General features: G+C 51.6%; 5 protein-coding genes across 11 annotated transcripts in view; 3 read left to right on the top strand and 2 right to left on the bottom strand.

The window, feature by feature from the left end:
* The first annotated feature begins 50,484 nt into the window (after positions 1 to 50,484).
* Positions 50,485 to 57,825, top strand: LOC144950757 (cocaine- and amphetamine-regulated transcript protein-like). Of its 2 annotated transcripts, XM_078880831.1 has the most exons (4): positions 50,485 to 50,793; positions 52,264 to 52,483; positions 53,722 to 53,805; positions 55,077 to 57,825. In XM_078880831.1, exons 2-4 carry the CDS (start codon positions 52,268 to 52,270, stop codon positions 55,182 to 55,184), a joined length of 408 nt encoding a protein of 135 aa, XP_078736957.1. In that variant the 5' UTR covers positions 50,485 to 50,793; positions 52,264 to 52,267; the 3' UTR covers positions 55,185 to 57,825. The 2 variants fall into 2 exon arrangements, with proteins under 2 accessions (XP_078736957.1, XP_078736958.1); XM_078880832.1 differs by lacking the exon at positions 50,485 to 50,793 and having other exon boundaries at positions 52,122 to 52,483.
* Positions 57,826 to 61,701: 3,876 nt separating this feature from the next.
* LOC144950859 (secretory carrier-associated membrane protein 5A-like) lies at positions 61,702 to 78,425 on the top strand. 2 transcript variants are annotated; one of them, XM_078881005.1, is made up of 7 exons: positions 61,702 to 61,800; positions 66,352 to 66,408; positions 67,307 to 67,435; positions 68,283 to 68,439; positions 70,018 to 70,119; positions 71,698 to 71,815; positions 72,964 to 78,425. In XM_078881005.1, exons 2-7 carry the CDS (start codon positions 66,402 to 66,404, stop codon positions 73,372 to 73,374), a joined length of 924 nt encoding a protein of 307 aa, XP_078737131.1. In that variant the 5' UTR covers positions 61,702 to 61,800; positions 66,352 to 66,401; the 3' UTR covers positions 73,375 to 78,425. The 2 variants fall into 2 exon arrangements, with proteins under 2 accessions (XP_078737131.1, XP_078737132.1); XM_078881006.1 differs by lacking the exon at positions 61,702 to 61,800 and adding an exon at positions 61,814 to 61,912.
* Positions 78,426 to 83,561: 5,136 nt separating this feature from the next.
* LOC144950858 (uncharacterized) lies at positions 83,562 to 103,452 on the top strand. 5 transcript variants are annotated; one of them, XR_013640410.1, is made up of 9 exons: positions 84,238 to 84,422; positions 84,798 to 86,716; positions 91,064 to 91,172; positions 91,811 to 91,948; positions 94,394 to 94,550; positions 95,061 to 95,156; positions 96,662 to 96,777; positions 100,698 to 100,939; positions 100,970 to 103,452. XR_013640410.1 is itself a non-coding variant. In XM_078881004.1 (8 exons), exons 2-8 carry the CDS (start codon positions 84,820 to 84,822, stop codon positions 100,702 to 100,704), a joined length of 2,520 nt encoding a protein of 839 aa, XP_078737130.1. In that variant the 5' UTR covers positions 83,562 to 84,138; positions 84,798 to 84,819; the 3' UTR covers positions 100,705 to 103,452. The 5 variants fall into 5 exon arrangements, 4 of the variants coding, with proteins under 4 accessions (XP_078737130.1, XP_078737129.1, XP_078737128.1 ...); XM_078881004.1 differs by lacking the exon at positions 84,238 to 84,422 and adding an exon at positions 83,562 to 84,138 and having other exon boundaries at positions 100,698 to 103,452; XM_078881003.1 differs by lacking the exon at positions 84,238 to 84,422 and adding an exon at positions 83,562 to 84,148 and having other exon boundaries at positions 100,698 to 103,452.
* A 73-nt stretch (positions 103,453 to 103,525) lies between these two features.
* On the bottom strand, positions 103,526 to 112,956 carry LOC144950721 (uncharacterized). The gene is made up of 8 exons (XM_078880794.1): positions 112,808 to 112,956; positions 111,962 to 112,050; positions 110,825 to 110,897; positions 109,982 to 110,053; positions 109,058 to 109,139; positions 107,133 to 108,177; positions 106,373 to 106,413; positions 103,526 to 104,454 (listed from the first exon to the last, which is right to left on the bottom strand). Exons 1-8 carry the CDS (start codon positions 112,835 to 112,837, stop codon positions 104,225 to 104,227), a joined length of 1,662 nt encoding a protein of 553 aa, XP_078736920.1. The 5' UTR covers positions 112,838 to 112,956; the 3' UTR covers positions 103,526 to 104,224.
* A 17,620-nt stretch (positions 112,957 to 130,576) lies between these two features.
* The window catches only part of LOC144950867 (semaphorin-6A-like), a 144,812-nt gene continuing 131,209 nt past the window's right edge, over positions 130,577 to 144,179 (bottom strand). The window contains 1 exon segment of the mRNA XM_078881018.1: positions 130,577 to 137,147. Coding sequence (XP_078737144.1) covers positions 135,349 to 137,147 — 1,799 coding nt within the window. The 3' untranslated portion in view covers positions 130,577 to 135,348.

The raw sequence follows: 144,179 nt of genomic DNA, 5'->3' as shown, positions 1-144,179 counted from the left end.
AAACCCAGCAGGTAAACCCAGCTGGTAAACCCAGCAGGTAAACCCAGCAGATAAACCCAGCAGGTAAACCCAGCAGGTAAACCCAGCTGGTAAACCCAGCAGATAAACCCAGCAGGTAAACCCAGCAGATAAACCCAGCAGATAAACCCAGCAGATAAACCCAGCAGGTAAACCCAGCAGGTAAACCCAGCAGATAAACCCAGCAGATAAACCCAGCAGGTAAACCCAGCAGATAAACCCAGCAGATAAACCCAGCAGATAAACCCAGCAGGTAAACCCAGCAGGTAAACCCAACAGATAAACCCAGCAGGTAAACCCAGCAGATAAACCCAGCAGGTAAACCCAGCAGATAAACCCAGCAGATAAACCCAGCAGATAAACCCAGCAGATAAACCCAGCAGGTAAACCCAGCAGGTAAACCCAGCAGATAAACCCAGCAGGTAAACCCAGCAGGTAAACCCAGCAGGTAAACCCAGCAGGTAAACCCAGCAGATAAACCCAGCAGGTAAACCCAGCAGATAAACCCAGCAGGTAAACCCAGCAGGTAAACCCAGCAGATAAACCCAGCAGATAAACCCAGCAGATAAACCCAGCAGGTAAACCCAGCAGGTAAACCCAGCAGATAAACCCAGCAGATAAACCCAGCAGGTAAACCCAGCAGGTAAACCCAGCAGATAAACCCAGCAGGTAAACCCAGCAGATAAACCCAGCAGGTAAACCCAGCAGGTAAACCCAGCAGGTAAACCCAGCAGATAAACCCAGCAGGTAAACCCAGCAGATAAACCCAGCTGGTAAACCCAGCAGATAAACCCAGCAGATAAACCCAGCAGGTAAACCCAGCAGGTAAACCCAGCAGGTAAACCCAGCAGGTGAACCCAGCCGGTAAACCCAGCTGGTAAACCCAGCAGATAAACCCAGACGGTAAACCCAGCAGGTGAACCCAGCAGGTAAACCCAGCAGGTGAACCCAGCCGGTAAACCCAGCAGGTAAACCCAGCAGGTAAACCCAGCAGGTGAACCCAGCCGGTAAACCCAGCAGGTAAACCCAGCAGGTAAACCCAGCAGGTGAACCCAGCCGGTAAACCCAGCCGGTAAACCCAGCAGGTGAACCCAGCCGGTAAACCCAGCAGGTGAACCCAGCAGGTAAACCCAGCAGGTGAACCCAGCCGGTAAACCCAGCTGGTAAACCCAGCAGGTGAACCCAGCCGGTAAACCCAGCAGGTGAACCCAGCCGGTGAACCCAGCAGGTAAACCCAGCAGGTGAACCCAGCCGGTAAACCCAGCAGGTGAACCCAGCCGGTGAACCCAGCAGGTAAACCCAGCAGGTGAACCCAGCAGGTAAATCCAGCCGGTGAACCCAGCAGGTAAACCCAGCAGGTGAACCCAGCCGGTAAACCCAGCAGGTGAACCCAGCAGGTAAACCCAGCAGGTGAACCCAGCCGGTAAACCCAGCTGGTAAACCCAGCAGGTAAACCCAGCAGGTAAACCCAGCAGGTGAACCCAGCAGGTAAACCCAGCAGGTGAACCCAGCCGGTAAACCCAGACGGTAAACTCAGCAGGTAAACCCGGCAGGTAAACCCAGCAGGTAAACCCAGCCGGTAAACCCAGCCGGTAAACCCAGCAGGTAAACCCAGCAGGTGAACCCAGCCGGTAAACCCAGCAGGTAAACCCAGCAGGTAAACCCAGGAGGTGAACCCAGCCGGTAAACCCAGACGGTAAACCCAGCAGGTAAACCCGGCAGGTAAACCCAGCAGGTAAACCCAGCCGGTAAACCCAGCAGGTAAACCCAGCAGGTGAACCCTGCCGGTAAACCCAGACGGTTAACCCAGCAGGTAAACCCGGCAGGTAAACCCAGCAGGTAAACCCAGCAGGTAAACCCAGCAGGTGAACCCAGCCGGTAAACCCAGACGGTAAACCCAGCAGGTAAACCCAGCAGATAAACCCAGCAGGTAAACCCAGCCGGTAAACCCAGCAGGTAAACCCAGCAGGTAAACCCAGCAGGTGAACCCAGCCGGTAAACCCAGTAGGTAAACCCAGCAGATAAACCCGGCAGGTAAACCCAGCAGGTAAACCCAGCCGGTAAACCCAGCAGGTAAACCCGGCAGGTAAACCCGGCAGGTAAACCCAGCAGATAAACTCAGCAGGTTAACCAAGCAGATAAACCCAGCCGGTAAACCCAGCAGATAAACCCAGCAGATAAACCCAGCCGGTAAACCCAGCAGGTAAACCCAGCAGGTAAACCCAGCAGATAAACCCGGCAGGTAAACCCAGCAGATAAACCCAGCAGATAAACCCAGCCGGTAAACCCAGCAGGTAAACCCAGCAGATAAACCCGGCAGGTAAACCCAGCAGATAAACCCAGCAGATAAACCCAGCAGATAAACCCAGCAGATAAACCCAGCAGGTAAACCCGGCAGGTAAACCCAGCAGATAAACCCAGCAGATAAACCCAGCAGATAAACCCAGCAGATAAACCCAGCAGATAAACCCAGCAGATAAACCCAGCAGATAAACCCGGCAGGTAAACCCAGCAGATAAACTCAGCAGATAAACCCAGCAGATAAACCCAGCCGGTAAACCCAGCAGGTAAACCCAGCAGATAAACCCGGCAGGTAAACCCAGCAGATAAACCCAGCAGATAAACCCAGCAGATAAACCCAGCAGATAAACCCAGCAGATAAACCCAGAAGATAAACCCAGCAGATAAACCCAGCAGGTAAACCCAGCAGGTAAACCCAGCAGATAAACCCAGCAGATAAACCCAGCAGATAAACCCAGCAGGTAAACCCAGCCGGTAAACCCAGCAGGTAAACCCAGCAGATAAACCCAGCAGATAAACCCAGCCGGTAAACCCAGCAGGTAAACCCAGCAGATAAACCCAGCAGATAAACCCAGCAGGTAAACCCAGCAGATAAACCCAGCAGGTAAACCCAGCCGGTAAACCCAGCAGGTAAACCCAGCAGATAAACCCAGCAGATAAACCCAGCCGGTAAACCCAGCAGGTAAACCCAGCAGATAAACCCAGCAGATAAACCCAGCAGATAAACCCAGCAGATAAACCCAGCAGGTAAACCCAGCCGGTAAACCCAGCAGATAAACCCAGCAGGTAAACCCAGCAGATAAACCCAGCAGATAAACCCAGCAGATAAACCCAGCAGATAAACCCAGCAGGTAAACCCAGCCGGTAAACCCAGCAGGTAAACCCAGCAGATAAAACCCAGCAGATAAACCCAGCAGATAAACCCAGCAGGTAAACCCAGCCGGTAAACCCAGCAGATAAACCCAGCAGGTAAACCCAGCAGATAAACCCAGCAGATAAACCCAGCAGGTAAACCCAGCCGGTAAACCCAGCAGGTAAACCCAGCAGATAAACCCAGCAGATAAACCCAGCAGATAAACCCAGCAGGTAAACCCAGCCGGTAAACCCAGCAGATAAACCCAGCAGATAAACCCAGCAGATAAACCCAGCAGGTAAACCCAGCAGATAAACCCAGCAGATAAACCCAGCAGGTAAACCCAGCAGATAAACCCAGCAGGTAAACCCAGCAGGTAAACCCAGCCGGTAAACCCAGCAGGTAAACCCAGCAGGTAAACCCAGTAGGTAAACCCAGCAGGTAAACCCAGCAGATAAACCCAGCAGGTAAACCCAGCAGGTAAACCCAGCAGATAAACCCAGCAGATAAACCCAGCAGGTAAACCCAGCAGATAAACCCAGCAGATAAACCCAGCAGATAAACCCAGCAGATAAACCCAGCAGGTAAACCCAGCAGATAAACCCAGCAGGTAAACCCAGTAGGTAAACCCAGCCGGTAAACCCAGCAGATAAACCCAGCAGGTAAACCCAGCAGATAAACCCAGCAGGTAAACCCAGCAGATAAACCCAGCCGGTAAACCCAGCAGATAAACCCAGCAGGTAAACCCAGTAGGTAAACCCAGCCGGTAAACCCAGTAGGTAAACCCAGCAGATAAACCCAGCAGGTAAACCCAGCAGATAAACCCAGCCGGTAAACCCAGCAGATAAACCCAGCCGGTAAACCCAGCAGATAAACCCAGCAGGTAAACCCAGTAGGTAAACCCAGCCGGTAAACCCAGCAGGTAAACCCAGCAGATAAACCCAGCAGATAAACCCAGCAGGTAAACCCAGCAGATAAACCCAGCAGATAAACCCAGCAGATAAACCCAGCAGATAAACCCAGCAGATAAACCCAGCAGGTAAACCCAGTAGGTAAACCCAGCCGGTAAACCCAGCAGATAAACCCAGCAGGTAAACCCAGCAGGTAAACCCAGCAGATAAACCCAGCAGGTAAACCCAGTAGGTAAACCCAGCCGGTAAACCCAGCAGATAAACCCAGCAGGTAAACCCAGTAAGTAAACCCAGTAGGTAAACCCAGCCGGTAAACCCAGCAGATAAACCCAGCAGGTAAACCCAGCAGGTAAACCCAGTAGGTAAACCCAGCCGGTAAACCCAGCAGATAAACCCAGCAGGTAAACCCAGCAGGTAAACCCAGCAGGTAAACCCAGCAGGTAAACCCAGCAGATAAACCCAGCAGGTAAACCCAGCCGGTAAACCCAGCAGATAAACCCAGCAGGTAAACCCAGTAGGTAAACCCAGTAGGTAAACCCAGCAGGTAAACCCAGCAGGTAAACCCAGCAGGTAAACCCAGCAGGTAAACCCAGCAGGTAAACCCAGCAGGTAAACCCAGCCGGTAAACCCAGCAGATAAACCCAGCAGGTAAACCCAGTAGGTAAACCCAGTAGGTAAACCCAGCAGGTAAACCCAGCAGATAAACCCAGCAGGTAAACCCAGCAGGTAAACCCAGCAGGTAAACCCAGCAGATAAACCCAGCAGGTAAACCCAGTAGGTAAACCCAGCAGGTAAACCCAGCAGGTAAACCCAGCAGGTAAACCCAGCCGGTAAACCCAGTAGGTAAACCCAGCAGGTAAACCCAGTAGGTAAACCCAGTAGGTAAACCCAGTAGGTAAACCCAGTAGGTAAACCCAGCAGATAAACCCAGCAGGTAAACCCAGTAGGTAAACCCAGTAGGTAAACCCAGCAGGTAAACCCAGCAGATAAACCCAGCAGGTAAACCCAGTAGGTAAACCCAGCCGGTAAACCCAGCAGGTAAACCCAGCAGGTAAACCCAGTAGGTAAACCCAGCAGATAAACCCAGTAGGTAAACCCAGCCGGTAAACCCAGCAGATAAACCCAGCAGATAAACCCAGCAGGTAAACCCAGCAGGTAAACCCAGCCGGTAAACCCAGCCGGTAAACCCAGCCGGTAAACCCAGCAGGTAAACCCAGCAGGTAAACCCAGCAGGTAAACCCAGTAGGTAAACCCAGCCGGTAAACCCAGCAGGTAAACCCAGCAGGTAAACCCAGTAGGTAAACCCAGTAGGTAAACCCAGCCGGTAAACCCAGCCGGTAAACCCAGTAGGTAAACCCAGCAGATAAACCCAGCAGATAAACCCAGCAGATAAACCCAGTAGGTAAACCCAGCCGGTAAACCCAGCCGGTAAACCCAGCAGATAAACCCAGCAGATAAACCCAGCAGATAAACCCAGTAGGTAAACCCAGCCGGTAAACCCAGCCGGTAAACCCAGCAGGTAAACCCAGCAGGTAAACCCAGCAGGTAAACCCAGCCGGTAAACCCAGCAGGTAAACCCAGCAGGTAAACCCAGCAGGTAAACCCAGCAGGTAAACCCAGCAGATAAACCCAGCAGGTAAACCCAGCAGGTAAACCCAGCAAGTAAACCCAGCAGGTAAACCCAGCAGATAAACCCAGCAGATAAACCCAGCAGATAAACCCAGCAGATAAACCCAGCAGGTAAACCCAGCCGGTAAACCCAGCAGATAAACCCAGCAGGTAAACCCAGCAGATAAACCCAGCAGATAAATCCAGCAGGTAAACCCAGCAGATAAACCCAGCAGGTAAACCCAGCAGGTAAACGCAGCAGATAAACCCAGCTGGTAAACCCAGCAGATAAACCCAGCAGGTAAACCCAGCAGATAAACCCAGCAGGTAAACCCAGCCGGTAAACCCAGCAGATAAACCCAGCAGGTAAACCCAGCAGATAAACCCAGCAGATAAACCCAGCCGGTAAACCCAGCAGATAAACCCAGCAGATAAACCCAGCAGGTAAACCCAGCAGGTAAACCCAGCTGGTAAACCCAGCAGGTAAACCCAGCAGGTAAACCCAGCAGATAAACCCAGCAGGTAAACCCAGCAGATAAACCCAGAGGATAAACCCAGCAGGTAAACCCAGCAGGTAAACCCAGCTGGTAAACCCAGCAGGTAAACCCAGCAGGTAAACCCAGCAGATAAACCCAGCAGGTAAACCCAGCAGATAAACCCAGCAGATAAACCCAGCAGGTAAACCCAGCAGGTAAACCCAGCAGGTAAACCCAGCTGGTAAACCCAGCAGATAAACCCAGCAGATAAACCCAGAAGGTAAACCCAGCAGGTAAACCCAGCAGATAAACCCAGCAGATAAACCCAGCAGATAAACCCAGCAGATAAACCAAGCAGGTAAACCCAGCAGGTAAACCCAGATGGTAAACCCAGCAGGTAAACCCAGCAGGTAAACCCAGCAGATAAACCCAGCAGATAAACCCAGCAGATAAACCCAGCAGGTAAACCCAGCAGATAAACCCAGCAGATAAACCCAGCAGGTAAACCCAGCAGGTAAACCCAGCAGGTAAACCCAGCTGGTAAACCCAGCAGATAAACCCAGCAGATAAACCCAGCCGGTAAACCCAGCAGATAAACCCAGCAGATAAACCCAGCAGGTAAACCCAGCAGGTAAACCCAGCAGGTAAACCCAGCAGGTAAACCCAGCAGATAAACCCAGCAGGTAAACCCAGCAGGTAAACCCAGCAGGTAAACCCAGCAGGTAAACCCAGCAGGTAAACCCAGCTGGTAAACCCAGCAGATAAACCCAGCAGATAAACCCAGCCGGTAAACCCAGCAGATAAACCCAGCAGATAAACCCAGCAGGTAAACCCAGCAGGTAAACCCAGCAGGTAAACCCAGCCGGTAAACCCAGCAGATAAACCCAGCAGATAAACCCAGCCGGTAAACCCAGCAGATAAACCCAGCAGGTAAACCCAGCAGGTAAACCCAGCAGGTAAACCCAGCTGGTAAACCCAGCAGGTAAACCCAGCAGGTAAACCCAGCTGGTAAACCCAGCAGGTAAACCCAGCAGGTAAACCCAGCTGGTAAACCCAGCAGGTAAACCCAGCAGGTAAACCCAGCAGGTAAACCCAGCAGGTAAACCCAGCAGGTAAACCCTGCAGGTAAACCCAGCAGGTAAACCCAGCAGGTAAACCCAGCTGGTAAACCCAGCAGGTAAACCCAGCCGGTAAACCCAGCTGGTAAACCCAGCAGGTAAACCCAGCTGGTAAACCCAGCAGGTAAACCCAGCAGGTAAACCCAGCAGGTAAACCCAGCAGGTAAACACAGCAGATAAACCCAGCTGGTAAACCCAGCAGGTAACCCCAGCAGGTAAACCCAGCAGGTAAACCCAGCAGGTAAACCCAGCAGGTAAACCCAGCCGGTAAACCCAGCAGGTAAACCCAGCAGGTAAACCCTGGAGTCTGCGTGTCTCTCTCTCTCATCATTATCACGGTGGCTAGGAGATGTTAACTACCTCGCCTGGTATACAGAAGGTCATGCGTGTCTCTCTCTCTCCTCGTGGTGGTCGCTGGGATTTCCCCCAGTGTCCTCCGTTTTTTTCCCTCCACGTTTAGAATCAACATCACGCGTTTAGAGTCATTTGGCTGCTGTACATTTCCACGCGATGATGATGATGATGAGCCACTTCGTTGAGCTATAATTCATGACAGCCAGGGTTGCTTCTGATAAAACAGCTCTATGGAACTCAATGCCCCTTACCTTGTTAAAATAAATAAACAATAGTTTCCAGTTTTACTTTAATGAGAGGGTTCACCACAAGTCTGTCGATCGGGCAACGTAGCGTTGCGGTGGGGAAAAGTGTGGGTGCTTCAGGACGTGTCGAGTTCTTGGGAAAGAGAAAGCCACGGCTATCGTTACCACCGTTACCACCGTTACCACCGCTATCCCCCAGAGAGAGGGGCTGTCGAAGAAACGAGTCGGCGTTCGTGGTGTAGACTGCCACCGATCATGAGAACGTGGAATTTCCATCACAAGCTTTGAGGCTGCCCAGTGCCAAACTCCAATGAATGGATTTGCAAAGAAGGAGCGTTGCCAAATATGTGGCGTATTTTTTACACTTTTATCTGTCTAAGGCCACAAGTGTTGTTATAAAAAAAAATCTATGGGACCATTTGTCAGTATCAAAATGATAACACAATACAAAAAGGCGTCACCGTTTATGCCAATAAAATAACGCTTTGATACTTGCATTGTCTGTGTCCTGTTCGCCTTTTGGTGTTCTTCTCTGGTCTAAGACCAGCAGTGAGACTCGGCTATGAATAAGGTTGTAGCTCGCGTGCAGGTCAAGCAGTTTCAAAGGAATTGCATACAAAACTATCAGGGCATGTTTAACCTAAAAAACCTCAACCCCCCCAAAAATCTCCCTTTATTGTGGATAGTATTGGTCGCGACAGCCCTCGTGTTAAACTCGTATCCACTTGCGGGTCGGTGCTGCATACACATTGTGCCGTACAGCGGCAGCTGCCGTCAGGGGGTCCCCTAGGAACTACAGCTGACGGTCGCCGCAAACACAGACGGTAACACCGCATCGAGCGGCCGTCTGGAACGCTCTCCCGTCCGATATGAAGAAGTCACTGGGAGCCGTGCGCTTTTAAATCATCGTCTAGATTGCAAACTCGTTTCCTTAGAACTTCCTTTGTGTGTTTAGTTTGTTGTCCTTCCCCCACGCCTCCTATCAGCACGGTTGGCTATGTACGGCGCAAAAGAAGTTCTACATGCACAAATATATAAATTGAAAACTCATTTATTTAGAACTCCTTTGTGTGTGTAGTTTGTTGTCCTCTCCTCGCACCTCCGATTAGTGCCATGGGCTACGTCCGGTGCCAAAGAAGTTCAACGTACATGCATGAAGCTGGGCATGCGAATCATCATGGAGATGAGATGTAAAGATCTCTAAAGGTGCTGCGGGGACAGGCATGCAAGCAAATCGCCTAGTAAATGCAAATCCCCATTTCTTATCCGTATTCAATGGTTGTGCCCTTCGATTAAACAGGCCAAAGTCCGTAGAGACACAGTTACTATCTTCCTCGCAGTGTCACTCGCTAAATGAGCGAGCCCCGTGAACTCAACGCGGGTTTCGTGTCCTTCTTTGAACCGGTCGACGGGCCACAATTTGGGATTCGTTCATAGCGATTCATTTCGATGTCCTCGACTGAACCGAGGTGGGAGAGCCCACGCAGATTCAGGACACTAACTCCAGTACTTACACGGCCCTTGAACCCGCAGGCGTGGAGCCCAATAACGTTGACTATCTCTCAGCGCTCTTTATAAACACAAACTGTCGACTTTTTTTTGTTTATTTGACCTGGTAAGGCCCGACAAGCGACGTGGCACTCACACAGTATAGCCCAACGAAGTGGCCTTTTATCATCATCATCATCGTGTGGAAATGTTTCGGCAGTAGCCATTTACTCTCAACGCTTGGTGATGTTGATTCTGAATGTGGAGGGAGAAGCCCGAGGAGCCGGAGAAAAATCCACGCGACCCAGAGGAGAACACGCAAACTCCAAATACACAGCAGCAGGCGTCCAGGGTCGGGATCGAACCCACGCCCTCCTGTATACCAGGCGAGGTAGTTAACATCTGCTAGCCACCGTGATGATGAGAGAGAGAGAGACACGCAAACTCCAAATACACAGCAGCAGGCGTCCAGGGTCGGGATCGAACCCACGCCCTCCTGTAGACCAGGCGAGGTAGTTAACATCTACTAGCCACCGTGATGATGATGAGAGAGAGAGAGACACGCAAACTCCAAATACACAGCAGCAGGCGTCCAGGGTCGGGATCGAACCCACGCCCTCCTGTACACCAGGCGAGGTAGTTAACATCTGCTAGCCACCGTGATGATGATGAGAGAGAGAGACACGCAAACTCCAAATACACACCAGCAGGCGTCCAGGGTCGGGATCGAACCCACGCCCTCCTGTACACCAGGCGAGGTAGTTAACATCTGCTAGCCACCGTGATGATGATGAGAGAGAGAGAGACACGCAAACTCCAAATACACAGCAGCAGGCGTCCAGGGTCGGGATCGAACCCACGCCCTCCTGTATACTAGGCGAGGTAGTTAACATCTGCTAGCCACCGTGATGATGATGAGAGAGAGAGAGACACGCAGACTACAAATGTACAGCAGCAGGCGTCAGGGTCGGGATCGAACCCACGCCCTCCTGTAGACCAGGCGAGGTAGTTAACATCTCCTAGCCATAGTGATGATGATGAGAGAGAGACACGCAAACTCCAAATACACACCAGCAGGCGTCCAGGGTCGGGATCGAACCCCGTGGTGCCCCGGTGGCTATGAGATGTTAACCAGGTGAGAGCAATATCACCAGGTGAGAGGCAGTTTATACGCATTCTCCTGTCGCCTCATTGCAGAGATTGACGCAGGCACGAGAGCTCATGAGCTCGTTGAAATTCATTATCTTGTCGATGTAGGGCCCTTTACCTGTGAACCGCGAACCATTCCAGTTTCAGTGCTGCAGCTGTGAAATTCAACACGTTACTTAATCCCGTGACTGAGATTCGCTCACTTTCAATTCCGTCTCCTTCGCCAAACCGGCCAATGGCTCATTTTGAGGTTGGTTCAACTTTTATGCAACTCGGTCATCCTCATCGTCATCATCAGCCATGGTCAATCCACTGCTGAATGAAGGCCTCCCCCAAGCCACTGCCACCACCTCTCACGATTCAACAATATAACAATCTTCCTTGGAGGTGCAGACGAGGTTGGATAATCGGTTGTGTGGATAGGTTGAGTGATGGATGGGTGGGTCGGAAGGTTGGTTTATGGGTAAATAGTGTATGTGTGTATGTTGAACTTTTTTTGCACCACACGTAGCCAACCGTGCTAATTGGAGGTGTGCGGGAAGGACAACAAACTAAACATGAAAAACAGTGATGGATGGGTGGGTGGTTGTAGAGGTTGGAATGGTTGGGTGGTTGGGGAGGTTGGCTAATGGGTGGTTGTAGAGGCTGGTTAATGGGTGGTTGGGTAGGTTGGTTAATTGGTTGATGGGTGGGTGGGTAGGTAGGTTGGATAATTGGTGGGTGTGTAGGTTGGTTGATGGGTGGGTGTGTAGGTTGGTTGATGGGTGGTTGGGGAGGTTGGTGGTTGAGGTGGTTTGATAATTATCAAACCTCCCCAACCACTCTTCACCCAACTCCCAGCACACAAGCTGATTTATTTCACCTGCTCAGTTCAATGCTATTTATTGAACAAAGCAGGAGGGGGCAGAGGCGGGTTTGCACTGAGATAACATTTCATTTCAATTAAATGCCCTTTATTTCTTTACCCAGTTGAGAGCCAAATGAATGGGATTCATTGTCTACGTTATTGAACTTTATTGAAGGGATGCTGCTGCTGCTGCAGTCCGATGTCCAACAGCACCCATGGGTCTCGCGATCCAGAAGTCTTCTGTTCGATTTCATCTCCCCGGCAGCGCGCGGCTGGCAATTGAAACAATTCGGCGATTATCTTAAAATCCCTTCTGCTTCCATCCACGCAGCGGCACCAGTGCGCGAGATGTTAACTCCCTCGCCTGGTATGCAGGAGGTCGTGGGTTCGTTCAATCCCGACCCTGTGCATGAAGAGGCTGTGCCACGGTGATGTGGTTTTATCTTTCTTGCCTGGCAGGCAGGTCGCGGGGGTTCAATCCCCGATCCTGTGAACGCCTGCTGCTGTATATTTGCAGTTAGCGTGTCTTTCTCTCCCCGTGGTCGCGTGGATTTTTCTCCGGGTCCTCCGTTTCGCACCCCCCCCCTTCACATTTAGAATCAACATCACGCATTGGGAGAGTATTTGGCTGCTATGCATTTCCGCGTCATGGGCCACTTTGTTGAGCGACCATTTGTGGCCAGGTCGCTTCTGAAAACAGAGCTGCATAGCTCAGTGAGCCTTAACCCGGTAAAAATAAAAAATGTAAAAAATGTAGAATTGCTCTCACCACAGTTCGTCTAAGGTCGGCAGGCCTCGCGAGTGGCGGGGTAAAGTGTCTAAGAGTTGGTCCCCTGTACCGTTGTTTTAATGAGAGGTGGCTCATTGGAGCGCGCCTCTTAAGCGGGGAGCCCCCTTCCACTCGAAGTGGCGTCAGCGGGGCCATTGCAGGGGCTGCACCTCTGTCCCTTGGCACCTTTGTGCGTGTTTATGGAGGCTGTCCAGGTTGTTCGTGCCCATTTATGTGGCAATAAGAGCCTCCTGGGAACCCCCTCGCCTGCAGGATAGGGCCCTGGTTAATGAGTAAGAGGGCTCACGTGGGCGTGCTTGCGTATGTGTGGGTTTGTGTGGGGTGTGTGTGGGTGTGTGTGGGGTGGGGAGCGGTGGTGTAGCGGTTAGCGCTACGCTACGCTACGAACCTGGCGACCCGAGTTCGATTCTCGCTCACGGCCAACATCGGTGAGGATTATCTGAACCGGTCCTGTGCCTCCCCTAGGTCGACTCAGCCTGAAATTAGTGGGTGACCAGCACCGAAGGCAGCCGGGCACGGTTTTGGCCACCCACTCCCTCGTGTGCTGTACCGGCCTTTATAGGCGCTCGCTAACAGCACTTGCCCCAACAGTCTGTTATTGTTTATGTTTTGCGTGTGAGGAAGTACAGCGAGTAGGTAGTCACCAGCATGACTGGCTTTCCCCGCAGAGCGTGCGAGGGAATTCCCCTTCGCACACGAAGAGAGCGAGCCGTGCGTGAGCGGTCAGTAGCACCACTGGACTTGCAACTCCGGAAAAAGAACATCAGAATATGTATTTATGTGTGTGTGTATGTTGAACTTCGTTTGCACTGTACGTAGCTAGCCGTGCCAATCGGAGGTGCGGCGGGGGGGACAACAAATTTAACACACAAAAAGCAGTTCTAGAGATATTCGTTTTCAGTTGATGTATGTTGAACTTCTTTCGCACCGTACATAGCTAGCCGGGGAAAGAAAACAAACTAAAACACTACAAATGATACTGGAGGAATCTGATGAGCTGTAAAGCTCTTTTTCGCAGATGCCTAGCAAGGGGCACGTGGTCAGAACGTTAGAGCAACAACAACAAAACACGATGGGAGTGCAAAGTATTGTAAAGGTATGCAAATCACGAAAAAAAATACAAACTAAACTAAATTCTCTATATATTTTTTTTTTATTGTATGAAGGTAAAGGGCCACTGAGCCGCAAGCTTCGTTTTCAGTGGCGACCTGACCATCACAAATATGATGGCCCTGCGAATGTTCAATTGCATCTCCCGGCGCAGCAGTTGAAACCCCGAGTCTCAATTTGTCCGTTCAGGACTTGAAGCGGTCAAGACCGATTCCGAGAACGGTTTGCCAAATCACACACCGCTTGACCAACTCACAAGCCGAGTACTAACAACGGACGCACCAAAAATATCATCATCAGCATCATCAGCATCCATGGGCAGAGGTTTCCACTGCGCAGTTCGTAATGCGTCGTCTCAACTTTCCTCTGTTCTTGTGCCGACACGCTCAAGTGGTGGTGGCATATCTTTCTGGCAACAGTCTCTAATGATGTCATCAAGCCGTTCCCTGTTAGCTCTTATCACTCGCCTGTTGTATAGTTTTCATTTTAAGGCCAAAGTAAGCGAAGTGTTGTTGAGTTTGTTGTTGTTGTTTGTGCACCGCTGCCAACGCAGCATCACCACCAAATAATTTGTTTACTTTACAATGAGAAGGTTTATTCAATATTCGCTTTCAGATGCGCTTCTGCGGCCGTCTGGAACGCTCTTCCTTCCGATATCAAGAAGCCACTGGGAGCTTTGATGCACTTTTACATCATCATCTAGTTCAGGGGTGGGGAACCTTTTTTCTGCCAAGGGCCATTTGGATATTTATAACATCATTCGCGGGCCATACAAAATGATCAACTTAAAAATTAGCCCGTTATATTTGGTCAAACATTTAATTAACTCGCCCCTAATGCGATGGCTGGAACTGCTTCTCTTTAGCGAGGCGTGTGATGGTAGCTGGTGTTGATGATGTTGCTGCTACTCGCAACTGCTTTTCCAGGTTTGCTCCGAGATTTATTGAATTTCGAGTCCCGCCTGCGGTTGCCTTGGCAGGGCCACGCCAAATTATTTCGCGGGCCTCATACGGCCCGCGAGCCGGACGTTCCCCACCTCTGATCTTGATTGACAAACTAATTTATTTAGAATTGCTTCTTGTTGTTGTCTTTAGCTTGCTGTCCTTCCCCCGCACCTCCGATTAGCCACGGTTAGCTACGTACGGCATGAAAGAAGTTCAACAAACACGCATACATTTGGGGGTGGGGGGTTGTCGTGGTGTGTGGATGTGACTGCATGCGACTGCATAGCAAAGCAGTTACCCTGTCAAGGATATAGAACGTGATGCTTTCTGTATCCAGTTATGAACCTGCCGTTGTGTCCATGGGATACGTTACACTCAAGTGAGCGCATTAGCCGTGACTCATTTCTATGACGTTTGCTGTTTCCCTTCCACACTTTGCTTAATCAATTGTCAAGAGGTGCTCCTACTAAAGGATCGCAGAGCGCGGGGCAGATTTTTGTTGGCAGGACACGTGGCGGTTGCCACATTCTGCCGCATCGTATCTCATCCGCAATTTGGACGGCCGACGCTGTATACACAAAACAATTGCAACACCCATAAGTGACACACCATGGAACCGGTTTAAGATAAACCAGTCCATCATCATCATTCGGCCGACGCTGTATACGCACATCAATTACAACACCCATAAGTGACACACCATGGAACCGGTTTAGAATACATCAGCCCATCGTCGTCATCATCATCCGACGGAGGTCATTAAAATGAGGCTAACCGCTTCGTGCACATTTGATGAATCAGCTCCCCTCCCCGCCATGGGAATGTGGAGTAGCCACACCCGTGCCAAAAAAAAGCACTTGGTTCTGATTCCCAGATGCACGGGCAACACGAACGGGGACTGACTCCCCCTCTAGGTCGAATCGGCCTCAAATGATAGTACCTGGTTGAGGTTAGTGAAAGAAGCCGACAGCACCGGGGGGAGACAAAGGCGGGTGAGGGGTGGTTATCGGCCACACCACCCCACCGCTGCTAAGCCACGCTCACCCTAACAGGTGCTAGCTAGCAGCGCCTGTCCCTTCGGATCTGTAAGGGATGTGTGTGTGTGTCTTTATCTTGTGTGTGTGTCTTTACCTTGTGTGTGTCTTTACCTTGTGTGTGTGTCTTTACCTTGTGTGTGTCTTTACCTTGTGTGTGTCTTTACCTTGTGTGTGTCTTTACCTTGTGTGTGTCTTTACCTTGTGTGTGTCTTTACCTTGTGTGTGTGTCTTTACCTTGTGTGTGTCTTTACCTTGTGTGTGTGTGTGTGTCTTTACCTTGTGTGTGTCTTTACCTTGTGTGTGTCTTTACCTTGTGTGTGTGTCTTTACCTTGTGTGTGTGTCTTTACCTTGTGTGTGTGTCTTTACCTTGTGTATGTGTGTCTTTACCTTGTGTATGTGTGTGTCTTTACCTTGTGTGTGTGTGTCTTTACCTTGTGTATGTGTGTCTTTACCTTGTGTATGTGTGTGTCTTTACCTTGTGTGTGTGTCTTTACCTTGTGTGTGTCTTTACCTTGTGTGTGTGTGTGTGTCTTTACCTTGTGTGTGTGTGTGTCTTGTACTGGCCACCCACCCACCCCCTCGTAGGCGCTGCTACTCGCTAACAGCTCTTGCCCCGACAGTCTGTTAAGGCTACACGGGGGGGGGATCTTTGTCTTTGTCCGCAGTCTCTGTACGATCGTGGGAAACACGCCGAAGTCACAATGGACACACAGGACTGTCTCCACAGTTACAAGTGCCCCTGGCTCACAGTCATATGCAGCTCTGAGCGAAACAAATATGATGAACCCGAGACGACGGCGATTATATTACAATAAATAAACACATCGCGATCTGTTGCGCCCCGTATTTTTGTGTTGTCTCTTTTTTTCACCCGTGCCGTTTTTTTAAAGCTTGTGGCTACTCAATTGATTTGTTTGAATTTAAAATGTTTCACCGGCCAACCGTACCTGCTTGTACAGTACACCTGCAAGTGTGTGAACCTCCTGCGATCATTGTTTATTGACGGTGGCGGAGGGGCGGTGGTTAATGATTGACGTGATGCCAATCGCTTAAGGGCACTGAAACGGACCCGAAGAGGCCACACGAGTCACGATGCCGACGTGAGCCGCTCGACTCTTGGAGGCAACTCTCAAGGCAGAGAGAGAGAGAGACAACCACGCAAACAATAGAGGTACGGCGTCTTGTGTGTTTATCGTTACTCGTGTGTGTGTGTTACAGGTGGGCGAGATTTTAACTACCTCGCCCGGTATACGGGAGGCCGTGGGTTCGATCCCGACCCTGGACGCATGCTCGCTGTATATTTGGGAGTTTGCGTGTCTCTCTCTCTCATCATTATCACGGTGGCTAGGAGATGTTAACTACCTCGCCTGGTGTACGGGAGGTCGTGGGTTTGATCCCGACCCTGGACGCCTGCTCGTTGTATATTTGGGAGTTTGCGTGTCTCTCTCTCTCATCATCATCACGGTGGCTAGGAGATGTTAACTACCTCGCCTGGTGTACAGGAGGTCGTGGGTTTGATCCCGACCCTGACGCCTGCTGCTGCTGCTGCTGTATATTTGGGAGTTTGCGTGTCTCTCTCCTCCGGGGTTTCCCCTCTGCATTCAGAATCGACATCACCACGCGTGCGTTGCGAGTTATTTTGGCTGCTGTTATGAATGTCCACGTGACGATAGGTCACTTCGTCCAGCTGCTATCATTTGTGATGACCAGGTTCGCTTATGATTGAAGAGTCACATAGCTCAGTGGACTTTGCCTGGTAAATTTTATTTTGAAAATAAATAGTTAACGCTTCAGCTGCGCTACGGCATCCGGCCACCCGAGTTCGCGTTCCCGCTCACGGCCACAGCCAAACAGCGGTCACGGTTTACCTGAACCGGTTCTCGGCCTGCCCTAGGGTCGACTCAGCCTCAAACGAGTAAACCTCGCCACGAGGGAGACAAAGGCGGCCGGGAGCAGTGCCGGCCACATCACCCCCCCCACCCCCCTCCCGTGTTTCGCACCGGAACTTCGCGAAGCCTCTAACAGTCCGTGAAGGGCTCCGCGGGGGAGTATTTGTCTGTGTGTCGTTGCCTCTGTTTGCGGAGGGAGTGACGGGCGCTGTGGGGTTCGCTCGCTGCGCCGTGAACCAAAGTGGGGGGTTGGGGGGGGGTCCGAGTTCGTGTTTGAGTGGGATCGAACCTTCTGTGCGGCCTCAATGGGGGCAGCATGCCGGTAACGCCGAGGGTCAACGGAGGGATACGTTCAGTGGGTGGTGGCTAGAGGCGTAGGAACCGGCCAAGATTCTCTCCGTAGGTCTACTCGGCCTTAAATGAGTACATGGCGTGTAAAATAAAGAAATACAACTAAACCAGCGCTGGGGGAGAAAAAGGCGGCTGGGTGTGGTTGATCGCCACACCCCGTGCGCTTCCTGTGCCATGCCAATCTTAATAGGGGCTCGCTAACAGCGCTCGCCCCAAAAGGCTGTGTCGTGGGGGGAGCGGTGGCGCAGCGGTTAGCGCTACGAAGCCGGCGGGCCGACATCGCCACTGGGAGAGACAAAGGCGGCCGGGCGTGGTGTTGGCCACCCGCCCCCCTCGTGTGCCACAGGGCCGGTAGCCTTCAAGGGCGCCGTGCGATTCGCTAACAGCACTTGCCCCTACAGCCTGTTAAGGCTACACGGGGGATTTTTGTATTTGCCGTGGTGTGTATGTATGTTGAACTTCTTTCGCGCTCTACACGTACTTGCGTGTCTGTGTGGAAAGTCTCACCGAGACTTGGGATACAGAACGGAGGCAGCAAAGATCCCCGTATAGCCTTAGCAGACTGTCGGGGCAAGTGCTGTTAGCGAGCGCCTACGAAGGCCGGCACTGTGGCACACGAGGGGGTGGGTGGCCAGCACCACGCCCGGCCGCCTTTGTCTCCCCAGTGGCGATGTTTTTCCACACCTCACCAGGTACTCATTTGAGGCTGAGTCGACCTCGGGGAGGCCCATGACCGGTTCAGATAATCGTCACCGGGAATTGGTAGCCGTGAGCGGGAATCGAACTCGGGTCGCCGGGTTCGTAGTGCAGCGCTAACCACTTCAGCACCCCACAGGATACAACTCAACACAACACACACACGCACGCAAGGTGACAGCACTCAGCCATATATACAAGAGACACATTCAAAGTATTTAGCTGCTGCTATAAATGTGCACGTGATGATGACGATGATGATATGCCATCTAGGTGAGCTCTCCTTTGTGATCGCCAGGTGGCTTCTGACAAAGAGCTGCCTTGCTCAGTGGGCCTTACTTGGTAACATACTTTTTCTTACATTTAGTTTGAAGCGTAACATTAGCAGACAATTTGTCTCTTTGGCAAAATCTGCCCCTCCGGGTTAAAACAATTAAAGGGTGTTTCTTACGCAAGCCCATCATCGTTTCGGCAGAATTTTTTCGACAAAGCAAGCAAAACTCTGGCACCCGTTTTGACATCCGGTGTTTCATCAGCAGGGCGGCTCGCTTGAGCCCAATGCCGGTGACCTGCCAAATGAACGTTATTGGCGGTGCACCGGCGGTGCGCGGGTGCATACAAAAACGGCAACATTTTCGCAATCATTATTTACTTTCCCGCGATTCACAAACCCCGCTCAGAAAATCTTACGGGGTGGTGGCGGTGGCGGTGGTGGTGGCGGTGGCGGTGGTGGTGGCGGTGGTGGTGGCGGTGGTGGTGGTGGTGGCGGTGGCGGTGGTGGCGGCGGCGGTGGTGCCAGTGGTGGTGGCGGCGGTGGTGGTGGTGATGGCGGTGGTGGTGGCGGTGGTGGTGGTGGTGGCGGTGGTGGTGGCGGGTCAAAAATCAGTTCTCGTGATGCCGAAGCGGGTCGGATGACGGAACGTTGACACGAGCGGCTGAACCACGACGAAGCTTCAAGCAGTCCCTCGCCGTAGAGCGGCGACCCGGCCCTGGTGGCGATTGGCTGGCTCCGTGTTACAAAAGGCAGCAAAATTTGTACTCGCGGGCTACGACTTGGTCGGACGGTTGCCTCGATTCGTTTCCGGAATAATTTCTTGGCGGACGGTGGCATCAAAAGATTACGACTCGTGGTGGTGGTGGTGGTGGTGTCGCTACACGTTCGATCGCAATTCGAGATCGACCTTCCGTATCGATGTTTAATCCACCGGGGCCTTCTCGCCTTCCCACACTTGGCTCAAATTTTGAACGTCTCCCTCCTCTCTCCCCCCCCCCTCTGTCTCGCAGCAACCATGAACGCTCCGAACCTCGTGTCGCAACCAAGGATATGCGGCCTCCTGCCCTTCCCCCCCGTGCCGTTGGACGACGCTCACTCCAGGAGCTACGGCATCGGCTCCTCGCCCGCCGAAGCTCCGAGCTCGGCTGGAGTCCAGCTTGAACCCTGCGAAACTTTCAGGTGCTGCAGCTGCTACGACAACTGGCCTCCTGAGTCTCCGCATCAGACGCAGCCACCGGTGTCTCCTCCGCAACCGCCACTGCCGCCGCCGCCGCTGGCGGTGGTCGATTCTCAAGACCAGCACTTTAAATCGATGTCTGCGATGGACGCTCACGACGTACAACAGCGCCAGTATCAGGACCAGCAGCAGCACCAGCAGTGGCAGCACCGGCAGTATCAGCGGCAGTATCGGGACCAGCAGAAGCGCCGGCAGGTCAAGCCCGAGCAACTCCTCTCGCTGCTGGAGCGCGTGTGCACCATTCACAAACCCCGCACGAAGCGCCGCAGCCGCCCGCCAGGCCAGACCGGCACGACCAACGCCTCCCACGAGTGGAGCTACCGCGAAACGCCCGATTGGCGAGCGGCGCTGGTGCCGGCGGTGGCAAGGCGGCTGCCGGATCTGCTTTCTCAGACGACGGCGACGACGGCGACGACGGCGGCGATGACGCCGGGGTCGCGGCCGCCGCTCGCCGCCACCGAGACGACGACCGCGACGGTCGACCGCAAGCAGACGAGCGTCGGCCGCTACATGGCGGCCATGAACCTGGGGGGGGGGGCGCCGCTACGACGACGACGACCACGATGAAGACGAAGATCGCGACGCCGCGCGGGAAGGCCCGGCCACGGACGCCAACGGCGGGCCCTCGTCATTCTGGCGGCGTGCCATCGGGCGCTGCGTTTGCCCGCGGGGGGAGGAGGAGGAGGAGCAGGAGGGGGCCGCTTTGCCCAAGGCGGTGGACATTCGCTTCACGGAGTGCGGAGAAATGTTCGTCGATTTACGGTGACCGGTCTCCGCGTCTTGGTGCGGCTTTGTCCCCCGGTCACGGGAGAGAGGGGGGGGGGGGTCCATGACCGGTGACGGCGACGAGGACTCAGATTCAGGCGACGAGGACTCGCCCGTGGGTCTCCTTTCGAAGGAGGATTCAATAATGGCCGCGACCGCTGAGGGTCCCGGATCAAACTCTCGCCGGGGCTCTGTCGCGCTCCCCTCCCCTGCGGACGGACTCGCTGGCGGCCGTGCCGGACACCCTGAGCCTGCATCACTGAGTGCCTCACTTTCCTGCAAGGCAGGTTCACGGTGGACACGGCTGAACTCCTGCGTTAGAATCCGGGACTCTGCCTCCCCGCCGCCCCCAGTCGAGTGTGATTTCAACTGCGGGGTTGCGGGGCCTCGCGACTGTGATGTCGTTCTGCGGAAAGAGAGAAAAAAAAAACTAAAAATAGCGCCGCGTGGGCGGACGGTAATATTTGCACTAAAATATATCAGCCTGGCCCAGCTCTAAGGCCCGAACACTCTGCGAAGGGGGGAGGGGGGGAGTATTTAAGCTGCCCCGGCACGCGGCACGAATGTGAGTCCCGTTGGCGGTGGCCTTGTCGAAGCGGAGACTCGACTGGAAGGGCGAAGAGGAGGCCGCTGGCGGTGTGGCTGTGGTGGTGGTGGTGGTCGTGGTGGTGGCGGTGGTGGCTGTGGTGGTGGTGGTGGTCGTGGTGGTGGTGGTGGTGGCTGTGGTGGTGGTGGTAGTCGTGGTGGCTGTGGTAGTGGTGGTGGTCGTGGTGGTGGTGGTGGCTGTGGTGGTGGTGGTAGTCGTGGTGGCTGTGGTAGTGGTGGTGGTGGTCGCCCTAGCCGCCCCCCCCATCCCCCCCCCTTGTAAAGTATAAACTCGCAGTGAGGCCGCCGCGAGACTCTGGCGACGGACGAGGAGGACGTCCCAGGTGTGCTGGGATGAGGCGAAGGCGCGGCCGGGAAGGCGATTGCGGTTTGGGGTTCTAGGTGAGAGGTGAGAGAGAGAGAGATTCGTGTACGTACCGTACATACCGTACGTACGCTGGTACAGTACATACGGTACGTCGTACGCTGGTACGGTACGGTATGTACGATACGTACCATACACGCGCGTACGTACGGTACGCTGGTACGGTACGTACGGTACTTATGGTACGTACCGTACATGTGCGTACGTACGGTACGTACGGTACGCTGGTACGTACATGCGGCCCCCCCTGTACGTAGCCAACCGTAGACGAGAGGCACCGAGGTGCAGCGGGGCGAGAGACTGCGTAGACGAGGGGAGGCGAGGGGAGGAGGCGCGGAGAGACGCCGTGGGGCGCGAGAGACGTAGACGCGGGACAGGAGGGAGCTGCAGGGGCGAGACGGAGGTGGGGGACATGTTGTTCTTGATTTCGGTGGAAGGGGGGGGGGCGCTCTTCCCCCCCACACCCAGCGGCCTCTTAGTGGTTTTCTTGGTTGTCGTTGTGATTGTTGTTGTTGTGGTTGTTGAGCCTGTTGTTGTTGTGATTGTTGTGGTTGTTGTTGTCTCTCGCGCCGTGAACCCGGACCCAAGAAACCCGAGGGAAAATGTCCACGGACATGTATTTGAAGAGCTGAGCCAAGGGGAAAAAATAACGTATGCATAATATATTGACGTAATTGTATTTATGTAAATATATATTTATACAGATATATAAATGTATAAATATTTATTTATGTGAGCTCTATATTTATATATTTGTTTTGGCGTATATTTATATGAAAACATTTATTTATATAAATAATTTTTTTTTTAACCTTATGGCGGTACCCCGGGGGGGTATCATAGTGCCCCGGCTCTCGCGTAATGTCCGTGATGCAGTCATTCTTAGCCTGTGGAGGGTCAGCGATGCGGCAATCGACTCATCTCGACTCGAGCTGGACACCGCTACGGTGCGTACCGCCAGCGTTCAGGGTTTCGGCGCAGTCATCGTGGAGTGGCACCGATGTCGGATTGAGTGGTACCCCAGACGCCGAGTGAACTACACCCCTGGACAAAAATCGTGCCCCAGAAATAGAATATTTAATTTCCTCGGCCAGTTTGTATTATTATGGTACCGCCATAAGGATAATTTATATCAGCAAACATTCTAAATATTTATATAAATATACGCCAAAACAAATAGATTTGCCGGTTTTATACTAAAATCTCAGCTGCCAATCGCGACTGATCGACCGCCAATTAAATCTCGTCCTCAAATCTGTTCGCCTGCATCATCGCTGGCGCAACGGGAAGCTCTTTCACGCTGGCACGCACCCAGCGGCACATTTGGGTCAGCACCTCACGACCCCCGTCGTCATCTCGGGCGTTTTGGCTCCTCGAACAATCCGCCAGCGGGCGGCCGATTTTAAACCGAACGGAGCGGCGCCGTTGAGGCCCCATGACGCGACAACTCCATTTTTGGTTGGCCGTGTCGGGTTGGTGAAGGGTTTTCGTTTTTAAACAAAACGTGACAAGATGCCCCTGGTGACGATCGCTTGTGTTGTGATCGAAACGTCGTAGTTTATTTTATTTTATATTTATTGTTTCTTGTTAATTTGAACCTTTACCGAAAGACCCAAAGAATATGAATTCCTGCAGTCACGAAAGCTTTAAGTCAAGATGATGCCCTACGATTACGGGACCCGGCTCGTGAATTGTCAACGCCGCAGGTTTCGATCGCCCCCCACCATACGGAAGTGAGAAACCATTCCAGTCGAATGACGACTGCGAAAACATAATTTCGGCTGCCGGTCGTCGTCGTCGTCGTCATCGTCACCCGCTGATGACCGACGAGAAAAAAAGAAATCACATTCTGTTCCCTATTTATTTCTACTCGCGCTCATTGTTGTTGGGGGGGGGGGGGTGAGGGGGGGCATCGTACAAGGGGAGCCGATGACCGCCTCCGCTGCGGCCAACGGTTGCCGGACAGCCGCCGGGGCGGTGGGCAAATTTGACGTTCGGGTTTTGTTTGGTGACGGTCAAGGTTCACTTCTTTACTACTTCCGATTTTACGACCGGAAAGCCGATATGATGACCCGGACCGAATCACGCAAGGCAGCGGCAAAAGCGCGCGACTGTTGACTAGGGCCGGTGCGAAAGTACGGTGCAGTAATCTTGGGGGAGGGGGGGGGGGTTTGTTTGCTGAATCGCATTTGCGCTGTAAAAAGCAGCCATCGCGTGGCTGCGGGACACAGAACTGAGATGATAACGGGGAGTGGCAACACCACCGCGTTACTGTCTCGTTACTGTATCATGCCGCGTGCCGTATACGCGCCGCTGAGCCCGTGCAGCTCAAAGAAAGTAGTCCTCGTTGTAGAGATGCGCGTGTCACGTTATAACGGTACGCGTGTCGCGTTATAACGGAGCACGTTCCATGTTATATCTGCTACGATTTCACCGGAAGCGCGGACACGACTTGGGCAATTCGGGAGATATTTGGCAGTGCAGTATTTTTCATCGCGAGTTCGCAGGAGGAGGCCTGGTTGTCAGGCGTGGAAGTTTACAGGGAGTATAATGCACTTTGATGCCTTTGTCATTTCACTTGAGCGGCCGCTGATCGGGCGGGTAGAAACAATTACGTTAGCACTACCCCCCCCCGCCCCGATCGCGAAACCGATCAGGAGGTACAGCAAGTAGGTTGTGAGCCCCAATCTGCAAGATGGGCTTTCGTCTATGTACGTGAGGGCCACATCGCTCGTTTTACATTTTTTGTGTTTGCCAAACATTCAATGTTTGAAACGAAGGACATGCCCCAGAGTCATCGGGTTAAAAAATAAAAATGTTGACGTTACTTTTGTATTTATTTGACAGTTTCTGTGCGACTGCGGTGGGGAAAAACGTTGAGTTTGTAAATTATATTTTTTCTGGTGGGGGTCATAACTGTGACCACAACTTTCAAGCGCAGGAAAAGCGATCCGCCCTTCGTTGCGCCCCGTTTTGAACGTTGCACGCGCGTTATTATAGATAATAATAATGGGTACCCATAATTATTGATACGCATTAATTTATCCCCCCCCCACCTTCACACGTGAAGGGCTCACAAGTGACGTCATCACATCTACCCCTCTAAGAAACGAAACCGGAAGATTTCTCCACAAATCTGGCTGTCCGCCTGTAATTACTGGCGAAACGCGGTACTCAGATTGTAAATGTTGTGGATTTGCTGTACTTGTAACGAATTGGCACGTTCTGTTTACGTGACAAACCAGACTAATTGGCTGTGCCGGGTGGTGGCGGGTTTAACGACACATTCATATTTCTGCGATCTAACCCCCATAAAAAACCTGTATTATGGATGATGTTGGTCGAGAAAGCCTACGACTATGTGTTAAACTAACAATAAAAAAACATTGTTTTTACCCACGTGTGAATTGTTGTCTGCTGGGCTAATGTCACCGCCGTAAGGTCGCACCCATTACAACGCGCGCAAAGCGCCCGCCACAGACGAGCCACGATGCCGCGCCGATCTCGTCTGAGGAGCACAAACCACCAACACGCAGATTACGGTGGTTGTCTTCAAGTTCAAGTTCATTTATTAGGTATAGCCCTGTGAGCCATTCGGCTCTTGAATCGGGTGCAACCGCAACAAACAAAAAACAAAAACATGAACAAAAAACATCTTAAAGTGAATATGTGACTGAGTGCAAACAGAAAATCCAAGAAAGGACAGCAAAATATTGCAGAAAAAAACACCGTACACCAAAATCCCAGTGGGATGCAAGTCAAACAACAACAACAACCATAAGACAACTTAGATTAAGGCCATCAGTCTAACTCCGTACTACAACAACCAAACATGGCTAAACCAATACACTTTTCGAAATCACCAAAATGAAGCCATGAAAGCAATGAAAAAGCAGCGGCGGTGGCCGTCTGGAACGTTCTTCCTTCTCATATTAGGAAGCCACTGTGGAGCTATGCACTTTTTAATTATCCATATTGACCAACTAACTGATTTTAAAATGCTTGTTGTGGTTCTGTCTGAGACCCTGCTTCCTTTCACGGGCAAGTCCATCTCAGCTGCACTTAACTCAGCTCACTTGGTTTCTCTAATCAAGGACATCTCACTGTCTCCCGATGATTTGCTTGTCAGTTTCGATGTAATCTCTCTGTTCACCAATGTAACCTGTACTTGACACCATTGCAATCATTGAAGACTTAGCCCAACAAGCACTGAATCCAGATGTACCAACTTTGGTAATGCACTGTCTTACCAACACTTACTTCACCTGGAATGGTACATTCTACAAACAAAATGAGGGTACCCCAATGGGTTCTTCCTTATCACCAGCGATAGCGAATGTTTTCATGGAGAAATTTGAAACGGATGCCATCCAGACATCCACCTTACGTCCTTCCTTGTTGAAGAGATACGTAGATGACACGTTCGTCATCTGGCCACATGGCCTGCCACCACTGAACCAATTTCTCAACCAAATCAATTCCTGACACCCGTCTAGCAAATTCACCATGGAAGTAGAAAATGATGGCAAGCTACCATTCCTGGATGTTTGGATCGAGAAGAGACCTGATGGCTCGTTGGGACATTCGGTCTACAGGAAAGCCACCCACACGGACGCCTATCTAAAGCCTGACACCCACCACCATCCAGTCCAGAAGAATTCCCTCATCAAAACACTACACCATAGGGCCCGTTGCATCTCCGACCAGCACCACCTAGCTAGTGAGTTGGAGCATGTAGCTGTTCATCAAACAAGCGACCGAATACGATAACATCATCCAAATATATAAGGCATGACTCCCACTGTAACCCGGCTAAAACCAGTTCCATGAGCCATTGGAATGTGGCCATGGCAGATTGTAACCCCATCGGAGGGCAATTAAATTCATACAGGCCTTGAGGTGTACAAAATGCTATTTTGGTCATCGAAGCCTCGTCCAAGGAGAGTTTGCCAAAATCCCGAAAGTAAGTTCATTGTAGAAAAAAAATTGCCCCTGACAATGCGTCTAATGAGTCGTTAATGTGCGGGAGAGGATATGCATCAGCCAACGTAACCTCATTTAGGAGGCTGAAATCAACACGAAACCTTAGACTGCCATCTGGCTTTTTCACAAGGACCACGGGAACTCCCCAAGGGCTGGTGGATGGAGAAATGATGTCCGCCGCTAACATCTCATCCACCGCTTGCTGTACGTGCGATTTTTCGATGGGGCTCATACGATACGAATTTTTGCCGAATCGGGGGAAAATCTCTTGTGTCGATGTGGTATTCAGCGAGGCTCGTCCGCCCTATGTCACATTGCCCTCTGCTGAATACGTCAGACAATTGCAGGAGCAGTTCTGATTCGTCCGCTTTGTGTTTCTGACAACTCAGCATTCTCATTACAAAATGTATCCTTGGCTGATGGAACATCGGTAGCAACTCCCACTATCACAGTTTCTGTTGGGTCCACTATCTCGAACACGTTCCTTCGGAGTGGGCAGGTAGGAACTTGGTTTGACAGCGCATTCGTGCATGACAGCCAGACAACTCATACCTGGTGGGCAGTGTGGAACCTGTTGTTCCTACCTGTATAAAAGATAACTTGACTTGAGGTAGCCAGGCAGCCAGCCAGGTAGCCAGCCCTCTTAACTATCGGCCACTCCCCCTTGCTTAGGCCCCTCCCATTACCCCCCTCCCTTAGGCCCCTCCCCTGACCAACCCCCCCATATCCTTAGGCCCCTCCCCTGACCCCCCTTCCCTTAGGCACCTCTCCTGACCCCCGCCCCCTCAGACCCCTTTCATGACTCCCCCCTTCCTTAGGCCCCTCCCCTGACCCTCCTCCCTTAGGCACCTCCCCTCTCCGTACCCGGCAGTAGGTCTCCACCAATCAAAGAGCTGTGTGTATTATATATTTATTTATGCACGACAGACAGACAGACAGTCAGACAGACAGACAATAAATCCCTGGTGGGCAGTGTGGAACATTGTTCCTACCTTTATAATGACAGGTTCTGCATGCGCTAATACGGTCCCTACTTGCAGAGTCCTCTTCTCCCGGGACGTTCTGAATCAGGTTGGCTTCATCATCGAATGTCGTGGGTATACGTTTCCGGCGGCTTGGGCGCGACATTTAACACCCCACTTCTGACACCACTATAACGACTTCTCGCGAGTAGTAAGAAGGAACACTTTTATTTGGCGTCATGCTTGTCTTCCAGCTTGCAACTTCCTCTGAACATCTCCACTCCTCTCCCCTTTTATATCGCTCAGCCCCCTTTCTCGAACCTTCTTGTCCTTGTTGTTTACCTTTAGCCAATCCCTGTTCTTCCCCTCTAACGGATCCTTTCTGTTTTCCCGTTTTCTCGTTCAACTCTGATTCCTGCAATCCCTTTAAAAGTCTGCCTCCCGACCAATCACAGTGGAGGCCTCTTTATTCCAATCGGAGATCTTTATTTTCAAATAGCCGTTAGGCTGCGTATTGGATTGGGGTCATTGTTAGGTCATTACATTGTTATTCTTGGTTCTTTCGGTAAAGTCACGTAGAAGGGAAATAATAAAATAATAGTTAAACAATAAAATTCTTACGGCGTTTCGATTGCAACACAACCAATCGAAACGTCGTGAGAATTGTATTGTATTTTTTATTATTATTTTATTGTTTCCCTTCTACGTGACTTTACCGAAAGAACCAAGAATATGAATCCTTGCAGTCACGAAAGCTTTAAATCATTACATTGTTGTTGCAATTTTTGTCGTGGTGGTTATTGTGTTGTTTTTGTTGTTTTTTATTGCTGTTGTTATTGTTATTGCTGCTATTGTTATTGTGGTTGTTATTGTTGATGTTGTTGCTCTTGTTCTTATTATTGGCAGAGCTTGTGCACCGACTGCCAACGCAGCATCATCAGCATCGCCACTGGCCAGTCTCGTTAGAGTTCAACTCTCGTGCGAGCCCGTAACCCAGAGACGCGATCGACTCGCACGCCTCAATCGACGCGATGCTATAAACTTCACATCTCTGCCAAAGTCCATGGGCGAGGAACGATTCAAGATGCCACCACCCTTCGATGCGGCGTCTTCCTCCGCTCCGCTTGCGTTCACAGCCCGAAGCTAAAGAGACCCCCCCCACTCCACGCATAGCCGAGGGGCACGTGCTGTTAGCGAGTAGCAGCACCGACGAAGTCCGCCGCTGTCACGTGACGGGGTGTGTGGGTGGCCAGCATCACCACGGGCCGAGCGCCTTTGTCTCCCCAGTAGCGATGTTTACGCACCGCGCCACCAAGTACTCATTTGAGGCTGAGTCGACCTATGGGAAGGACCAGGACCGATTGGTGCTGACACAAAGACAAAGATCCCCCGTATAGCGTTTAACGGGCTGTTGGGACAAGTGCTGTTAGTGAGCGTCTGTGAAGGTCGGCACGGCACACGAGGTAAGTGGGTGGCCAACGCCACCGCTCACGGCCGCCTTTGTCTCCCCAGTGGCGATGCTTACACGCCGTACCAGAGACTCGTTTGACGCTGAATCGACCAAGGGAAAGGGCCCAGGACCGGTTCAAATAATCGTCACCGGTGTTGGCCGTGATCACAAAGATCCCCCGTATAGCCTGTATGGGGAGCGGTAGTGTAGCGGTTAGCGCGCTGCGCTATGAACCTGGCGACCCGGGTTCGATACCCGCTCACGGCTAACACCAGTGACGATTATCTGAACCGGTCCTGGGCCTCCCCTAGGTCGACCCAGCCTTAATTGAGTACCTGTTGCGGTGTGTAAACATTGCCACTGGGGAGACAAAGGCGGTCGGGCGTGGTGCTGGCCACCCACCCCCTAGTGTACCGTTCCGGTCTTCATAGGTGCTCGCTAACAGCACTTGCCGTGAGCACACAGACACACACACACCGACACACACCGACACAGACAGACACACACCCACACACACAGACACAGACAGACAGACACCCACACACACAGTCGACACGTGCCTGACCATGGCAATTCCCGCAGGCACCGGAGGGTGGTAATGTTTTAAGATGTGACCGGACGTTTTAATTTGCCGGGGGAAGCAACAATTTACTGGGACGAAGGGGGCGTTGATGAGAAAGCGCTCCGATGCCTTGAGAAGCCCCTAAACAAGCCGGGGCTCTGATGAGAGCCACATCGCGTGTCTGTCGGCAGGTTCTTCTGCCGACAAAGTAAAGCGTGCGTGCGCGCGTGTGTGTGTCTCGATTTAAAGCTCAAATTAGTAGCGGGTGCGGTGTGTAAACATCGCCGCTAGGGAGACAAAGGCGGCCGGGCGTGGTGTTGGCCACCCACCCCCTCGTGTGCTGTACCGGCCTTTATAGGTGCTCGCTAACAGCACTTGCCCGATCAGCCTGTTACAGGCTACACGGGGGATCTTTGTCTTTGTTGTGTGGGCAGTGGTAGTGTAGCGGTTAGCGCGCCGTGATACGAACTCCGGCGACCCGAGTTCGATGCCCGCTCACGGCCAACACCGGTCCTGGGCCTCCCCTAGGTCGACTCAGCCTCAAATGAGAGTCAGGGAGTGGTGCTGGCCACCCACCCCTCGTGTGCCGTGCCGGTCTTCATAGGCGCTACTCGCTAACAGCACTTGCCCCGACAGTCTGTTAAGGCTATGCGGGTATTTTTGTCTATAGTTGTCACATGCACGGCTGTGAACGTGAGAGCGGAATTCGAGTGAGACGCGAGTGAGATGCGTGTGAGACGCGAGTGAGATGCGTGTGAGACGCGAGTGAGACGCGAGTGAGATCCGTGTGAACAAGATTGGTCAAGGCGCAGTCCTCTAATTGCTGGCTCGCACCCTGCCTCCACTGTTAGTTGAATTGGTCGACTCAAGGCCGTAATAATTATAATATATCGAGGAGGTGGACACATCCCCCGAAATAATCATATATGCTCAATATGTCCCCCCCAATATATTGCTATAAAAATATTTGAATTTTTTTTATTGCGATGCTATGTAAATAAATACAACAACCTTGGCCACAATATCTGGATTTGTCTTCATATAACAATGCATAGATTTCTGTTTATATGATTGTGGTTATGGTGATGATGATGGTGATGATGATGGTGATGATGTTAATGATGATGGTGATGATAATGATGGTGATGATGATGGTGATGATGATGGTGATGATGATAATGATGATGGTGATGATGGTGATGATGATGGTGATGATGATGATGGTGATGATGATGGTGATGATGGTGATGATGGTGATGATGATGGTGATGATGATGGTGATGATGATGGTGATGATGATAATGATGATGGTGATGATGATGGTGATGATAATGATGATGGCATGAGAGAGAGAGAGAGTTGGGGTGCAAGCCTGACCTCGGGGAGGGCTGCCTGGGTTCAGGGTTCGAGTTCGTTTCGATGTCGCGGGTGATCACATTTAAAAGTGAAATAGCGAAACAAATGCCAGGGTGGTGTCAGCAGCGTTGTGACTCACGCCCCGTGCACGTGTGTGACACGTGTGTGACACGCGTGTGTGTGTACGTGTGTATCAACCTCAAATGAGTACCTGGTGCGGTGTGTACACATCGCCACTGGGGAGACAAAGGCGGCCGTGCCACCCACCCCCTCGTGTGCCGTGCCGGCCTTCATAGGTGCTCGCTAACAGCACTTGCCCCAGCAGTCTGTTGTCTGTTCCTACGATCACTGTTACATTGCTTTTATGGCTTCATTTTGGTGATTTCGAAAATGTTTTTTGGTTAGGCCATGTTTGTTTGTCGTAGTACGGAGTTAGACTGATGGCTTTAATCTACGTTATCTTGTGGTTGTTGTTGTTTGACTTGCATCCCACTGGGATTTTTGCACACAGCGTTGGTGTACGGTGCTTTTTCTGCAATATTTTGCTTTCTTTTCTTGGATTTTCTGTTTGCACATGTTTTTGGTTTTTGTTTGTTGCGGTTGCACCCGATTCAAGAGCCGAATGGCTCACAGGGCTTGTACCTAATACATGAAACTGAAAAAACTGCCTCGTGACCTCCTGCCAGCAGGCGTTCGACTTCACGTGGCCTTAACGTGCACCTAGCCTGGCACAAGGGCCGTGATGACGTCACCACCGCTTAGTGGCGAATGGCGGTTGTTGTTGTTGTTGTTGTTGTTGTTGTTTGTGTACACGTGGGGAGCAGGTAGCGTAGCGGTTAGCGCGGTGCGCAACAAACCCCCCGAGTTCGATCCCAGCTCACGACCTCCACTGAACACCGGTAACGATTATCTGAACCGGTCCCGGGTTTCCCCCGAGGTCGACTCAGCCTCAAATGAGTACTTGTTAAACATCGGAGAGACAAAGGCGGGCCGGGCGTGGTGCTGGCCACCCACCCACCATCGTGTGCTGTGCCGACATTCATAGGTGCTCGCTAACAGCACTTGCCCCTAACAGTCTGTTCAGACTTTTTTTGTACTTTTGTAGGTGCTCACTGAACAGCACTTGCCCCAACAGCCCGCGTCAGCTACACGGGTGATCTTTGTCTTTGTATGTGTCCACGTGTGGGTGTGTGCGCTCTCAACGTTGACGGAGAGCGAGTGAATGTGGCGAGTGAATTGGGAGCGTGATGATCGATCGGGCGTAGGGTGTGGATATCGATACTATGCTGTCGTTGTTTAATTTGGATGTGGGTATACATGAGGGTGATTGCGGTATTGATATGAGCAAGTTATTGTTGATATTGTATTGTGACGACAGAGTGAATGTGGTGGTGCGGTGAGAGAGGCGGGGGGGGGGGTCTCTGATCTCTCTCTCTCATCTCTCTCTCATCTCTCTCTGATCTCTCTCTCTGATCTCTCTCATCTCTCTCTGATCTCTCTCTCTGATCTCTCTCCCTGATCTCTCTCTGATCTCTCTCTCTGATCTCTCTCTCTGATCTCTCTCTGATCTCTCTCTGATCCCTCTCTCTGATCTCTCTCTCTGATCTCTCTCTGATCTCTCTCTCTGATCCTTCTCTCTCTGATCTCTCTCTGATCCCTCTCTCTGATCTCTCTCTGATCCCTCTCTCTGATCTCTCTCTGATCTCTCTCTCTGATCTCTCTCCCTGATCTCTCTCTGATCCCTCTCTCTCTGATCTCTCTCTGATCCCTCTCTCTGATCTCTCTCTGATCCCTCTCTCTGATCTCTCTCTGATCTCTCTCTCTGATCTCTCTCCCTGATCTCTCTCTGATCCCTCTCTCTCTGATCTCTCTCATCTCTCTCTTATCCCTCTCTCTCTGATCTCTCTCTGATCCCTCTCTCTGATGTTTCTCTCTCTGATTTCTCTCTCTGATCTCTCTCTCTGATCTCTCTCTCTCTGATCTCTCTCTCATCTCTCTCTGATGTTTCTCTCTCTGATCTCTCTCTCTGATCTCTCTCTCTGATCTCTCTCTCTGATCTCTCTCTGATCTCTCTCTCTGATCTCTCTCTGATCTCTCTCTCTGATCTCTCTCTCTCTGATCTCTCTCTCTCTGATCTCTCTCTGATCTCTCTCTGATCTCTCTCCCTGATCTCTCGCTCTGGTCTCCCTGTGGTCGATGTCGCGGAGTTAAACGCGGGGGAGTCGAGCGGTCCGCCAGGGGTCGATCCGACTTCGATCTTGCTGAACCGTGGCTCGGCGCCGTAATGAAGCCTTTAATATACAGCCTCGCACGCGGGGGGGGGGGGGGGCACGATCGATACTCTAACTTCTCTTCTCATTAACGGCGATACGAGCCAGGACAGCATCAGGCAGCAGTCAAAGTTGGGGTCGTGAATCCATCTGCGGTGCGCGCGCCATGCTGAGGGTGTCACCTCGTGCGTGGCGGAGAGCCCCTCTGGGCTTCTCCAAGCGCAGGTAACAGACAGAGTAGAACCCCTGTGTATTGTATAGTGTAGTGTATAGTGTAGTGTATAGTGTAGTGTATAGTGTATAGTAGTGTAGTGTATAGTAGTGTAGTGTATAGTGTAGTGTATAGTGTATAGTAGTGTAGTGTATAGTGTAGTGTATAGTAGTGTATAGTGTAGTGTATAGTAGTGTAGTGTATAGTGTAGTGTATAGTGTAGTGTATAGTGTAGTGTATAGTAGTGTATAGTGTATAGTAGTGTAGTGTATAGTGTAGTGTATAGTAGTGTATAGTGTAGTGTATAGTAGTGTATAGTGTAGTGTATAGTAGTGTAGTGTATAGTAGTGTAGTGTATAGTGTAGTGTATAATAGTGTATAGTGTAGTGTATAGTGTAGTGTATAGTAGTGTAGTGTATAGTGTAGTGTATAGTGTAGTGTATAGTGTAGTGTATAGTACTGTATAGTGTAGTGTATAGTAGTGTATAGTGTAGTGTATAGTGTAGTGTATAGTAGTGTATAGTGTAGTGTATAGTGTAGTGTATAGTGTAGTGTATAGTGTAGTGTAAAGTCACGTATAAAGAGAAAATAATAAATTAAATACTAGCATACGACCTGATGACGATTGCTTGTGTTGCAATCGAAACGTCGTATGCTAGTATTTAATTTATTATTTTCTCTTTATACGTGACTTTACCGAAAGAACCAAAGAGTAATTCCTGCAGTCACGAAAGCTCCAAATTAAGTATTTTCCTAAAATGACCACACGAGGGGTTTGTCTTGGAGGGTGAGGGGAAGAGTGATTGCCGTAAGTGTGAAGCAGAGCTGTGCGTGGCGTGAGTCGACACTCGTGGTCACAGCGATGGCATGGATGCGAGAATGCCGCTTTGCTTTCCTGGGCAATTCTCAAAGCCGCCCCAATCAGCACCCCCCCCTCACCTCAACCACCCCCCACCTCAACCCCCCCCCCCCACCTCAACCCCCCCACCTCAACCCCCCAACCTCAACCACCCCACCTCAACCACCCCACCTCAACCCCCCCACCTCAACCCCCCCACCTCAACCCCCCCCCCCCCCACCTCAACCCCCCCACCTCAACCCCCCCCACCTCAACCACCCCCACCTCAACCACCCCACCTCAACCCCCCCACCTCAACCCCCCCCCCCCACCTCAACCCCCCCACCTCAACCCCCCAACCTCAACCACCCCACCTCAACCACCCCACCTCAACCCCCCCACCTCAACCCCCCCACCTCAACCCCCCCCCCCCCCCACCTCAACCCCCCCACCTCAACCCCCCCACCTCAACCACCCCACCTCAACCACCCCACCTCAACCCCCCCACCTCAACCCCCCCACCTCAACCCCCCCACCTCAACCCCCCCCCCCACCTCAACCCCCCCCCACCTCAACCTCCCCCCCACCTCAACCTCCCCCCCACCTCAACCCCCCCCACCTCAACCCCCCCTCCACCTCAACCCCCCCCCACCTCAACCCCCCCCCCCACCTCACAATGGATGCCACTGCGTGGGTGGCCGCAGCTCGCGGGATAACAGATCGCGCCGAGGGGAAATCCCTCTGGGATCGCCACTCCAGCGCCTGATTAGTGCTGCTGAATCACTCGCCCCGCAGAGTGAACGCGCGGTGGCTAATTACGTTCTCGCTGCTCGAGCCCACCGATACGTGGCGCTGACACTTGCGGCGTCTCTGTTGGGGCTGTTCGATGCTCGCTGATGGTGGCACGAGGCCATACAGACGTCTGCGACTGTGACCAGGTGTAGGATTCATATTCTTAGGGTTTTTCGGTAAAGTCACGTAGGTAAAACATCAAAATTAATGAAAATAAAATAAAATGAAACAAAAATCACGACGTTTCGGAGGCAACACAAGTCTCCGTCATCAGGTGGGACCTACGTGACTTTACCGAAAAAACCTAAGAATATGAATCCTTGCAGTCACGAAAGCTTCAAATCTAGAATCAGGTGTAGGCTGCTCGTGTTTCAAAGACAACGCGAGCATTACATTTTGTTTTAAAGCTTTCGTGACTGCAGGGATTCATCTTCTTGGTTCTTTCGGTAAACTCACGTAGAATGGAAATATTATGTTTTATTTTTATTATTTTAGTATTTCCATTCTACGTGACTGTACCAAAAGAACCAAGAAGATGAATCCCTGCAGTCACGAAAGCTTTACATCGAAATGTATCTATTTGGTGTTTGCACATATTAATACCTCTTGGTTTATTGTCGGAAAGGCTAAAGCCTCTTCTTAATTTTCATGCTTTGACACTGGCAAAAAAAACAGGTATCACGATACCCACATAGGTCATGTGACATGGTGCGCCATGAAGAAGGGACATTGCCCGAAACGTCACCGATCATATAAATATTTTTTTTCGTTGAATTTTCAGGCCACGCACAGAGTTAATGACGCACGTGTCGAGGTTCTGTTTTGTGTTTTTCCTCCAACCGTCGGGGTTCCAAACCATCTCCACCACTCCTTTCGTGACTTGCGATCAGACTCACAGAACACCCCCCCCCCCCCACCGATGTTAACTACAACTACCTCGCCTGGTATGCAGGAGGTTCGTGGGTTCGATCGCGACCCTGACTCCTGCTGTATATTTGGAGTTTGCGTGTCTCTCTCCCCGTGGTCGTGTGGAATTTATTTATCGGGTACTCCGGTTTTCCCTCCACATTTATGATCTAGACCACGCGGTAAGAGTAATTGGCTGTTATAAATATCGACACAATGTTATACATATCGACACGATGTTATACATATCGACACGATGTTACGCCTCTTCATTGAGCTATCATTTGTGACGGTCAGGTCGGTTCTGAAAGCAGAGCAATATAACAGCTCAGTGGCCTTACCTGTAAAACAAAAAAAATGTTTATAGTTTAAATCTTTAACCTTTGTCCAACGGCAATTTTGTATCTTATAGACCGCCGGAATAAATGTTTATTATCCTGACACTAAAACTAATTAAGGCTGCCCATGTGAATGAATATATGCTGGTCCCAACTCAACACGGCAATCGGGTGTTGTTGTGGTTGTTGTTGTTGTAAATCCGCCAGGGCACTTCGAGGCGCTTGGAATAAATTCGCCCGTGCGGCCAATTAAGACTCTTGGGCTGTTTTGCCCGATCGGCGAAGATGAATGGGGGGTGCCCCTCCTGTCGGCGAAAGACGACTATATACACACACACAACTATGTTGGCCTTGGCCCTGCAATTAGAAAGGGAATCAATTACGCACGCACGCGAAGTCCGTCCGTCCATCCGTCCCCATCTCATCGGGCGCGATCCATAGGCGCGCGGGATCGACTGCGTCTGCTCAAGCGAAGCGTCGTGGGGGGGGGGGGGCGATGTTTCACGACTTTCTGTGTGGGGCGGCGAGCGACAAGGGAAAAAGGAATAGAAATGATGATAATATAATAATGATGATGATAGGAGGTCTCTTTGAGATGAGGCTCCATCAGTCTCCGTGTATGTCGTTTGGAGGCAATGGGCCTCCTCGCACGAGGGTTCAGGAGGGCCAAGACGGAGATTTGCTGAGCGACATCCATACCTCGCCGCGGTGGCTAGGAGATGTTAACTACCTCGCCTGGTATACAGGAGATCGTGGGTTCGATCCCGACCCTGACGATGCCTGCTGATGTATATTTGGAGTTTGCGTGTGTCTCTCTCATCATCATCACGGTGGCGAGGAGATGTTGACTACCTCGCCTGGTCTACAGGAGATCGTGGGTTCGATCCCGACCCTGACGATGCCTGCTGCTGTATATTTGGAGTTTGCGTGTGTCTCTCTCTCTCTCTCATCATCATCACGGTGGCGAGGAGATGTTGACTACCTCGCCTGGTATACAGGAGATCGTGGGTTCGATCCCGACCCTGACGATGCCTGCTGATGTATATTTGGAGTTTGCGTGTGTCTCTCTCATCATCATCACGGTGGCGAGGAGATGTTGACTACCTCGCCTGGTCTACAGGAGGTCGTGGGTTCGATCCCGACCCTGACGATGCCTGCTGCTGTATATTTGGAGTTTGCGTCTCTCTCTCTCAGCATCATCACGGTGGCGAGAAGATGTTGACTACCTCGCCTGGTCTACAGGAGGTCGTGGGTTCGATCCCGACCCTGACGATGCCTGCTGCTGTATATTTGGAGTTTGCGTGTCTCTCTCTCATCATCATCACGGTGGCGAGGAGATGTTGACTACCTCGCCTGGTCTACAGGAGTTCGTGGGTTCGATCCCGACCCTGACGATGCCTGCTGCTGTATATTTGGAGTTTGCGTGTGTCTCTCTCATCATCATCACGGTGGCGAGGAGATGTTGACTATCTCGCATGGTCCACAGGAGTTCGTGGGTTCGATCCCGACCCTGACGATGCCTGCTGCTGTATATTTGGAGTTAGCGTGTGTCTCTCTCTCTCTCTCATCATCACGGTGGCGAGGAGATGTTGACTACCTCGCCTGGTATACAGGAGGTTGTGGGTTCGATCCAGACCCTGACGATGCCTGCTGCTGTATATTTGGAGTTTGCGTGTGTCTCTCTCATCATCACGGTGGCGAGGAGATGTTGACTACCTCGCCTGGTCTACAGGAGTTCGTGGGTTCGATCCCGACCCTGACGATGCCTGCTGCTGTATATTTGGAGTTTGCGTGTGTCTCTCTCATCATCATCACGGTGGCGAGGAGATGTTGACTACCTCGCCTGGTCTACAGGAGTTCGTGGGTTCGATCCCGACCCTGACGATGCCTGCTGCTGTATATTTGGAGTTTGCGTGTGTGTCTCTCTCTCATCATCATCACGGTGGCTAGGAGATGTTGACTACCTCGCCTGGTATACAGGAGGTTGTGGGTTCGATCCAGACCCTGACGATGCCTGCTGCTGTATATTTGGAGTTTGCGTGTCTCTCTCTCTCTGCGTGGTCGCGTGGATTTTTCTCCGGGTCCTCCGATTTTTCCCTCCACATTTAGAATGAGCATCACGCGTGTAGAGTGTTTGGCTGCTAGACAAGTCACTTCGTTGGGCTATTATTTGGGATGGCTGGGTCCCTTCTTAAAAAATATCTATATAGCTTGGTAAAGCTTACGTGGTAAAATAAAACAAACAATAGTTTAGTTTTAGTTTAAACAACAATCGTAGGGGAAATCAACGCAGGGGTGACGCATGATGCTTCTGTACTCGCACGGCGAGGATGGAGTCCTGGAGAATTTATTCTAAACCATGACTCGTTTTCCTTTTGCAGGCGGAACTCAGCCTCATTAACGCCGGCGCTAACATTACATCTACAATTTTTTTTGTAATCGCAAGAAAGAAGCGAACAAAAAGTTTTAATGAGAAGTAGAAGATAATCCCATTTATACAACTTTGTGAACCGAGAGGAGTTTGATGTCTCTGCCATGATCATCGTGGATCGTGTCTCGAGAGCGATGTGTGACATCTCCAAGCTGCGAGCGCCGTTGCACCGTTTGATAACATTAATCCTCTCTTTCCCCGTCACTCGCCGAGATTTAAATTTCACTTTTAATTTAAAAAATGTTCATCCGATGGTGCCGTTGCACTTTGTGCCGATGTTCAGGACAAAGACAAAGACTTCCCGTATAGCCTTGACAGACTGTTGGGGCAAGTGCTGTTAGCGAGCACCTATGAAGGCCGGCACGGCACACGAGGGGGTGGGTGACAAGCACCACGTCCGGCCGCCTTTGTCTCCCCAGTGGCGATGTTTTTCCACACATCACCAAGTACTCATTTGAGTCTGAGTCGACCTAAGGGAGGCTCAGTATCGGTTCAGATAATCGTCACTGGTGTTGGCCGTGAGCAGGAATCGGACTTGGGTCGCCTGATTCGTAGCGCAGCGCGCTCACCGCTGCACTACAGCTCCCCACTCTCACACACACACAGATACAGATACTCACAATCACACACACACACAGATACACACACAGATACAACAACAACCACCGCCATTCGCCACTAAGTGGCGGTGACGTCACCACGACGCTTGTGCCAGGCCATGTGCACCTTGAGGCCACGTGAAGTGTCGAACGCCCGCTGGCAGGAGGTCACGGGGCAGACCCAGGTGCCACAGGTCGACTGACTGAGATGGCTGAGATGACTGGCTGATGCACCACCTGTGCCCCCTACTGTGCCAACTTGCTATGTTTTAGCCACCCGGCGCTCCGCTCGTTGTTGTGAGCGTCGCTCCTCCGCCCTTTGTTGTTGTTGGAGGGCGAGTGCCTCCAACTGCCCAGTAGCGTCCTTCACGAGCCTCCTCCACTGAGGCCGATCTTGACACCGCTGGTACCAGTCATCGGCAAGTCCACTCAGCTCCACGTCCTCCTGTACCACATCACTCCATCTCTTCTCTAGCCCGTGCCGCGCCCGTTAAGCCCCCTCTATCCGGCCGAACAATACTCACACACACACACAGACACACACGCACATAACTGCGTCACTTTTCCAGGAGGGGCTTTTGTGTTTTTAGTATTTTACGGACTGAAAGATTTGACATTTATTTCAATCTAACACTTGCTGCTGTAAGTGATGGAGAGAGAAAAGGAGCACGGACACAGATCGCATCGCATCAACAGGGAACACCCTGCGAGGCAGAGCCACCGGGTTTCGTGTTACAAGGAAACGTTAAAGTCGCAGCACCTCTGGGCAATCGCTCGCTCAAAAGCTCCTGCTGATGGGAAATCCCTCCGACTGGAGGGATCTCAAGAAAGAGAGCTCCCTCTCGTGGAGGGTACGTTGGCCTACTCTTCCACGGTGGCCAAACGTCGTGATAAAACAGTCACATTTAACCCCACCGCCACCGGGACCCTTGCCAATCGATCGCCACTGCGGCGTTGCTAGTCGACGGCCTCTGGATTGCAAGCTTCGTGGTGCTGCTGAACCGTTATCCCACTGTGGCATTGTCCGCCACATATATACACACACACATATATATATTAAGACAAAGACACGGATCCCCCGTATAGCCTGTAACAGACTGTTGGGCCAGTTAATGCCAACGAGCACCTATGAAGGCCGGCACGGCACACGAGTTGGTTGGTGGCCAGCACCACGCCCGTTCCGCATTTGTCTCCCCTAGTGGTTGATGCTTTGAGGCTGAGTCGACCTAGGAGAGGCCCAGGACCGATTCAGATAATCGTCACTGGTGTTGGCCGCGAGCCGGGAATCGAACTCGGGTCGCCGGGTTCGCAGCACTACGCCACCGCTCCCCACATACATATGTATACACACATCGATGAATAATGCAAAGTTTAGCATTTAAATATATCACGCGAAAAATAAGGGAGGCATTCTGAAAGTCGTGCGGCAAAGCTCCTCGCGATGCTAAACTAAATGAAGGGTACCAAATTTTTGTGTTTGTGTGTGCACGTTCTGTTTAGCACGGAAGCTTTCGCGACCGATATCGTGACAACCCCCTTACTTATTGGCTGCGTCGGGTGGTAGCGGGTTCAACGGCACAACATTTATATATTGACGCGATTTAACCCATCAAAAACAAAAACCACCCCTGTGTGACGATGCGGACATTCTGACAGCCCTCTGACTTCTCCGGACGCATTTCTTAAACACGGCGGCCGCACGATTTGCACGCGAGCCCCACTCACTCTGTGTCGGCTACTGTTGATGTACAGCCCGCAGTGTGACTCCCAGAGAGGGTCGGTACAGCGCTAGTGCGGGTTGTGGTGGTGGTGGGGTGGTGGTGGTGGCGTGGTGGTGGTGGGGTGGGGGTGGGGGTTGTGGTGGTGGTGGTGGGGGTGGTGGTGGTGGGGTGGTGGTGGGGGCGGTGGTGGGGTGGTGGTGGGGGTGGTGGTGGGGGCGGTGGTGTTGTGGTGGGGGTTGTGGTGGTGGGGTGGTGGTGGGTGGTTGTGGGGGTGGTAAGGTGGTGGTGTGGTGGGGGTGGTGGTGGTGGTGGGGGGGGTGGTGGTGGTGGTGGGGGTGGTGGTGGGGTGATGGTGGTGGGGTGGTGGTGGTGTGGTGGTGGTGGGGTAGTGGTGGTGGGGGCGGTGAGGGTGGTGGTGGTGGTGGGGGTGGTGGGGGTGGTGGGGTGGTGGTGGTGGTGGTGGTGGTAGAGGTGGGGGTGGTGGTGGTGGGGGTGGTGGGGTGGTGGTGGGGGTGGTGGGGGGTGGTGGGGGTGGTGGTGGGTGGTGGTGGGGGGTGATGACATCCCCACCACTCAAGGTGCTCAGATTGTTGTTGGCGACGGGCGGTGACCGCGTGCACTGTGGGGACTGAATGACGGTGTTTGTTGTTGTTGATGTTGTTGCTCATGACGATGATGTTGTTGCTGTTGCTTGTGGTGTTGTTGATGTTGTAGAACTTCATCCCTCTGTCCAAACGCTGATCACATGCAAGGGGGGGGGGATTATAAAATGTTTTTGGTCTATAACGATACAAATAACACCACGCATTCGTCAATAAATAGGGGAAACATCAACCACCATCACGCCAACTCCGATGGTCATCCTCACAGCAGCAGCAGCAGCGGCTTTTGGCGAACCGTCGAACGAGGGCGGTCACCGCATCGCGCGGCGCTTTCAGATGCGCTTCAGCGCCCGTCTGGAACGTTCTCCCCTCCCGATATCGTGGAGCCACGAGGAGCGGTGATGCACTTTAAAATCATCATCTACATTGTCATTTCTCTAGAACTGCTTTTTGCCGTGTGTTTAGTTTGTTGTCCTTCCCCCGCATCTCCGATTAGCTACGTACGGTGCGAAAGAAGTTCAACACGCACACGTGTGTGCGGCCTTAATAACGTGTGCAGTAGGCGACGTTTCGGGCAAACGGCCCTTCTGTACAATGCATTGGCCAGCCACAGAGTTAGAGTGGGCGGGAGACAAATAAATAAACAAACCGACCTGCCATTAAGACCGGAGAAAATTGCATCCCAAACGCCAAAGTCTGATGCGCAGTGCGCCTGTAGCCCCCGGCGAGACCCGAGGGCGATGCTCGCCCGCGGTGAAGAACAGCGACGGATGTTTGAACCGGGTTCGAACCCGTGCGGTGTTAAAAATATGAACCCCGGGGAGACAAAGGCGGCCGGGCGAGGTGTTCACGTCCACCTCGTTGCGGCCGTCAAAGACTCGCTCGTGCACGGCAGCTGCCCGGGCCGGGTGGGAGAGTCTTCGTGTTTTACTGAAGGCGCGTGCGGATTATCTCAACCGGTCCCGGCCCTCCGCTAGGTCGACTCAGCCTTAAAACGAGTCTCTGGTGCGGTGTGTAAAAACATCGCCGTTGGGGAGACAAAGGCGGCCGGGCGTGGCGCTGACCACCCACCTGCCTCGTGTGCCGTTCTGACCTTCATAGGTGCTCGCTAGCAGCACTTGCCCCAACAGTCTGGTAAGGCTACACGGGGGATCTTTGTGTATGGGGAGCGGTGGTGTAGCGGTTAGCGCTAAGTTGCGCTACGAACCCAGCGACCCGAGTTCGATTCCCGCTCACGGCCAACACCGGTGACGATTATCTGTACCGGTCCTGGGCCTCCCCTAGGTCGACTCAGCCTGAAATGAGTACCTGGTGCGGTGTGTAAACATCGCCACTGGGGAGACAAAGGCGGTCGGGCGTGGTGCTGGCCACCCACCCCCTCGTGTACCGTTCCGGCCTTCATAGGTGCTCGCTAACAGCACTTGCCCCTACAGTCCGTTGAGGCTATACGGGGGATCTTTATCTTTGTGTGTGCGTGCATCCACGCGTTCCTCTGCTCTGCGCACGTGCATTTTTAATAGACACAGTTTACGGGCCCAATTAAGAGAGGTCACGCCGGGAAGGGAGAAGGAGGAGGAGGGGAGGGGGCGAAGAAGAGGGGTGAGGGGGTGAGGGATGCGTGAGGAGGAAGCCAAGGAGGCAAGATAATCCCTCGGTGCGTGAGCGCAACAGGTGCGCGCGTGAACAAGAAGGAGGATGGGGACAATTAGCGAGGCGTGCATCTGAGAACATTGCCTGCGATCAGGGGCGCGCCACGGTGGCCAGGCGATGTTAACTACCTCGCCTGGTATGCGGGAGGTTCGTGGGTTCGATCCCGACCCTGTCGTCTGCTGTGTATTTGGAGTTTGCGTCTCTCTCTCATCATCATCACGGTGGCTAGGAGATGTTAACTACCTCGCCTGGTACATAGGAGGTCGTGGGTTCGATCCCGACCCTGACTCCTGCTGCTGCTGCTGTATATTTGGATATCTGCGTGTCTCTCTGCCCCCGTGGTCGCGGGGATATATTTTTTTCTCCGGGTTCCTCCGGTTTCCCCCCCCCCCACCCACCCACCACATTTCGAATCAACATCGCCACGCGTTTAGAGAGAATTCGGCCGCGATAAATGTCCGCGTGATGATGAGCCCACTTCGTCGCGCGGGCCTTACCTGGGATAAAGAAATAAACAAACAAACCGAACAACAGTCTAATGGCATTCTGGGCGAGTGAGTAAATTGAGACTCGGTGCACAATGGCCATGCCGTGGAACAGCGCAGAGTGTCCATTCGTGTTTCCGCAAACCGACCCCAAGAGACTCGTTAGGATCGTAGCTGGCATGATACGAGGACAGTGGTGGTGGTGTAGGTGGTGGTGATGAATGTTGATGACTCGAGACGTATCGCATTTGGGAGGTGTCACCATCTCCCGTGAGTCACGCGTTGGAAAAATGACAAAGCCACAGACAAAGATCCCCCCCCCCGCGCGCGCATAGCCTCAGCAGAGTGTTGGGGCAAGTGCTGTTAGCGAGTCGCAGCGCCTTTGAAGGCCGGGACGGTACACGAAGGGGGTGGGTGGCCAGAACCACGCCCGGCCGCCTTTGTCTCCATAGTGGCGATATTTACACGTCACACCAGGTACTCATTTGAGGCTGAGTCGACCTAGAGGAGGCCCAGGAACGGTTTCAAATAATCGTCACTGGTGTTGGCCGCGAGCGGGAATCGAACTCGGGTCGGTGGGTTCATAGCGCAGCGCGCTGACCGCTACACTACCGTCCCCCACTACTCTCACACACTCACTGACACACTCTCACTGACACACACTCACTAATACACACTCACTGACACACACTCGCTAACACACTCACTAACACACACTCACTAACACACACTCACTAACACACTCACTGACACACACTCGCTAACACACACTCACTAACACACTCACTGACACACACTCACTAACACACTCACTAATACACACTCACTGACACACACTCGCTAACACACTCACTAACACACACTCACTAACACACACTCACTAACACACTCACTGACACACACTCGCTAACACACACTCACTAACACACTCACTGACACACACTCACTAACACACTCACTAATACACACTCACTGACACACACTCGCTAACACACTCACTAACACACACTCACTAACACACACTCACTAACACACTCACTGACACACACTCGCTAACACACACTCACTAACACACTCACTGACACACACTCGCTAACACACACTCACTAACACACTCACTGACACACACTCGCTAACACACACTCGTTAACACACACTCACTAACACACTCACTGACACACACTCGCTAACACACACTCACTAACACACTCGCTAACACACACTCACTAACACACTCACTGACACACACTCACTAACACACTCACTGACACACACTCGCTAATTCACACTCGTTAACACGCACACAGACAAAGATCCCCCGTATATCCTCCAGCAGACTTTTGGGGCAAGTGCTGTTAGTGAGTGGCAGCGCCTATGACGGCCGGCACCGTGGCACACGAGGGGGGTGGGTGGCGCAGCACAACACACGGCCGCCTTTGTCACCACAAAGACAAAGATCCCCGTATAGCCTTAACAAGCTGTTGGGGGCAAGTGCTGTTCGCGAGCACCCACGAAGGCCGGCACGGCGCGCGAGTGGGTGGACGATCAACACAACGCCCGGCCGCCTTTGTCACTCGACACACACCCACACGCGCTCACAGGGGGTAGAGGGAGGGGGCTGGGGGGGGTAAGAGAGGCGTTTGGTGTCGGCCGCGTGCCACGAGGTGTCGAGACGAAGCGTCACAACGCGACCCGCGCTTGAAGGCCGGAGCGTGACCTCTGAACCCCGGTATGCCACCAGATGCGAGCGATCGACTTTTCACGGCAGTCAAAGTCACACGGAGGATTTTGTCATTTCTCCGCTCGCGATGATATTCAGACTATTAATGTTGTCGCCGTTACTGTTGAGAGCTTGAGGGTAAAGGCGCGGCCCTGCACGCGATTGGCACGTTTCACGACACTGCACAAATGCATGCGTGGTGGGCCAATGGGGGAGGTTAAAATATCCCTCTGGGTGGCCCAGCGAGTGAGCGAGCGAGTGGCTTGCAGCAATATCAAGGGTGCGAGATGATATCGTGGCTGTAGAAGTTGACTCAGCCCATCATCATCATCATCATCTCTACCTTCCTCCCGGGTCGATAAATCGGCACCAATTTGTATGGGGGAAGTTGTTGTCTAGTGATAATAAAAAAAAATCGCATCTCACCACCCCCATTCCTCCCCCCACATCCTCGCCATAGGAACGTGGAATTTCCAATACTGGCTCTGCAGAGCTGTAAATAATAGATGAGGACTGATGCTTTAATTGTTTGAAATATAATGTTCGTTGGTAAAAAAAAATCGTTGGTAAAAAATGGCTATTAATCACGCGTAACATCACACAAAGACAAAGACCCCCCTTATAGTCACGACCCACATTTGGGGCAAGGACTGTTCGCGAGCACATGTGAAGGACGTCACGGGCAGGCACACGTCGAGGTGCATGGCCTGATTCTTACACACAAGCACCAGGTACTCATTTAAGGCTGAGTCGACCTCAGGGAAAGCCGAGGTAGGACCTGTTCCGAAATCCATTACTGCTGGTGGACGTGAGCGAGAATCGAACTCAGGTTCCCAGGTTCAAAGCATCGTGGTATAACCACTGCGCCACTGCTCCCCCTAACTAAACGCAAATATACCCGTATAGCCTTACACAGACTGTTGGGGCAAGTTTTGTTAGCGAGCACACGCACATACACACACACTGACACATCCCTCCTCCGTGTCTCGCCTGATCAATCCTCCCACCGCCTCTCACCCCCCACGTTCCGTCGCACAGACCCCCAGGACAGGCTGAGAAGAAGTCGGTTCAATAAGAATTCAATTCCTCCTGGTTGGAAGGGGGGGAGGCTGAGATTCTATAGAACGTGTGGATGTGCAGCGGTTAGCGCGCCGCCCTGCCAATCCGGCGACCCGGGTTCGATTCCCGCTCACGGCCACCAACACCGGTGAGGATTATTTGAATCGGTCCTGGGCCTCCCCTTGGTCTACTCAGCCTCAAATGAGTACCAGGTGCCTGTGTAAACATCATTACTTGGGGAGACAAAGGCGGCCGGGCGTGGCGTTGGACACTCACTCCCTCGTGCGCCGTGCCAGCTTTCATGGGTGCTGGTCGCTGGCAGCACTTGCCCCAACATTAAGTAAAGGGCTTTACGGGGGAACTTTGTCTTTTGTACATATGTACATACGCATGCCAGTATATAATAACCGTACTGATTTGGAGCGGTGTGTTAATCCACTGCTGGATGAATTGCTTCCTTCAAGCCGTCGCCACCGCCTCCTCCTCTCACAGTCGACCCCTGCGATGATGATGATGAGGATGATGATGATGATGAGGATGGTGATGAGGATGGTGATGAGGATGATGATGAGGATGATGATGATGATGAGGATGATGAGGATGGTGATGAGGATGGTGATGAGGATGATGATGAGGATGATGATGAGGATGATGATGATGATGATGATGATGAGGATGACGATAATGATGTTGATGATGATTATGATGAGCATGATGATGATGAAGATGATGATGAGGATGGTGATGAGGATGATGATGAGGATGATGAGGATGATGATGAGGATGATGATGAGGATGATGATGAGGATGATGAGCATGACGAGCATGATGATGATGGTCAACCGCCCGCAAAGCGCCGGAACGCGACCGCATTCCATCGCGCTCCACCTCCGCGTTTGAGGTCCTTCTCGGAAGCGTTCCCTCTCAATTTGGCTGCCGGCGAAGGCACCTGGGCTGACAATAGGGGCAATCGAGGGGTAGCAGACCGCGGGGCAGCAGACCGGCTGGGTCCGGTCCATTCCCAGGGGCCGGTGGGGGACCCGGCCTCTGTGGGGGGATTGCAAAATGTTCTCAATTCATATTTTAGAACGTCTAATGAAGTGTTTTTAAATCCTTTATATTAAGTTCGCTTGCTTGCTTGCGTGCTTGCGTGCTTGCTTGCTTGCTTACGACCGTGCAAATCTTTCGGTCGTTTTTTAACACACTTCCCGTGATCCAATCGAGCTGACATTTTCCACACAGACTCGTTGTGCGTGACAATTAATTTTCGTGAAAATTTTTTTCCAAACTTTTACACTGTTTAGGGAAATCTTTTTTAAATATTTAATTACCAATTGCTTAATGCTGGCAGACAATCATCTGACCCATAGGTGGCAGCCATCTCAAGCCAGAGGACGAGAGGACTCTAGCCGCCACGCATATAAAGGATTTAGAGTGAAAAACTTTGTTTTTACGGGTTAATTTTTTTTCTTATTAACATGGGGTGCACGCAACAACCACCCCCCCCCACCCCACCCCGGAGGTGCGGGATGCCCTTTCTGGGGGATGCGAGACATCGTGGCCAGATGTTTGTGTTGGAGGTAAATCACAGAAACACACAAATTAAGCACGGACACGCAAGTCCAACTGACTTTGTTTCATCAAACCCGATGTGTTTATTAACGTTGTACAAACAAAAATGTTTACGATTGAGAAACCCAAAGGGGTGCAAGGCTGCAGTGAAGGTTAAACACACATTCCTCCTGCGGAGGGAGCTGGTAGGAACGTTGGGTTGCTCGGTCAATGGCCAGGGTCAACGGCGGCGTGGTGTATTCCGCAAATATGCCCGACTGTGAGGGCGGGCACAAGCCGGCGTGAGTAGGTTAAACGTTGAGTTTTATAAGGACACCACGGGGTGACCAGCCCCTCCCCACCCAGCCCCACCCCTCCCAACCCCCACCCAGCCCCACCCTCCCCACCCAGCCCCTCCCTCCCCACCCAGCCCCTCCCTGCACGACGGACGGACACAATAATCCCCTGTGGGCTGGTGTAACCAGGAGGTTCCTACCAGTATAACCACTGCTCTAATGTGTACGCTCTCGGTTGGCATGAAGTGCACATATTCGGCAGCCCCAAACATTCATCCTCACCGAAACCCAATTTTTCTTCTTTACCAACCCCAAATAGGGCGGATTTGAGAGGACCGCGCGCCAATTCGGACCCGCTGTGTTCACACAAATGCCTGGGCCAAGTTTTTTGTGTTTTCAAGTCCCGGCCCGTCACTAGCTGCCCCTCCTGTATCACCATCATCATCATTATCATTTTAGATTAATTCCCCACCAATCATCCCCCACCCACCCGCTCCCCTCTCCGTTCCAGCAGCAAGTCCCTCGTACATCAGGAAGCTGCCAGCAGCGTAGCTCGACACGCAAATTAAAAACTCTCCATCAAAAGGGTCGCACCGGCGCGAAACGCGCACCGCGTGTCAGCAGCGACGAGCAGGCTGCTGTGAAGGCAAAGACGCAGCCATGCAACTGCTCGCCCTGACGCCAGCACGCTGCCTCTTACGCCAGCCAGGACGCTAGCTGGTTGTAAGAAGCCTCTGCTCAGCAGCAGCAGGGAAGGAGGGGGGGTGTCAGCAACTAAAATAAGAAGGCAGCAGACATCGTTGCTACTCGCAGCGGATATCGCGGTTTTCACCTGAAGACGGGCGCTTGTGTTGCGTTCGAAACGCCGTGATTTATTTTAGTTTGATATCTACCGACGTGACTTTACCGAAAGAACCAAAGAGTACGAAGAAGAAGAGACGTTTCTTTTCCGAAGCCGGTAAAACAACAATAAAAAAGCCTCGATATATATTTCAAGAGCATCTGCAGTGCATTGTGGGTGAGTGCGAGACTGGACGGGGGTTCTTTCATGAAGAACGATCACGAATCGGTGCCGAGTGAGCCGCATGCTGCCAACACCGTATTTAGAGGGAGCTCGAGAAAGAGAAAGAAAGCTCCTCTATAGGGCAGCGGGTGTTTGGCCTACTCTTCCACACTGCCCAGAAAGTCACGCACGAGGATGCCCCCACGTTTAACGCGTCACGTGCTCGCGAACAGCACTCGCCCCAATCACCTGTGGAGGCTACACGGGGGACCTTTGTCGTTATGACTGAGCCGTGTGATGTGTGTGTGTGTGTCTGTGCGTTAAATGAGTACCTGGTACGGTGTCTAAACATCGCCACTGGGGAGACAAAGGCGGTCGGGCGTGGTGCTGACCACCCACCCCCTCGTTCGTGTACCGTTCCGGCCTTCATAGGTGCTCGCTAACAGCACTTGCCCCTACAGTTTGCTAAGGCTATATGGGGGATCTTTGTCTTTGTCTCTGAATGTCCCTCTTGTAATTGTAATTCCGTTCCCGAAGTTCCTCCGTGATGCGGATGCGCGCGCGGGTGGGCGAGCGCAGAGTGCGGAGCGGTGGCGCAGCGGTTAGCGCACTGCGCTGCGAACCCGGCGACGCGAGTTCGATTCCCGCCCTCGACGAATAATACAGTCGAGCCGTTCCGGTGCCACCACCTCCCCTAGGGTCGACTCAGCCTTAAATGAGCACCTGGCGCGGTGTGTTAAACATCAGCACTGGAGAGACAACGGCGGCCGGGCGCGGTGTTGGCCACCCACCCACCGCCACGTGCCATGGCGGCCTTCACAGGTGCTACTCGCCTACAGCACTTGTCCCAAAAAGTCTGTTGAGGCTATACGGGCGATCTTTGTATTTGTCTTTGCGTGTGTTTAATTAACGACGAATGAATGGGGGGGTCTTCCGATGACTTAATGCCATGGCTCTGGGCTCATTCACCAACCTTGCCTGTCCCAATTCGCTCCGCCCGCCCTCCACCGTGGAGGCTGGGCAAGTCGTGCGGCTATAAAAGCCCCAAAGACTCCGTGTCCCACCGCGTCAGACAGCGCGGGTGTTGCCTTCAGCAGACTCTCTGTCTCTCTCTCTCTTGCTCTTACATACACACACGGCAGAATAGACATTACACGCATATGCACGTAGAGACAGCTATTGCTATATACGTGTATATATAGATACATAGCGCTAGACCTACACACACAGCTGTATATTACAAGACAAACTATACAGACACGTTTAGACAAGTTCAGGCGGACACACCGCCGCATGTACGCACACACGCACAGGCAAATCTAAGCACACGGATACGAATATCAGTCACACGTTTACACACATATCCTGAATATACAAAAAATATAGATATACAAAGACGCACACACACACACATCTAATATACGTATATCGACAAGCAGATAGATAACACGTACAATTATACACACATCAGTATACACGCAGAGAGACAGATCCCCTGTATCGCCTGAAGAACACACACACACGCACTTAAACACATACCTCCTTGCCTACCTCTCTCCTCCGTCTTCTCAGACAGGTATTTCACGCCTATCAGCTGATTTATTATATTACCATGCACTCACGATGGTCCGAAATCGTCGCGTGTGACGTATCCTCCTATTGCGCATTGATCAAAGGCGCTCATGAATTATTGACGAACGCGTTTAGTGTTTTCATTTGCGCTTGTGCATTACTGCCAGCGCGTGCGTTTAGTTCTGTCCGGAGGAGATTAAGAGCCGCCGGTTGTAAAGACAAACAAACTCGTGTTTATCTACACGAACAGTCATTATTGTTAATTTAGCCGGTTGCTAAATGACCCCACACATCACCCGTGATGTCCATGATTCTCGCTGTAATTCCGAAAGTCGCTCTGTAAAGGTTTGCAGGTCTCGGTGTGAGTCCACATCTGTTGGCGGGGGTTGTTGTGCGCGTATGGGGATTCCGATGTAAGTTCACTTTCCTCTGCATGCCATGCCAGTGCGAGTCTCGGTGTAAGTTTAAGTGCGTCTCTATCCGAGTCTCAGTCCCCGCGTAAGTTTACTTTCGTCTATATGCAAGCGTGAGTCTCTATTTCAAGTGTAGGTAAGTCTCAATGCGAGTCTGCGAGTTTCTGTGTAAGATTACTTTAGTCTGCGTGCAAGCGTGCGAGTCTCTTTGTAAGTGTAGGCAGGTCAATATGCAGGGCTGTGATTATCTACATGCAGATGTGTACGTCTATATGTAAGATAATTTTTGATTGTTGAATTTTTATTATTTTATTATTTCCCTTCTACGTGACTTTACCGAAAGAACCAAGAAGATGTAAGAAGCAGTTAAAATGTAGTTTGTTGAATACGACATTTATCTTGGTTTCATTTCACGATATACACAATCTCCATTGGCTCTTACATCTCTCCATGTATCCATCCGTGTACGAACCTAGGCACGTGTATGGGACGCGGTAGTAGTGTAGCGGTCAGCGCGCTGCGCTACGAACCCGGCGACACGAGTTTGATTCCCGCTCACGGCCACCAACACGAGTGACGATTATCTGAACCGGTCCTGGGTCTCCCCTAGGTCGACTCAGCCTCAAATGAGTCGGTAGCCAACATCAAAAGCAGCCGGGCGTGGTGGTGGCCATCCACCCCCTCGTGTGCCGTGTGGGTGTTCATAGGCAGTGCTACTCGCTCACGGCACTTGCCCCCAACAGTCTGTTAAGGCTACAAGGGGGGTCGTTGTATTTGTCTTTGTTAGTGGTGGTTGTTGTTGGTGGTTGTTGTTGTTGTTGGTGGTTGTTGTTGTTGTTGTTGTTGGTGGTTGTTGTTGGTGGTTGCTGTTGGTGGTTGCTGTTGGTGGTTGCTGTTGGTGGTTGTTGGTGGTGGTTGTTGTTGGTGGTTGGTTGTTGGTGGTTGTTATTGTTGTTGGTTGTTGTTGTTATTGTTGTTGGTTGTGGTTGTTATTGTTGGTTGTTGCTGTTGTTGGTGGTTGTAAACCCCCCGTTGTTCTCTCTTCGGACCTTATCGCTCAGCACCATGGACAGCGCCCGCCGCGCCCCCGCACAGCTGCCCGCCGCCCCGCCCCCCGCGCCCCCGCTGCTGCTGCTGCTGTCGCTGCTGCTGCTGCTGCTGCTCAGCAGCTCGCTGTGCGGAGTCGCGCGGGCCGAGTCGTCGCAGCAGCTGCAGCTCGAGTCGCGCTCCCTCGAGGAGTACCCAGCCAAGGACTTGGACGCGTCCCACGAGAAGGAGCTGGTGAGAGGGGAGGGAGGGGGAGGGGAGGGGGGGGATGAGAGGGGAGAGGGGGGAAAGAGGGGAGGGGGGGATGGGAGGGAGGGCAGGGGGGAGGGGAGGGGGTGATGGGGAAAAGAGTGAGGGGTGGAGGAGAGGGGAGGGGAGGGAGGGGGGGAGGGGAGGAGGGAGAGAGGGAAGCAGGGGAGGGGAGCAGGGAGAGAGAGGGGAGGAGGAAAGGGGAGGGAGGGAGGGGAGGGGAGGGAGGGGAGGGAGGGGAGGGAGGGGAGGGAGGGGTGGAGGGGAGGGAGGGGTGGAGGAGAGGGAAGGGGAGGAGAGGGGAGGAGAGGGGAGGAGGGGAGGGGAGCAGGGAGAGGGGCGCAGGGAGAGGGAGGGAGAGGAAGGGGGAGATGAGAACTGAATGTAATCATGAAAGATTCAACACGTTCACTGATACCACCACGTGACCGTCGAAACTACTAAACTAAAAAAATGTTTAATTTTGTTTTACCATGACTTAAAGCTTTCGTGACTGCAGAAATTCGTATTCTTGGGTCTTTCGGTAAAGACACGTAGATAGGTTCAAAGAAAATAACAAAAAGCGATACAGCCTTACCTGCTTAAATAAAAACAATTGTTTAGTTTTTTTGTTTAAATATATAATAGGCAACGTTTTGGGCAAAGGCCCTCCTTCAAAGCACGTCAAATGTTACACAAGATAACAATTCGCATCGTTGCGCTACGAACACGGTGATCCGAGAGTGGCTGGTGCGGTGTGTGGTAAACATCGCCACCGGGGAGACAAAGGCGCTCGGGCGTGGTGCTGGCCACCCACCCCCTCGTGTGCCGTGCCGGTCTGAATAGGTGCTCGCTAACAGCACTTGCCCCAACAGTCTTTCACTCTAGATTTGAAGCTTTTGTGACTGCATGAATCCATACTCTTTGGTTCTTTCGGTAAGTCACGTAGGTAGAAAAAACATTATTTTTTATTTTAAAAAAACATATTTTATTTTAAAAAATATATAAAATAAATAATTTTTTATTTTTAAAAAATATATTTTATTTTAAAAAACATATAAGATAAATTATTTTTTATTTTAAAAAAAGATATTTTATTTAAAAAATATATAAAATAATTTATGTTTTATTTTAAAAAAATATATATTTTATTTTACACCTACGTGACTTTACCGAAAGAACCAAAGAGTATGGTCTTTCACTGGCTGTACGGGGGATCTTCGTCTTTGTTTGCTGTCCCACAGTTGGACGCATTGCAGAGTGTGCTGGAAAAGCTTCAAAACAAGAGGATGCCCAGCTGGGAGAAGAAATACGGACAGCTCCCCATCGTGAGATACCAATCACCGCAACGCGCACGGGACACAGTACCCTGGGTGACGCTGCCGCTGAAGTTGTTGTTGCGTTGGCAATGGTGCACAAGCACAGACAAACAACAACAACAACACTATGAGATCTCTTTTACCAGTGGCAAAATATAATAGTAGGTTTTTACCCTTTTAACTGGTCAAGGACAGTGCATATTATCATCCTTATCAGAGTTGCTTCTTTTTGTTTGCTTTTTTGACTACTTGTGTTGTGGTCATTGCAAACATGATGCCTTGAATAAAGGTGTCAGTTTTGTACCAGTTAAAAGGGTAAAAACCTACTATTATATTTTGCCACTGGTAAAAGAGATCTCATAGTGTAAATGCTTACCCCGAGCTCTCAATACTCTGATATTGCACTGTGTTTGAGTTGTACGCCTTCTGGTGTCATCTGGCCCTACACCAATGGGGACTAGGCTCTAAAGAAAGCCGTCTCGGGTGTGGGCCAATCAACTTCAAGGACAGTGCATATTATCATCCTTATCAGAGTTGCTTCTTTTTGTTTGCTTTTTTGACTACTTGTGTTGTGGTCATTGCAAACATGATGCCTTGAATAAAGGTGTCAGTTTTGTACCAGTTAAAAGGGTAAAAACCTACTATTATATTTTGCCACTGGTAAAAGAGATCTCATAGTGTAAATGCTTACCCCGAGCTCTCAATACTCTGATATTGCACTGTGTTTGAGTTGTACGCCTTCTGGTGTCATCTGGCCCTACACCAATGGGGACTAGGCTCTAAAGAAAGCCGTCTCGGGTGTGGGCCAATCAACTTCAAGGACAGTGCATATTATCATCCTTATCAGAGTTGCTTCTTTTTGTTTGCTTTTTTGACTACTTGTGTTGTGGTCATTGCAAACATGATGCCTTGAATAAAGGTGTCAGTTTTGTACCAGTTAAAAGGGTAAAAACCTACTATAACAACAACAACAACAGTAAAAACAAACCTCAACACTAATAGGGGTTTTCCCCTTTTTCTGGCAACAAAACTGACACCTTTTGCAAGGAATCATGTTTACATTAACCACAATACCTGCAGTCAAATGCAAACAAAAAACAATACTCTGATCATTTATGCATTGTCTTTGAAACTGATTGGTCCACACCAGAGACAGCTTTCTATAGAGCCTAGTCTCATATGGTAAAAAAACGAAGCTTCATAGCTCATCGGATTTCTCCCGGATACAAAATATATTCTGATGCCCCCCCTCTCTCCCCCCCTCCCTCCCCCCGTGCCAGTGCGATGCGGGCGAGTGGTGCGCGGTGCGCAAAGGGTCTCGCATCGGGAAGCTCTGCGACTGTACCCGTGGCACCTCCTGCAACTCGTTCCTGCTCAAGTGTCTGTAGAAGACGCGGCGGGGTGGGTGGTGGGCTTCGGGTTCGAGTCGCGGGGTCAAGGGGCCACCCACTCTGTCGCCAGACGCCACGGATTTCACCAGATTCAAAAACTCGCTCGCTCGCTCGCTCACCACCGTCGCCGCGGATCCAGCCGACGATGACACGGTCGTCAATCGTCTACAGCATCGTCATGAGCATCATCATCAGCAGCATCAGCATCACAATTACTGCCATCAGCATTACCGCTCACTTCGTGAAACAGTTGATTACGCTAAAACCTAATATCGCTACCGTTATCATGGTGACCTCGTCGTCGTCATCATCATCATCATCATTGTCGTCACCAATAACCAGAGGGTAATTAGTAGTTAATCAATTAGCCACCACTCACCACCAACACAGTTGATAATGCTAATACAGCACAAATGACTCTAGTACTACCACTATCACCACAAATCGTCATGACGGCTAAATTATAATCACCGCCACCATCACCACTGCACGGCTAATACAGCTGATCACATTAATACCATCATCGGCATCATCACAAACAAATACCAATGCCACTGCCATTCTCGCCAATGTCAGCATCATCAACAATTATAATCGCCAACATCTTCATCACCACCACCACCACCACAACAAAGAATGCTCCCACTCGCCACTGATACACCCGGGGAAATACTGACACCAACAGCGCATCATCATCATCATTAGAATCACAACCATCAACAGCTAACCACGCACTACTGAAACACGACCAATGACACTCCCATCAGCATCATCATTGTCACCGTTATAAAACAAAAACATCAGTCACTTCCATCAACGCTACCACTGATGCCAATGGTATCACACCACCATTAGCAGCAATCGCGCCTACATCCCGTCTCAAACCGGCATTACACCAGGCTTCTCACATCACGCGAACACCCACGAGTCGGATTGCTCCCTGCACTGGGAATTTATTTACAAACAACAACAACAAAAACGATTGCAACTATTGTTCTAGTCAGGAAGCATGCCGCATAATCACAGCGTACACTCTACAACAGTTAGAACGTATTATTGTTATTGATTTGTTCTTATTGCTAAATGGATAACTTTATTGTACTGAGAACCCACTAATATAACCAAAAAAGTATTACAAATTAAGTGTCGTGTATCCTGATAGTTTAAGATTGTCTAGAGACCCCATCAGAGACCCGGTCTCCTGGTCCATCACTGCCTAGAGACCCCATCAGAGACCCGGTCTCCTGGTCCATCACTGCCTAGAGACCCCATCAGAGACCCGGTCTCCCAGTCCATCACTGCCTAGAGACCCCATCAGAGACCCGGTCTCCTGGTCCATCACTGCCTAGAGACCCATCAGAGACCCTGTCTCCTGGTCCATCACTGCCTAGAGACCCCATCAGAGACCCGGTCTCCTGGCCCATCACTGCCTAGAGACCCATCAGAGACCCTGTCTCCCAGTCCATCACTGCCTAGAGACCCCATCAGAGACCCGGTCTCCTGGTCCATCACCGTCTAGAGACCCATCAGAGACCCGGTCTCCTGGTCCATCACTGCCTAGAGACCCCATCAGAGACCCGGTCTCCTGGTCCATCACTGTCCAGAGATGCCATCAGAGACCCGGTCTCCTGGTCCATCACCGCCTAGAGATCCCATTAGAGACCCGGTCTCCTGGTCCATCACTGCCTAGAGACCCCATCAGAGACCCGGTCTCCTGGTCCATCACTGTCTAGAGACCCTATCAGAGACCCGGTCTCCTGGTCCATCACTTTCTAGAGATCCCATCAGAGACCCGGTCTCCTGGTCCATCACTGTCTAGAGACGCCATCAGAGACCCGGTCTCCTGGTCCATCACTGCCTAGAGACCCCATCAGAGACCCGGTCTCCTGGTCCATCACTGCCTAGATACCCCATCAGAGACCTGGTCTCCTGGTCCATCACTGTCTAGAGACCCCATCAGAGACCCGGTCTCCTGGCCCATCACTGCCTAGAGACCCCATCAGAGACCCGGTCTCCTGGTCCATCACTGCCTAGAGATGCCATCAGAGACCCGGTCTCCTGGTCCATCACCGTCTAGAGACCCATCGGAGACCAGGTCTCCTGGTCCATCACTGCCTAGAGACCCCATCAGAGACTTGGTCTCCTGGTCCATCACTGTCTAGAGACCCCATCAGAGACCCGGTCTCCTGGTCCATCACTGCCTAGAGACCCCATCAGAGACCCGGTCTTCTGGTCCATCACTGCCTAGAGACCCCATCAGAGACCCGGTCTCCTGGTCCATCACCGTCTAGAGACCCATCAGAGACCCGGTCTCCTGGTCCATCACTGCCTAGAGACCCCATCAGAGACCCGGTCTCCTGGTCCATCACTGTCTAGAGATCCCATCAGAGACCCGGTCACCTGGTCCATCACTGTCTAGAGACCCCATCAGAGACCCAGTCTCCAGGTCCATTACTTTCTAGAGATCCCCAATCAGAGACTGGTCGGTCTGAGCGTTAATTTCACCTTACGTCAAATTAGATTTTCCGACATTTAAAACGATACGCGATTACCCACATCGTACAGTGATAGTTCGTTTTTAGTGATTCACAAGCACAAATAACAACACCAACAACTTAACACATTAATCAATAATACGTTTGCCTTAAAAGTCAAGAAAATATTTAATCATTTGCCATGAAAAAGCGATATTGGCGGAAACATCTCCTATTGTATACCGTATGTTTCCTTTTTAAGGCCACCCACAGTGTTATGGGACCAGTGTTGAATCATTTCACATTAATTACGGACACGATAAATTATTAATCCTTAATAATAATGTTGATAAACCACCATTAACATTTACAAAAGCCACGTTTCTGCAGACGAGATGGCTAGTCTCAGCGGGCTCGGGGCTGGTGAATAGGGCATTAAAGTTAACGTGGAATACATGAACACACACAGAGACACATCGCTATCCACATGCACAAACGGTACACCCAATCAAGCACACGGACAGAATCACACGTACCCGCACACACACACACATTTACATATATGAACACACACACACACAGACAACTATCCACGTGCATACATTCAATGAGCACAAAGACACAGACGCATACATTTAAACTGACACACACACACAACATGTGTACACATACATATTAAAGACACTGATACATGACATCTACATGAACAAAGACCCCCGTGTAGCCTGTAACAGACTGTTGGGGCAAGTGCTGTTAGCGAGTAGCACCAATGAAGGCCGGCACGGCACACGAGGGGTGGGTGGCCAGCACCACGCCCGAACAAAGACACACAAAGACAAAGACACAAAGACAAAGACCCACAAATACACACAAAGACAAAACAAAGTATGGAAAAAAACAAGAAGAGGTTTTACCATTTGATACTGGCAAAAAAGGTCCCATTTTTTTTAGACACGCAAAAAACACGCGCGCACACAAGGACACGCACCGCACGCGCGCACATTAGATTGTTACAGCACAGCATGCGTTTTAATGATTCACAAAATCACGTTTATGAGCTAAGGCGATGTGACGTTGCTTGCGGCGCGGGGCGTCCCTGCTAAGTGGCACACGGCAGCCGCGTGTTTGGCTGCTACCCAGTGAAGCATGGAAACGTCGTCTCAACGTTCCACGGGTTCCTTAAGGACGTGGACTTATTGTTCGTACATGATGATGCATGTGTAAATGGTGTAAAGGGGATCGCTGTGAAATCTGGGAGGGGGGTTGGGGAAGGGGAGGGGGGCAAAAAAACCCCGAGAGAATCGTTTTGTCAGCTTTTCCCATGTGCCATCCGTGTAGAATTAATCTGCCTATTAAATTGTCGCTGTCGGAGCGATGTGTCTGGCTATCATCACTGGCTCATCACGACGTCCTGTGTCACTCAGCCATCATTAACACACACCGGCATTCGCCACGAAGTGACGGTGATCGTCACCACGGCGCCTGTGCCAGGCTAGGTGCACGTTGTGGCCACGTGAAATGTTGAAGGCTCGCTGCTGACAGGAGGTCATGGGACAGACCCAGCAAGTGCCACGGGTCGATTGACTTGCTGTGCTTTAGCAACCCGTCGCTCCGCTCGTTGTTGTGAGCGTCGCTCCTCCGCCCTCCGTTGTTGTTGGAGGGCGACTGCCTCCAACTGCCCAGTAGCGTCCTTCACGAGCCTCCTCCACAGAGGCCGATCTTGACACCGCTGGTACCAGTCATCGGCAAGTCCACTCAGCTCCACATCCTCCTGGACTACATCAGTCCACCTCTCCTCCAGCCCATAATTAAACACACGCGCACACAAAAATTCGACACGTTTGCCAATAACACCGTGGCCTTAATATTTTTTTAATAGGCGACGTTTCGGGCAATGACCCGTCTTCATAGCACCGCTTGCTCACCACTGCCAACGCAGCGTCACCATTATAATGTGTTTAATCAATAACCAATCAAAACGTCCCCCATGTGTTCGTCATCGTGGACCAATCAAGATCGCTCCCTGGGTGTTGCTGATTTCACGCTCTCCGTGTGTCACTCCGTCTTCCCTGACCAATCAGAATGAACCCCCGGTGAGGATGCGTCTTCACTAACCAATCAGAATGCTCATTGCGTCGGCGGATGACTCATCACTGACCAATCAAAGCACTTTCCCGTCCGTCACTCAGTCATCACTAACCAATCGGAGCGCTTCCCGTCATCGGTGACCAATCTGAACGACGACCCCCACCCTTTGTTTGTCTATGACCTCTGACCAATCAGATCGTCCGCACTGCGTTCGTCCGTCATCCCGAACCAATGAGAACCGCCGCATTGGAATTCCGAAGCGAATCTCTGATGGCGCACACGTGCCCCCCGCGCCCCCCCGCTATCTAAACACATTGTCCTGCGGAGGGAGCCGGTAAGAACGTTGGGTTGCTCGGTCAATGGCCAGGGTCAACGGCGGCGTGGTGTATTCCGCAAATATGGCACAAGAGTAGGTTAAACGTTGAGTTTTATAAGGGCACCACGGGGTGACCAGCCCCTCCCCACCCAGCCCCACCCCTCCCACCCAGCCCCACCCTCCCCACCCAGCCCCTCCCCCACCCTCCCCTCCAGACCCAGCCCCTCCCCACCCTGCACGGACGGACACAATAATCCCCTGTGGGCTGGTGTAACCAGAGGTTCCTACCAGTATTATTCAGAAGCTGAATATGTACCCTGGAGGAATCCGATGAGCTATGCAGCTTGTTTTTTTGTCACAGACGTCCAGTAGTTTATTAGGCTCGTTCACTCACCGAGTCTCAAGACTCATTTTCAGGAGGGTCCTGCCAAGTTTCCGCAGTTATAAATCCACACTTGCAATGACTTTTAATTTTGCTTTCAATCTCATAGTTTAGTACAAAATATTGTGACGTTTGTAGTTGAAACAGCGTTCAAATATGCTGTAATTGCAGTCCGAAGTGATCAATCATATTGCAGTCAACCTGTCGAATATGAAACCCTTAGCCATATTATCCGATTTTGTAATTAAATGTAGAATTTGTAATTAATTACAAATTAACTAAGCAATGTCGTGGGTCATAATTCGACGCAGTGCAAAAACTTAACATATTCGTCAATAACATTGTCTGGCCTTAAAAGGAACAATAATATGAATAATAGGCGAAGTTTTGTTCAATGGCCCAACCTCATAGCCACACGAATCGTAACGCAAAATAAACAGAAAATAAAAATATAAGACCTTCGGTGACGTCATTACAGCTCGACGACGGGCTGTCGGCCATTTGTAAACACGCAACCATCCCGCTCCCCTACCCAAGATGGCCGTCGTGACGTCACGTTAATTACGCGCGGAAAAAATCGAACAGTGCTCGCGGTTTGTATGCGTACAGTGTGCTGTGTAAGCTTGTACATTTTAAAACGTACTACTAGTAAGAGCGGCATTCGCAAAACCTACCCCTTGTTCAACAAACATTCCCCGCTGGCCAACGACATGACGTCACCGCGTTACGCAGTGGGTTTGATTTGCCGTGACGTAAGCCTCGTCCGGCGCTGGTTACGTCATCGCGCAAAAGGCGTACCCCCCCTCCCCGCGCATTACGCCGTGACGTCATGCGCCAAACCAAATAGCGCGAAGTGGTGACTCGATGGGAGGGACGTCACGACGTAGCGCGTATTCTTTGTGTCTTTCGGTGATGTCACGAAGATAAAAAAATAATAACAATAAAATAATAAAAAATAAAGTGAATAAAAAAAATATCATGACGTTCCGTTTTTTTCCTGATGACGATTAGTTTCATTTTCATTTTTATTATTTTATTGTAAGAAAAATGTCTATCTTCGTGACTTTGCCGAAAGACCCAAAGAATATGAATTCCTACGGTCACGAAAGCGTTACGTCACGACGTAACGCGTGATCGGCTCGTGACGTCACGACGTAACGCCGTGACGATGGGGGAGGGGGAGTGTTGCGGTGAGGTGATCCGGGGGGGGTGGGGCCTCCTTACGCGGTGACGTCTTCGCAATTCGAATCCCACTGCGGCGGTGGTACGCGATGACGTCACGACGTCGGTACGCGGTGACGTCACGACACCGGCCAGTGTGTGTGTGCGTGGGGGGCGGAGTGTTGAACAACGGTGAGTTTTTGCGAACGCGATATTTTGAGAATTATTTCCTTACTCTTAAACGTTTACGCTTATTTACATCGATTCAACGGCGACAGCCTTCCGTGCGGATTGCAGAAAACTTGTGCGTTCAGGCGTTATCGTGTTAATGTTGCCAGCGTGAGGGACACGTTAACGCCGCTGTTCAAGCGTTAACGTGACCTTAGTGCGCCATTAGTGGGCAGTTTACATGTAGATTGTATGTTACATGCAGCGTAGGTTATGTCATGTATAGCCTTACTACGTCTAGACCCATCGTGTGGACTGTGTGCGTCATGTATAGACCGTGTCATGTAGACTCTATGTGTCATGTATAGACCGTGGCATGTAGACTGTATGTCACATGTATGTGACATGTATGGCCCGTGTCATGTATAGACCGTGTCATGTATGTGTTATGTAGACTGTGTGTCATGTATGTGTCATTTATCGACTGTGTCATGTACACTGTATGTGTCATGTATGTGCCATGTAGACTGTATGTGACATGTATAGACCGTGTCATGTAGACTGTATATGACATGTATGTGTCATGTATAGACCTATCATGTCATGTAGACTGCATGTGACATGTATGTGTCATGTATGTGCCATGTAGACTGTATGTGACATGTATAGACCGTGTCATGTAGACTGTATATGACATGTATGTGTCATGTATAGACCTATCATGTCATGTAGACTGCATGTGACATGTATGTGTCATGTAGACTGTGTCATGTATAGACCGTGTCATGTAGACTGTATGTGACATGTATAGACCGACAGTATCATGTGACTGTGTATTACCGCTTCTTATATAGACTGTTACACATGGAGTGCATGTCAATAAATAGACATGTGTGTGTTTCTCATGTCAAGACTGCATGTAATATACATGCTGTCTCAACTATAGAGGCTGTAAGTATAATGTATAGACTGTGAGTCATTGACTAGCTTGGTGAAGTATGGTCAAACGACCCCCGTGATTTCACGGAGGGCTGCATTTACACAAATTAGAATTATGGACTGTTTGGTAGATGCTGTTTCATACAGTCGTGTATGGACTCGAATCGATAGTTGGTCACATACACAACATTATACATACACACACACACGACATATATACACACACAACATTATACATACACACACAACATTATACATACACACACAACATTATATATACACACACAACATTATACATACACACACAACATTATACATACACACACAACATTATATATACACACACAACATTATACATACACACACAACATTATACATACACACACAACATTATACATACACACACAACAATATACACACACAACATTATACATACACACACAACATTATACATACACACACAACATTATACATACACACACAACATTATATATACACACACAACATTATACATACACACACAACATTATACATACACACACAACATTATACATACACACACAACAATATACACACACAACATTATACATACACACACAACATTATACATACACACACAACATTATACATACACACACACCATTATACATACACACACAACATTATACATACACACACACAACAGACCAAGCCAGTTCTATAAATGCTGTAGTCGTGACACTCATCGTATGTCACATACAGAGACCGTGTGATGTCGTGTCCTCACATCCATGTACAACATCATCACTCGCTTGGATCACGTGTCACAATTGGCTGGACTTGCAAGTCACGATTATTGTATCCCCTTGTAGTAATGCCCAGGGAGGATGTGAACTCATCAGATCTGAAAAACTAAGCAAAGTCTCGAGCCTGGAGCGTGCGTGGATGGATGTTGACTGCAGTGGCACGGCTTGGTGGCCGTTGTCAGCCGAAACGCACGATTGTAGGACTCCTCTTTTTACGGACGACACTTAAGATGTAGATGCCACTGGTTCTTCACGTTCTGCAGATGTCGATGCCACTGGTTCTTCACGTTCTGCAGATGTTGATGCCACTGGTTCTTCACGTTCTGCAGATGTAGATGCCACTGGTTCTTCACGTTCTGCAGATGTAGATGCCACTGGTTCTTCACGTTCTGCAGATGTAGGTGCCACTGGTTCTTCACATTCTGCAGATTTCGATGCCACTGGTTCTTCACGTTCTGCAGATGTAGATACCACTGGTTCTTCACGTTCTGCAGATGTAGATGCCACTGGTTCTTCACGTTCTGCAGATGTAGATGCCACTGGTTCTTCACGTTTTGCAGATGTAGATGCCACTGGTTCTTCACGTTCTGCAGACGTAGATGCCACTGGTTCTTCACGTTTTGCAGATTTAGATGTCACTGGTTCTTCACGTTCTGCAGATGTAGATGCCACTGGTTCTTCACGTTCTGCAGATGTAGATGACACTGGGTCTTCACGTTCTGCAGATGAATATGCCACTGGTTCTGCAAGATGTAGATGCCACTGGTGACTTTATTGAAAGGAAAATTAATATATTTTTTGGCACGTCAAAGTGTGCAATGCTTCTCCATTTGAATGCGCCGGTCGGCGGGAGGGTGGTGGATGTTGTGAGGAGTGGGGGGAGATGAGATCCAGAAATAAAGGATAAGGAGTTAAAGGATAAGGAGATAACCCTGACGGATATAGACTTGGTGTGGACCCCATATGCCCCACCAACCAACTAGTCAAGGGTGTCCATGCCTCCTGTCATCGTTATCTTTGTCATCAGCAACAGGAATAGGGGCAGTCCTCGACTTAAGGACGTGGTTATGTTTCCAAGACGATTTGCTTGTATCACGGAACTCGATGTTTAATTTTTCGATGTAAAGCTTTCGTGACTGCAGGGATTCATATTCTTGGTTCTTTCGGTAAAGTCACGTAGAAGGGAAATTATAAAATAATAAAACTAAAAACATAATAAAATAATTCTCACGACGTTTCGGCCACAACGCAAGCAGCCGTCCTCAGGTGAAGAACAGGTCTTTCCAACAAACCTGTTCTTCACCTGAGGACGGCAGCTTGCGTTGTGGCCGAAACGTCGTGAGAATTGTATTTTATTGTTGTATTTTTATTATTTTATTATTTCCCTTCTACGTGACTTTACCGAAAGAACCAAGAAGATCGATGTTTCATATTTAATCGTGTGTATTATTTTGTTAGACTCGTAACTAAAAGGGAATATTGCATGTTAATACTGTTATGGATACCGTTTAATAAATCGAAAGGAAGATAAAGTGGTGCAGTGATTGTGTCCAATAAACGGTCGACTCAGCCTTAACTGAGTGCCTGGCCGCAGTGCGTACAAAACATCAGTTCGATTTTGACAATATCTAAACGTTGGCTCTTTAAAAGCCATCAAAACAATTCGATTTTACTCCCAAGATTCATTTTTTTTGGCTGCAAAAGTGGCTCGGCGGGATTCGTCCCGCGTGCCAGCAGCTCTGCCAAAAAAAAAAATCTGTCCGTCATGCCCTCATAGCGGTCGTCGATATTTCCTCACACGTTGCTGGTGGTTCGTCGTGAAAGTAACAGCGTTGATGCCACGATTGGCAAAGCCGCTGGCTCAGAAGTCCGAGTCAGCATTCGTAGCACACGGCCTTATAACCAAAGCGTGCGGACAGATTTGAGAAACTCGGCAGGGCCGGTCCAGCGAGAGTCGCCGGAAACGCACGGATGTTAGAGAAGGGTCGTTGTGGTGAGATTCTTTCTTTACCCACGACAATTTAGAGGCTTTCAGAGTTTTTGCTCTCGATTATCCACGCGTGCGGTTTATCCGACTTGTGGACTAACCGCGCACCTGAGATTGACGCAAATTGATAACTCTTGGATTTTCCCTCGGAAGCCCAAATTAATGGTCGATCAAACAGTTGTACATCGTTATTCTTGGAAATGTTTCTTGCAAGTCACGTGTGCTTAAATGGAAAAAAAAATATGTTGCTCCGGTTAATCCGAAATCAAACGTGACCGCCTCTACGGTACGGTGGTTGCATATCTTTTTACAACAGTGGGTGGCGGAGTTTGATTATTTTTGGATAATCCGTGATTTTTAATGATCCACTGCCATCCTCCCCGTCATTCGCGCGGATAATAGAGAAGTCGGATATTTTTTTTTATTTCTGTTCAGCGCTTGGAACACGATGTTATTGGCAAAAGGTGCTTTGTATCAAACAGTTATTTTTGTCTTGATTTGAAGCTTTCGTGACTGCAGGAATCCAAACTCTTTGGTTCTTTTGGTAAAGACACGTGGGTAGAAAAAATAAAATAAATCACGACGTTTTGATCTCCACACAACCAATCGTCTTCTCTCTCCCACCTGAAGACGAATGCTTGTGTGGCGATCGAAACCTCGTGATATATTATTTTTTCTACCTACGTGACTTTATCGAAATAACCAAAGAGTTTAGTTATTTTTGTCATTAATTTACCCTATTTTTGTTTAAAATGAACAATGAGAATGAACATTCAGCCGTACTCCATCGTGCCTTTCCTTGAAACGGGCGTTTGGAGATCGTTGAAAAGGAAAAAATTGTAAACATTGAAACTGTTTTCTCAGGTTAATGAACAAGCGTCCCCGTGTCCAGTCAAGCGAGAGAGTTTGTAATCATGTCAGGTGAGATTGCACTCCAACACCATGCGTGTCGACACTCTTTTGTGTCTTTTCAAAGTGCGGAACTGCTGCTGTTGCTTTTCAATGCCGAGTATTTCTCCCCGTTCCCGGCCTACGACTCAGAACTTTGATTCGGACTGCAGGAGGAATCTGATGAATTATAAAGCTATTTTTCTCACAGATGTCCAGTTCCCGGCGGGAGGAGGGTGGTCAGAAACGTACAACAACACACGATACAAATAACACGATAAGAATGCACGTTATAGGAAAGGTAAATAAATCACATTTCAAAGTTGTTAAAATGTTTCCCCAGTTTTATTTTGCACCATCCAGGCTCAAAATCCCTGCTTAGCTTCTAAGATCAGATGATGAGATCGCGTTGCATTCCCCGTGATTTGGTCACATGCTTACAAATACAAAAGACAAAGATCCCTCCTATTATAGCCTTAAAGGACCACGGGGGCAAGTGCTGTTAGCGAGCTCCTCTGAAGGCCAGAATGGTACACGAGGAGGTGGGTGGCCAGCACCATGCCCGACCACCTTTGCCTCCCCAATGGCGATTTTTACACACCGCACCATGTACTCTTTTGAGGCTGAGTCGACCTAGGGGAGGCCCAGGACCGGTTCAAATATGCGTCACTGGTGTTGTGCCGTGAGCAGGAATCTAACTCGGGCCGCCGGGGTATCGTAGGGCAGCGTAGCGCTAATCGCTGCACCGCTCCCCACAAGATAAGCAACAGCGGTTGCAATAATGCCCCATCACCCTCCCACCATCATCTACTGCGAAAGCTTGGTAGGGCCCTCCAGAAAAGAGTCTTGAGACTCTGGCGAAGCATTCCTGCTTCATAATAGTAGCCATAGTGATGATAACAATAACAACAATGCGTCCGTTTGTTTGCAGAGAAAGAAAATAACTTCCCCCCACTGCCCAAGTTCATTCGGCTGAAGCCGTGTTTCTACCAGGACATCGAGGGCGACATTCCTCCGCCACACACGCAGACCGTCAAGCGGCTCTACTACCTCTGGCTATGTACGTACGTGTGTATGTATGTTGTATGTCGTATGCATGTATATGTTATGCATGTTGTGTGTATGTTTGTTTTGGTGTACGTATGTACGTGTGTACGTTTCTATGTTGAACTCCTTTCGCAGCGTACGTGCTCATCGGAGGTGGCGGGGGGGGAAGCACAACAAACGAAACACAAATAGCAGTTTTTAAATAAATTGGTTTGTCCATCTAGATCAGGGGTGGGGAACCTTTTTTCTGCCAAGGGCCATTTGGATATTTATAACATCATTCGCGGGCCATACAAAATTATCAACTTAAAAATTTGCCCGTTATATTTGGTCAAACATTTAATTAACTCGCCCCTAATGCGATGGCTGGAACTGCTTCTCTTTAGCGAGGCATGTGATGTTAGCTGGTGTTGATGATGTTGTTGCTACTCGCAACTGCTTTTCCAGGTTTGCTCCTAGATTTATTGAATTTAGAGTCCCACCTGCGGTTGCCTTTGCAGGGCCACACCAAATGATTTCGCGGGCCTTACACGGCCCGCGGGCCGGACGTTTCCCACCCCTGATCTAGATGATGAACTAAACGTGCATAACTCTAATAGCTTCCTAATATCGTAAGGAAGAGCGTTCCAGACGGCCGCAGAAGCGCACCTGAAAGCGCGCGATGCGGTGGCCACCATCTTTGTCCGACGGCCAGCCAGAAGCCGCTGCGGCTGCTGCGAGGATGGCCGGAGTTTGCGTGATGACGGTTTCGGTTTTGAACGAGGCACAGGCACTCCCTGTGTGTTGAACGAGCGCGACCCCGGAACGCATTAGTCCGCGCGTCACAAATCACGGTCGTGCTTTACCGTTGGACGTTTCAGTGCAAGGGCTGACGCTGGCCGTGAACCTGATCGGATGCCTCGCCTGGATCATCGGCGGGGGCTCGGCCACCAACTTTGGCCTGGCCATTGTGTGGCTCCTTCTCTTCACACCGTGCTCCTACGTGTGCTGGTTCCGTCCCATCTACAAAGCCTTCAAGTAGGTCGAAGCGGAGAAACAATTCCTCCGTTGGGGCGGGGGCGTTGTGGGGCTTGGTTCATAATGGCCGGGCCGAAGACATCTCGACAGCACAGCGCTGAGTTTAAACCCTCGGCTTGGGTGTCTCAACTACTCGCCACGGTGGCAACATGTTAACTACCTCGCCTGGTATACGGGAGCTATTGGGTTCGATCCCGACCCTGACGCCTGCTGTATATTTGGAGTCTGCGTGTCTCTCTCCCTGTGGCCGCGTGGATTTTTCTCCGGGTCCTCCGGTTTTTCCCTCCACATTTAGAATCGACATGCGTTCCGCGTATTTGGCTGCTTTAAGTTTCCACGTGATAAACCATTTAAGTGGGCTATCATTTTGTGATCGCCAGGTAGCTTATGAAAAAAAGCTATATAGCGCAGTGGGGCCTTACCTGGTAAAATAACAAAGAACTGTTTCATAATTGAGCTCATAATGGGCGGGTCTAAGACACAGACACAGCACAGCTGACGCTCTGGAGTTTAAGCCGAGGGAGCGATGCATCTTTAAGCGGATTTATAATGGCCGTGTCGGAGACACTGAGTCAGTGAAGCTGAGATGTTGCACTTGAGCTCTTGGTTTGGGCGCATCTCCGTTTCTCGGGGTTCATGATGGCCATGCTGGCATCACCGAACCACTTACACCCTGTCCCGTGTCCGAGACGACTGCAGCTCGCAGGGCGTGGGTGTTCCCCCGTCCACTGCTGGATCTCGGGACGCGCGAGCGGTTCGGCGGAAATTGTTTATTTAGAGAGGCGTAGCAGTGGCGCCGTTTCTAAAGACGACGTCACTCGCCGCGGGGAACCGTATCGACACGACCGCCGCCACTCTGCGATAGCCGGCGCTGAACTGCGTCACGCACGCCCGTCCCACGTGGTCTTGTGGGAGCCTCGGTACCGATGAAGTTGTCTTATTTTTTCCTTCCGGTTCCGTTCGGAAACGTCATCGGTACGTCATCGTCATCGGTGCGTCATCGTCATCGGTACGTCATCGGTACGTCATCGGTACGTCATCGTCATCGGTACGTCATCGTCATCGGTGCGTCATCGGTACGACAAAGGGTTGAGATGCAGGGATCAGGTCTCTGTCTCGTGCACCAGTGGCGAAACGGAGTTCTCAGTCGTCGAGGGTTGTGATCACGTGACGCTCGGCAGACAAAGCGTATACACGTACTACTCGTATTGCAAGACCTCGCTCATTTATCAAATTAATATTTACTTAAAATTCTTGAAAAACACTCGCAGACCAAGTTACTCGCAATCCCAGGTTTTACTGTACATAAAATGGACAATGTATATTTGATCAAATTGCATAAGCACACCAATTCCAAAGGCTCGGACAAGACAGCAAACAACGGCAAGAACAGTCACAGACCACACCGCTACAACGCCACAGTCCGCCAATACAATTGCACATGGAAATAGAACCGTAGATACACGCGGGGCTAAGGATGCTAAACTTGTGATGTCCCTCCTTGACTCTCCCATTTATTAATAACTCTGCCCCCCCTCCGTGCCCCCCCTCCCCCCCCCACCGCTCTGTGTGCCCCAGGACCGACAGCTCCTTCAACTTCATGGCGTTCTTCTTCGTGCTCACGGCTCAGTTCGCGATTAACGTCATTCAGGCCATCGGCATCTCCGGCTGGGGAGTCTGGTGAGGGGCCCCACGGTGGCTGCCGTTAGACCTGCTGCTCCCTCAGTGTGTGTGTAGGTCGACTCAGCCTCAAATGAGCATCTGGTGCGGTGTGTAGTAAATGTCGCCACTGGGGAGACAAAGGCGGCCGGGCGTGGTGCTGGCCGCCCACCCCCTCGTGTGCCGTGCCGGCCTTCATAGGTGCTCGCTAACAGCACTTGGCCCAACAGTCTGTTACAGGCTATATGGGGGATCTTTGTCTTTGTTTTGTGTGTGTGTGTGTGAGAGAGAGTGTGTGAGAGTGTGTGTGAGAGTGTACCATCTGGTACAGATACAATGGGAGGCTGATCGATGCCCGGGTGCGGTCAAGGGATGGCTCCCTATTGGTCAACCACGTTATGTATGCCGACGACCTGGTAATTGCGGCTCACTCAGAGGAGGAGTTGGAGACGCTGCTGCTGAGACTGGAGTGTGCCACCTGCCTGGATATTTTGTACCATCGGGCACTCCACCCCCACAACTCCCAATCGGTGATGGGGCAGTTGTGGAGAGAGTGGAAAGTTTCCCATACCTGGGCAGTGTGCTTATGACCGGCTCCAGTTTAACAGCAGAGGTCTCATTGCGAATCAGTCGAGCGGCAATATCTTTTCATCGGTTGCGTAACGCTGTGTGGAAGCTACCTGGTCTGTCGCTCCGCACGAAGCTTCAGGTCTTCTCGGCCACAGTCATTCCCTCCCTTCTCTACGCTTGCAAAACGTGGACCCCCCTAATGGAACATCTTCGCCGGTTAGAAACATTTAGGCTGGCCTGCCTACGATCAATCCTGGGTTAAACCAGGCTGGATTGTGTGAGGAGCTCACAAATCTCGATTTAAAGCTTTCGTGACGGCAGGGATTCATCTTCTTGGTTCTTTCGGTAAGAAAGAACCAAGAATATAAGCTCACAAATCCTTGAAAGATCTGGACAAAGTCCCATGGGTGAGCTCCTCCGGCAGGCAAGGCTGCGTTGGCTGGGCCATGTAGCCCGCATGCCCAATCACCGCATGCCCAAACAGCTTTTGTTCGGCCGGATCTCGGGGGCTAAACAGGCGCGGCACAGGCTAGAGAAGAGATGGAGTGATGTGGTGCAGGAGGATGTGGAGCTGAGTGGACTTGCCGATGACTGGTACCAGCGGTGTCAAGATCGGCCTCTGTGGAGGAGGCTCGTGAAGGACGCTACTGGGCAGTTGGAGGCAATCACCCTCCAACAACAACAGAGGGCGGAGGAGCGACACTCACAACAACGAGCGGAGCGCCGGGTGGCTAAAGCACAGCAAGTTGGCACAGTAGGGGGCACAGGTGGTGCATCAGCCACTCATCTCGGTCATCTCAGTCAGTCGACCCGTGGCACCTGGGTCTGCCCCGTGACCTCCTGCCAGCGGGTGTTCGACGCTTCACGTGGCCTCAAGGTGCACGTGGCCTGGCACAAGCGTCGTGGTGAAGTCACCGCCACTTAGTGGCGAATGGCGGTTGTTGTTGTTGTGAGAGAGTGCGTGAGAGAGTGCATGGGAGAGACCCGCGCGTCTTCCCCGTCACGTTGACCCTTGCGTCTTCCCCACAGTGGCTGGATTGCGACCATTTCGTTCTTCAGCTACAACATCGGAGCGGCCGTCGTGATGCTGATCCCGACCATCATGTTTACCGGCCTCGCCGTGCTCTCCTTCCTCGCGTTAACCAAGGTGACCATATCCATGGGGTACCCCCCCTTTTTTTTTTTCCAGTGTCAAACGACGGAAAATATATATATATATCAGAGTTGGCTTTAACCCTAATCTGGCATCTTCTTGGTTCTTTCGGTAAAGTCACGTAGAAGGGAAATAAAAAATAAAATAAAAATAAAACATAATAAAATACAATTCTCACGACGTTTCGGCCACAACGCAAGCAGCCGTCCTCAGGTGAAGAACAGGTCTGTCGGAAAGACATGTTTTTATCTTTAGTTTTTTTTTTCTCCCTTCATTCTACGTGACTTTACCGAAAGAACCAAGAAGATGAATCCCTGCAGTCACGAAAGCTTTAAATCGAAACCTAATCTGGAATTTAAACGGGACGTTGAGATGCTCCAACGAGTCGAATGTCGTCCCCCCCCCGCCGGCACGGGTTTATTACTGCCATCATCACTTTTGTTATTGCGCTTTGTTCACCCCGGGGGAAGTGCCTTACCGAGCGTCAAGACTCTTTGTGAGATTCCTGCAGGAGGTGGCGGGGGGGGGGCAGGGGGAGGGGGGGTTGCCGATGCTGAGTGAAAGCCCTCGGCGTGGTGTCCGTGACGTTTCAACGCCACAACGCGCAACCACAGTCAACAACAACAACAGCACAAACCTCGGCACATTTTTTTTTTTGTCAAGAGCACCGTATGGCCTTAAAGCAAAAAAATAAATCCCAGTTACATTAAAACTGTTAGAAACTACGTGCTTTTTTATTTTGCCAGGTAAGGCCCACTGAGCTCCATGGCTCTGAAGCCACCTGGCTATCACTTACGAGAGCTCAACGAAGTGGCTTCGCCTCATCATCACGTGTAGATCTATGGCAGCCAAATACTCTGAAAACGCGTGATGTTGTCTATAAATGTGGTGGGGGAAAAACCGGGGGACCCGGAGGAAAATCCACGGGGAGAGAGACAACACGCGGGCGTCAGGGTCGGGATGGAACCCACGACCCTCCTGTATACCAGGAGAGGTAGTTAACATCTTGCAACCGTGATGACCATAATGAGAGAGACACCACAACCTCCAAATACACAGCAGGCGTCAGGGCCCGGATCAAACCCGCGACCTCCTGCGTACCCGGCGAGGCCGTTAACACCTCGCCACCGTCGATTCTGTAGGTGCACGGATACTACCGCGGCAGCGGCGGCAGCATGAGCAAGGCGCAGGAGGAGTGGACGACGGGAGCGTGGAAGAGTCCCGTGGTGCAGCAGGCCGCCTCGCAGGCCGTCGCCTCTCAGCTGCAGCAGCAGCAGCAGCAGCCGCCTGCTTACGGCAACGTCCCAAGCTACGGTTATGGGTCTGACCCCATGGCGCCCGCCGATCCGTATGGTGGCGGCGGCGGCGTTGGCGGTGGCGGTGGCGGCGGCGGCGGCGGCGGCGGCGTTGGCGGTGGCGGCGGTGGCGGAGGAGGAGGCTATGGCGGAAGTGCCGGGGGTTATGGGGGAAACGCAGGGGGTTATGGGTATGGAAACGAATACGGGACAAATTCCAACCCGACTGCCGGTTATTCCTACGGAAATCAGATGTGATTTGTTCTTAGTTTTTTTGGTTTGCGGCGATGTAAAGAAACTTTAAAGTGAGGGGTCGTAGTCCGCGTGTGTTTCATTACCTATTTATTTCCGTTTAGTTTGTATCATTCGGTGTGGATTTGCTGTTACCGACAGATCGGTTGTCGCTACTGCCGAGTTTCAATGCTACAAGGCGACGATCGGTCACTCTCGTTTCGTTACACTGATTAAGTGGCTTCCGGTACGTCTTCAATTCTGGCCGCGCGTAGGTTTTTTCCGAGGAACGTACGTTGCGTACGTTGCGTGCACAGTGAACTTCTTTCGCACCATACGTAGCCAACCGCGCTAATCGGAGGTGCGGGGGAAGGACAAGCAAACTAACACGCAAAAAGCAGCTCGAAAGAAAGTGAGTTTTCAATCTCGATGATTTTAAAGTGCGTAGCTCTCGGTGGCTTCCTAATATCGCAAGGAAAGAGCGTTCCAGACGGCCGCGGAAGCAGCTCATCTGAAAGCGCCGTTCGATGGCTAACAGCCAAAAGCCTCCGCTGCTTTGAGGATGAGCGAAGTTGGCGTGGCGACGGTTTTAACGTAACGGTTTTGATGAATCGTCACGGTTCAGGGTCGCGGTCAGACAGGCGAATCGGTTCTCGTATTGCCCCTTGTGCAGTGTTTTGGAAATCCACAGCGGTTGTTGTGGTTCTGACAAGTCGTAATAGTAGTAGTAGTGGTACGGGTTACATGACCACTATCCACAATAGAGGTTTTCTTTTTTTGGGTTCGATCGCATAAATACGAATGCGTCGTGAAAACACGGCACCACCGGACACAGCCAATTAGTAAAAGTTTGTCACGTGAACAATAAAAAAAACACCGGTTAGTGCTGAACTAGTAACGAATTGCCACGCTCTGTTTACGTGACAAGCCTTACTGATTGGCTGTGTCGGGTGGTGGCGAGTTTAACGACGCATTTATATTGACGCGATCGAACCCAAAACGACCTCTTTTATGGCTGTGGTTCTGCAGTATACGCCAGGATTGTTGCGATTTGGCGATAATCAAATTCGCCGTACGATATGTACAATCCACGATAACCGTAGTGACCCGGTTCTTTTTTCTCTCCGCGATATCGTGATCATCGTTGCTAATTTTCCTGACTATGTGAAATAACAACGACGGTAATGAAAGTTCTTAATAAGTAGCTAACCATTAGAAACATATCATTTTCCTGCACCGCATCTTCCAAGCGTTTGACTACCTTCGTACTTAATTTTATTAGTTCTTCTCTAACTGACGGCACGTGAATCGCCGCGATCGTAAAGTCTTCGGGTTGAGTGAACTGCGGTAAGAACGCTTTCGAGTTAAAAAAATCTCTGGTCACGCTTGAGCGCACAGCAGATTTTTGTTAGTTTTTTTTACGCGGCACGGACAATTTGCTCGGCACGATTTCCGTCGGCGCTGCGCGGGGACGCTGAGATCTCGATCGTCGTCGTCGTCGCGAACGTTCATTGTCAGCTTGGCAATCGCAAACGTTTATTCTGTGCCCACCGTATACTCCACTGTGGCGTGAATCAATGATGCACAGCAGCAGCAGCAGGGATCTATAGAGCGGTGGTTCTCAGAGTGCGGTTCCCGTACCCCGGTGGGCCTCGGTACCCCCGGCGACCTTCCTCCAAGTGGGTCGACGCGGAATTCACGACAACGTTCAATCCCTTCTTGTTTAGGACATTAATATTTGACTTGTGATATTTAATTTTAAAATGATGTTATGTAAACTACCCTGATTGAACTAACCCTAACAAGATCTAAATGGCTCCCCCACTCCTCAAAAAAAATCTTGTAGCCGCGTATAAAAAAAAGTTTTTTTTTTATGTTCCGGTAATACGAATCACTTTGAATGACCGGTATTTAGAGAGAGAAGTGAATGCGTCTTGTCACCTGGCGCGGGGTGGGGGGGGGGCTGCTCTGGGTGTGCAGAGTGACCCGCCGGCCCAGAACGAGTTTGAGCGACAACAACCGCTCGATCCAACCCAAAGTGATCCGTCGATTCCACATCCGCTAAAAATCTGTTGACTCTGCGGTGGTGCCAACGTGTTAAAGCTGCGGCGACTAGCTAAGAGGGGTAGGAAACTGTTGAATCTGCAGTGATAACACTACAGGGACTCTTCTACTTACGGAATGAGTTGGGTTCCAGAGGTCTGTTCGTGAGTCGATTGGTTCGTAAGTAAAACTTCACTCCCGTCGCTTCCAAACGCGTTTCACGGTGTGTACCCCGGCAGGTCTCCCGTTGGGGTGGTACAGCTTGCCGTAGACTTGCACAGCACGGCACGGTGGGCCGCCAAGACTTGGGGGTTATCGCGGTGAGAATAACATCGTGGTTGTATTTAAACTGACGGTGTTCGGGTTCTCCTTTGGAAAAGTAAACACTGGACGAGTTCCCTGCCACGGGAACGTCGAATTTCCTTCACTGGATTGTGGCCACGAGTGGCTTGCGCACGGAGGGCACGGCGAGCCACGACTTGCCGTATGTATTAATATCTTCGCTGCGGAGTGGTGGTGGTTATTTGGTGGTTGTATTTAAAAGAAAACTGACGATGTTCGGGGGGGGGGGGGTTGTGTTAGAAAGTCAACACTGGTTTGTCCTATGGAAATCCCGAGTTCCCTGCCATGGGAACGGCGAATTTCCTTCACTGGATCGTGGCCACGAGCGGTTACGGGCAACATCCATTGCCCCGTTGGAGGTGGAGAGTAGGCCGCGACTTTCAGTATTTATGTTATTCGTGTGTTATCATTGAGCATGTTGTGAATTGCCCACAATAACGCAACACGGAAGCGCGGAGCGAGTGTTAATAATGTCGTGGGTGAATGAATTAATTCCATCCTGAAATGGAGGGGTTTATTTTTTTTGCGGGCAGTTCGTGCGCGTGCAATTTTTTTGTTCCGTTATCAGCGTTGCATCCCCTGCACCGTTTGTAGGTTGGGCGGCTCACCGCTTTCGCGACGTCGCAACGCGTTCCCCGGGAAGCCCCATCGTAGACGGTCGAAACGGGAGAGACATCACTTGCCGATGTGGTTTTTTTTTTCCCCCTTTCGTCAGCCGTATTTAACGCGGTTTATCAAGAGGTAAACATCAACAACGACGAACAAAACCCCGCTCGAGAAAAACAACATCTCCACGCCAAGTCACGTCGCGAACCAGACCGGCTGTTCACATGCTTCAACTAAACTTTTGTTCTGCCAGGTACAGCCCTCTGAACTACGTACAGGGTGACTTTTGATTTAAAGCTTTCGTGACTGCAGGGATTCATATTCTTGGTTTTTTCGGTAAAGTCACGTAGAAGGGAAATAATAAAATATAAATATAAAACAATAAAAATTCTCACGACGTTTCGACTGCAACACACACCCGATGATGATTGCTTGTGTTGCAGTCGAAACGTCGTGAGAATTTTTATTGTTTTATATTAATATTATTTTATTATTTCCCTTCTACGTGACTTCACCGAAAGAACCAAGAATATATATGTACAGGGTGCTTCAAAAAAATGTTAACACCGATTATGGGACTATCGTTTTTTCATGGAAAAAGAACGGATAATGCTACGCTGTAACGAGATAACAAATGTGATGTTAATAGCTTCAAAAAGTCCGAGAGTCTCTCACTTGTTCGCCATCGTTGTCAACGCGTGCCTGGAATCTTCTCCAGGTGGTCTCCATTTCTCGTGGTGTTGTTGCAGATTCTCACAAGTGTTCACATTGTTTTGAAGCACCCCCCTGTATATCGCTCTTTTCCAGCAGCAACCTGACTATGGCAAGTGTTAGCTCAACGGAGTGACTTTTCACGTGGAAGTCAATCGCAGCAGCCAAATATCCTCAAACGCGTGACCTTGATTCTAATAATTGTGGAGGGATAAACCGGAAGAAATATTCACGCGACCACGGGGAGAGAGAGAGACACCGAAAACTCCAAGTATACAGCGGGCGTCAGGGTCGGGATGGAACCCACGACCCTCCTGTATACCAGGAGAGGTAGTTAACATCTTGCAGCCGTGATGACGATGATGAGAGAGAGACACTGCAAACTCCAAATGTACAGCAGGCGTGAGGGTCGGGATGGCACCCACGACCCTCCTGTACACCAGGAGAGGTAGTTAACATCTTGCAGCCACCGCGTTTGGAGCCGTGTCGGAAGGTGCGTCGTTAATCGAATCAAACCGGAGACCGCCTGTATTTGCTTTAGGTTTTTTTTTTGGGGGGGGGGAGGGGGTGCGGAGGGGAATGTGTTACGTTAGCTGTTGGAGGTCGGGGTTGGAAGTGAAAACGCCGCGCTTGAAACGAAACCAATGCTCCTTTTTGCTTCCTTGAGCGTGAAACGATGTTTGGTTGCGGGGCCGTGGCACGGCAGGCAGTGAATCATGAAACTCGGGCGTGAGTCACGGCGGCTTCGCGTGGCAACGGGGCGAACATGCTTCACGCGGTTATCTCAGTTGCTGTTTGAAAGCATTGACCCGTGGGGTAACACATTCGCGACTGTATTATATATTGTTGGTTCTTTCGGTAAAATGTTCTTGCTGTGGATTTCACACCTCATGATGATGATTGCTTGTGTTGCAGTCGAAACGTCGTGAGAGTTTTATTGTTTTATAATTTTTTATTGTTTTATTATTTCCCTTCTACGTGACTTTACCGAAAGAACCAAGAATATGAATCCCTGCAGTCACGAAAGCTTTAAAATCAAGACTGTATGATATGTTTATTGGGATAACTTAAAAAAAGCGTCTTACTGGGATCTGGATCTGCCGTGGTTTAATGGTTCGGGGCCGTCCATAAATGACGTCACGCACCTAGGGGGGGGGTGGGGGTCAGACATTTGTGACGATGTGTGACGAGGGGGGGGGGGGTTTGAGAAATGTGACGTCACATCAGAATGCACAACTTTAAATATAGACACGTTCTACTTACTTAAATAGACTTTTTAATAAATGTTTTCTCCTACAACATCAAATTGCAGCGGCACATTACGCACTACAATGACAATAGTTTAAAGCGATTTGAAGCATGTTTTATTTTGGTGGGGGGAGGGGGGTGGCAGAGCTTTGTGACGTCATTTGAGGGGGGTGGGGTCTGACTTTTTGCGACGCCGTGTGACGAGGGGGGGGGGTCAAAAATCGTACAAAATCGCGTGACGTCATTTATGGACGGCCCTTTAGCACACTGAGGCTTGCAATCCAGAGGTCGTCGGTTCAATCCCCGGGTACGGAAGTTGAAGCAACGGGCCAATCTATGGGACCCGTTTTGCCGGTATCAACGTGATGGGGGAAAAAGAATAGGATGTACCCTTTAAGGCAAGATTACAGGAGGTGTTAAGATGTTCAAACACTAATTAGACAACTATTAATCAGGCAGACCCCAACTCCTATCACTACCCCTATCACTACCCCAACCCCTATCACTACTCCTATCACTACCCCAACCCCTATCACTACCCCTATCACTACCCCAACCCCTATCACTACTACTACTATCACTATCATTCCCTCTACCCCTACCTGAATCTGTATTGTACTGGAAGAATCCGATGAGCTATGAAGCTCTTTAATTCACAGATGTCCAGTAGGGACACGGGGTCAGAACGTAACATCAACAAACGATACAAACATCACGATAGGAATGTAAAGTATAGATAAGGTAAACAAATAACTTTAAAACAAACTAATTGTATCTTACCAGGTAAAGTCCACGATAAGCTTCTTTTTCAGAATCGACCAGGCCGCAAATGATAGCTGAACTAAAGTGGCTTATGATCATGTAGACATTCATAGCAGCCAAATAATCTTAAATAATCTTACCCTTACCCATCCTTAACCACTCCGCACCACCACGTTTAATAAACCCATTCTTTATTGTAATCACTATCGTCGTAAAATTAAGGAAACTTTCTTCATTTGACCAGGTAAGGCCCACTGAGAACACGCACACTCCAAATACACAGCAGCAGGCGTCAGGGTCGGGGTCGAACCCACGACCTCCTGTATATCAGGCGAGGGAGTTAAAATCTCCTAGCCACCGTGATGATGATGAGAGAGAGAGACACGCAAACTCAAAATACACAGCAGCAGGCGTCAGGGTCGGGGTCGAACCCACGACCTCCTGCGTACCAGGCGAGGGAGTTAACACTCGCCACCGCTATAAGATGACGTAGTGGCCCCTATTAAAAATAAAAAAGCTCGACGTTTCGGGATGGCTCCTAGCCCAGCCTAGGAAGGTTCCAGACCAGCCATTGGCAGGTTCTACCACCCAGCGAGGCTTACCCACGTGGTAGTTTTAAACGCGTGCTTGGGAGTGTATTAGTCGTTGAGAGTATTATATGCATTACGCGTGTTTTGGAGAATGTGGATGTGGCATTGTTGTTGTTCGTGTGCTGTCCTTGTGCTGCTGCAGCTGTGCGCGTGTGTGCGTCCAAGTGCTGTGTCTTCGTTGTTAGTGTTGACGACACAATTTCACCGATGCTACGTACCCAGGAAACGGGCAACGTTGGACCAACGTTGGATCAACGTTGGTTGATTCAACGTTCGACCAACGTTGCCTCAACATTGGCGCAATGTTTAAAGTTTACTGGGTATGTACATAAAACTACAAAAAAATGAAACAAAGACAGGGAGGAGGCTTTGATCGGGAGGTCACGATGGCAGTTTAGTGAAGGTAAAACGTTTACTGAATGTAAACTGAACCAATGTGAGGTGACGCTTTTAATTAATTCACTGCGTGTCATTGATACATTGTAAGTCATTCCATCCATCGGGAGCTTTTCTGTGATGAATAGAGTGAAGGGAAGAAACAGAAGACGTCATTTGTTTAGTTGCAGTCAGCAGCGATCGGGGCTGAGGCACTGCACTTTAGAACCCGGTGTAAACACGAGCCAGCTGCAACTCATTCTAACCCAGGATGTCACTGCTGCTGGTTCTCTGGCTCCGACACGGTCATTATGAACCCGCTGAGAGACGCCCAGACCCCGGGGTTTGACACCAGACTCGCAACAGGGCTGGCTCCGTATCTGACACGACCGTTGTGAGCCCTCTAGAGAGACACACACGCACACCCAGGGCTTGAACCTGGATCTTAGTAGTGCTGGTTCTCTGGCTCCGACACGGTCATTGTGAACCCACTTAGAGACGCCCAGACCCAGGGCTTAAACCAGGATCATAGCAGTGTTGGTTCGGTGTCTCCGACAGCGCCATTATGAAATCCCTTACACGATGCGCAGTAAATAGCTTACTTGGTGTTAATTACAAATCGAAGATTCGGCTGACACCATCGCTGATGTGTGATGACGGTTTTGCTTCTAATTTCACTTTAAATTCAGGTTGTGGGTGCTTCCGCAGATCTCTACAATTTGTTTAAATGCCTGTCGTTAGCTTGTATGTGATGTCGGTGAAATAAAATGTGCAATCCGAAAAATCGATATCTATGTATTTGTTTTGCCATCACCATTTCTGTACGGGTCGACGAATGATTATCCGACATGCGATCGCACAGACTCATATCCACCAACATCTGTCTTGCAGTCGCCCTCACTCATGCAGTCAGCAACATCCTAAAGGGCCACCATCACAGTCTCCTCTCATCATCATCATCACCAAAGACACAAATATCCCCCCTGGAGCATTTTCAGACTGTTGGGGTAAGTGCTGTTAGCGAGCAGCACCTATGAAGGCCGGTACGGCACACGAGGGGGTGGGTGGCCAGCACCACGCCCGACCGCCTTTGACTCCCCCAGTGGCAATGTTCACACATCGCACCAGGAACTCATTTGAGGCTGTGTCGACCTAGGGGAGGCCCAGGACCAGTTCGCTCTTTTCCCAACCTCCAAGTGGCTTGCCCCATCCTCCAGCCTGCACACTGCACACACCACGTGTCCACAACCCATCACAACCTCCTCCTCCACCATGCACACCACGTGTCCCACCCATCATCACAACCTCCTCCACCCTGCACACCACGTGTCCCACCCATCATCACAACCTCCTCCTTCACCACCCTGCAGACCACGTGACCCACCCATCATTACAACCTCCTCCACTACCCTGCACACCACGTGTCCCACCCATCATCACAACCTCCTCTACCCTGCACACCACGTGTCCCACCCATCATCACAACCTCCTCCTACAGCCTCCACCCTGCACACCACGTGTCCGCTACCCATCGCAACCTCCTCCTCCACCCTGCACACCACGTGTCCCACCCATCACCACAACCTCCTCCTCCACCCTGCACACACCACGTGTCCCACCCATCATCACAACCTCCTCGTCTTCCTTACTGCGCCCACACAGCTGATCTGCCACGACCTGAGCTCAACCCCCAAGTTGCTACCTCGACCCTTGCCATGGAATTCCGAACATCATGCGAGTGTGCCATATGCTCAAAGGCCAGAGGCTTACACACACACACGCAGTGGGGCGGGCGGGGGGGGGATAGTTGGGGGGGGGGGTACTACATGTAATGTGGGCAAAGAGGAAATATGTTGGGCATTACGGCATGGCTTGATCTGTGGAGCAGTGGGACCGACGTTTCCGTGCAGGAATGTGTGAGTGGAACACAGGAATGCGGTGTTCTCCCTCCAAGTTACACATTTGTAGACAAAGATAAAGATCCCCCGTTTAGCCTAAACAGACTGTTGGGGGCAAGTGCTGCTTAGCGAGCACCTATGAAGGCCGGCACGGCACACGAGGGGTAGGTGGGTGGGTGGCAACCACCACGCCCGGCCGCCTTTGTCTCCCCCAGTGGCGATGTTTACTGCACATAATTTGAGGCTGAGTGACATTGACGTAATACATTCATGAACACACATTCACACATTCTCACCCCCCCAGTTATATAAATACGTATAATCAGGTCAGCCAATCAGTGAAATCCATGTTCCTTGTGAAGCCAATTACCATGTTTGGTCGTCGTCAATGCTCGACAGCCTCGACTGACACCCCGAAATGATCCGAAGACGTCATTCGTGTCTGAATCAGTCATGGACGACGCCTTCACCAACACGCACTGACCAGCGTGGTGAAGTATGGACAACAAATACCCCCCCATGATTGACACTTCGTCATGGCATTGTTGTGTGGTGAGATGCCATCTCTCTCGCCCGGTGTGGGTTCGATCCCGGCCCTGCGCGTGTCTCTCTCTCCACGTGGATTTTTTTTCCGGATCCTCCGGTTTTTCCACTCCACGTTTCGGAATCAAGGTCTCGCGCGTTCGCAGTATTCGTCCGCCGTCAATGTCCACGTGGTAAGCCGCTGCGTTGAGCTATCATTTGGTGGCCATGTCGCTTCTGAAAAGGGGCTCTATAATGGGCCTCGCCTGGTTTAAAAAAACGATTCTTAAATGCCACTGTGGGGGTCCTGCTGATGCTGCTGCTGCTGGCACGACGATACCGCTTCAGCAGACAGAGACAGACAGAGAGAGACAGAGAGACACACAGAGAGAGACAGAGACACATAGAGACACAGAGATAGACAGAGACACAGAGAGAGAGACAGTTCGTGTCGCGTCGCCGCTGTTCCTCCCCCTGCATTGAAGGAGCGAAGACCACGGTGGGTTTACCGTGCGGTCCATAGTGTGGGTTGTCTAACTCTATGGGCCTCTGTGTGCCTCTATGTGTCTCTATGCATCTCTATGTATTTCTATATCTATGTATCTCTGTGTGTCTCTATGTATCCCAATGTGTCTGTGTATCTCTATGAGTCTCTATGAGTCTCTATGGGTTTACTGGCCTCAACGTGCACATAGCCTGGTACAAGCGCCGTGGTGACGTCACCGCAACTTAGTGGCGAATGGCGGTTGTTATGGGTTTCCTATAGGTCCATATTGTGGGTTGCATGCCCACAGTCCAGGAAGGAACGGCGTCCCCACCTCGAAGATGATGGTCGTCGTTTGTATGAACTCAGTTGAACTTCTTTCGCACCGTACGTAGCCAACCGTGCGAATCGGAAAATCAGAGGCTGAATTAAGCCCAATGTTCGCCTCTCTCCATCCCTTACCCCCCTCCCTCCTCTCACCCGCCATGTCTCTCCACTCCCTCCTCTCTCCCCGTGACTCTCCCCCCTCGCCCCCACGTCTCCTCTCTCCTTTCCCAATGCCTCTCCACCCCCCCTTCCTCCCTCCTCGTGACTCTCCATCCCTCCACTCTCCCCCTGCCCCCCCCCCATCGCTTCCCCATGGCACGCACTGACTTCCTCTCTCCACACGCCTCTCCATCTCTGCCCTCTCTCCCACCATGCCTCTCCATTTCATCTCCCCGTGTCTCTCCATCCACCTGAACTCTCCCCGTGTCTCTCCATCCACCTTAAATCTCCCCGTGTCTCTCCATCCACCTTAAATCTCCCCGTGTCTCTCCATCCACCTTAAATCTCCCCGTGTCTCTCCATCCACCTTAAATCTTCCCGTGTCTCTCCATCCATCTGAACTCTCCCTGTGTCTCTCCATCCACCGTAACTCTCCCCGTGTCTCTCCATCCTCCTTAACTCTCCCTTCCATTCCCTTCTCTCCACATCTCTCCACATCTCTCCCCTGCATCCCTCCGCGCGCTCTCTCTCCCCGGTGACTGACTCTCCCACCCCCTCTCTCCCTTTGACCGTGTTCTCTCTCTCTCTCCCCTGGGAGACATTCCGTGGTTCCGAGTGGGGGCTCCCTCCCCCCTCCCTTCCCCCTCCCCCCTCCCCCTGTAATCACTGCCAGACGACGGATCGGAGCGAACTCGCCCCCCTTTCTCTCGCAGCCTGATCCGTGGTCGGTGTTGGTGCGTTCACGATACCCGTGGCTTGTTGTTGATCGTTGCTACAGGCCATTCTTTGTCTGTGAAGTGAGTAGTTGCTTGCTGCTAACGGCACTTGCCCTACCAGCCTGTGTAGGATACACGGGGGATCTTTGTCTGTGTAGTGAGTAGTTGCTTGTTGCTAACGGAAGTTGCCCTACCAGCCTGTGTGGGCTAACCGGGAGATCTTTATCTGTGTTTGTGTACACGTACGAATCGTACACAGTGCACCGGGCATGGCTGTCCCGTCGCAGAGCATGTGAGTAACTCATTGATGTGTTGTTTTGTCTCTCTGAAATGACTCCGAAGATGATTCCGCCTGAAGTAACTCCTGTCTGTCTCCCGTGTACCTGCCCTAGAACACGCACACATAACTCTCTCTCACACACGCGCACTTTCTCACACACACACACGCACGCACTTTCTCACACACACACACTCACACACACACGCTCTGACACACACGCTCACACACACACGCTCACACACACACACTCTGACACACACACGCTCACAATAACGAACATATTCCATCTCACAAAGGGCGGCAGCTTCGCCTCCTCTATCCGCAGCAAACTCTGCTCACCCGAACAATCCCCATCTCTCTCTCTCTCGTCTTCTCTGTCATCGCCAGGCCACTCTCCACCTCGTCACCAATGGCTCCAAAGAGGAACCACCGCTCACGAAGCCTCCCGAGGGTCACCTCCTCGCCGTCTCTCCGGCGTCTCATCCCCGTCGCCTTCGCGGCCGTCATCGCCACCCTCCTGCTGGGCTCGTCTGATGGACAGGACGTCGTCGGCAGCTCCTCCAGGGCAGGACCTCCGCCGCGTTCTCCTCCGCAAAGGTTCCCTCCGCAAAGGTCTCCGCAGCCTCAACTTCCTCCGTCAACCGGCCTCCGTCGAACCTTCACCAGCGTGCGCGCCGAGATCGGCCGAGACCCATCGTCGTCGTCGTCGTCGTCGTCGTCGTCGCTGGACGTTCGGAATCAAGCTGGAGGCTCCGCGGGGTCTCCTCCAAATCCCGCGGGATCTCCCACCAACCAGGGTACGGTGCGTGGCCGTACGAGACACCCGTACGGGTTTGGTCAGGTGCCGAGTCAGTGGTGGCAAGCCACCTTTGGTGGTGGCGGCGCTGGCGGTGCCGCTGGTGGCGGTGGTGGCGTTGGTGGTTCCTCGACATCCAGAAGTCAAGCGGGCCGCTTTCCTCCCCAGTCGCCGGACCAAGGCTTCTTGGGGGGTGACGGAAGCAGCGGCGGTAGCAGCGTCAGACAAGCGGGCGCCGTCTTCCCGAGGCAGCTTGAGGAGGAGCATGACGCCGCCGCCTTCGGAGGAGGAGGTGGTGGTGGTGGTGGTGGGCCTCGTGGCTTTTTCCCAGCTCGCCGTGGCGGACCATCGTCACCGTCGTCGTCGTCGTCGTCGTCCTCCTCCCAACAGAGGCGGCCGGGCTTCGGAGTTGACAACGGCGGCTCCTTCGCCCCTCAGGGCGCTGCGGCGTCCTTCCCACTGCACGATCCAGCTGGCGGTGGCTCATCGTCACTGCCTTCCTCGTCGGCGTTCGCCTCTCCTCAGAGGCCGGCTCCCGCGTTCCAGCCCGTCCCTCGCAGGAGGCCCGATCAGCGATCGCAAGCCTCCTCCACCTTCTCCTCCCAGCGGGCGCCCTTCACCGGGCCCTCGACCTTCCTGCCCGACGAGGCCTCGTTCCCCCAAGGAGCGGCAGACAGCGGCGGGGCCCTGAACCCCTTCCTTCCGCGCAACCTCGGCCCACCGCCTCCCGGCAACGTCCAGCCCTTCCCACCGCAACCCTACCCCGGCTACCCGCAGCGCGGTAGCGCCGAGCAGCCCCAATACCAGCCGAGGCCTCCTCAAGGATACCCCCAGGGCGTGCCTCCTCCGGCAGGCTACGGTCCGCTCCCTGGATACCCGAACCAGGGTCAGTACTACCCGCCGCCGCCACCGCCGCCGCACGGTCAGCTGCGCCCCTACTACCCCACGGGCCAGGTCCAGCCGGCGCCAGGGCCGTACCCTTACCAGCCGGCGCCTCCATTTGGCTACCCTGACCCGAGGCTCTACGGCGGCTTCAACCACCACCTCCAGCAGCAGCCGCCGCCGCCGCAGGGAGCGTACCCGTTCTATCCGCGGGGAGGCCTGCCCGCCGAAGCTGGCCTCGACAGATCCTTCGGTCACTTCAGAGACGGCGGCTTGGAGCAAGATGCTGCCGGTGGTGGCGGTGGAGCCGCCGCCGCCGCCGCTGCTGCGGCCGCTGCGGCCGCTGTGGCCGCTGGAGTCTCTCAGACCTTTCTCGGGGCCTCTCCAGAGGATGGCCTTGACAGGAGGTACACGGCCAGCATCTACCAAGGAAGGGGTGAAGATCAGCAGCAGCAGCCGTCGAATGAAGGTGCGGCGGTCTTCCCGGCGGCTCGGGAACCGCTCGGGGCAAGGGCGCCGTTGGAACGGAGCCAAGACGTCGTTGGGGCATCGGCGTCTCTGACTTCGTCACCTTCGGGATCGTTTGCGCAGCCCAGTGGGTCGTTGAGAAGGCCTCAAGATGGACCAGGTAATAAACGATGGAAAAACTTACAAATTTTTTTTCACCAGGTAAGGCCCACTGGGCTATATGGTTCATTTTTCAGAAAGCCACCTGGCGGCTTATCATCATCCTCATCATCCTCATCACGTGGACATTTCTAGCAGCAGCCAAGTACGTTTGAAGGCGGAGATATTGACTCTGAATGTGGAGGGACAAAACACGGAGTGACCGTGGGAGGTGGGGGGGAAACGCGCAATCTCCAAATATACAGCAGCAGCAGGCGTCAGGGTCGAGATTGAACCCACGACCTCCTGTATACCAGGCGAGGTGGTTAACATCTCCTAGCCACCGTAATGATGATGAGAGAGACGCAAACTCCAAATATACAGCAGCAGGCGTCAGGGTCGGGATCGAACCCACGACCTCCTGTATACCAGGCGAGGTGGTTAACATCTCACCACCGTGGCACCCAGGTAATGGTCAAGTTATTAATTAACTACAGTGGTGGATCCTAAGGGCCGGTGGTGGTGGGGGGGGGGTCTATGTTCCCCCTTTTCCATCAAAGCACCGTAAATTGGTAGTGTTGGTATTCACATTTAATGCAGGGGGGGGAGGCTCATATGAAAAGCTTTGAGGGCGCCACAGTGGCGAGATGTTAATTGCATCGCCTGGTCTACAGAAGGTCGTTGGTTTGATCCCGACCCTGACGCCTGCTGTATATTTGGAGTTTGCGTGTCTCTCTCATCATCATCACGGTGGCTAGGAGATGTTAACTACCTCGCCTGGTGTACAGGAGGTCGTTGGTTTGATCCCGACCCTGACGCCTGCTGCTGTATATTTGAGTTCGCGTGTCTCTCTCTCATCATCATCACGGTGGCTAGGAGATGTTAACTACCTCGCCTGGTGTGCAGGAGGTCGTGGGTTTAATCCCGACCCTGACGCCTGCTGTATATTTGGAGTGTGCGTGTCTCTCTCTCATCATCATCACGGTGGCTAGGAGATGTTAACTACCTCGCCTGGTCTACAGGAGGTCGTGGGTTTGATCCCGACCCTGACGCCTGCTGCTGTATATTTGGAGTGTGCGTGTCTCTCTCTCATCATCATCACGGTGGCTAGGAGATGTTAACTACCTCGCCTGGTGTGCAGGAGGTCGTGGGTTTGATCCCGACCCTGACGCCTGCTGTATATTTGGAGTTTGCGTGTCTCTCTCTCATTATCATCATGGTGGCTAGGAGATGTTAACTACCTCGCCTGGTGTACAGGAGGTCGTGGGTTTGATCCCGACCCTGATGCCTGCTGCTGTATATTTGGAGTTCGCGTGTCTCTCTCTCATTATCATCAAGGTGGCTAGGAGATGTTAACTACCTCGCCTGGTGTACAGGAGGTCGTGGGTTTGATCCCGACCCTGATGCCTGCTGCTGTATATTTGGAGTTCGCGTGTCTCTCTCTCATCATCATGGTGGCTAGGAGATGTTAACTACCTCGCCTGGTGTACAGGAGGTCGTGGGTTTGATCCCGACCCTGATGCCTGCTGCTGTATATTTGGAGTTCGCGTGTCTCTCTTTCATCATCATCAAGGTGGCTAGGAGATGTTAACTACCTCGCCTGGTGTACAGGAGGTCGTGGGTTTGATCCCGACCCTGATGCCTGCTGCTGTATATTTGGAGTTCGCGTGTCTCTCGCTCTCAATCCCGTTGGATTTTTCTCCGTTTGCCCCTCCACATTTAGAATCAACGTCACACGCATTTAGAGCAATTTGATTGTGACACATTTCCACGTGATGATGATCGTTGAACTTTCATTTATGAGAGCTCTATATAGCTGAGAGGGCCTTACCTGGTAAAATGATTTTTTTATTAATTTATCTTCATAATTTTAATATATAGGGGACCGATCCCACCCTGACCTCTCTGCCACTCATCCCCGAGGTAAGTTTCGAGGTCATCCTAAGGTCAACACTGGATATCGCAGAGTGGCAATACGACTATATATATGTATCGTACGATATATCATCACGATATACGGCAGTAAGGTCCACGATACTCGTGTTATCGTCCGTTTAACAAAATACCGTGATATCGAGATTATTAATGTCGCTTTGTATTTTTATTTAAATTATGGTTCGTATTTAACAAAATCTCCAAATGTTTACAAAAAAACGACAACCACGACGATTACGCACCGGTAATCTCTCTCATTAATTGTTAGCTTAATTAAAATCGACTAAAACCGTTCAGCTTGGACGTTAAGGTGTTCTTAGAACCGAGGCTCTGAATCCACAGAGTGCACACCCACGTGACGTTTGCAATGGGATTCTTCCGTTTCCTCGTCCCGTGCTCTGATTGGTCCAAACCCTCTCGAAGCCCAACCAATAGGGAGAGAGCATTTTCAGTTATGGGATTTTGGATATCCGGCGTACTGCAGTGAATTAATGAATGATTTATACATCAGCTCAGAGGGCTTTTACCTGGTAAGATACAAAAAAAAATGTGTTTAGTTTTATTTGTGTGTATTTTTTGTAAGTAGGGTTGTGTACCTTTCCTATACTTTTCACTCCTGTCGTGATTTTGTAATTGTTGTTGTTGTAAAGTTCTCACCTCACCGCCCCCGTGTCCCCTGACTAGACATCTGTGAACAAAGATCTTAATAGCTTTTTTTTCGATTTAAAGCTTTCGTGACTGCAGGGATTCATCTTCTTGGTTCTTTCGGTAAAGTCACGTAGAAGGGAAGTAATACAATACTAAAAATAAAACATAATAAAATAATTCTCACGACGTTTCGGCTACAACGCAAGCAGCCGTCCTCAGGCGAAGACCAGGTCTGTCGGGGAGACATTATTTTATTATGTTTTATTTTTATTATTTTATTACTTCCCTTCTACGTGACTTTACCGAAAGAACCAAGAAGATCTTAATAGCTCATCGGATTCCTCCTCCAGTATAAATCAATATTCTGATTCTGAAATGACCCAACTGATATTATTGATGGTGTTAATTAGCATAACAACAACTGATTACGGATATTATAAATAAGGGGCCGTCCATAATTGACGTCACGCACCTAGGGGGGGGGGGGGTCAGACATTTGTGACGATGTGTGACGAGTTTGAGAAATGTGACGTCACATCAAAATGCGCAACTTTCAATAAATATAGACAACACGTTCTACTTAATTAAATAGACTTCTTAATACATATTTTCTCCTACAACATCAGAGTGCAGCGCCACATTAAATACGCACTACAATGACAATAGTTTAAAGCGATTTGAAGCATGTTTTATTTTTCGGGGGGGGGGGGGGGGCAGAGCTTTGTGACGTCATTTGAGGGGGGGTCTGACTTTTTGGGCGGGGGGGGGTCAAAAATCGTCCAAAATCGCGTGACGTCATTTATGAACGACCCCTTAGCACACCGAGGCTCTCGAGTGCTATCGACGGACGCGTTCATTCTTTTCTCTCTTCGAAGATATCCTCACGGATGGATTTGTAAGACGGGACGAAGCGATTCACGGCACGCGTGCAATAAACACCCGCAAATCTGACACACGTCGAGAGAGCGAGACTCACGTCCAGTGCATGACCGCCCCCCCCACCTCCCTCCGATTTCGTCCACGAGCATAAACCACCATCACGCAAACTCCCGGTCATCCTCGCAGTAGCGGGCGGCGGCCTCGGCTTTTGGCTGCTAACCGTCGGATAAAGACGGTGGTCACTGCATGGCACGCTTTTGCAGATGCGGTACCCGTCGACCGTCTGGAACGCTCCTTTCTTTGCGACGAGGAAGCCGCTGGGAGCTATGGACTTTTAAATAATTCGTTGAGAACTGCTTTTTATGTTCAGTGTGTTGCCCCCACACCTCTGATTAGCACGGTTGGCTACGTACGGTGCGAAAAAGTTCAACATTCATACAGACGGCACTATACACTACGCTATACACTACACTACTATACACTACACTACTATACACTACACTACTATACACTACGCTATACACTACGCTATACGCTACACACACTACACTACTATACACTACGCTATACGCTACACACACTACACTACAATACACTACACTATACGCTACACACACTACACGCTACACTACAATACACTACACTACTATACACTACGCTATACGCTACACACACTACACACTACAATACACTACAGTACTATACACTACGCTATACACTACGCACACTACACTACAATACACTACACTATACACTACGCTACTATACACTACTCCACTTGACTGCTTGTTGTCCTCCCCCCTGCACCTCTGATCAACGTGGCCGGCTATGTGCGGTGCGAAAGACGTTCAATGCACGTACCTACGTATGTACGAGCTGATCGGCCTTGACCTCTTGACCCGCACAGCCCTGCCGGACTTGGTGGCGGACCCCGAGTACATCCAGGCATCCGTGTTTGTGGAGCAGAAGCCGCTCTACTCTCTGCGCTGCGCCGCCGAAGAGAAGTGTCTCGCCAGGTGAGTGCCACCGGTCGCCGTCACGACGATGATGATGCTGATGAGGCTGGCTGTACGGATGCCTGTGAAAAAAGAGCTTCACAGCTCATCGGATTCCTCCACTCGCGTCGTCGGACGCCAGTGCAGGGTTGCCATGGCGATGTGCCGCCACGATCGCCATGCCCTGGTCGGGGCCCCCGCGACCGATTGGTGCCGGGAAATTCTGGCCAACGTCGGGCCGGCGACGTTGTGACAACGTTGAAGGCCAGCGTCGTGAGGTCGGGCCAACGTTGGGGCAACATTCTGACGACGTTGGGGCCAGCGTCGTGAGGTCGGGCCAACGTTGGGGCAACATTCTGACGACGTTGGGGCCAGCGTCGTGAGGTCGCACCAACATTGTGACAACATTCTGACGACGTTGGGGCCAGCGTCGTGAGGTCGGGTCAATGTTGTGACAACATTCTGACGATGTTGGGGCAACGTCGTGACAACTTTTTGGCCAACGTTGTGACAACGTCGGGCCAACGATAGGGCTAACTTTGGGTTGGGATGTAACCCACGACCTCCTGTACACCAGGCGAGGTAGTTAACATCTCCTAGCCACTGTGGCGCCCTTGTTAAAGCTAAACGGAGGGGGGGGTGTCTTTGTGCATGCGCAGCACGGCCTACGCGGCGGACGCGAAGGACGACGACATCAGGATCCTCCTGCGGTTCCCGCAGCGCGTCAAGAACGAGGGGCTCGCAGACTTCCTGCCCAACCGGCCCCGCAGCCAGTGGGAGTGGCACACCTGTCACCAGTAAGACGCTCGCCACACACACACACACCTGCCACCAGTAAGACGCTCGCCACACACACCACACACCTGCCACCAGTAAGACGCTCACCCACACACACACACACCTGTCACTAGTAAGACGCTTACCGCACACACCTGCCACCAGTAAGACGCTCACCTACACACACACACACCTGCCACCAGTAAGACGCTCGCCACACACACACACACACACCTGCCACCAGTAAGACGCTCACCCACACACACCTGCCACCAGTAAGACGCTCACCCACACACACCTGCCACCAGTAAGACGCTCACCCACACACACCTGCCACCAGTAAGACGCTCGACACACACACACACACACCTGCCACCAGTAAGACGCTCACCTACACACACACACACCTGCCACCAGTAAGACGCTCGCCACACACACACACCTGCCACCAGTAAGACGCTCGCCACACACACACACACACACCTGCCACCAGTAAGACGCTCGCCACACACACACACCTGCCACCAGTAAGACGCTCGCCACACACACACACACCTGCCACCAGTAAGACGCTCGCCACACACACACACACCTGCCACCAGTAAGACGCTCACCCACACACACACACACCTGCCACCAGTAAGACGCTCACCCACACACACACACACCTGTCACTAGTAAGACGCTCGCCACACACACACACACCTGTCACTAGTAAGACGCTCACCACACACACACACACCTGCCACCAGTAAGACGCTCACCCACACACACACACACCTGTCACTAGTAAGACGCTCGCCACACACACACACACCTGTCACTAGTAAGACGCTCGCCACACACACACACACCTGTCACCAGTAAGACGCTCACCCACACACACACACACCTGTCACCAGTAAGACGCTCACCCACACACACACACACCTGTCACTAGTAAGACGCTCACCACACACACACACACCTGCCACCAGGAAGACGCTCGCCACACACACACACACACCTGTCACCAGTAAGACGCTCACCCACACGCCACACACACCTGACACCAGTAAGACGCTCACACACACACACACACCTGCCACCAGTAAGACGCTCACCCACACACACACACACCTGCCACCAGTAAGACGCTCGCCACACACACACACACCTGCCACCAGTAAGACGCTCGCCACACACACACACACCTGCCACCAGTAAGACGCTCACCCACACGCCACACACACCTGCCACCAGTAAGACGCTCGCCACACACACACACCTGTCACCAGTAAGACGCTCGCCACACACACACACACACCTGTCACCAGTAAGACGCTCGCCACACACACACACCTGTCACCAGTAAGACGCTCACCCACACACACACCTGCCACCAGTAAGACGCTCACCCACACACACACACACACCTGTCACCAGTAAGACGCTCGCCACACACACACACACCTGTCACCAGTAAGACGCTCACCCACACACACACACACCTGCCACCAGTAAGACGCTCGCCACACACACACACACACCTGTCACCAGTAAGACGCTCACCACACACACACACACCTGCCACCAGTAAGACGCTCGCCACACACACACACCTGCCACCAGTAAGACGCTCGCCCACACACACACACACACACCTGTCACCAGTAAGACGCTCACCCACACACACACACACCTGTCACCAGTAAGACGCTCGCCACACACACACACACACCTGTCACCAGTAATACGCTCGCCACACACACACACACACCTGCCACCAGTAAGACACTCGCCACACACACACACACCTGCCACCAGTAAGACGCTCGCCACACACACACACACACCTGTCACCAGTAAGACGCTCGCCACACACACACACACACCTGTCACCAGTAAGACGCTCGCCACACACACACACACACCTGCCACCAGTAAGACACTCGCCACACACACACACACACCTGCCACCAGTGAGACGCTCGCCACACACACACACACCTGCCACCAGTAAGATGCTCGCCACACACACACACACACCTGCCACCAGTAAGACGCTCGCCACACACACACACCTGTCACCAGTAAGACGCTCACACACACACACACACCTGCCACCAGTAAGACGCTCGCCACACACACACACACACACCTGTCACCAGTAAGACGCTCGCCACACACACACACACACCTGTCACCAGTAAGACGCTCGCCACACACACACACACCTGCCACCAGTAAGACGCTCGCCACACACACACACATGCACACACGCGCGTACGCCGTGCACACACGCACGGCATGCACGCCACCGGCGGCGTAGTAGCAGACTGTGCTACTGCAACGGGACCTACGGCCCCCAGCGGGCCAGGCACCGGGCCTGCGAATGCGCTGCGGCTCCCTCGCCCCCCACCCAACCCCCCCGCCCCCACCCCGCGATCCCAAGGCGATCGCCCCTTCGTGTTGACCCCTTGCAGGCACTACCACAGCATGGACGACTTCAGCCGCTACGACCTGCTGGACGCGCTGTCGGGACACAAGGTGGCCGAAGGGCACAAGGCCAGCTTCTGTCTGGAGGACACGTCCTGCGACTTCGGCTCGCTCAAGCGTTACACGTGCTCCGCTCACACGCAGGTTCGCGCCACGGAGGGAACGCGACGATGTAAACGCGACGATGTAAACGCGCGACGCACAATTATCCGCGTGTCTGGGGTAGGCGCGAGATCGCTGGGCAGAGCGGAGTGCTTTTTGACCGCACGACCCGTGACCAGCGCAGAGCGCGCATCCGATTACCGCGGTCGGGTTCAACGTCCGGTAAAGTAATGGGAGCTAACAAGGGTCCACCGAAGGAGCTTCCTCGCTGAGCGTTAGGTGGGTGGACAGGGGTGGGAAGTTGCGGGGTGGGGGGGGGGTGGGGCCGTGTGTCAAGATCCGGCCAATCTGAGGCCCCTGGTGGAAGCGACGCACGCGCTCATTGGCTGTCAGGCTGAGTGACGTCACACTGCCGCCGCCGCCCGCGGTGTTACCGTTGCGCCGCGATGGAAAGGTCAGCGGCCCGGGTTTCGATCTCTGACCGCCCCCCCCCCCCCCCCCGTCTGGCCGATTGGGCCGCTAACGCCGTGTCTCCTGCGCCGCCGCGGACAGGGCCTGAGTCCCGGCTGCTACGACACGTACAACGCGGACATCGACTGCCAGTGGATCGACATCACAGACGTCATCCCCGGCAGATACATCCTGCGGGTGAGTTGAGATCCCCCCACACTCACCCCCCCAACCCCCCCGTGCAGCCTTCCAACGCACTGTTGAGATACGTGCTCGCTGTAGCGAGCACCCGTGAGGGCCGGCACGGCGCACGAGGGGGTGGCCAGCACCGCCTTTGTCTCCCCAGCTGCTGACGCTTCATACGCAGCGCGCCAGGTACTCGGGCAAGGCCGAGTCGGGCGTTCAGCCGACACAACTGCACCACACCCCCCCCCCCCCGACACACACAAACTCAGCCTACCTGTAAAGTTACCCCATATACTAACCCAGCTCCTAACATTACCCCATATACTAACCCCGCTCCTAGCATTACCCCATATACTAACCCAGCTCCTAACATTACCCCATATACTAACCCAGCTCCTAGCATTACCCCATATACTAACCCCGCTACTAGTATTACCCCATATACTAACCCAGCTCCTAACATTACCCCATATACTAACCCAGCTCCTAGCATTACCCCATATACTAACCCCGCTCCTAACATTACCCCATATACTAACCCAGCTCCTAGCATTACCCCATATACTAACCCCGCTACTAGTATTACCCCATATACTAACCCAGCTCCTAACATTACCCCATATACTAACCCAGCTCCTAGCATTACCCCATATACTAACCCCGCTACTAGTATTACCCCATATACTAACCCAGCTCCTAACATTACCCCATATACTAACCCAGCTCCTAGCATTACCCCATATACTAACCCCGCTACTAGTATTACCCCATATACTAACCCAGCTCCTAACATTACCCCATATACTAACCCAGCTCCTAGCATTACCCCATATACTAACCCCGCTACTAGTATTACCCCATATACTAACCCAGCTCCTAACATTACCCCATATACTAACCCAGCTCCTAGCATTACCCCATATACTAACCCCGCTACTAGTATTACCCCGTATACTAACCCAGCTCCTAACATTACCCCATATACTAACCCAGCTCCTAGCATTACCCCATATACTAACCCCGCTACTAGTATTACCCCATATACTAACCCAGCTCCTAACATTACCCCATATACTAACCCAGCTCCTAGCATTACCCCATATACTAACCCCGCTACTAGCATTACCCCATATACTAACCCAGCTCCTAGTATTACCCCATATACTAACCCAGCTCCTAGCATTACCCCATATACTAACCCCGCTACTAGTATTACCCCATATACTAACCCCGCTCCTAGCATTACCCCATATACTAACCCAGCTCCTAGCATTACCCCATATACTAACCCCCTTTGTTTTCCTTTCCCCCACACCTCCGATGAGCACGGTTGGATACATGCGGTGGTTCGAAAGAAGTTCAACATACAAAGAAGTTCAACAAACATACAAAGTTCATCATACGAAGAAGCTCAACGTACATACGTTGCTAAACTATCCTCCAACTCACAACCACACCACCCACGATGACACCCCTAACACCGAACCCCCACGCCTGTGCCCCCCCCCCCCGCCCAGATACACGTGAACCCCAACTACCTGGTGAGGGAGGTGGACTTCACGAACAACGTTGTGCGCTGCAACGTGCACTACACGGGGCGCGTCGTCTACGCCAACGGGTGCCGCATCACGCAGTGAGTACACGCATCACGCAGTGAGTACACGCAGTGAGTACACGCAGTGAGTACACGCAGCACGCAGTGAGTACACGCATCACGCAGTGAGTACACGCAGTGAGTACACGCAGTGAGTACACGCATCACGCAGTGAGTACACGCATCACGCAGTGAGTACACGCAGCACGCAGTGAGTACACGCATCACGCAGTGAGTACACGCAGTGAGTACACGCAGTGAGTACACGCAGTGAGTACACGCAGCACGCAGTGAGTACACGCATCACGCAGTGAGTACACGCAGTGAGTACACGCAGTGAGTACACGCATCATGCAGTGAGTACACGCATCACGCAGTGAGTACACGCATCACGCAGTGAGTACACGCAGTGAGTACACGCATCACGCAGTGAGTACACGCATCACGCAGTGAGTACACGCATCACGCAGTGAGTACACGCATCACGCAGTGAGTACACGCAGCACGCAGTGAGTACACGCATCACGCAGTGAGTACACGCAGCACGCAGTGAGTACACGCATCACGCAGTGAGTACACGCAGTGAGTACACGCAGTGAGTACACGCATCACGCAGTGAGTACACGCATCACGCAGTGAGTACACGCATCATGCAGTGAGTACACGCATCACGCAGTGAGTACACGCATCACGCAGTGAGTACACGCAGTGAGTACACGCATCATGCAGTGAGTACACGCATCACGCAGTGAGTACACGCATCACGCAGTGAGTACACGCAGCACGCAGTGAGTACACGCAGTGAGTACACGCATCACGCAGTGAGTACACGCATCACGCAGTGAGTACACGCATCACACAGCGAGTACACGCATCATGCAGTGAGTACACGCATCACGCAGTGAGTACACGCATCACACAGTGAGTACACGCATCACGCAGTGAGTACACGCAGCACGCAGTGAGTACACGCATCACGCAGTGAGTACACGCAGTGAGTACATGCATCACGCAGTGAGTACACGCAGTGAGTACACGCATCACGCAGCGAGTACACGCAGTGAGTACATGCATCACGTAGTGAGTACACGCAGTGAGTACACGCAGCACGCAGTGAGTACACGCATCACGCAGTGAGTACACGCAGTGAGTACACGCAGTGAGTACACGCATCACGCAGTGAGTACACGCAGCACGCAGTGAGTACACGCATCATGCAGTGAGTACACGCAGTGAGTACATGCATCACGCAGTGAGTACACGCAGTGAGTACATGCATCACGCAGTGAGTACACGCAGTGAGTACACGCAGCACGCAGTGAGTACACGCATCACGCAGTGAGTACACGCAGTGAGTACACGCATCACGCAGCGAGTACACGCAGCACGCAGCGAGTACACGCATCACGCAGCGAGTACACGCATCACGCAGCGAGTACACGCAGCACGCAGCGAGTACACGCATCACGCAGCGAGTACACGCATCACGCAGCGAGTACACGCATCACGCAGCGAGTACACGCATCACGCAGCGAGTACACGCATCACGCAGCGAGTACACGCATCACGCAGCGAGTACACGCATCACGCAGTGAGTACACGCATCACGCAGCGAGTACACGCATCACGCAGCGAGTACACGCATCACGCAGCGAGTACACGCATCACGCAGCGAGTACACGCATCACGCAGCGAGTACACGCATCACGCAGTGAGTACACGCAGCACGCAGTGAGTACACGCATCACGCAGTGAGTACACGCATCACGCAGCGAGTACACGCATCACGCAGTGAGTACACGCATCACGCAGTGAGTACACGCATCACGCAGCGAGTACACGCATCACGCAGCGAGTACACGCATCACGCAGCGAGTACACGCATCACGCAGCGAGTACACGCATCACGCAGCGAGTACACGCATCACGCAGCGAGTACACGCATCACGCAGCGAGTACACGCATCACGCAGCGAGTACACGCATCACGCAGCGAGTACACGCATCACGCAGCGAGTACACGCATCACGCAGTGAGTACACGCATCACGCAGTGAGTACACGCATCACGCAGTGAGTACACGCATCACGCAGTGAGTACACGCATCATGCAGTGAGTACAAGCATCACGCAGTGAGTACACGCATCACGCAGTGAGTACACGCAGTGAGTACACGCATCATGCAGTGAGTACACGCAGCACGCAGTGAGTACACGCATCATGCAGTGAGTACACGCAGTGAGTACACGCATCACGCAGTGAGTACACGCAGCACGCAGTGAGTACACGCATCACGCAGTGAGTACACGCATCACGCAGTGAGTACACGCATCACGCAGTGAGTACACGCATCATGCAGTGAGTACAAGCATCACGCAGTGAGTACACGCATCATGCAGTGAGTACACGCAGTGAGTACACGCATCATGCAGCGAGTACACGCAGCACGCAGCGAGTACACGCAGCACACAGTGAGTACACGCATCACGCAGTGAGTACACGCATCACGCAGTGAGTACACGCATCACGCAGTGAGTACACGCATCACGCAGTGAGTACACGCATCATGCAGTGAGTACAAGCATCACGCAGTGAGTACACGCATCATGCAGTGAGTACACGCAGTGAGTACACGCATCACGCAGTGAGTACACGCATCACGCAGTGAGTACACGCATCACGCAGTGAGTACACGCAGTGAGTACACGCAGTGAGTACACGCATCATGCAGTGAGTACACGCATCACGCAGTGAGTACACGCATCACGCAGTGAGTACACGCAGTGAGTACACGCATCACGCAGTGAGTACACGCATCACGCAGTGAGTACACGCATCACGCAGTGAGTACACGCATCACGCAGTGAGTACACGCAGTGAGTACACGCATCACGCAGTGAGTACACGCATCACGCAGTGAGTACACGCATCACGCAGTGAGTACACGCATCACGCAGCGAGTACACGCAGCAGCACAACGCAGCACAACGCAGGGGGGCTCAGTGTTGGGGCGCCAATTCAGCGTCAGGGGCGAGTGTTGGGTGTGAGTGCCGCGGTGCAGGAATGGAGACGGGAGTTTGTGTTACAGTGAAGTGTAAATGATGAAGTGTACACACCACACACACACGCCACACACACACCACACACACACCACACACACACACCACACACACACACCACACACACGCCACACACACACCACACACACACCACACACACACCACACACACACACCACACACACACACCACACACACACACCACACACACACACCACACACGAGACACTGGGAGCGACTCGCCATCCTTGAGTGCGAGGGCAGGAGGGGCGATAATTTCGCACCGAGGAACGCAACCCTGCCTTACCCACGAGGAAGTGTTGCCTTGCCAAACGCGGAATTTTCCAGGAACGTAACCCCCCCCACCCCGCGTTCAGCGAGGTCTGCCTGTACACAAGAGACACACAGCACGCAAACAACACACAGCACGCAAACAACACACAGCACGCAACACACAGACAACACACAGCACGCAACACACAACACACAGCACGCAAACACAACACACAGCACGCAACACACAGACAACACACAGCACGCAACACACAACACACAGCACGCAACACAGACACACAGCACGCAACACACAGACAACACACAGCACGCAACACACAACACACAGCACGCAAACACAACACACAGCACGCAACACACAGACAACACACAGCACGCAACACACAACACACAGCACGCAAACACAACACACAGCACGCAACACAGACACACAGACAACACACATCACGCAAACACACAACACACGTGTTTCTACGCGATGGGGGAGTGGGGGGCACATGTAGGTTTTGGCGACTAAGTGTAAAACATGTCAAGACGTGTCTTGGCGTGTAACCCACGTATGTAACACACGTGACACACGTGTGTTACGTCTCTTCTCTCTTTTTCAGAATGTGACGGAGCTTTGGAGCGGCTTAAACGAGACGGAAACCTGCACAAGTTACTTCATTTTGCTAAAGTAACAAATAATTAGAATTGCCATGACGAGGGTTGTACTGTATCATTGAAACTATACTAAAACCTTCGCCATATCGTTTAAAAAAACAATGAAAACTAACTTCGTCTAGAGATATTCGACAACAAGAACAGATTCTAAGACCCGGTCTAAACGATCCCAAGACCTGATCTACAGGCGTCTAAATGTTAACCCCCCGATTCCGAGGCCTGATCAATCCGAGTCTCAATCAAAACCTTGATCTTCAAATCCACTCTCCTCCGAGTCTCGAATCAAAACTCTCGATCCCCCCCCCACCCCCCCCCCCTCGTAGCTTCGAGGGGTCAGGTCCCGTGGTGGCAGCAGCAGCAGCATGACCCTCACGTCAGTGTTCTTCACTCGCGTCCAGAGGTTGCGGGACACTTTCGCCGATAAGGCATGGGCAGTGTGTGAGTGTGCGTGCGTCGCCACACATTTTGAAACCATTGGGGGATTTGACAGCTGCACGATGGTGACGATGATGGGCGTGTGTTTTCACCGTCTGTGTATTGTCGGGGGCCGCACTGAAGGCCACCCCGGGGCTGTCAGTGGCCCGCGCGTGTGGGCCTTTGCAATGATGAAGAACGCTGTCCTGAAAGTCACCGGTAGTTCTTTTAAACAGATCTCAACTTCCCGCGGGCAACATTCAGCCCACCCCAGGTCTGCCCCCCAGGTGTCTCCCCCCCCAGGTGTCCCCTGCACTTGGGGATGAGCAACGTCAATGCTGGCCTCCCACACGGTTAAAGGACGGCGAACTGAACCCATACACGAGCACACGCCGTTCTATATGTAAACATACCGTAGGCTGTATTTTATTTTTTACAAAGTAGGGATTTTTGTTGTTGTTGTAACCTCTGCCGTTTAAACATTGTATCGCGGTCAAACGGCAACGCACGACTCGCATCAGAAGCAAATGACGCGACGCACGGACACACGCCACCACCACCCCATTCTCTCTCATCCCGAGTGGAACTTCCTCTGCACCGTACGTGGGACAACCGTGCCGACCGGAGGTGCTCGGCCAAAACCGGCCGCGGGCGACCGTCACTTTGAGTCGTGGCGCATCCTGATGGCACGGGGCCCACGACGAGCGAATCGAGCGGATAACCCCCCCACCCCCCACACACACCCCAAGGGGTCATGGCATAATTCGGTTCAAATTGGAACTGCGAAAGCGAATGCCACTTGAGAGATGGACCGCGAGACCCCAACCCTTGGCCGTGTCGCGGGCTCCCACCGAACGCGGTGCGGGTGGCCCATCATGTGCTGCCCGCCCGCCACACTGCACCGCCCGCGACACTGCGCCGCTCGCGATGATGTTGCACGCCGAACTTCCTTGGCACCGTACGTAGCCAACTGTGGCTCATGGGAGGTACAGCGGGAGGGACAAGCTAGAACGCACGCACGCACAAAGCGGAAGAACAAACGTGGCACCGTTTTGTCCCATCATCTGTGCCCTCCGTCCTGTCTCCCATGACGCCCTGTCGATTCTCCCAGGCCAAGTGGTGGTCCCCTGCCTCCAGTGACGACTTTGTCGGCTGCGAGGTTCGGCCGCCCGCGATTTGCGAGGTGCACGTGCCACGTGACACGACTCATGCCATCCATTTGTATCCGTGTTCCATATACATTGACTGCACAAGTCACATTTAACGAGAGAAAATATTAATCGTACTTTCACGTAAACACACTTCCCGTTTGATGGCTGGGTTGACGCAGGGTAACGTTGAACGAGAGGAGGTGGTGGGGGTCATATTACGAACCGGAAACCAAAATCCAAGCTTTGAGTTTACGGTGGCTGAGATGTCATCTCCCTCGCCTGGTATACAGGAGGTCGTGGGTTCGATCCCAACCCCCGACACCTGCTGCTGTATATTTGGAGTTTGCGTGTCTCTCTCTCTCTCATCATCACGGGGGCTAGGAGATCTCATCTCTCCTCGCCTGGTATACAGGAGGTCGTGGGTTAGATCCCAACCCCGTCGCCTGCTGTGTATTTGTAGTCTCCCCGTGGTCGCGTGGATTCTTCTCTCAAGGTCCTCCGGTTACTCCCTCCACATTTAGAATCAACAAGTGCGTTTCGAGTCTTTGGTAGCTGTACATTTCCACATTTGTTAACGGGCAGGTCGCTGCTGAAAATTATTATCTATATAGCTCAGTGGGCCCTGGTAAACTAAAAGAGTAATTGAGTTTAGTATGTTTAGTATGGGTGTATATACACAATTAAACCCCACACGAGCCGTCAAGCGTTAATTAACCCTTCCGATGACGTACAGGAAATGTAGACCTAACATACAAGTAACGTCATCGGGTTTTCTTCCGGTTCCGTTACCATGACGTACACGTAACGTCATCAGAACTGGACCGGAACAAAAACTAAGATAATCACTCTGCTGAACACATAGGCTTTGGCGACAAACATCATCCATAATACAGGGTTTCTCTTTATGGGGTTAGATCGCAATCAATAAAATAAGTCTACCAGTACCAAGGCTCTCACAAGCCCACGCGGGGAAGGGCCATGTGAGGCCCAGCTTGGCCGCCGGCTATCCTAGAGTGGCGGCGGTCGTGTTGCTACAGTTCTCTGCGGTGATGTACGACGTCTTTAACAAGCAAAGGCGCTGTTGCTGCTGCTGTTGCTGCTACGCCTCTCAAAATAAAACTCACTGCCGAGCCGCTTGCACGTTCCGAGATTCCGTTGTGAACGGGGACACCCCACCCACCCGCCCACCCACCCGCCCGCCCACCCGCCCGCTGCTGTGTATTTGGAGTCTGCGTGTCTCTCTCTCCCCGTGAATTCTTCTCCGGGCTCTTAGGGTTTCCCCCCCTCCACATTATTTAGAATCAAAGTCACGCATTTAGGGAGTAATTTGACCGCTATAGATTTCCATGTGATGATGATGATAAGCCACTTCGTTGCGCTAACATTTGCGACAGGTCGCTTCTGAAAGAAAGAGCTGTGTAGCTTCAGTGGGCCTACCTGGTAAAATAAAAAAAATTGCTTTCATTTGTCCCGTTGCTTCAACTGCCACGCCCGGGGGGGGAAGATGGAATCTAACCGGCGACCTCTAGATCGCAAGTCCGGCGTGGTAACCATCAGGCCGGGACAACGCCCAAAACGATCCGGGAGCACATTGCTCTCTCAAAACCACGCGGCTCAATCACTGCCGCCCCCTCAACTGCTTTGTCCACATCCCGAGCGAGCAGCTGGGCTGCGAGGGGGCGTAACGACCAATCGCGCGTTCACAAACGGCGTCGCGCGGCGACGAAAACAACGATCCGCTGCTAGAACGTCACCGGCGCCGAGCGACCGGTTGCCGCAAGAGCTGCCCTCCGCACGCAAAGAGATTCAGTTGCATGCAACAGAGTCTCTTCGCAACCGATTGCTCGCAACCGATCGCTCCAACCGCCGCCACGGCCGCCGCCGCATCTCTCCCCTGCGTCAGTCCTTCAGTCGTCAAACTTGATCTTCTTGCCGGCGAACTCGGGGATTTTGCCCAGCTGCTCCTTGCGCTTGCGGCTCGCTTCCCACGACGGGTGGAGGCTGCCCGTCGGCAGCGCTGCCCGTTGCCCGTCCGGAGCGCCCCTACTACCGCCGCCGGCCCCACCCGCACCCTGCGGGCCCCCCCGAGCGGGGAGCCGGCCAGCTCCCCTACGCCCGCCGGCAGAACCGGAGGCCCCTGAATCAAAAGTAGAAATGAGTAAATGATTAGTTGCGAGAGTGTCATAATATAATTGTATATATTTGCACACAAAAAAATCCAACTATCCCCCGTGGAGCCTTTAATAGGTTTTTTTTTCTATCATGGGACCCTTTTTGCCAGTGTTAAATGATGAAAAATAAGAATAGGTTGTATCCTTTCTGACAATTAACCAGGAGGTGTTCACATGTTCAAACACCAGATACTTTTCGCAAGGAATAAATACAGTGAAACCTTGGATTGCGAGCATAATTCGTTCCGGAAAACGTGTTTGTAATCCAAATAACTCGTAAATCAGTTGTGATCACGTGACGCTCGGCAGACAACGCGTGCACACGTACTGCTCGTATTGCAAGACCTCGCTCGTTTATCAAATCAATAGTTAATAAAAAAATGTGCTCGTCTTGCAAAACACTCGCAGACCAAGTTACTCGCAATCCAAGGTTTTACTGTACTGCATTAAACACACACCATGCTTGTTAACATGCAAACAAAACACGCTCTGATAAATCTTCATGGCCTAGTCTCACCACCAGCGTCAGAGCAGAGAACAACGCCCCAAGGCGCACAGCGCAAAGTCAACGCCACACGCATCAGAACATGTACAGCTCGGACTGAGCAGCCAGCTACTGTTTGAACATCCTAACACCCCCTGTTTGATTTCCCGAAAGGGTAAAACCTCTTCGTATTTCACACAAGAGGTGTTATTGTCGTGTTTGATGGCGTAAATATGTCGTTAAACCCGCCAACCACCCGAAACAGCCAATTTAGTGAGGGTTAGATTTTGATTTAAAGCTTTCGCGACTGCAGGGATTCATCTTCTTGGTTCTTTCGGTAAAGTCACGTAGAAGGGAAATAATAAAAGAATAAAAACATAAAACAATACAACATTCTCACGACGTTTCGAGGGTTGTCACGTAAATAAAACCTGGCAATGCATGACTAGAAGGGAAATAATAAAATAATAAAAATAAAACATAATAAAATAATTCTCACGACGTTTCGGCCACAACGCGAGCAGCCGTCCTCAGGTGAAGAACAGGTCGGTCGGAAAGACAGCCTTAGATAAAGACAGCGTCAGACGCCGTCTTTCCGACAGACCTGGTCTTCACCTGCGGACGGCTGCTTGCGTTGTGGCCGAAACGTCGTGAGAATTACTTTATTATGTTTCCTTTTTATTATTTTATTATTTCCCTTCTACGTGACTTTACCGAAAGAACCAAGAAAATGCATGACTAGTTCAGCGCACCGGTTGCGTGCCGGAGAGTAAACCCACAGCGTTTACAATTCGAGTGCCGTGGCGTTTCGCCGGTGGCCACAACGGCGGCAGCGGCAGCAGCCAGCACCATCAGGCGACAGCCACAGAGTTGTGGGGAAACCCTGCTGCTGTTTGGGTCTTCAGCAGAGCGGCTGAATGTGACGTCGTCACTCGCGAGCCCATCAGGTGAGAAGACCATGTCGTCTGATAAATTACAATGGATATCGATTATGATTGGAAATCGATTATGATTGGAAATCGATTATGATTGGTAGCCATTGTGATCGAGCAAATATAAATATCGCTTAAATACATAACCCAACTAATAATTGCTATCAATAATATGTATTAGTTGGCTTATATATTTACGCGATTAATAATTTCGATTGAAAGCTTTCGTGACTGCAGGGATTCATCTTCTTGGTCTTTCGGTAAAGTCACGTAGAAGGGAAATAATAAAATAATAAAAATAATATGACTTTGAAACCCCCCCGCACACCTCCTACGCATCTCCTAGCCACCGGGGCACCGCGATCGGTGAGGATGTGGAAAGCGAGTGTCTCGCCAGCCTGCATGCGGTGGAACGCAGTGGCGGTGAGGGGGGGGTGGGGTGCAACGCGACGGGTGGAGAGGCCGTACCTGGGTAGGGTTTGCGATCGTTGCCCGATGGGAAGTGTTTGCTAGGAGAGAAACGGGAGAATTATGAACGTATCGGTTAGTGCCGAGATATTTTCTTTTTCTTAACATGCATTTGCGTGCACGCGCACAGACACACACAGATACAGCCACACACAGATACACACCCACACACAGACACACAGACACGCCCTCCCCCCTTCCTGTGTAGCCTACACAGGCTGTGAGCGAGCAGAGCAGTCACCTAGGAGAACGGCCAAACTAAACTCTTTTTTTTTTTACGCGATTTAAACTTTTTATTTTACCAGGTATGGTAAAAGAAGAAAGCTGGCTATTACAAATGACAGCTCAACGAAGTGGCTTATCATCATGTGGAAGTGTATAGCGGCCAGATGCTATTAAAATCACGTTTATGAATGTTGGAAGGAAAAACCGGAGGATCTGGAGCAAAATCCACTCGACCACGGGGAGAGAGACACACAAACTCCAAAATTATAAGAAGTGTCAGGGTCGGGATTGAACCCACGATCTCCACGCGCTCACCCATTACACCACTCCCATCACACACTCACCCATCACACACTCACCCATCACTCACTCACCCATCACTCACTCACCCATCACACACTCACCCATCACACACCCATCACACGCTCACCCATCACACGCTCACCCATCACACGCTCACCCATCACACGCTCACCCATCACACGCTCACCCATCACACACACTCCCATCACACACTCACCCATCACACACTCACCCGCGTCCGCCCTTCGCTCCCCGCGACTCCCCGAGGCTGCAGAACTGCGTCTTCATCCCCGCTCGGCCTGCCGGTCTTCGGCGCTGCGCACGCCCTCGCCCCGCTCCTCCATCGCCACCATCGCCGCCATCGCCATCACTGTCACTGTCACTCCGGTCACCACTCCGCAGTGCTCCGCTTTCCTTCCTCCGCCTCTTCCCCCTCCTCCTCCCGGGCCCGCCCCGTCGCACTTTCCCGATGAAGAAATCGTCGTCGCTCTCGTCGTCTTCGCTCTCATCATCGTCGCCGCCGTCGTCGTCACCGCCGCCGTGCCGGCCCGCGCCCTTCCCCCCGAGCCCCTTCTGCCTGCGGCAGAACCGCTCCTCGGTGCTGTCGTCAAACTCCGGCTCCGGCGGCGGTGGCGGCGTCGGCGGTTCGTCACCGGCGGCCGCGGGGACCGTGCGCTCCTCTCCGCTCGGCCCCACGCGGCCGCCGGACGGCGTCGCCGCCGCGGCGACCGCGGTCCAAGTGGCCGCGGTAGAGCCTCCGGTGGGCCCGACGCTCGCTGGCCGGCCCGGCGCTGTCCCTCCGCTCGCCGCGCCAGCCACGCTCGCCACGGCTCCCTTGGCTTTCCCCAAGATCTCCGTCCCGACAATCGCTCCTCTCCTCTCCTCGCTCTTGCCGACCCGGCTCAGTCTCGCTCTGTTCGCCGCCCCCGTATTCAGTCTCTCTTCTTTCTCTCCTCCCTCGTCCGAACTCTCCCCCGCGCTCTCACCCGCGCTCTCCCCGGCAATCTCCCCCGCGCTCTCCCCGGCAATCTCCCCCTCGCTCTCCCCCTCGCTCTCCATGGCGCTCTCCCCCTCACTCTCCCCCTTGCTCTCCCCAGCGATCCCCCCGGCATTCTCCCCCGCGCTCTCCCCCGCGCTCTCCCCGGCAATCTCCCCCTTGCTCTCCCCGGCCATCTCCCCCTCGCTCTCCACGGCACTCTCCCCCTCGCCAGGCCTCGGGGAAGCCTTGCTGTCGTCTGGCACCGTTGCGCGTGCCGCTTTGAACGAGTCGAGGGCGGCTGTGAACAAAACGACGTGCCGCGTGCTGTACAGGTCAACCACATCAACACCGAGCACACGCACACACACACACAACACACGCAAAGTCCTCACGCACTGCGTGATCACTTGTCGCACGTGGAACCTGCACACGTTATAACGCGGTACACACGCACACGTTACAACGCGGTACACACGCACACGTTACAACGCGGTGCACACGCACACGTTACAACGCGGTACACACGCACACGTTACAACGCGGTACACACGCACACGTTACAACGCGGTACACACGCACACGTTACAACGCGGTGCACACGCACACGTTACAACGCGGTACACACGCACACGTTACAACGCGGTGCACACGCACACGTTACAACGCGGTACACACGCACACGTTACAACGCGGTGCACATGCACACGTTACAACGCGGTACACACGCACACGTTACAACGCGGTACACACGCACACGTTACAACGCGGTACACACGCACACGTTACAACGTGGTACACACGCACACCGTTAATGTCGTGGCTTGGCTCTCCAACACACCGGCTAGTGCTGTACTAGTACACTACACTATACATTACACAATACACTACACTACTATACAATACACTACACACTAGTGCTGTACTAGTGATTAGTGACGAATTGGCCACGTTCTGTTTACGTGACAACCCTTACTGGTTGGCTGTGTCGGGTGGTGGCGGGTTTAACGACACATTTACATATTTACGATCTAACCCACAAAAAAACTATATTATATTATGGATGCTATTGGTCGCAGAAGCCTACGCGTTAAACCAAAAACAATAGATTTAGTTTAGAGTGGCTCCGCCACTCCCATTGTGGGCAGCCCTCCCCCGTGAGATGCTCGCTCCACGCCCACCCTTAATGGTGTCGATCTTGGCCCTGATGAGCGGGAAGGTGGAGAGTCGCGCCAACGCACGCTCCCTCGCCGTCGAGATGTCCTGGAATGACAGGCGCATCACCATCACTGGCATCGTCAACGTCACCACCACCATCATCATCTCCATCACAACCGCTATCATCATCTCCATCACCACCGCCATCATCATCTCCATCACAACCACCATCATTATCATCATCACCACCGCCGCCATCATCATCTCCATCACAACCACCATCATCATCTCCATCACATCCCCACCATCATCATCTCCATCACCACCGCCATCATCATCTCCATCACAACCCCACCATCATCATCTCCATCACAACCATCATCATCATCTCATGAAAACCATAATCATCATCATCACCATAATCACCCACTACCACTATCACCTTTATTATGCCCATCACCATCATCATCATCACCATCATCATCATTATCATCACCATCATCATTATCAACATCATCATCCCCACCATTATCATCTCCATCACATCCCCACCATCATCATCTCCATCACAACCACCATCATCATCACATGAAATCCATCATCATCACCATAATCACCCACTACCACTATCATCTTTATTATGCCCATCACCATCCTACTTATCATTCACCATTATCATAACCATCATGCCACCTTTAATAATCACGAGCATCATCAGCAACACCACCACCACCACCACCAGCCGCTTTAGCAACACCAACAACAATCACACGATGATGACCAACAACAACAGGATAATCAACAACGTCGACAGAACGGTTCCCGACAGGGTCACACTCGACCCAAACAAACAACAGACTGGCAGACCGCCGGTTGAACGGTGATTTAAATTACCACTTTTCAAACAGATTACAAAAAAACAACAACAACAAAGAACACGTTTTTACCTTCTTGCACACCGACTCAAACGTGATGTTCTCATAAAGGGCAGTCTTTGAAACCGTGTCTGGATCTAAATCCTGGAAAAGACAAACGCAACGATCGTGACGAGCCTCATCCGATTAATTTAATTCCGGGCGACCTTTTCTCGTCGAGGAACGTAAAAACCATCACGGGGACTCCGCTCATCCTCGCAGCAGCGGCTTTGCGAGTAATCCATTGAACGAAAGAGCTGTACGCACGTACGCATGTTGAACTTCTTTCGCACCGTACGTAGCCAATCGTGCTCACCGGAGGAGCGGGGGGAAGGACAAGAAACTAAACAGAACGAAAAACAGTTCTGAATACGTTTGTTTGTCAATCTCGGTGATTTAAAAGTGCATCACAGCTCCCAGCGGCTTCCTGATATCGGAAGGGAGGAGCGTTCCAGACGGCCGCAAAAGCGCATCTGAAAGCGCCGCGCGATGATCATGCGGTGTGACCAGCGGCTTTATTCGATGGCTTTTGCCATGTTGACATTCTTTTTAGTTTCATTCGGTTCACACCATTGGAACCTCCTTTGCCAGTAGCAAAACATGATAATTGTTGTTTTGCCCTTTTATCTGGCAACAAAACTGACACCTTTTTTTACAAGGAGTCATGTTTGCATTGACCACAATACCTGCGTACGTACAATCACATTGTCAGTCGACCCCCCCATACGCAAGCTACGCAATTTGGGTTAACCCCCCCCTCTCCCCCCTCCATGCGTACGTACTAAACGGATGGCCCCCAAGGCTACACGGGAGATCTGTGTCTTTGTGCCGGTCGATACGTTTCCTGTGTTTCTCTTCCCGGGGCCCCCAACTCACCTTGACGGCATCGATCTCCTCCAGAAGTCGCTTCACTCTTCGGGCATTCTTTTGCAAATCTTCCTCCGAGCCCCTGCGATGTACGGGGGCCGTGAGAACGTAAACAGAGGACATCGGCATCCAAAACTTCACGATTATTTCCTATTGGCAGGAAAATATGTGTGTGTGTGTTTAAAGAGCCACAAACATTCATGTGGTCAGCCAGCATAATTTTGAACGCCCTGAAACACAGAGGCTAGCAGTCTCAGGGTGTGAACCCAGGCCCTTTGGGATGCTGGGTCAGTGTCTCTGACACGGCCACTAAGAACACCCTGAGAGAGAGGCAACCAGTCTCAGGGTGTGAACCCAGGCCCTTTGGGATGCTGGGTCAGTGTCTCTGACACGGCCACTAAGGACACCCTGAGAGAGGAAAGCAGTCTCAGGGTGTGAACCCAGGCTCTCTGAGATGCTGGGTCAGAGTCTCTGACACGGCCACTAAGAACACCCTGAGAGGCAACCAGTCTCAGGGTGTGAACCCAGGCCCTTTGGGATGCTGGGTCAGTGTCTCTGACACGGCCACTAAGAACACCCTGAGAGAGGAAAGCAGTCTCAGGGTGTGAACCCAGGCTCTCTGAGATGCTGGGTCAGAGTCTCTGACACGGCCACTAAGAACACCCTGAGAGAGAGGAAACCAGTGTCAGGGTGTGAACCCAGGCTCTCTGAGATGCTGGGTCAGAGTCTCTGACACGGCCACTAAGAACACCCTGAGAGAGAGGAAACCAGTGTCAGGGTGTGAACCCAGGCTCTCTGGGATGCTGGGTCAGTGTCTCTGACACGGCCACTAAGAACACCCTGAGAGAGAGGAAACCAGTGTCAGGGTGTGAACCCAGGCTCTCTGAGATGCTGGGTCAGAGTCTCTGACACGGCCACTAAGAACACCCTGAGAGAGAGGAAACCAGTGTCAGGGTGTGAACCCAGGCCCTCTGAGCTGCTGGGTCAGTGTCTCTGACACGGCCACTAAGAACACCCTGAGAGAGAGGCAACCAGTCTCAGGGTGTGAACCCAGGCTCTCTGGGATGCTGGGTCAGTGTCTCTGACACGGCCATTATGACCCCCCCCCCCACTGCCCCCACCCCGGAGTTGTTCCTGGAGACTTACTTTTTCTTCCTCAGCGCTGCGAGGGAGCGAGCGAGTTTCCGCACAACGAGAATCTTCACTTTTCTCACGTCCTTCCTCATCCCCACAATCTGGAGACACATCAAACATGCGCGCAGCAGCCGTAGCAGCAGGCAGCAGCAGTAGTAGCAGCAGCAGTAGTAGCAGCAGCAGTAGCATCAGCCCGTGAGACATTGTTGCTGGACCGGTTGCCGAACGAAAAGGTCGCGCTCAATACACACAAAGATCTTGCCGCAAATGAACCACGACAACTCGGTTGATCTCGTCGAGGGGCGTAAAGCACCATCACGCCAACTCCGCTCATCCACGCAGCAGCAGCTTTTCAGATGCACTTCTACGGCCGTCTGGAATGCTCTTCCTTCCGATAACACATTCCTGCGGAGGGAGCTGGTAGGAACGTTGGGTTGTTCGGTCAATGGCCAGGGTCAATGGCGGCGTGGTGTATTCCGCAAATATGCCCGACTGTGAGGGCGGGCACAAGCCGGCGTGAGTAGGTTACACGTTGAGTTTTATAAGGGCACCACGGGGTGACCAGCCATGTATGGTGAAGTGTGGTGAAGTATGGTCACATAACATCCCCACACAGCGTGGTGGGAGGCCCTCATCCAGCAGTGGAGTCACCAAAGCAAAGCTCCCCCGTATAGCCTTCGAACAGACTTTTGCGGCAAGTGCCGTTAGCGAGTAGCAGCACCTATGAAGGCCGGCGCGGCACACGAGTGGGGGTGGGTGGCCAGGACCACCACCACCACCACGCCCGGCCGCCTTTGTCTCCCTTAGTGGCGACGTTGACTGCACACCGCACCAGGAACGCGCGCGTGAAATCCTCACCTCGTTATTCACAATCATGGGCTTCGCCATTCTTCGCTCGGCAAGTGGACAAACTTAAGCCGGGTCTATCCGCGAAGAAGATTAAATGTTTGACGTTAACGTTAAATGTTGGATTCTAATTCGCAATGCGTTTAAACTGCACACGTGTACGCGCGAACACACACACGTGCTACGAACTTCCGGTCCCGTTGTAAACTAGCCCGGATGGAAACACCAAACGTAACAAAGAATAGTTCCGGTTCGTGGGTATACAGTACACATTTTTGATTAAGTTCGTTCATACATTTTTTAAACGGTCACGTAACAGATGCCACAATGTCTTACACGGAGATAACGTTTTAACTTTTTATTGCAATGTCAATGGAAATATTATGCTATATGGGGGGCGGGGGGCGTTATTTATATGACCGGGGGAAAGAAAAAAAGGTTCCGGACAGGTTGTCAATACGCCGCGTGAACGATGAGCGACGTTTCGGTCAATGCCCCTTTTGCAGAGCACACACATTCACTAGCCCACTTGCATTTAATTCTCACATTCTGCCCCGTGGTGTTGAGTGCACCCGCATGTGTTCGATCTGGCCCACTCTATGTTGCTGCGGAGAAGGCTCGTTGCCCGAAACGTCGCATGTTATATATTTTACCCCTCCCCCTCCTCCTCCTCCCCGTCTCTCTCTTAATTAATGCACACGCGTTAACCCGTGGCGGCCTCTGCTCGAGGTGTCACGATGCATCGACGATTAATCGATTGATGACGGATTATTTTGTGTGATGAACAAAACTCGTCGAATGGAAAAATCGATTGGACACCTGCAGCCGCTAGAGGCCGCTGCATTCACCGCAGGCTGAGACCATGAGGAATGAGGAATGATGAAAATCAGAACCTTTATGAGGATTGGAGGAATCCGATCAACTATGAAGGTATTTATTTTACGGATGTCAAGCAAAGGTGGGTTAGAAATAATCGATTATTTGCTCGAGATGTTGACTACCTCGCCTGGTATGCAGGAGGTCGTGGGTTCGATCCGACCCTGACGCCTGCTGTGTATTTGGAGTTTGCGTGTCTCTCTCTCTCATCATCATCACGGTGGCTAGGAGATGTGAACTACCTCGCCTGGTATACAGGAGGTCGTGGGTTAGATCCGGACCCTGACACACACGCCTGCTGCTGCTGTATATTTGGAGTTTGCGTGTCTTATCTCTCTCCCCGTGGCCGCGTGGATTTTCCTCTGCGGTTTTCCCCTCCACATTTAGAATCAACGTCACCACGTGTTTCGAGTCTGCTATGAATTTCCACACGACGATGATGTTGATGATGAGCCGTCACTTCTGTGAGCGATCATTTGTGATCGCCAGGTCGCTTCCAGAAAAGCTTGTAAAATAGAACAAATACTCGATAGTTATACAGCCGTGTGGGTAAATAGCAGCGTTGTTGAAGAGGTGTTTCTCGAATTACCGGTAACCGCTTTACTAAAACCGGTTTTTTTCAATCCGGTTACCGGTGATGCAAAAAAAACCTCCGATTTTAAGAACCCGAGTGGAATATGCCAGCAGCATTGTACACATTTACTTTCAATATAGAAATTAGTTTATAGACCGAAAACTGATTTCTTTACAACTGCTTTGTTACGTACGGTGCCAAAGAAGTCCAACACAGAGCAACACACATACGTAGTAGACACGTGTGATTACTGACGGGTTTGTTTGCTACCAGATGCTGACGATTAAGTAACTAATCATACACATTTTAAAAAACAAATGGCCATCGGATTTATTGATTTATTTACATAATTAGTTCTCATCAGAGTCACAATGGGCATCGAGTAGCGCAGTCTGCAACTGTTATCATCCATCTCTCATCTTTCTGGCCTCTATATGAACTATGTCGTAGGGTCGTTGCCCGAAACGTCGACGATTACGGTGTGTATTTTTCACCATTAAGGCCACGCGCGTGTTGATTTTCCCGGTGGAGATCGCGTGGCTGTGTGTCGCCCTCTCGTGGTCACAGGAATTATAAACATCGGTGCGAGGACGGGGCCGATGGGAGATGGAGCGACTCGTAGGATCGCCACCGTTGCCGACGATTTGGGTAGAGAGGCCTCCATCCAGCAGTGGATTGACCACGGCTGATGATGAAGCTGGTCTGTTGAGGCCTCGTAATTGTATAGTGAATATACAGCAGTGTGGTATACAGTAGGGTGGGTAGAATAATACATAGTGTAATATTACAATGTATAGTCTAAGGTGGTGTATAGTAATACAGTATATAATTAAATGTTGGGTTTGTCTATGGCAGTATATAGTATGGGGTAGACCCTTGTGATGTAAGGAAAAAGTTTATCTGGAGGCATATTATATTTTTTGCGACATATAATTGTAATGTACGATTTACTGTTAGTAGCTCAGCGTATTGGAGAGTATATTTAGTATATTGATGATATTGATGTAGTTTATATTTTAGTTTTTTACGTGGTGGTTTGGCTGCTGCAGCTCCTTACTATTAAAATTCCTTCCCTTTATTACCGTTAACTCTACCTTCCTCCCTTTGTTGCTGCTAATCCTACATGATGCACGGGCATAATATGACTTTGAGACCCCCCCCCACCTCCTACGCATTCCACAAGTAGTGACAATCCCATATCTGCATTTTCCATAAATATGCTAAATTCCTCTGTTGATATGCAAATTCCTTTGTCAAGGCGCTCTTCCTCCCCTAACCCAGCTTAAATATACGCTGCCAAGCCTGGTGGTGTTTCATTCAGACGCTGTCTTTCCGACAGACCTGATTTTCACCTGAGGACGGCTGCTTGCGTTGTGGCCGAAACGTCGTGAGAATTGTATTTTATTTTGTTTTATTTTTATTATTTTATTATTTCCCTTCTACGTGACTTTACCGAAAGAACCAAGAAGATGAATCCCTGCAGTCACGAAAACTTTCAATCGAAATTTACCACCTTCTGTTTCGGACATTGATTCACGTTTTACTCGTGATATTTAATTAATAAAAAAATATTGATAGGTAAACTACCCTGATTGAAACCAGCCGAACCCTAACATCTAAATGCTCACCCCACCTACATTTTTAAAAATTTCGGTTATATGAATAATGTTGTATGACTGTGCTGGTATTTAAAGAGAGAGAGAGAGAAGTGAATAAGTTTTGACTCCGCGGAAAATGTTGTGCGTCGGCTGAGTGCTCCGCGGGCCTGAACAAGTTTGAGAAACCACAGGCGACGTACGGCGCGAAAGAAGTTCGTCACGCAGCTAACCATGCGCGGCACCACACGCCGGAACGTCGAGGCGCACGACACCAGAATGGACAATCCCCGAGGCGTGGTGGACAATCCCCGAGGCGTGGTGGACAATCCCCGAGGCGTGGTGGACAATCCCCGAGGCGTGGTGGACAATCTCCGAGGCGTGGTGGACAATCTCCGAGGCGTGGTGGACAATCCCCGAGGCGTGGTGGACAATCCCCGAGGCGTGGTGGACAATCCCCGAGGCGTGGTGGACAATCTCCGAGGCGTGGTGGACAATCCCCGAGGCGTGGTGGACAATCCCCGAGGCGTGGTGGACAATCCCCGAGGCGTGGTGGACAATCCCCGAGGCGTGGTGGCTGCTCGTGCCACCAGAGGACGCTAAGACACCGACAGTCGGAGCCGCGGGCTGCTGCTGCTGCTGCGTGATTCGCCCACGTGGCTTTTCGGGGGTTTGTAGCCACGAGCCCACCCAGGGCTTTAGGGGCCGTCCATAAATGACGTCACGCGATTTAGGACGATTTTTGCCCCCCCCCCCCTTCGTCACACGGCGTCGCAAAAAGTCAGCCCCCCCCCCCTCAAATATGACGTCACAAAGCTCTGCCCCCCCCCACCCCAAAAATAAAACTTGCTTCAAATCGCTTTAAACTATTATTGTAGTGCGTATTTAATGTGGCGCTGCACTCTGATGTTGTAAGAGAAAACATGTATTAAAGAGTCTATTTAATTAAGTAGAACGTGTCGTCTATATTTATTTAAAGTTGCGCATTTTGATGTGACGTCACATTTCTCACCCCCCCCCCGCCCCTCGTCACACATCGTCACAAATGTCTGACCCCCCCCCCCTAGGTGCGTGACGTCATTTATGGACGGCCCCTTAGGGGCTGCAGCTGGAGGACCTCCAGAGATGAAGTGGAAAGTGATTTAATTTGTGAATGCTGAATTATATTCGTTGTGAGCCTTGTAAAAATACATTTTTATGTTTTTCTTTAACTTTGTTTTCCTTTTGCAAATATTATCGGGGGCCTCACAGTAGCTGTAGCCCAGGGTCCTCCACAATCTCAATCCGGCCCTGAACCCACCGCGTGTTTAGTTTCGGCAACGGTGGCCGACGTTTCGCGCCCCCCCCCTCCTCCTAATTCCCTCCCACTGCGGCATTTATTTATGAAATTCCTCCAACTTCTTTGAGTGGATCGAACAAAGTGTCCGCGAAACGTCGGACACTTGCGGGGCTTTGTAAATACCCCCCCAAGATCACGCCGTCAAGTGCCAAGCCATCATCAGCTCGTCACCGCTACGTCGATATTTAATTAGATTTGAGGTTAATTCGATTTAGGGTTAATTAGATGAAAGTTTTTGAAGCGTTGTTGTAAATGATGAAAATAATGATATCATAATTAATAAGTAATACTGATTTATGCCTTCGATAATAATTAACAATATAACAATTAGTCATGTAATAATTACTAACAAAAATATATGATAACAATTAATAACAATAATGGATAATAATATAATAATTCATAATGACTCATTTTATTATTAAAAAATAATATTTAATAATTGTTAATAGAATAACAACATAACAATATAATAATTCATAATGACTCATTTTATTATGAAAAAATAATATTTAATAATTGGTAATAAAATAACAACATAACAATATAATAATTCATAATGACTCATTTTATTATTAAAAAATAATATTTAATAATTGGCAATGGAATAACAACACAATAATATAATAATTCACAAATAACAATAAACTAATCATATAAGACGCTACCGTAACGCAAGGAAGTGATAATGGGAGCGCCGCGGGGGGGCTGGTTGTTCGTGTCGACACGTGCTCGAGACGACGAAATGTAATTAGCAGTTTGCGTGAACCAAACATCTAAACAAGCATTGCGTGAGTGCGGATTCTCCCATTCCTTTTCATCATCATGCGCCGTTCATCCGCGCAAGTGTTTCATTAGCGAGTTGCGTCTGTTGAAGATGTTGACCGTCAAGCCACAACTCGTTGGCATACTTTGCATCTAAGCCCTTTGCAATTTATAGGATATACATCTATGTGATTTAAAATGTGATTTATATGACTACGTTAACCCCCCCCCATCACCACCACCCCACCCAACCCCTCTGATGACGTCGCATTTAACCCCCAGCCATATCTGCATTGTTACCCTATTTGGATTTTTGAAATTTTATATTGTATATTATAGCCATTGTATATTTTAGATTTTATTTTATTCAATTTTTACATACTTTAGCTCCTTAGTATTAGTTAGACTTTGTACCTTTAGTATAGTTAGACTTGTAAACCACTTATTTAAGATTCCTATATGTTGAATGTATGCACCTTCCTGCCAAAGTAAATTCCTTGTCTGTGCAAACTTTCATGGCGAATAAAACCCTTTCTGATTCTGTGAGACAGATACGGGAGGAGGAATTCATCTTCTTGGTTCTTTCGGTAAAGTCACGTAGAATGGAAATACAAAAATAAAACATAATGCATTATTTTATTTTATTATGTTTTATTATGTTTTATTTTTATTATTTAGTTATTTCCATTCTACGTGACTTTACCGAAAGAACCAAGAAGATGAATCCCTGCAGTCACGGGAGGAGGAATTCTCCACACGTCTGGTCACCGCCTGAGGATGCTGGCTGCTGTAATAATCATATATAATTATATATAGACTGTGTAACAACAACAAAATATATTTTGTTCCTGGGTCGTAAGTGTTGTTTTCCAATTGCTTATGCCTCAAAAGTGCAGAAAGTGGCTGTTATTCTCCACAAACTTCATTTGTTACCAGGACAGTGACATTTTGAATTGCGCGCCATCAACGTCCAAACGCTATCGGCGAGCCCCAAGAGCAAGCGGTGGCAATTCCACGTTGCCGTGGCCGGGTGCCAGTGTCACCGTGAGACACCCGCAGTGGTCCTGCCAAGAAGCAAGTGCCCATTGTACCATGGGCCGAGTCATCCCCCGCCTCGCCCCCCCCCGTCCCACCCCGTCCCCCCCCGTCCCCCCCCGTCCCCCCCCCCGTCCCCCCCCGTCCCCCCTCGGCCCCCCTCGGCCCCCCTCGGCCCCCCACTCGCCCCCCACTCGCCCCCCCCTCGCCCCCCACTCGCCCCCCACTCGCCCCCCCCTCGCCCCCCACTCGCCCCCCCCTCGCCCCCCCCTCGCCCCCCCCTCGCCCCCCCCTCGCCCCCCCCTCGCCCCCCCCTCGCCCCCCCCTCGCCCCCCCCTCGCCCCCCCCTCGCCCCCCCCTCGCCCCCCCCGCCGACCAGGATTTGAACCGTGACCTTCTATTTGTGAGTCAAGTGCTACAACCGCTGCGCCACCCGGCCAGACAGCAAGTTGAAGTGAGCGTGGTGGAATGAGCAGGGAGGGCGAGGGGGTGGGGGGGGTACAGCACGGGGAGGGAGAAACATACAGCCTGTGAACCGGATACGGCCCGCGACTTCATCTCGCAATGACCCCAAATTCATCTCACACTGCCCCCAACTTCAACTCACACTGCCCACAAATTCAACTCACGCTGCCCCCAACTTCAACTCACACTGCCCACAAATTCAACTCACACTGCCCCCAACTTCAACTCACACTGCCCACAAATTCAACTCACGCTGCCCCCAAATTCATCTCACACTGCCCACGACTTCAACTCACGCTGCCCCCAAATTCAACTCACGCTGCCCCCAAATTCATCTCACGCTGCCCACGACTTCATCTCACGCTTCCCCCACGACTTCAACTCACGGCCGTGCGAGATGAAGTTGTGCGCCAGATGGTGCAGCCATGAGATCAATGTGGATTTTTTTCCTGATGTGGCAATGGTGATGATGTTGATGCGTAAGGCTGCCTTGTGCGGCGTCATTGTTGCTGTACTGCCACGGGTGAAACTCATGAAAGCAAATGACCAAACACTTAGAAGCAGGATCCTCTTGCAAACGATTGCCTTTGAGACTCAGTGAGGCGTTTGTTTATTACGATGAAGGCAACACGCCATTTCAGACATTAAAAAAACAATCTCAACTTTAACCTGGGACTGTATGAATTTCTAAAATTAAAAAAAATCCTAAAAAATAAAAAACAAGTGTGGAAACCGATCGTTTATAGTAAGCGTCACGTCACCACAACAACACGGTTTCAGATTATTATTTTTGGGTGCAAAAATACAGCATAAATAAACGAAAATAATAACCTGCCGTGAAATTAAACGTACGAACCTCGATCCCATCGAGAGCGTGTTCCGTTAAAGGGTCAGAAACCACAAAACACCTAAACAGACACACTCACACACACACAAACACACAAAGACAAAGATCCCCCGTATAGCCTTAACAGACTGTAGGGGCAAGTGCTGTTAGCGAGCACCTATGAAGGCCGGCACGGCACACGAGGGGGTGGGGGTGGCCAACACCACGCCCGGCCGTCTTTGTCTCCCCAGTGGCGATGTTTACACACCGCACCAGGTACTCATTTTAGGCTGAGTCGACCTAGGGGAGGCCCGGGACCGGTTCAGATAATCGTCCCCACAAACACACACACACAAACACACACACGCACAAACACACACACAATCACACACACAAACACACACACGCACAAACACACACACAATCACACACACAAACACACACGCACAAACACACGGACAAGAGAGCCCTGCAGGTCATTCGTGTACACGTTTTTGTTATTATTGATGTTGTTTATTTATTGAGTTCATTTCCCTCCGACCGGCTCTGTTTGCTCTGGGCGTGCGGCTCTCCCTGAAACACACGCACACACGACAACAACAACAACAAACAAACAACAACAACAAACCGCGTTGCTTGCCACTAAGCCGGCTTCGAGTGCGCGCCCAGAGGCCGCTTGCTCAGAGGTCGTCGGCCGTGCCCGCCCTCCAAGCAACACGGCAGAGTGACCCCGTGTGCACGAAAGGGATTATTCTTAATTTTGGAGCTTTCGTGACTGCAGGAATTACTCTTTGGTTCTTTCGGTAAAGTCACGTATAAAGATAAAATAATAAATTAAATAATACATTAAATAATATTTTATCTTTATACGTGACTTTACCGAAAGAACCAAAGAGGGATTCTTCTTCTTCTGCTGCACAAGAGGCGGCCACACATCAACTCGGGAGGAGCGAGAGGGCGAGCGAGTGACGGGCACACGCCCCAAAAATAGTCCGGTGCAGTGGTTCTCAACAGTGCGTGCGCGTTGAATTTCTTTCGCACCGTACGTAGTCGATGGGTCTCTGTGTGAGTCTATGGGTCTCTGTGTGTGTCTCTGTGTGAGTCTGTGCGTCTCTGTGCGAGTCTATGGGTCTCTGTTTGAGTCTATGGGTCTCTGTGTGTGTCTCTGTGTGAGTCTATGGGTCTCTGTGTGTGTCTCTGTGTGAGTCTATGGTTCTCTGTGTGTCTCTGTGTGAGTCTATGGGTCTCTGTGTGTGTCTCTGTGTGAGTCTATGGTTATCTGTGTGTCTCTGTGTGAGTCTATGGGTCTCTGTGTGTCTCTGTGTGAGTCTATGGTTCTCTGTGTGTCTCTGTGTGAGTCTATGGGTCTCTGTGTGTGTCTCTGTGTGAGTCTATGGTTCTCTGTGTGTCTCTGTGTGAGTCTATGGGTCTCTGTGTGTGTCTTTGTGTGAGTCTATGGGTCACTGTGTGAGTCTATTGGTCTCTGTGTGCGTCTCTGTGTGAGTCTATGGTTATCTGTGTGTCTCTGTGTGAGTCTATGGGTCTCTGTGTGTGTCTCTGTGTGAGTCTATGGTTCTCTGTGTGTCTCTGTGTGAGTCTATGGGTCTCTGTGTGTGTCTCTGTGTGAGTCTATGGTTCTCTGTGTGTCTCTGTGTGAGTCTATGGGTCTCTGTGTGTGTCTTTGTGTGAGTCTATGGGTCACTGTGTGAGTCTATTGGTCTCTGTGTGCGTCTCTGTCTGAGTCGAACGTGTTGTCAATATTTATTTTTAAAGTTGCGCATTCTTATGTGACGTCACATTTTTCACCCCCCCCCCCCCTCGTCACACATCGTCACAAATGTCTGACCCCACCCCCCTCCCTAGGTGCGTGACGTCATTTATGGACGGCCCCTTAAGAGCCATTGCGCTCGAGGTGTGAGATGACCTCTTTAGCGGGAGGATGTCTCTGCGTTGGTCTCAGGCGGTGTTCGCGTGGCCCAACTGCGGCCTTCTCACGCCTGCCACTCGCAGTGAGACCTGGCCCCCCCTCCTGACGAAGGCCGTCTCTGGTGTAGCCTAAATTGGTTCTTTAATTGGTTCTTTACCGAAAGAACCAAAGAGTAGAAAGACTAATCCGTTTCAAGTCCGCATCGTGTGCGTGTGGTTAATGCAGACGTGATTCCTCGCAGAAGGTTAAAGTTCATTGTATTCACACTATGAGACATCTCCTTTACCAGTGGCAAAATATAGTGATAGGTTTTTACCCTTTCAACTGGTACAAAAACTGACACCTTTATACAAGGCATCATGTTTGTTTCATAGTGTAAATTTTTACCCCGAGCTCTCAATACTCTGATAGTGCGCTGTTTTTGAGTTGTGCGCCTTTTGGCGTCATCTGCTCCAACACCAATGTGAGGCTAGGCTCTAAGAAAAGCTGTCTCGGGTGTGGACCAATCAACTTCAAGGACAGTGCATATCATTATCATCATCAGAGTTGTTTCTTTTTGTTTGCATTTTGACTGCTTGTGTTGTGGTTATTGCAAACATGATGCCTTGTATAAAGGTGTCAGTTGTTGTACCAGTTGAAAGGGTAAAAACCTATCACTATGTTTATTTTATTGTCAGAAAGGGTAAAACATAAATCTTAAACGTGACTTTACCGAAAGAACCAGAGAGTTTAATCTTGTACCTTTCATCACCAAGCTGGTGGCACACGCAAGTCCCATCACGTCATACATTGTAGGACGCATGAAGTTGATGAACTTCTCCGCTTAACACCTACACGGCTGTGATGGCAATGCACACCCACACACACACACCACACAAACCCTACCACATACACCACACACACGCCACACACACCACACCACACACACCACACCACACACACCACACCACACACATCACACACACACCCTACCATATACACCACACCCACACCACACACACCCTACCACATACACCACACACACACACCACACCACACACACCCTACCACATACACCACACACACACACCACACCCACCACACACACACACCACACACACCACACCACACACACCCTACCACATATCACACACACCACACACCACACCACACACCACATACACCACACACACACCACACACACCCCACATCCACCACACACACCACACCACACACACACCAAACCACACACCACACACACCATACACACCACATACACCACACACACCACACCACACACACCACACACCCACCACACACACCCCACACACCACACACTCACTCGCCCCTCACATGTTGGTTCCATCTCTCTGCCCAGTGTGTTCATTACAGGGATAGTTCGTGGGTAGAGGGAGGGGGGGGGGGTGCGTTGATTGATCGATCTCGATATAGCCCCCCCCCAATGGCGACGTATTGCCAAAATCTAAATGTGTTTGCTTGAGGATACACGCGACTCCGTGATCAAGTATTACGCGAAGACAAAACGAACTTAACTGAATCTTTATTAGTTTCCTCTCTCTCTACAGTTTCGTTCGACTTCTTCATCACACCCCCCTCCCCCTCCTCCTCCTCCATTTCCCGTCTCCAAAATCATCTCGCACGAGTGACGAACGAAAACAAAACAACAACAACAACAATATACGACGATGATTTCCAAGGCAACTTCTATCTCTCGTCTCTCGGGGGGAGGGAGGGAGGAAGGGAGGAAGGGGAGGTGAGGGAGGGAGGGGGGATTGAGGCTCAGGCCCCTGATATATGGCGACATCAACAGGAACCCGCCTGTCTCAATTATTGCAACCAGAAGCTGCATCAGCCCCCAGAGTCGCGCTCTCGGCATGGCTCGGGGTGGCTTTCAGTAAGCAAGCTCACACGACTCATAGGGGCTTGTCTCTATCTCTCTCTCTTCTCTTCAGTGAAGTTTCGCGTGGTGAGGGAGAGGGTTGCAAGCAGTGCTGGGAGGTGTGTGGGGGGTGGTGGGGGGTGATCACAGAGGCAAATGACAAGAACTCAATTCTGGCTGTCGCGAAAAAAATGCGCGCGCGTGAAAAAAAACCCGTTGCGATGTCAGCCGACTTTGAGCAAAGCGTGATGCCCGATTAAAGCACGGAGTTGGATTCTCAGGAGCGGACGGAGAGTGGAGAGTCCCCCTCGGGATGAGTTGGAAAGTGTTGTCTCACCCCCCCCCCACCATCCCCCCTACCGTCTTCAACTAAACTATGATTTTAGTTTACCAGGTAAAAGGCTCCACTGAGCTACGTAGACTTTTTATTTTTGCAGAAGCGACCTGGCCATTACAAATGACAGTCCAACGGAGTGACCGTATCATCATCATCATCGTCGTCGTCGCGTGGAAATTTATAGCAGCGGTCCAAATCGCTCTGAACGCGTGATGCCGATTCCGAAATGTGGAGGGGCTAAAAAAAAACCGGAGGACCCGGAGAAAAATCCACGCGACCACTTTGGTGGTGGGGTGGGGGACACACAGAGAGAGACACCGCAAACTCCAAATATACGGAATCGAACCCACGAAACCCTCCTGTATACCAGGCGAGGTAGTTAACATCTCGCCCGGCCGTTGTCATCCTGAGAACCATCACCGCCGCTTGGCTTTTGTCGACCACGCGTTGACAAAAGCCAAGATTCATATTCTTAGGATTTTTCCGGTAAAGTCACGTAGGTTAAAAATTTCAATTAATAAAAGTAATATAAAATGAAAATAAAATCACGACGTTTCGATTGCCTTGAATAGGCCTATTTAAGGCCACTCAACAGAGACGAACTCCCTCTCTGTACCTGTGTTACTCTCTATGTATCTTGGTGATATCTGTCTGCTTATATGTCTGTCTATAGTTTTTCTGGTTAGAATTTTTTGTTGCTATTGCATTTATACCTGATGATAATTGCTTGTGTTGCAATCGAAACGTCGTGATTTTTATTTTCATTTTATATTACTTTTATTAATTTTATTTTTTTACCTACGTGACTTTACCGGAAAAAACCTAAGAATATGAATCCTTGCAGTCACGAAAGCTTCAAATCTAAAAGCCAAGATTCCTCCACCCGCAAGCCCCAAGTCCGTGCGAGAGAGCCACACGCACACAGAGAGAGACAGGCCAGCGGAAGCGACCGGAGGTCAACACGAGAATTGCGGCAGAGATATAATCGCGCGCGGATGAAGCGACGACAACGGCGATTCCCGTTTTTGTGTTTCCGTTTTGTTTTTTTTGTTGCGTATCCACGTCGTCTTCTTGTTTTGTAAACAGGGACTTGTTTTCGTCGTTATTCAATATGCACTACAGAGCTTTAGATAAGGCACATATTTACACGTATGGTACAATCCCGGCCCCACCCGACCACGCCTTCGTCATCACAGCGGCACCACTTCTCATCACCCGGATGATTTGGCCGCGGTGCGCGCTGATGCGGTCCTTATTTATTTAACCATTTTTTTATTTTCAAATGTCGAAATTTTTTTTGTTTTTTCTTTGTTTCTAAGCCCCCCCCCTCACCTAACCGCCCACACATTTTCGCACAGTAAACTTTTAGAACAAAAATGAATCAGAAAAAAAATTTCACACTTCGGTAAATATCCTGTGACGATGTCGCACGCGGCAGGGAGGTCGCGAGCGATATTATCCGTAACGAAGCGACTGTTGTCGTCTTTCTCTAGGAGAGGTGGAGGGTTGACAGATCGCCATCTAAACCCCTTCACAACAACAACAACAACAAAAACAACAACAACAACAACAAAAACACCCCTCGACCTTCCATTGCGAATTTCGTCTCGATGACGTTACCGACACACCACCAAAGGACGCGAACTTTTGTGTGTGAACTTCACTGCTGGAGGTTTGGGGGGGGGGTAGAGAGCTTTGATCAACCACTATGTGAGCTGTCGTGCTTATAAATGGACGGGATGTAATTATTTTCATTTTTTTTTCTCCTACATAGGATTGTTTTTTTTTAAGCTAAGCTTTTTTTGTTTAATATTACACACGTGATATGTGAATACAGTTTTTTTTTTTACTTTACAGTGATGACAGCAAAGAGGTAAGCCGGTCTCTAAAGGTTATCGCTGTCCCGGTGTGTCCTGTTTTTCGAGTTGTGTTCCCCTGTTCGCGTGTCGTTCGATACGATGTCCGACGGTTCGCTCCACGAGCCTGGAGCAGCTTCGGCCAAATGATCCCGACACAGCTCAAACATTTCAACCCTTAGATTGTATATGGGGTCTGCTGCTGCTGCTGCCGATTGGCTGAGCTCTTTGATGTTTTGCGAGTCGATCGGCATCAAGAAGCAGCAATGTCGAGGCAGCCAGCCAGCCAGCAACAGGTTACACTTGCACAGTAACACGGGCACAATTAAAGTTTAAAGTTAATTTTCTAAAATAAAAAAGGAGCGCAGATTTACGTCTAGAGTTGCAAGAAGTGAACGCGGACCTGGCAAACACCCAGAAAAAAAAACCCAAAATAAATGACCGTAGCAAATCAAAATTAAGATCAAATTAAAGTATTGTGGAGTACAACATTGAAGCAACTTAATGATAAATCGGCGCACAAAACAACAAAACCCAACTTATAGGAGAGATTAACACAAACGAATCGAATTTACTGCAGAAATATTACGGACGGAGGGACCTTCCCCTGTAACGAAAGCTGTTCGAATTCTAATTGCCACATGTTGTATTGCTACCCCCCACCCCCCAAAGTGAAAGAAAGAAAATGTGTGAGCTGAGTCGTTTCAATTCCGAATGAACACGTGGGATACAACACGAAAAGCGGAAATCGGGAGGAGGTAACACACGCACACACACACAGCATAACCGAGCAACTGATCTCCCACACGCCACACGAACAAGATTACAGGGACTTCACGACTTACGAACATTCGAATTAGGAACGTTCAAAGATACGAACAGACCTGTCCGTATGTCCAGTTGCCCGCTCGAACCGAGAGTCGTAAGTTCAACCGCCACGCAACAGATGGCGGTGGTGGCATCTACATCTGCGGAACGTGAAGAACCAGTGGCATCTACATCTGCGGAACGTGAAGAACCAGTGGCATCTACACTTGCAGAACGTGAAGAACCAGTGGTATCTACATCTGCGGAACGTGACGAACCAGTGGCATCTACATCTACAGAACGTGAAGAACCAGTGGCATCTACATCTGCGGAACGTGAAGAACCAGTGGCATCTACACTTGCAGAACGTGAAGAACCAGTGGCATCTACGTCCGCAGAACGTGAAGAACCAGTGGCATCTACATCTGCAGAACGTGAAGAACCAGTGGCATCTACGTCCGCAGAACGTGAAGAACCAGTGGCATCTACGTCCGCAGAACGTGAAGAACCAGTGGCATCTACATCTGCAGAACGTGAAGAACCAGTGGCATCTACATCTACAGAACGTGATGAACCAGTGGCATCTACATCTGCGGAACGTGAAGAACCAGTGGCATCTACACTTGCAGAACGTGAAGAACCAGTGGCATCTACGTCCGCAGAACGTGAAGAACCAGTGGCATCTACGTCCGCAGAACGTGAAGAACCAGTGGCATCTACGTCCGCAGAACGTGAAGAACCAGTGGCATCTACATCTGCAGAACGTGAAGAACCAGTGGCATCTACATCTGCAGAACGTGAAGAACCAGTGGCATCTACATCTGCAGAACGTGAAGAACCAGTGGCATCTACATCTGCAGAACGTGAAGAACCAGTGGCATCTACATCTGCAGAACGTGAAGAACCAGTGGCATCTACATCTGCAGAACGTGAAGAACCAGTGGTATCTACATCTGCGGAACGTGACGAACCAGTGGCATCTACATCTGCAAAACGTGAAGAACCAGTGGCATCTACATCTGCAGAACGTGAAGAACCAGTGGTATCTACATCTGCGGAACGTGACGAACCAGTGGCATCTACATCTGCAAAACGTGAAGAACCAGTGGCATCTACATCTGCAGAACGTGAAGATCCAGTGGCATCTACATCTGCAGAACGTGAAGATCCAGTGGCATCTACATCTACAGAACGTGAAGATCCAGTGGCATCTACATCTGCAGAACGTGAAGAACCAGTGGCATCTACACTTGCAGAACGTGAAAAACCAGTGGCATCTACATATGATAAACCTTTAAAGTAATTCCCCGTGTTTCGTGTACACGCCGTACAACATGTTTGCAATCGGCCGGAGTAAAGTTGGACTTACGAACAGATCGACTTACGAACAGACCTCTGGAACCGAACTCGTTCGTAAGTAGAGGAGGCCCTGTATTCTGCAACAAGATGAGGTGTTTGATACAGGAATTCTCACCGTGAGCGTGAAAGATTGGTTTCTGGGAAAACCCGCGACTACCCAGTAGTGTGGAGTGTTTTGCTAATAATAATAAGAATAATAATATGCAACAATGATGACGTCGACGATAATGTTTCATATCATATATATAAAAAAAACTAATTCCAGTCACGTGGGTTTAGTGCATCTAATCACAATTTAGTTCCATCACATGTCTTGTTTCCCTCCCCTCCTCGAAATATTCACGATCTCTGTACAAGTAATAATAATATTATTAATAATAACTTTGAACGTAAAACACTATTGCAGTAGTCAGATATGTACAGTTAAATACACTTTTACAAGTCAACGATTTGCTCATTTCTTCTTGCACGCGCACGCTCGCTCTCAATATTTTTTTTTTCGTGAAAGTCCAGAGTGGCTTGCCCCCTACACAGCCTACTTTCAACAGCAACACAAGCAGTGAGCCACTCGACTTAAATCACTTTTTTTTTCTCTCTCTCATATTCCCCTCGTTAAGTCCCTGGCTTTTGTGAGTTCCTTCCTCCTCCCAACTCTAGGCTAACGCATATTTTTTTTTTCTCGACGAAGAGCTCCCTAATATGTCCGTAATTTGTATTGTCTTTTTTTGTTACATTTCACGGTGTGTTTATTTTTTTACGTAAAAATATCTTCACAAATCTTCCCAAGTTGGCCTTCTCCCTACCTCCCTGCCTCCCTCCTACCCTCCCCCATCTGTCGACAGGAGCAAAACAAAGGAACAACCCTACAATCTTGAGAACAAAGCAGAAAAATAAGTGGCGCATCTTGAGGAATCGACGCAGCACCACTCACTCGCCCACCTCCTCCACCAACATCCCCGATTCACCGTTTACAACCCAAACCACGGTGCCTCGCTGCTCCAAGCCCTCTCTGGATTTTCGAGTGCATCACAGCCACTTTTATTCTGCCCAGCCGTAGCGTGACCCACGTCGTCAGTTAAGAGCTGCCTTGTGTGTGGTGGTTTTTTTGTGTTTTTTTTCGCAGCCGTCACGAGTTTTCATTAGCTGCTGTTGCTGCTGCTTCTGCATCGTTTTTTTGTTTGTTAAATACGTTTGGAGTGGGGGGGGGAGAGAGAGAACGCTACAAAACTAAATTTGTAATTACAGTTGCTTAGGCTCGCAGTTGTAAATAGGGCCTGAAACAAAACGCACCACACACACGACACACACACACCACATACACACCACACACACACCACCACCACACACATCACACACACACCACACATCACACACACCACACCACACATGACACACACCACACAAACCACACACACTACACGAACACCACACATCACACACACCAGAACACACTACACGAACACACCACACATCACACCACACAACAAACCGCATCTTAAAATTCCATGCGCTAACTCTCGCTCTCTCTCTCCCTTCCCACGGACACACACACACAGAAACTCGGCAGCGTTCTGGGGCCCAGCTTTTGTCGCTGGTAGGAACGAGGGGTGGGAGGGTGGGAGGTTGGGTGGCTGAGTAGGTGGCCTCCTCTCTTTCTCAATATTCATTTCTACTGGAGGAATCCGATGAGCTATAAAGCGCTTTTCGTTTTAGTCGGCCGGGCTTCTCCGTCCCTCCGCAAAGCCGCTGACTTTGAGTGAAGAAGAGAGAGAGAGAGGGGGGCACGTGAGAGAGAGAGAGAGGGGGGCACGTGAGAGAGAGAGGGGGGGCACGTGAGAGAGAGAGAGAGAGGGGGGCACGTGAGAGAGAGAGAGAGGGGGGCACGTGAGAGAGAGAGAGAGGGGGGGCACGTGAGAGAGAGAGAGAGAGGGGGGCACGTGAGAGAGAGAGAGAGAGAGGGGGGGGGCACGTGAGAGAGAGAGAGAGGGGGGGGCACGTGAGAGAGAGAGAGAGAGAGGGGGGCACGTGAGAGAGAGAGAGAGAGGGGGGCACGTGAGAGAGAGAGGGGGGCACGTGAGAGAGAGAGAGGGGGGGGCACGTGAGAGAGAGAGAGAGAGAGAGGGGGGCACGAGAGAGAGAGAGAGAGAGAGGGGGGGGCACGTGAGAGAGAGAGAGAGGGGGGGGGCACGTGAGAGAGAGAGAGAGAGGGGGGTACGTGAGGAGTTGGCCATTTTTCCTTTGTGTGTTCGATTCTTTCCCTTTGACCTCCCCCCACCACCACCACCACCACCAGAGGAACGCCAGTGGGGGGAGGGGGGGGGTATTGCTGACGTGTACTCGGGGTAACGTCGGGGTAACGTCGGGGTAACGTCGGGGTAACGTCGGGGTAACGTCGGGGTAACGTCGGGGTAACGGCCTTCGCTTCCTTCTCTCTGCCTGAGTTAGACGGGGGGGGGGGGGGGTAAATATTCTCTCCGGCTTGTATGTACGTCTGTGTGTGTGTGAACTTTTTTTCGCACCGTACGTAGCGGGGACAATTAGTCCTCAATGTAGTACATTGGTGTTGCGTATAGTAGTAGTGTATCATAGTGGAGTGTGTAGTATTGTGCGGTGTATAGTAATAGTTTAGTGTGTATTAGTAGTGTATAGTATTAGTGTATAGTTCTGTACTGTGTAGCAGTGTTTAGTGTATAGCAGTAGTGTATAGTGTAGTGTTTAGTAGTAGTGTAGTGTATAGTAGTAGTGTATAGTGTAGTGTATAGTGTAGTGTATAGTGTAGTGTGTAGTATATAGTAGTAGTGTATAGTGTAGTGTAGTGTGTAGTGTATAGTAGTAGTGTATAGTGTAGTGTATAGTGTAGTGTATAGTAGTAGTGTAGTGTATAGTGCAGTGTAGAGTGGTGTAGTGTGTAGTAGTGTATAGTGGTAGTGTAGAGTGGGGTCGTGTGTAGTAGTGTATAGTGTAGTGTATCGTGTAGTGTATAGTAGTAGTGTGTAGTGTATAGTAGTAGTGTAGAGTGGTGTGTAGTAGTGTGTAGTGTATAGTGTAGTGTATAGCAGTATAGTGTATAGTAGTATAGTGTATAGTGCAGTGTATAGTAGGGTAGTGTATAGTGTATAGTAGTGTAGTGTATAGTAGGGTGTATACACATGAATGTTGAACTTGTTTCACACCGTACATAGCCAGCCGTGCTGAACAACTAAAGCACGGCAAGAAGAATAACAATCTGTAGAGGAATGAGTTCCACAAGAACTCCGGTAGACTTCCTCGAGTAGGAGGATGCTCCAGACCGCTCCACGTTCGCTCCGCGTCGACCCGTCGACAACACGCGGCTTGTGGTCGACACTCAAACCGATTCTTTTTTTGGTCGTCGTTTTTTTTTTTATGACTTTTGTTCCCCCGACCGCCACGAGCCGAGCCGTGCGGGGTCGTTATTTGTTTTTTCCACTGCACAAACCGAGCCGTGCCACCGCGTGTGCCCTCCCCCCCCTCTCTCTATCTCTCTGCCCATACGTTGCGGTCTCGTGCAACCCGAAAAGCAAAACAGAATGCTTTACCACCCCCCCTCTCTGCGGTATCATCTCATCCCCCAAGGGCACCGATCTCCCACCCACCCCCCTCCAACTGTTCCGTGAAAAATAATAATATATCTCTCACTGGGTTTCCAATTTTCCCCCTTTTTTGCACGCTCAATTAAGTGCTGTTTGATCGCGTGTGTATATATATAAAATGAACGCGATTGTAAATTTGATCTGACGAATAGAATATAAAAAACGATGTCATTACCATTTAAAAAAAAATTATTGCCGCCCGACACAAGAACAAACAAACTATTTACACGTCCAAAATTGTGTTTGCTTAAGGATGAAAGTGTTACGGATGCCGTGGATTAGGATTATTTGTTGCTGTTGTTGTTGAATAATGTAACCCGTGACCAATTTTAGCCCAGTGTCAACAACATCTGGGAATTCAGCAGCAATTGTTGAACAAGCCCGGTCTGCAATGCCGATAAGACGACCACACACATTTGTGGCGGCCACTTAAACTTGCGTGACATCTGATCCGCCGTGTTCACGCCTTTGGAGGAGGAACGCACGAGGCCCTCCCTGCGTCTGAAGAGACAATTGAGTAGGATAACAACATCTAAAGTTACATCTTTAATCTTCTGCTATTAATCCATACCAAAGAATAATCCTTTTCGACCAGTGGGCGGCTTTTAGGAATCGCGTCTGTTCATCGCACCAATTAATTACGTAGAGTGAAAACATAATTGGTCTAATTTTAGTTGTTGTTGTTGTTGTTTTACCACATTCTTAAGAGAATACTTTCCACGAGGGATGCGGTTCCCAAAGTTGGGATCGATAAAAATAAAATCTGGACGATATTTCGGGGGGGGTGGCAGCCCGAATTTAGTTCGTTTCGGATTGTTTCCGAAAGTATGACGTCACAGGAAGTGACGTCACTGCCCCGTTTGCCTTCCCACCAAAGGTGGAGGCCACGTGGCACCGGGCCCACGTCGGTGTCGCTCGCTCGAGGACGCGCGTCGCATTTTGACGCGAGCCATCGCAGCGTCAGAAAGACTATCGGAAGTTGTCGTGAAAATAAAAAAACATAATGTAACATTCTCCCTATAATTGGAAACCCAGTGACTCTCGTATTTATTGCTTGGGGCCTACGGGGGAGGAGAAAAAAAACACAGCGCAAAAAATCTTGCGACGTCTCACGCGCCAATTTCCCAGCTCGCTCTTGCGCTCCCACAGTCGCACTTGAGATGCCTTCTGCTGTGAAGTTGTGTTCTGTTGTTGGGGTGAGTGGTGGGGGGATTGCTTGTAGGAGTGGGAAGTCAGGAAATATGTTTTGTCCCACACAGACCAAAAAAATAAATAAATCCATACTTTTTTCCATCCTTGGAAATCTCACGGTTGTCATCCGTACGGTGCTCCAACTCTCTCTCGCTCGCTCGGAGAGGATCTGGCTGCATTGTTCTGCTGTAAGTGGAACACAAACGGCGATGGTGATCGCCGTGACAATGGGACGTACAGCCTTCCACGCATCGCGCATTCTCCCCTCGCATCCTCAATCCCACGAACCTCACCCTCGTCTGTCCGACCAACCGTCCGACCGACCGTCTGTCCGAGCGAGCGAGCTGAGACGGGGCAAGCGGCAGGGGCCATTAACCACGAGGCCTTCCCCCACGACACCGATTCGTACTTTTTTGAGTGGCCGCTGGCCTGGCGGGGTTTAGTACAAGCTCCCGATGGTGCGGGAACGTCTCCACGTGGTGCCACCACCGCCTCCCCTCGGCTGCGCGTCATCTCCGCAAACGTCCTCGCCACCAACCCACCCACCACCTCTTCATCATCATTTCCGTCATCTTCATCACCGTCGCTACCACCACCACCGCCATTCCGCTCGTCCCTCACGATATGTGTCGATGACCGCTGGCAGGCTCCCCCCCCCATTGATTGGTTGGCTGTGACGGGTGGTAATTTGAAGATGAATCAATGAGAAAGAGCAACACTGGTTGAGGTCTCGTTACGCAAGCGCCACCGCCTCTGCCGTGTAGAAGAATTTGATTGTTTATGATGATTATGACTATTACTGCTACGACGATGGTTTCACCCATGAAAGGCTCTAAGATTCCCACGACTCTCTGTTTTAGGGGGGCGTCAATGACCGCTGTTGTAGGCGATTCCAATCGAGTCGGAAGCCATGCATTGTCGCGCTGCTTCTGTTACATTTAAAGTGGGGAGGGGGGGGGGGCAGGCCTGGGGGGGGGGGCTGTGTTCACTGGCAAGAGAGGGGGGTGGGGACACGCGATGCCGGAGGACGGACTCGGACCCCGACAGCACGTGGCTCCGGACCGTAGACAGCCCCAACGGGAATGTGGAGTCAGATCTCCGCTGAATGGTGGCCCGTACAGCTGGGAGATCAGCTGATCGTCCAGCTGGGAGATCAGCTGATCGTCCAGCTGGGAGATCAGCTGATCGTCCAGCTGGGAGATCAGCTGATCGTCCAGCTGGGAGATCAGCTGATCGTCCAGCTTGGAGATCAGCTGATTATCCAGCTTGGAGATCAGCTTATCGTCCAGCTGAGAGACCGGCTGATCGTCCAGCTGAGAGTTCAGCTGATCGTCCAGCTGAGAGATCAGCTGATCGTCCAGCTGGGAGATCTGCTGATCGTCCAGCTGAGAGATCAGCTGATCGTCAGGTGGGCGGATCGTCACGCTCCCTGCCCAGTGGCTGATCGCCAGGGATGGCGGCGGTGGTGGCGTCGGAAGCCGCGCCCCCTTGGATGAGTTTCCAGCGGACCAGGCCCAGAGTCAGAATCTTTACTTGTCCGGGAGAAATCCGATGAGCTCCGAAGCTCTTTTTGTTTTCACTTCACTTACAGGTGACCACCGGTAGAGCCACGGTCTTGAAAAGAAAAACCACCAACGAATGAATTTCACTTTGCGAACGTGCGGCGGGAGTAGCGTTTTACAACGGCGGTATTATCTCAAAGGACTCACGTCCAAAGTACTGGGGCGGGAGGGGGGGAACAACAGGGGTGGGGGAGCAGGGGGGCAGGGGGGAGCACGACGGCCTCCTTCAGTCTCTCGCTAATGGCTCGACGCGTCTCCACGCTCGATCGAGCGTCGGGGAAGTCGAGCCAACGGGCAGCTCGTGACTAAGTCCTGGCGACCGGCAGTCGCCACCACCATCGCCACCCCCACCGGCACCAGCGGCGGCGCCGGTGGCACGGCCGCCACAACTTCTCGTAGGTGCCAACCACCTCGATCCCAGCGTCCACCATCCCTCCCCCACCACCCCCGCCGATCCTAACGCAGGCCGCGCCATCGTCCTCCCGTCGAGACAAATCCCCGGGGGTACATCACCACCACCACCACCCTCACCGCCGCGCGCCGGCGCTCTCAGACGCAGGGCGCCGCCTTCGCCGCCGCCCCGGGCTTGGGCGGCACGTCCGGCTTCACCGAGTGGGAGCGCTTCACGCCCGCGTTGGTGCGCGGCATCAGGCCGACCGGCGGCAGCGCGCCTCCGCCGCAGCCGCCGCCGCCGCCGGAGAAGCTCGACTGGCGTGCCAGGAGGCCGTGCTGGGGCTGGGGCGCGGCGGCGGCGGCGGCGCCGAAGCAGCGCGCCTGCGGCAGCGCGAACCCGGCGTGCGCCGACGGCGCCGACGACGACGCCGGCGACGGCGCCGTGCCCGGTTGCACCGAGTCGACCCGCGCCGGCGGGGTCGGGGGGGCGGCGTCGTCGTCGGGAGACTCCCGGCCCCTGGCGAGGTCCGACGACGGCTGCGGCTGCGCCGCCTGCGGCGCCTGCGCCTTGGGGTTGCGGCAGGCGGAGGGGGCGGCCAGGCCGCGCTGCAACGAGCCGGCGCCGTGATGGACGCCGGCGCGCGGCTTCTTCTTGTCGGCGCCGGCGGCGGACGGCGGCGGTTGCGGCTCGAGCGGCGCCTTCGCGCCCGGCGGCGCCGGCAGGCTGTTGCGCGCCGGCGCCGACGTCACCGCGACCGAAGACGACGACGTGGAGGATGAAGAGGAGGACGAGGAGGAGCAGGACGTGGGCAGGCGAGCGTCGCGGCCGCTGGCGCCCACCTTGAGCAGCAGCGACTGCTCCTCGAAGAAGGCCAGCACCTCGTCCAGCTTGTCCATGGCGCCTCCTCCGCCGTGTCCCCTGGGCTCACGCTGGTGCCCGCTGCTGTTGGTGTGGCTGTAGCTGCCGAGGTGGTGCGGGCCTTGCTCCGACAGGATGTGGGGCACGCCCGACGCCGGGCTCATGGGCAGGCCCTGCACGTACGCCATCTCCGCTATGGACGGTTGCTGTGGGTGGCGCTGTTGCAGCTGCTGCTGCTGCAGCTGTAGCTGCAGCTGCTGCTGGTCGTTGTGTTGGTGGTGGTGGTGATGCCCGTGGTTGTTGTGGTGGTGGCCGTGGTGGCCGCCGTGGTGATCGTGGTGAGCGTGGTGAGCGTGGTGAGGGTGGTGGTGGCCGCTGTTGTGGTGCTGCTGCTGCTGGTGCTGGCCGAGCAGCGCGGCGGTGGCGGCGGCGCTCTTGCCGGCCGCGTTCTTCAGGTTCCGCTCCTGCTCCCAGCAGTCGCGCCGGGCCTGGTTGCAGCAGTTCTTGAGCGGCAGCACCGGCGTCGCGTCCGGCGTCGGCAGCCCGGCCGCCAGCTCCGTCTGGATCTGCTCGGCGCCGCCGAGCCCGCCGACGCCGCCCGCCGAGCCCAGGCCCCCGTTAGGCATCATCAGCATCATCTCGGTCGCCATCGCGATGGCGGTCGCGTGGGACAGCGGCGGCGTCGGAGGCCCGGCCAGCGGCACGATGCCGCCGCCGCCGCCGCCGCCGTCGTGTTTGCCGCACGGCTCCAGCCCGGGGCTGTAGCTGTTGAGACGCGCCAGCGTGGCGTGGGTCTCCATGCCGTACGACGAGCCGAGGTCTCCGCCGTCGCCGCCGGCTGCTCGGAGCTTCTTGGCCGCGGCAGCCTTCTTGCAGCGGAGGGAGAGGAAGTGCGGGGACGAGGAGGAGGAGGAGGGCGACGAGGAGGAGGAGGAGGAGGCGCAGACGGCGCCGCCTTCGCCGCAGAGGCAGTAGACGGTGACGCCCGACAGCGCCGCGCCCAGCACGAAGGCCACCACGACGCAGAGCGCCAGGATCGTCACGTCGACCGACTTGTCCGAGAAGAGGGAGCCTAGGTGGTTGCCGCTCACGAAGCCTGCGGCGGTTGTGGTGGTGGTGGTTGTGGTGGTGGTTGTGGTGGTCGTTGTCGTGGTTGGTTGTGGTGGCGTTGGTTGTGGTGGTGGTGGTTGTGGTGGTTGTGGTGATGGTTGTGGTGGTGGTTGTGGTGGACGTAGTCGTGGTTGGTTGTGGCGGCGGTGTTTGTGGTGGTTGTGGTGGTGGTGGTTGTGGTGGTTGTGGTGTGCGGGGGGGAGGTAGAGGGTGTAAGGGAGTTGCAGGTGGTTTGAACGGTCGCAGGCGGCGAGGGTTAGAGGTTAACGTCCGGGGTCAGAGGTTAGGTAACGACGCATTGGCTAACTTCGACTTACCGGTGAGCGAGCTGCGACAACGACGATGATGGGCGCGTTGAACGCTCGCTCACACGCCGCAATTTAATGCGTTCAGTTGCGTTGGGTGGTGGAGGGTTTTTTTACGGCTTAGATTTGGCCTGAACGTTCCGTGGCCAAACCTCAAAAAATGAATCTGTGACGCATCAATGAATTCAATCATCCACGAGTATCGATCGTTCGGCTTATCAATGCATGCATCAAATCACGCGTGGGGTTATTCACGTTTTGTTCTTTCAAAACATAGCTACGTGAAGAATACAGGGACTCCTCTCTACTTACGAATATTCGACTTACGGATTTTCAGAGATACGTACAAACCTGCCCGTACATCCAGTTGCCTGTTCGGACTGAGAGTCGTAAGTTCAACTGCCGTGCAATAGATGGCAGTGATGGCATCTACATCTGCAGAATATGAAGAACCAGTGGCATCTACATCTGCAGAACATGAAGAACCAGTGGCATCTACATCTACAGAATGTGAAGAACCAGTGGCATCTACATCTGCAGAATATGAAGAACCAGTGGCATCTACATCTGCAGAACGTGAAGAACCAGTGGCATCTACATCTGCAGAACGTGAAGAACCAGTGGCATCTACATCTGTAGAACGTGAAGAACCAGTGACATCTACATCTGCAGAACGTGAAGAACCAGTGGCATCTACATCTACGGAATATGAAGAACCAGTGGCATATACATCTGCAGGAGATTATACAACTTTTAAAGCCATTCACCGTGTTTAGTGTACACGCCGTACAACACGTTTGGAATCGACGGGAGTAAAAGTTGGACTTACGAACAAATCGATTACGAACAGACCTCTGGAACCTAACTCGTTCGTAAGTAGAGGAGTCCCTGTACACGTGGGTCCCTGCAGCCACTAGAGGCCGCTATATCCTCGGTTATGTAAACACAGAAAAAAACACTGATCCTCGAAACGAAATCACAGTTGGATCAGGACGAGATGTCTTTGCAACAACAACAGCAACAGTGGACAAACAAGTTTGCATTTTTGATTTTTAAAAACTTGAACATTCCTCCGGCGTACCTATAAAGCAAAGCGCGTGGTCATACGCACAGGTTATACTGGATAAAAAAAGTATTAATCTTAAATTAAAACGAACACACGTTCACACACTCACACACACATCATAGGCGCTGCCCAGGTTTCTCATCGCTTCAGCTGGATATAAGCACACCTCATTTAAGTGACGCGTCCTTACGTTACGCCGCAGTTTCTTGCGACACTGCCATCGGCGGCGGTGCAAAAGGACAGTTAATAAAACGCCAAACGCGTTCAGGCAAAACCACAAACTATTTTAATTTCAGCGGGTAAGACGCAATGAACTATGTGGCTCATCATCATCATCGCGTGGGAAATTCATAGCGGCCAGACACTCGCAATGGCGCTGAACGCGTGACGTTGATTCTGAATGTGGACGGGAAAGAGCGGAGGACCCGGAGGAAAAGCCACGCGACCACGGAGGGAGGGGGGGGAGAGAGAGAAGGAGGGAGAAAACACACAAACCTCAAATACACAACAAGCCGTCACAGGGGTCGGTATAGAAGCCGCGACCGTCCTGCAGACCAGGCGAGGTCGTCAACATCTCGCCACCGCGACATTTCCCCGCGGCGCACGCACGCACGCACGCGAAGCACACGGCAAACAGCGTGTCGCGTCGCGTCGTCGAGGGAGGAGGAAAGGGCTCGGAGGGGGTTCGGGCCTTCGGTTCAAGGAATGCGCGGACTGGAGAGAGGAGGAGGCACGTTGAGAAAGGGGGCTTCTGTGGGAAGCGTCGGAGGCGGCTGAGTGAGCGGAGAGAGAAAGAGAGAGAGAGAGAGCGACGGTGCAGGTAAAGTGGAAAGTTGCCAAGGAGGAGGACGATTTGTAGATTGAAAACTCACTTCTCTATTGAAACACTCTCACTTTCCGTAGAACTGCCTTTTGTGTTTAGATTGTTGTCCCCCGCTGCCCCCCCCCCACGTGACCCCCCGATTCGCCACGTGCGGTACAGCGATAGGGGTTCAACATACCATGCATACGTACGCACGTACGAGAACACTTGGGGGTCGGGTCAGGCCAATCCCATCGACATTTAACGTTCTCTGCTATTGTTTAGAAACATTTGCGATAGAATTTGAATTTTTGGGGGGAGGTCGGGGGGGGGGGGGTCAATGACCTGGGCCCCGTTTAAAAAAAATTGATGGCTACCCCGCACCCCCACCCTCCACCACCGCATCCCGAAGGTGGGAAACCCTCTACCAGAACCCCTTACAAGCCACGCCCACCAGCGTGTGGGCGGGGCTTGTAAGTCCGGCTGGACTCACGCGTGGGCGACTCAACGGCGCGTGATTTCGTCACCTCTCCGACTAATTTTCGCCGGACAACCGGAGGTGTTGGTGAAGGTCCAGGACCGGTTCCGATCGGTATCGCTAGCCGGCGGCGTTGGCCCTTGCCACCCCCGGGGTATCGAACCCGTGCCACCAGGCTCACGGTCAATAAAACTCGACACGCTCGTCAGTGACGCTGCGGCCTTAAAAGGAAGAAAGTAATAACACGTGACAGACGTTTCGGGCAATGGCCCTTCTTCATAGCACACGAAGAAGGGCAATTGCCCGAACTGTTATCTGTTTTTTTTCCTTTTAAGGGCGCACACGCACGCACACACACACGCACACACACACGCACACGCACGCACACACACACGCACGCACACGCACACGCACGCACACACACACGCATGCACACGCACACACGCACGCACACACACACGCATGCACACGCACGCACACACACACGCATGCACACGCACACAGGCGCGTGCTCGGGGTTATTGGCGACAAACTTGTTGAGGATGTTCTAGTTGTTGGTCAAGCGAAGGGGGCTGGGCGTGCCAACTTTACCCGAGGCGCTACCACCGCGGTGGGAGACAATTCCACATTCCCATGGGCAGCGAGTGGATTTTTGCGTAATTTTGTTGTTGTTATTTGGCCCGCGCGCGATTGCTGCCGTGGGAGGATTTGACAAAAACAGACGGAGGCGAGAAGGCAAAGGCGCAGGTGGAGGTGCAGGTGGAGGTGCAGGAAGCAGACAGCAGCAGGCTCAGGCAGTGCTGGGGGAGAGGGGGGGGCGTTCGAGATAGCGGCAATGCCTTGAAGATGGTGGTGGGGGCACACAGATGGAGATGACGCCGCAATGCACAGCATGCTGCCAATAGTGTAATACACACACACATGCAGGCGCACGTACACAGGCAGACATACACACGTACACAAGTAGAGACAAAGATAAAGATCCCCCCCCCCCACCGTATAGCCTCAACAGACTGTTGGGGCAAGTTCTGTCAGCTAGTAGCTTTCGTGGAAACCTCCACCGCCCGACAAAAGTCGACCAAAGTGGTGTGCGCACAATGCGTCGGACGCTTTCGGTTCGCTCACCCGGCAGGGAGGGGAGGGGGAGCCGGGCGGCTTTGAAGATTTTTTTGTTGTAAAATCGACTTCGTTGTTTTACAGCCGTAATGAGGCTACAAACGGACTGCGAGCGAATTTCCGGTCGTGCGGACATGAGGCAAATCACGCCTAAGCTGGCATCGCTCGGTCCGCAGATAGCTTGGCAATTAATCGATGCGGCGATTTAACCCTTCATGAATCGATACTCTCAGGGCCGTAAGCAGAATCGAGAACGATGGGGGCAGGGGGGCGTCCCCCCCCCCCCCCCCGATTTGGGGTTTTCGCTTGGACCAAATATGGGCAGAGACACGCCCCTTAGGTGCAACGCTTCGCTAACTCCTCTACTTAGGAACATTCGACTTACGAACTTTGAGAGATAAGAATAAACCCTGTCCGTATGGTCAAGTTTCCTGTTCGGATTGAGAGTCGTAAGTTCAACCGCCGCACAATAGATGGCAGTGGTGGCATCTACATCTGTAGAACGTGTAGAACCAGTGGCATCTACATCTGTAGAACGTGTAGAACCAGTGGCATCTACATCTGCAGAACATGAAGAACCAGTGGCATCTACGTCTACAGAACGCGAAGAACCAATGACATCTACATCTGTAGAACGTGAAGAACCAGTGGTATCTACATCTGTAGAACGTGAAGAACCAGTGGTATCTACATCTGCAGAACGTGAAGAACCAGTGGCATCTACATCTGCAGAACGTGAAGAACCAGTGGCATCTACATCTGCAGAACGTGAAGAACCAGTGGCATCTACATCTGCAGAACATGAAGAACCAATGACATCTACATCTGTAGAACGTGAAGAACCAGTGGTATCTACATCTGCAGAACGTGAAGAACCAGTGGCATCTACATCTGCAGAAGTTTGTGGGTTCGATCTTGTCTCTGACCGCCTGCTGTATATTTGGTGTTTGCAATGTCTCTCTCTCTCTCGTGGATTTTTCTCCGGGTCCTCCGGGTTTTCCTCTCCACATTTCGAATCAACGTCACGCGTTTTAGAGTATTTGGCTGATATTAATTTCCCCACGATGCTGATGATGAGCCCGCTCCGCTGAGCTATCATTCATGATGGCCAGGTCGTAGCTCAGTAGGCCCCTACTTGGTGAAATTAACAAATATATATATTTTTTAACAGTTTTAATATAACTGGGATTTATTTTTTCGTTTAAAGGCCGCACAGTGCTCTGGACAAAAACTAAATGTGCTGAGGTTTGTGTTGTGGTTGACTGTTGTTGTGCACCGCTGCCAATGCAGCGGCGGCAGCAGCAGCAGCAGCGGCAGTAGCAGCGGTAGCAGCAGCAGTAGTATCAGCAACAGCAGTAGCAGCAACAGCAGCAGCAGTAGTATTAGCAACAGCAGTAGCAGCAACAGAAGTAGCAGCAGCAGCAGTAGTAGCGGCAGCAGTAACAGCAGCGGTAGCAGCAACAGCAGTAGCAGCAGTAGCAGCAGCAGCAGTAGCAGTAGCAATAGCAGTAGTAGCAGCAGTAGCAGCAACAGCAGTAGCAGCAGTAGCAATAGCAGCAGAAGTAGCAGCAACAGCAGTAGCAGCAGCAGTCGTAGCAGCAGTCGCAGCAACAGCAGTAGCAGCAGCAGTAGCAGCAGTAGCAGCAACAGCAGCAGTAGCAGCAGCAGTAGCAGCAGCAGTAGTAGCAGCAGCAGTAGTAGCAGTAGTAGCAGTAGCAGCAGTAGTAGCAGCAGCAGCAGTAGTAGCAGCAGCAGCAGCAGTAGTAGCAGCAGCAGTACTAGCAGCAGCAGTAGCAGCAATAGCAGTAGCAGCAGTAGTAGCAGCAGCAGCAGTAGTAGCAGCAGCCGCAGCAGTAGTAGCAGCAGCAGCAGCAGTAGTAGCAGCAGCAGCAGTAGTAGTAGCAGCAGCAGTAGTAGCAGCAGCAGCAGCAGTAGTAGCAGCAGCAGCAGTAGCAGCAGCAGCAGCAGTAGTAGCAGCAGTAGTAGTAGCAGCAGGGGAGCGGTGTGACCATTGACGAGAGCCCCGAGCAATCCCCCCCCACCCCACCCCCCTTGCATGACCCATCACTGAAACACCAAGTACCGGACGAAGCAAAAACACTCGGGCAGCGCCTCGGCCCCATGCATGTGCACATGCAAAGCAACGCGGGACAAACCAACGCCTCTCCCGCTCCATGCCTCGCGCGACCGTCCAATCGGTGGCCGTGCCTACGGATCGACTGGCCTCGCCGCCACCGCGGGAACGTGGAGTTTCCACCGCCGGTTCGGGGCTGCGGCGAACATGGAAATTTGTCGCGCGGGAGGAGGGGGAAAGGCGTTGTCTGTTTGTTAGAGCCGCGCGGTGGTCCAATGAGCGGTTGAAGCGATCGCGGTGAAATCAGAGATTTTCGGTCCCCCCAACCCTACCCCTCCACCCCGGGGCTGTGAGCGATTGTGATCGTAGCTGTCCACTCTTCATTCATTCGTTCATTCGTTCATTCGGAGAGTCAAATTTGAGCCGATGTCAGCCTTCACATCTATCGGAGAGTGTGTGCGGTTCGCTATCAGTTGGCGAAGTGTCGTGGGCATGGGCCCGGGTGCAGTTGCACAGCCTGCGCCACTAGGCCCTATGTTTGTCTACGGGTCTCTATGTTTGTCTACGGGTCTCTATGGAAGTCTACGGGTCTCTGCGGAAGTCTACAGGTCTCTATGGAAGTCTACAGGTCTCTATGGAAGTCTACGGGTCTCTACGGAAGTCTATGGGTCTCTATGGAAGTCTACGGGTCTCTATGGAAGTCTATGGGTCTCTATGGAAGTCTATGGGTCTCTATGGAAGTCTACGGGTCTCTGCGGAAGTCTACAGGTCTCTATGGAAGTCTACGGGTCTCTAAGGAAGTCTACGGGTCACTATGGAAGTCTACGGGTCTCTACGGTTGTCTACGGGTCTCTATGAAGTCTACGGGTCTCTATGGAAGTCTACGGGTCTCTACGGGAGTCTACGGGTCTCTATGGAAGTCTACGGGTCTCTATGAAAGTCTACGGGTCTCTATGCGAGTCTATAGCCCGGCGCTGGTCCGCTTATGGCCCATGGCGCCCGCACGCCCCGTGAGCAGCTGCGCCCACTCACGAAGCATCAACCACAGCCCTCAACAGCCTGTCATAGGCCTCAACAGCCTGTCATAGGCCTCAACAGCCTCGCGTAGACCCCCCCCCCCCCCCCACCATAGACTCACACAGAGACCCATAGCCGAAGCCACAGACCAGCAACTGAG

This window comes from Lampetra fluviatilis, chromosome 59, assembly GCF_964198595.1.
Source record: "Lampetra fluviatilis chromosome 59, kcLamFluv1.1, whole genome shotgun sequence".
Taxonomy (NCBI): Eukaryota; Metazoa; Chordata; class Hyperoartia; order Petromyzontiformes; family Petromyzontidae; genus Lampetra; species Lampetra fluviatilis.
This window is presented reverse-complemented; position numbering and strand designations above follow the sequence as displayed.

Excerpts from the sequence above, each read along its gene's own strand:
- LOC144950721 (XM_078880794.1), bottom strand. The coding sequence starts at position 112,837 with ATGGCGAAGCCCATGATTGTGAATAACGAG. Across the intron at positions 110,898-111,961 it reads GCAGCGCTGAGGAAGAAAAA|GGGCTCGGAGGAAGATTTGC; the intron begins GTAAGTCTCCAG and ends CGTACATCGCAG. Across the intron at positions 108,178-109,057 it reads CAAGATCGACACCATTAAGG|CCGCCCTCGACTCGTTCAAA; the intron begins GTGGGCGTGGAG and ends TTTTGTTCACAG.
- LOC144950757 (XM_078880831.1), top strand. The coding sequence starts at position 52,268 with ATGGACAGCGCCCGCCGCGCCCCCGCACAGCTGCCCGCCGCCCCGCCC. Across the intron at positions 52,484-53,721 it reads CGTCCCACGAGAAGGAGCTG|TTGGACGCATTGCAGAGTGT; the intron begins GTGAGAGGGGAG and ends GCTGTCCCACAG. Across the intron at positions 53,806-55,076 it reads AATACGGACAGCTCCCCATC|TGCGATGCGGGCGAGTGGTG; the intron begins GTGAGATACCAA and ends CCCCCGTGCCAG.
- LOC144950859 (XM_078881005.1), top strand. Across the intron at positions 67,436-68,282 it reads GCTCTACTACCTCTGGCTAT|TGCAAGGGCTGACGCTGGCC; the intron begins GTACGTACGTGT and ends TGGACGTTTCAG. Across the intron at positions 70,120-71,697 it reads ATCTCCGGCTGGGGAGTCTG|TGGCTGGATTGCGACCATTT; the intron begins GTGAGGGGCCCC and ends TCTTCCCCACAG.
- LOC144950858 (XM_078881001.1), top strand. The coding sequence starts at position 84,400 with ATGGCTGTCCCGTCGCAGAGCAT. Across the intron at positions 86,717-91,063 it reads AAGGCCTCAAGATGGACCAG|CCCTGCCGGACTTGGTGGCG; the intron begins GTAATAAACGAT and ends TGACCCGCACAG. Across the intron at positions 91,173-91,810 it reads GAAGAGAAGTGTCTCGCCAG|CACGGCCTACGCGGCGGACG; the intron begins GTGAGTGCCACC and ends GTGCATGCGCAG.